This window comes from Urocampus carinirostris, chromosome 18, assembly GCF_059441175.1.
Source record: "Urocampus carinirostris isolate Australia breed hairy pipefish chromosome 18, RoL_Ucar_1.0, whole genome shotgun sequence".
Taxonomy (NCBI): domain Eukaryota; kingdom Metazoa; phylum Chordata; class Actinopteri; order Syngnathiformes; family Syngnathidae; genus Urocampus; species Urocampus carinirostris.
In genome coordinates, this window is record NC_142366.1 from 15,252,000 (window position 1) to 15,390,557 (window position 138,558).

Genomic DNA, 138,558 nt, shown 5'->3' on the forward strand with positions numbered 1-138,558 from the left:
TTACATCAATGATAATAATATTGTAATGTAAAGTTCATACTCAGGTAAAAAAAAAACTATAAAGGAACTAGCTAGGTGAGTCAGACCAAAATTAGACGGCTAGCTAGAAATTTAGAAAAAGATAAAGTATTAGCTTGATTGCTTGCAAAAAAAATGTAAAAAGATAGGTATCTACGTTGCTAAATAGCTGAAAATGTAGACAAAAGTAGAAAAACCTCTGATTTAAAAATTGCAGCTTGATTTAAAAATAATATCCATCATGGGCAGAGTTAAAAAAAAAAATCAGTAACGGTGGAAACCTCTGTTGAAAAAAATGCACATTAATAACCGCATAATTGCTATGTGAGTATACAATGATCTTTTTTTTTCTCCTGCAGTGATCATCATCCCAGTTTTAACTCCAAATTATAGCTTGTGTTTCTGTCAGTGGAGTGACGACCACAGTCTCGCCTATGTGTTCCATAACGCTATGTATAGGCCCGGTGCATGCTACCTTGTGAGTAACAACACAGAAAAATTCACAAATAAATGCCTTGCTTTCAGTTCATTCAACCCCTTAACAAACCTGTGAATTCACTGAAAATCCCAATCCAAGACGTACTCAAAGTACCCAACTGAAAATAATCACTGCAAGTGCTACTAACATTGAGTAATTTGAGCTGGAACTCGCAGAAATAGGTTATTATTCTCGCCTGATTTTTTTCTTTTTCAATCATTTGCCTGCAGGAGAGTGTAGCAGGGGCATCTTAGCTGGAAAACAGCTGCGAAAATAGCATGAAGCCTTACCTGGTCGGAGGTCAAATTAGATCACAATCTGAAAAACTAAAGAATGTATTTTACATATTTTCAAAATGTATGTCAAGGCGTTTCCAAAAGTGGCCATTTCGAGACAGCTCTAAAACCTCTGCAACCATGTATTTTACTTCGGGCAATTTTTAGACATTGTGAAAGAGTTGTAAACGTTTGACTTCTCTTTCTGGAAGTCAGTTACTGATTGTGCACACTTCTGCGTGATAATCACGCGTAAAAATGGATCCCGAGTTGCTTTACGCACGTTTATTTTCAGCTCTGATTTGAATAGACATCGTTAATAAGCATATATTTATGTTGGGAATTTCATTGGCTAACTAATGTGTCAATCATCATTTGAATCAGCCCCTACAGGCAAAATATTTTTTAAGCCAAAGTAGGTCATGTCCGTTATCTCAATACAGGTCTTCATAGGCTAGCGCAGACTAAGGAGCTTAAAAAACAACAACTTGCAATTGGTCAAGAGTGGTGTCAATCGAAAGATCAGAGGCTAATGGTCAAATTAATAATAATAATAATAATATCCTTTGTATTGTCATTCTTTGTAACAATGTACACAGAACGAAATGTCGATACACCTGACCCGTTGTAGCGAGCCGATGCAGCCGCAGCCAACAGAGGGCGCCGCCATTTTTACCAATGTTATAAGTCTTAGGTATGACTCGGCCGAGGCGCGAAATTGGTAAGCATCTTACGAGTTTGTTTACTTTCAAAAGGGATTTTTTTAAGCAAAATGAACAGGTTACAACACGAATGGTCAAATTATGGAGACATGGTTTTAGGTGATTTTTTTCAATCTGTCGGCATTATGGTGTGTTTTGGAGTAAATATTTCCCACGATTGGATTCAATGTACTGTCATGAATGTATACAGACCATGTTTGCGAAGACTACTAGAGCACGTTCTGGGTGAGCTACATCGGCTTTATAGTTTTAAGGTCTATCGTTTCAGACTGTGATGTTTTCAAAATCGTCATCATATATTGAATTCCAATAGTTCAAGCTTTCCAATGATATGCGGCATTACATATTTCAGAGACTGGTCACATTTTGAAAACACGTCTTTGCTTTTCAACAGTCTGCCAGCGGGACGTCAGAGGTTAATGCATTAAGCCACAACTCCATCTTAAACAAACCAGTGTCATGCTTTCTTGAATGCTGTCCAGATATTTTAAGTGTTCATTATTCAGTACTGTCACTTTCGCATCAGGTTGTCATGACGCCTTAATAAACCCAATAGGGAAAAAACTCTTTGAACAATGGAAAATGAGCCACTTGTCCGCAAGTTCTCTTTTATAATGTGTACCGGCTGTGTTCAGTATTTTAGTTACACGTAGTTAAACCTCTGTTAGCCGCGGTTGTAAAATTCTTTTCGTTTGAGTGTTTTTGACGTCTATTCCAGGAAGCCACGGCTGCATTACTCAGCCAACACTCAAAGATACTAGCTATGACTACAGGCAGGCAATAATCTGACTACAAAACAGGATACACTGTACCAGTATTGGATTTCTTGAGCAATACGAATGAATTGTTTATGTTACTATTGAAAAACAAACAACCCTGTATACAAAGCGAGCCAGGGGTGAGGTCATTACGCAAATAGACCTAATTTCCACTTTTAACTCTTGAAATTAAATAAAAAATGATTTCATTAATGTCATTCACCAAATTCCCAAAGTACCGTTCTAGTTCGCTCCCAAATTTAGCTCCATTCCTATGTCTTGTCTATTTACAAGGTGTGCTCGTATGTGGTTTGCCATAAGCCCAGACTTACAGTATATATGGATGTATTCAACTGTGACATATACCATGTATAAATGGATACACTAGTTGTCATGTCCTGCACGGTTGTCATGGCGCCCAGCTGGCCCCGCCCCTTGACACCGGCTGAGACGCATTAGACTGATTGCTTGTGGAGTACTTAAACGCTCCTTTTGGGACTGCCCGTTGCCAGACCATTGCTTTACCTTGTTGAAGACCTTTTCATCCCTGTTTGATCTGAGTAATGCCTAGTTTGTAATTTTGATTGCCTTTGAACCTGTTTTGTTTTGTTTTTGGTTCGTTTGTGTGTTGGACAACTTTTCTTTCCTAATTAAAGTGACAGATCGTCTACGTATATGAGTTCCGACTTCCTGCTTCCCGGTCTGTTTCGTGACACTAGTAGTATTTTCGCCATAGGGGAAGGAAATAAAAATGAAATATCAAAGAGAATTTAACCAATATACATGAGGCTATTTAAAGCGAGTAAACCGGAGTTTGCGTATATCATTTGTTTTTATAAAAATACCACAATGCTTTGAGGCATCAAAATAGTGTTCTGTCTATCTGAGTAATTGTGGCACTATTACTGAATACCTTAAAATAAACAGTGTTAAATCAACACCTAACACTACCTCAGTGAATACATGGTCCTTATCTATTAAGTGTCATATTAACACTGATAGATTTATTTGTATGGATTCTAGTAATACAAATGTTTTTTCCCATGCAGTTTTATTAATCTGGGGTATTTTGATGCCTCAAAGCATTGTGGGACTTGAAGGACAGAGACAAATGATAAATGCTTACCCCATTTTACTCGCTATTCCTGCTTGTCTACTAGTGATCCCAAGAGCCAAGAAGAAATCCGCAGGTCTCGAGGTCGTGTCTCAAGTTTTCTTAATTTCCTCATGCTGAGGATTTGAGCTTTTCCTTGCCCTCTTGGAGGTTTAAGATCAGGGGATGAGGTAATAACTGCCATTAGTCTGTACAGCCCTTAGAGACGTCTTGTAATTAAGGGCGATACAAATAACATGACTTGACCATGTCCTTATTGAGGCAGTGATAAAAACGTAATCCTTAGTGTTACTTTAACATAGTTTATTTTAAGTAATAGTTTTGATTGAACATTTAAAGAGTAAACTTTTAACACTACTTCAGTGAACATATGTCCGTATCTCTCTGTTCACAGATCCCTTAATCGCCATGTACGCCGAAGCACCAGTTCCTGTGCTTTGTCTTGGGCAAGTACAGCATCGCGGAGCCCATCTCCCACTAGCGTTACGTTTCTCTCTTTATTGGGAAGAAAGGAAAGGATTGCACCCACGATCCAGTAATTGCTGGTCGCGGGAAGCAAGTCGCTCTGAACGCGAAAGTGGCACTTCAGTGGCGAGCGATGGCGGTGTCGGGAATGGAAAAAACGGGTCAGTAGCCGAGACAGGAGAGCAAAAAACGTGGTGGGGATCAGTAACGATTCCAAAGCCAGGAGAGGAGAGTAGACAGAGTCAAGATCAAAAAACAGGTCGAGGCCGGGAAACAGACGGGAGCAAAAACAGGAGTGAGTCAGGGTCAAAAAGCTTGCCTAGAGTAAACTGAGGTTTGCAGACGGACTGACCACAGGGGACAGATAGGAATGGGTTTAAATAGGGACAGAGAGCCAATAAGAGTCTGAGGCAGTTGACGCCAAAGGAGCGGGCACAGGTGAAGCATATCGGTAATCATGACACCCGAGAGTTCAAAATGGCGCCGCAAAAACATATCAGGCAAACGGAAGTTTAAACTATTGTTACCGACTACCTCTTTATTTACAATAAAATATTATTAAAGGCACCTGTAAAATATGTTAGCTAGTTCTTAGTATTGGGCAAAATGGAAGCTAATTCAATAATGGGAATGTCTTTATACGTAGCATAGTGTAGTGGTCCATATGGAGTCCTGCCAACAGTCTATATTGATGTTTCCGTGGGAACACATTTTATGCCCCTTTGTGGGCACATTTGTTCCACATATGGGCTCAAGGTGCACCCCACCCGAACAGCCGTGCTTCCTACCTCAAGTAATACTTTCCCCTAGCCATTTTAAAGTAAACAAGCATACGGAGTACAGTCTAGTGTTTACAGCCTAACCACCTCCGGAATCGAATTAGGGCAGGAAAATTGTAAGAATTTATTGACAGCTGTCTTTTTTCCTCAATTGTTTTGTTTAAGATTTGGCATTTCTGCTATTATCAACATTGATGTAAAGTTTGGAAAAGAAACATTGCCTGATTTAAGTTTAAGGGTTACCAGTCTATGTCTTGGCGGCCATTTGTGATCAGTTATTTTCTTAATTTAGTTTAAAATCTGTTAGTTAAAGATTTGCACTGTCTAATCAGATTTCATCTTCTGTCTGTTGATTAGCATTTAGTCTGTTATCAACACTGATGTAAAGTTTACAAAAACAAAGTTGATTTTGGTTCTAAGGTGACCAAACTATGGTCTTGAGGCCATTTGTGGCCTGCTGATAAATTTTCACTGGCCCCACAGCCTTTATAATTTTGTTTTGTTTTTCCCAAAATGCTAATGAATCATTATGAAGTTTTTTTTAACCATACTACTGATCATTTAAGTGAAATTTGAAACTTATATTTCGTTCTGTGTACATTGTTACAAAGAATGACAATACAAAGGAAATTATTATTATTATTATTATAGAAAGCGAATTAGGTAAAAAAATAGAAACAGAGTTTTGGGAGTTCTAGTCATTCCTCTAATCCGTAACCTAGTCTTTGTAGACTCGAGTCCTGCAGGTTTTAGCGGTTTCACACCCAATTTGTTGAAAAGGCATTGAAAAGACGTTGAAAATATGTTAAAAAGATGTCTACATTTAGTTGAAAATTAAAATTAAAAAAGTATGACTATTTGGGGGATAATTTCAGAACACTTTACTCTAGGTAAAGACATCAACGACTATTTTTACATTAAAATTCTAAGATTCTAAGATAGGCTAAGTAAAATCCAATTTCAATTTCTTTGACCAGATTTATCCCATAACACACTCCTCTCCTTACAATACAAGTATTGTTCTTGTGTTGATTTCAAGGAAAGTGTCCACCCTCAATACACACACAAAAAACCCCCAAATATGAAACAAGGCAAAGAGCCACAGTATATAGAAAATATGATGAGTCAAAGAGCCCCATTCTTATCGGCCAAGAGCCGCATGTTCGCCACCCCTGATCTATACCGTTCCAATTCTGATAAGCATTGAGACAAGACTGGTGCATGCATAGCTGACGTAGTGTTAATAATATAAACAGTTTGGTCCAACATATAAAGAGCATACTCCCCACTATAATTTACAGTCAAGGTGTCACGCCAACAGTTTTGGCTGTACGCTGTGAATAAATCCTTAATATAGAAGCTCATTATACAATGTATGTTCACCACCGAGACACTTCATGATAAAAACCCACAGAAAAACTGTAAACAGCCAGAAACGGCAGCCAAGCACACAGAGCAATTTGATTGGGTGACCGGTAGGGGTGGGCGGAGTTATGCAGACAGCACAATTCTTTCTGCCCAGCGCCGTCTGCACCAAAGGTAAACACGTCAGTATCTTTGTTTGCAGTATTTTCTGACATTTTACTAAAGAACTCTGCTTGTATCTTGTTTTGGAACCATTATTTATGAAAACATTGAAGGTCAAAATAAGACTTAACAATATCAAGGAATTGCACTAAGTAAGTATGTTGTTGATATGGGACACAGGCTGTATCATTATTCCTATTTCATCAATTTTATCAAATAATCTAACGTCACAGAGTGAAATACAAATACCCTGAAAATTTTAATTTTGTCAGGAGAGCGGGTTTGGTGGTTTTGCTGAATTGGTCTTAAAATATAAAGTAAGAATAATCAAAATACTTGGCTATAATGGCTCTTTGGGTCAAAATTTTCCCAAATCTTGGGATAAAAGAAGTCTTTAACCAGTTGAAAAATAAAAATTGAAAAAATATTCAATTTTGGAGCCTAAATTTCGACCACTCTTTTTAGGTAAGGACAACAACGACTATTTTTGGACTAAATTTGATCCATGTAAGATGGATTTTAGGCGTCTATTTTGGGGGCAGAATTAGACCAAAATCTAACATCCAAAAGATTTGGTACTCTGGGAGTGACTTCTCATGCCAGTTAGAAATCAATTTTCCTAGAAAGTCACAATGACCCATCATTGGTCAGCTATTTTTAGAACCAGTCCACAGGCTACCTGGTGCTCACAAGGGACCACGTAGGTGACCCCTGATGTAATGTGTGTTTCCGTATCATTCATTTCTATTCCATTCCCTAACATTATCTGTCATCTTCAAGTCAAGCAAATGTCAGACCAATGTCTGAGAAACGAATCTAACAGCCTGGCGTTAAGACGGGGATTTAGTCGGAAAACAGCAGCAACCCATATGTTCCCTCTTTGTCATCCATCTTTCTTGAAACCCGAGCGCTGACAGAGGCTCTCTTTGTCCTCATCCATCTTCCCCCTCATCTCCGCTCCCAAAAAACCAAGACATGTCACGTCGTTTGTGCAACAGTACAGCTAGCGCCAACATGACAGGTGTTTGTTTTGCTAAATGCAAGCTTTTTCATTTTCCCGCTTCGGAATTCTCCGCTGAGAGGTTTTTTTTTTCTACGTTCTGACAGATGCTGAAAGCCCATTAATTGCCTGCTATGCAACATAAACAATAAGTTTTGGGGATGAGAACATGTCAAGTGTTCTCGTGTCCGTCAGGAAAAGCTTGGGAGGGGTTCTTGTTGTCTATGCAAGCCTTTACTAGCAAACTAAGGTGCTGGATTTTGTAGAGAAAAGTCTTCTTCTCACAAATATTTATTTTCAGTACGTAGTTCTGAAAAAACTTGAGGTAAAATACAAAATTAATGATGCATGCTTTTGGAACAAAATTATACATCTGACAGCGAGCACTAAGCCACACCTTCAATTGTTACAGTATCTATATATCACTAGCAGAGCAAATATGGCGGCCGAAACAACAATAGTGATAGTCGATATTCCGGATAGCACAGCTGTATCGTTTCTTCTGGATTATACAAACTCATCTCAGTGCGACAAAAACATTCTCAGAACAAAAATCAATGTACTGTACTAAAATTCAGCCCACAAAATCACAACAGCCTGCGGACATGCAGAGCCATGCGACTTATCTTAAGCTCTCCCATCCCTTGCGGACATGACAAAGTGATAGAGAGGAGATCTAAAATTGCTTCTACTATATTACAAACATCCTTATGAAATAGAATAATTGTTAGTTGGTCAGTCATCTATTGTACTTGATGGCTCACAAATCACGTGATACAACGAATTGATGATCTAATGAGTTGCCAATGCTTTTGATCATCGATTTTAATCAAATTTATCAATTAGTTTTTGCAGCCCTACAGACTATTTTTACACCATCCCCTAATCCAGGGGTCGGGAACCTATGGCTCGCGAGCCATATATGGCTCTTTCTATGAGTATCTGTGGCTCAGAGACAAATTTGCGTGCAAAAATTCTCCATCCGGTTCAAAACTTGAGAATCCTATTCTACTCAGGTACACGCAAAGCCAAACCAATATTAAATTTAAGGGCATTACTTCGCAGTATATATAGGGCACGTTTTTCACTACAATTTACAGTCAAGGTGTCACACAAAAAAAGGGGGAAAAGAACTCGTTTTGGCTGTACAACGCTAAAGAATCCTTTCTATAAAAGTTCACTATATAATCTGTGTTCAGTGTTCAGATACCTTATGATGAATCCACAGAACTGTAAATACGCCAAAACACCGGAAGAGAACTTAGTCATTTGATTGGGTGAGTGGGAGGGATGGGTGGAGCTATGCAAAAAGTGCAAGCACTCCCTCCCATCTCTCGCCCCACTCCGTATGCGCCAAAAGTAAGCACATCAGGCTCCCTGTTTGCAGAATGTTGTCACGTTTTTACAAAACAACTGCTTGCATCTGGTTTTGAAACCAATATGTATAAAAAAAAGTGTCAAAATGAGTTTAACCGATCTTGAGTAATTGCAAGAAAGAGACAAGTTTAAAGTGGTATGTTTGTTGATTTTGGGACAGGGGCTCTGGCATTATTCTGTTTTCATAATTTTTATCAAATCATCAAAAATAAATGTGCTGAAGACTAAGCTTTTGTCTGGGGCGCGGGTTTAGCAATTTAGTAAATTTGTCTCATAATATATGGTGTGGCTCTTTCCCAAAATAAAATTAATATTTTTTGCTTTTATGGCTCTTTGAGTCCAAAAGGTTCCCGACCCCTGCCCTAATCCAAAACCGACACGAGGGTAAGGAAACACTCAAAACCTCAGCATGAGAAAAATGTAGATTTCTAAGTTCCTCTTTGGATTGATCAGTCATGATCCCCCTCAAATTTAAGGAAATTGAAAAGAAATTTCAGATGGGACCAAGCCCATTATTGGCTGACGATAAAAATAGTCCAACAATGACACTTGAAATCTCAGCCTAAAAAAATGCTAAGTGACTAATTGTTTTTTTTCCCTTGAAATATTGTAAAACTAAGAAAGTCCCCTGTTATTTTACCTATACTTCGAATTGAAAATCTGTTTACGTTTATTCTCTATGAATCATCAAAAACATTTTAATGAGGCTTCGACGGTGTCTGAATAAAATAAAGCATCTGTTTAGTCTGTGGGATGTCGTGTTTATTCGTTTCCAAATTGCAGAAAGAACACCCAGCGAGCCAACAAAAGTACAACACAATGAAAATGAAATGGCATAAAAATGCTAAGTGCGTTTTTCATTACATAAAAAGTCAGCGTGCCCAGCGTTCACACATTGGTTTTTGAAATAAGAAAACAAAAAGCAAATGAGAAACCTTGGGTTAATGTTCAATGTTTACGTTTTCTAAACACGCTTTTTTTCTGTATTTAATGCTCTTGTTTTTTTCTTTTTCCTCTAAAGCCTGTACATACTGTATGAAATAGTAATTCATTCAAGCATACAAAAGCCACCCAACTTACAAACGAGTTTCAGACGATCATTCGGAAGTTGAATTTGTTCGTAAGTTGCTTCAATGCTGTATTTTGTATGTTTAAGGTTTATATAAGTATATTTAAGGCTTGTAAAGTAACCTGCTGTGTTTTGTACTAAAAAAAAAAAAAAAAAATAAACATTTCATAAAATAATATGCTCCATAAAGATAAATTAAGTGAGGTTTTACTTACTTTGGGGACTTGCGTTTTAAGAGGTCCTCCTCCGTGGTAAAAAGTGTCCAAAAAAAGGTTTACGACCATTTTCTCAACCGCATTAAGCTTTCTTATTCCGCTTTCATTTCAATAGAAACGGCTTACCTCTTCCTTACACTTTACACCAACCATATTAAATGAATGCACGAGATATTAAACAATAAAAATGACAAAGTTCTTAAAGTGCTGGAAATACAGTATATAATGTTTACATACAAACTAGAAAGAGGAAGCAGAGCAGATTATTTTACTTCCGGAAGGATTCTGGGTGACCTCTCACAGCGCCACACGCCGGTAGCGGCGGAAAGAAGCACTACAGCAATGTCCTCTACTCGTAAAAAGGTGCACACAATACATAACTAACTGACAGCAATGTCCGGATACATTTCGACATCCCGAAAAAAATGATCGTATCTGCCGAAATCGGTAAATTGAATGTTTGTAAGTCGGGGAGCGTCTGTAAATTCGTTAGCTTTTTTTGTGCATACATTCAAACCCCCTTTTTCCCCTGTAAATACTTTGAAATGTTGCTTTAGAGTGCCCCATTGTCACAGCTTGGGGATATATTTCTGTCTTTAGAGCCTTTGCTAATTGTAAGAGAATTGCTGAAAAAAAAAGGTTGGGGTAGCCAAACCCCCCTTAATATTTAAGAGTAATCGAGAATTCCCCCTTTTCTCTTTTAACTACACAGCAATAAATCACCATTGTAAAAAGTTGTTATATTCTTCTGCTGTTGTTGTTGATGTTTGTTTCAATTCAACTGCCTTTTCAACTGCTATCTGCTGGGGGGCTTCCGGTGTCCGTCATGGCTCCAATTCTGCCAGGGAAGATTCAGATTCAGATCTACTTTATTGTCATTCTAGTACACGTGTATACAGAACGAAATGTCGATGCATCTGACCCCCAACAGTTTCCTTGAATGTACAGATATAAATAATGTGGTATTGTATTTTGGCTACGTGTAGTATTTTACCATAGTGCCGATAGTGCAAGAAGAGTAGCTAACCAGATGTGCAATATGGGCAGTCAGGTTAACAAGTCAGGTACACAGTAACATTAACACTGTAACAATAACGCTGTAATTACAATAGTGCAGAGAGCAATGTGCAAGGAGTGGCAAGCTATAAAAAAAAACTGCCAGTAGTGCAAAAGTCAGATTAGCAGCCGTTTAGATTTAAGTTAACTATATGTTAGATTGACCAACGCGACATCACGTGCAAAGGGTCAATAAGTCTCACCGGAGTATAAATCAGACCCCGGGCTAAATTTGAAAAGAAAGTGCAATTTATAGTCCGGGTCGTCCAGTAATCTAATACATTACACTGATAAGATATGATTAGCAAGTTTAGCAACAGGCTAATAGGGAAGCACAACAAAACAACACAATACTGAATTGCTCATATTGTCCGGGCACATCTGCCAAGGACAATAAGGCTTTATGTTGTATTCGAGCGGTGTTGTGACTGGTATCTGGGTCTGCAAACAAGAGATACTCTCAACAGGTCTTGGTGGCCATTTTTTTCAGTCCATTCTCCCATCAAGGATATTCCTAGAAGTACATGAAAAATGTCTTCAGCGTTTGTTGACACGATGTAGTCTCCTAGCACGGAACAAATATGCTGACTCGAAGCCTTGACATCCTCCTCGCGCCCACCTTTGACCCCTCCCAAAAGGGGGGACGTCTCATCGGACACATATTTCCCTGCCGCTCGATTGTAAGAGGCACAAAAAGCCCCGCGGCTCAGCCGACACGGGCATTAAAAGGAACAATGGGGCGACACACTTGAGGACCGGCCCCCCCTTTTTTCCCCATCACCCCCCACCTCGCTGCCGCTGTCAAATTGTGTCTTCTATTCATTGCATTATCACGACATTGGAATTAGCCGAATGTTTGTTTGCTCAGATTGGTAAATAAACATCTTAAAATGGACACTGAAACCTTAGAATGATAGTTTGGTTGTTGATTATTCCTTGAAATACTGGACATGTTAGAAAACTTTAAAATATAATATAATTTTTTTAGGGATGTCGAAAAATATCCGGACATTGCTGTAAGTTACATTTTATATTGTGTACACCTTTTTCCGAGTACAGGACAGTACTGTAGTGCTTCTTTCTGCCACTATCGGCGTGTGGCGCTGTGAGAGGTCACCCAGCATACACCCTGAGGAAAAAAACAACCAGTTTCCTCTTCCTAGTCCATGTGTAAACATTAAATACTGCAACTCCAGCGTGCTTAAAAACGTTGACGTTTTTATTGTTTAATATCTCGTGGATCCATTCAATATGGTTGGTGTAAAGTGTAAAGAAGAGGCGAGCCGTTTCTTTTGAAATGAAAGTGGAATAAGAAAGCTTAATGCGGTTGAGAAAATGGTCAAAACGCTTTTTTGGACACTTTTTACCACGGAGGAGGACCTCTGGAAGCGCATCTTCCAAAAGTAGGTTAAACTTAACTTTATTTATCTTCATAGAGCATATTGTTTTATGAAATGTTTATTTTTTTGTACAATACAGGTTACTTATACAAGCTTTAAACGTATTTCTATAAACCTTAAACCAGTGTCTGAAATAACGTCTGCCCGGACGTCCGGCGCGTGCATCTTTTACGTCGGGCGTACTACTTACACAACGTCTCTGCCCGGGTGGCCGACAACTTTTTTAAGAAAGAAAGAAAAAAAAATCTTTCGGTTTTTTTTTTCAAATCAAACGTTTGCTTTATTCCGATTTCGAAATCTTTTTCAAAATCTATTTTAAGATTCGTCTCTCATATCATGCAGATTCACACAGCAAAGAATACAGGTAACATTAAAAAGACTGTATAAATCAAGTACAATAAAATATTACACATATTCATGATTCAAATAAATTGAACAACAAATAAATAAATATAATACTTAGAATTAGGCTGAATTTGGCATACGCTCAAATGTCATATCTCAAAATATCATGAAAAAGTATACAAGTAGGCTATTCAACTTAACATCAATATTAAAACAAGAAAATAATTGTAATGTAGGACATTTTAGAAGTACATTCCCATTTTTTTTTTTTCTTTCAATTATCACAGTACTCAAATTTTCCGAGACGGTCCCCTAGCTGTCTTGCCTGTCTATAGAAACCTTATATTGATATCTGATATAATTTATCTGCTCTTATTTTGAAAATATGTTGCTGCTAAAATTATTGCATCATCATCATTGAACGAGAGTCCTGGAGGAGGATGGATTTGAGCACAAATAAAAAGGATTTTTGGTGAGTAAATTGTGGCAAATTCCTAAATAATACTGGAAATGTACAAGATATTGTTGATACTTTTTATATGCAAAAAATAGTTATTTAGGGTTTGATTGATTCAGCCTACCAAAGAACTAGGTGTGAAATGCACAGCCCGCCACTGGTTTGCTGGATCAGTGCTTCCCAGATTTTGAATTGAATTGTCTTTATTGTCATTGATATCGACATATCGTGCATTGTGTTCTGAGCAGATAGAACACAGCAAATGCTATCACAGGTGCAGGTAAGGGAGGGCTTTGTGTGTTGGGTGGGCATGACTGTCTGTGTGCGCGACTGTTATAGGCTGGTGTATGTTTTTAGACAAACGGAACACTGCTGCAGCTGCGGCTTGTTATATAGAAAATACATTTATCAATTAAATGGAAGTCTAAGTCAAAAGAGTGTAAAGGAATGGTGATCACCAGCCGGTGCTGCGTGGATTGTTATTGGGTCCAGGAGGCCACTGAGGCAGCGTCAGGAGAGAAGGCAATAGCGGTGCCGCAGGTCAGGCTTACTACTAGGCTTAAGACTCTCTTAAGCAGCCCCTGCAGAGCCCGTATCTAACCAACGCTAAATCCATTACCCATGAAACAAATGACCTGGAGCTACAACTCGTAGGAAACCGGACAGTTGTATTTTAATCATCGAGGTTACGTGGAGCTAGACGCCCGCTCTCTAAATCGCTTTATTACACTGAAAGGAACCACGTAGGAGACCCCTGTTTTGGTTGCAACATAAATCAAACCCAGGTAGCGGCGGTGAGAGGGCCAAAATATAACCACTACACCACAAGTGATACTGATACTGTATCTTAGAAAAAGCGCAAGATTTTATCTCATTATCACATTATTTGGTCTTGGGCAAGTAGTCAGGGAGCTTTCTTGTGCTGTGTGGAAAATAATTTAAAGCCGATATTAGTACGCAAGTATGAGAACCACACCTAATTTCAGCTATTTTTATCTCTAAATATGTGTTGTGGCTGATAGACCATTCATTCAACTGCAAGTCTATGTTCTGTTGTTTCATCATACCTGTCAACCTGTACGGTTTTGCCGTACAAAGTACGTTCTTTTATGCATTTTAAAACGAGTACGACGTACAAGGAAATCCGTACGGAAAAACGCGAATTTGTCAATGATGAGTATCACTCCACTTATTGAAACATGAATATTTTGTTTGTTTGTTTGTTTGTACATGATTCAATTGTTTGTTTGTTTGTACATGATTCAAATTGAATCTTTTCTTCCGGCGCCGTCACGAATGGCAGCCACTCCAGCAGCTCCCGTGTTATTTTCGATTGTTCTCGATTGTTCTCAGCTCAGGGATGCTGCTGGAAATGTGAATTTCCCTTCGGGGATGAACAAAGTATCTATCTATCTATCTATCTATCTATCATCCGGTATACTCTGACTATCATGAAACAGCAAATCAATCAAGTCAAAGGAGTTCGCCACAGAAGCCTCTATCTCTGTATCGTTTTTTTTTTTTCGTTTCTGTCATGATTGCCAAAATGAAGACACCTGGGGCAGTCATTTGGCGCGCAGGAGCGCGCTCTCTGATTGGCTGGCACTCTCCTCTTAAGCTGTCAGCGCCCAGAGGAGAGTGTCAGACCGTACTTGTGTCTCCCTGTGTGTTTTGCCAGATTCCAGTACCAAAGACCTCTCCTGTTTGATTCCTGCCTGTCTTCGGTTTCGACTTTTTTCTGTCCCATGTTTATGACATGCTCTCCTGCCCTGGCCATCGACCTGCCCGCTAAGCTGTACCGATTCTGCCTACCTGTCACGGAACTACCATTCCGTCCAACGCTGCTAGCGACCGACAAACATCGGCTTCCAAAGCAAGCTCTGTCAGCTCATTTAAATAAAGATTTATTTAAAACGAACGCAACTGGGTCTGAGATTCCATTCTGGGTCCTGACAGTTGCAAACGAAGCGAGCGGTTTGATGCCACTGTGCGCATGCGTCTGCCGCCCGGGGATTTCCCATCATGCATCATTTCGAAAAAATATGCTGTACGATTATTTTGTATGGGAAAATACGACAGTTTGTACGGGCATGGAGCTGTGGAGGTTGACAGTTATGTTTTATAGTTGTTATTTTACTACATTCACATACTTTCAGTTGGTAGGGACGTCATCTCGAGGTAAATTTGACCCTTGGCTGTTTTTTTCTTGAAATTGTGACACTACTCCAAGGATTTTCCTTTTTCGCGGGGGTTCTGGTCCCTGTTAACTGCGATAACCGAGGGATTACTGTGTTTGTAAAACAAGACACGGTGTACAAAAAAACGTATATAATCCGGTGAAAACGTATAACTTGACAGATATGTTTTTACTGATAACTTTTCCCCACATATGTTTAAAACCGAGTGGCTTTAATTGCTTCTGCGCATGTGTTAAAGAGAACGAAAGGGGCGCATTTAGGAGGAGGGAGCAAGGAGGTGAGGGAGAAAGGCTGTCCGAAAACGAGCGAGCGAAAAAAAGGCAGCTTCATGGACCATGTCACAGCTTCACGACTCTCCATATCTTCTCGTCCACGATGCCCTTTAGGATTTCAATAAGATGCGTGTGTCTTGGCAGATAATCGGCTTCCTTTTCGCCGCCAACTTTTCCCTCCCGCCGCTCCAAGCTCAGGGTGAGTCTCGGTTATGACTTTCTTTTCTGCTCAACGCGACCAAAGTCATTCGTCAACTTATTCCTGTTCTTCGCCTATTCCTGACATTCAACAAGGAGAAAAAGATGTTTACGAACCGAGTGTTAACTTCTTGTTCCGAAGTAGTTCTTGTGGGTTTTAGTGACAGCTGACATCATTTTAGCGTGTTCCTGACGTTCCCGTTTTGGCTAATTTTCAATCAAAAGTGGTTTGTATTTAATGTTTAATTCTCGCGAGATTTAAGACCGAATAACGGAAAGGTTACAACTGATTATGAGGCAATATTGTTATGATTTACCATATTTTTACGTTATTGGTTCGGCAATTTAAACTAAAATAAAATGACGTTCAAATGCATATATTAGTAAATAAAGACCGAACAGATGGATTATAATAATAATTAATCCCTCTAATCCTTTGATTTTCTCGGGGCCATGTTCCACAAATATCCCGCTGTACTTGTATTTAGTGATGTAGTAAACTTTTATTTTTTCAAAAATTTTTTATACAATTAAATACTCTACATATCAAATTCGTAACAATACATTGAAATCAAAGAGCAATACTTTTTTTACATGGCCAAACATTGATTTAATCTATAAAGGTACTGTTAACTGTTGCTCTAAACATTTCTTTCTTTTTTTACTAGTACTTATCTTCTTAGGGCAGGTATATCCAAACTTTTTGAAGCTGAAACTACTTTTTGTTACTACTCAGCACAAACAGACCCCAGTTAGAGATGCATTTCTTAAATAACAACTTATTGTATTATTACTATGTTGTTACTATGTTATTACCAGTTTAATCATTGGTTATATAGAATTGGTCAACCAGTAAAAAAATGATTTTACAGGAAAATCACAATGACCCAGCTCCGGTGAGCGATTTTCAAAGGCACTTTGTTGCCCACGGGCACCAGGTTTGAGACCCCTGTCTTAAGGATTGTTTAGCTAATCAGAACGCAGACCACAAAGCATGTTGTTTAACACAGACTTTCCCCTAATAATGAAAATGTCGAAATACTGTCGTGTACAAATTCAGAAACTCAGAATTTATAGAGCTAAAGATAAGAAAAATACAAGAACTTATCCATCCTGGAAAAATTGGTAGTAAAGACGCCAAGGTTCCATCCAAAAGAAGTCTACATTTGGTTGAAGTAACGTATTTTCAAAGGCGTAAAAAATACATCTTATCAACAATTTTTAGAGGCGTTTAAAATACTTTTTATTTCTTTTTAAAGACAAAATGATATTTTTGAACACTTTTGGTCTGGAAAAATTTAGACAAGATTGGATACGTGGAAGACAAAGTTTTACAGTAGGACAATTTTTTAAATGTGTCAAAACATAGGTGTTACAAATACAAAAGCCTAAAAAATTTATGGAGTTAAAAAATAAGAAAATACAACAACTTACTTATCCTGAAAAAATGGAATGAAAAAATGCCAAGGTTGTGTCAAAAAGTTTTATAAATTTGGTTGAAAAAAAACTACCTTTTAAGATGCTAGAAAGATGTCTTTAAATAACTTTATTGAGGTATAATCTAGACAGGGTTATGACAACATTTACTATTTAAGGACCATTTGAAAATATGTCAAAAGTAGTTTACAAATTCAGGAACTAAGAATCTATAGAGGTAAAATGTAGGAAAATGCAATCACTTATCGCCCCTGAAAAAAACTGATTATAAAGACATCAAGTTTCAGTCCAAAAGATGACTACATTTGGTTGAAAAAAATATCTTTAAAGATGTTAAAAATAGGGCAGCACGGCGGCGCAGTGGTTAGCGCTTGTGCGGCACAGTTCATGTCATGGGAACCTGTCGTGGGTTCAAATCCAGCTCCAGACATGTGCGGAGTTTGTATGTTCTCCCCGTGCTTGCGTGGGTTTCCTCCGGGCACTCCGGTTTCCTCCCACGTTCCAAAAACATGCATTTCAGGTAAATTGGCCGGTCCAAATTGTCCCTAGGTGTGAATGAGCGAATGAGTTGTCTGTCCCTGTGTGCCCTGCGATTGGCTGGCAACCAGTTCAGGGTGTCCCCTGCCCACTGCCCGGAGATGGCTGGGATGGGCTCCAGCCCCCCCGCGACCCTAATAAGGATAAGCGGTATGGCTGATGAGATGAGATGAGATGAGATGAGATGAGATGAGATGTTAAAAATATGCCTGCAAACAACTTTATTTAATTGGTCCAAGAAGGGTAAAGGTATGGACACCATATATCACTATTGTACTACATTATTTGAAGCTGGGAGCTACTTTTTTGTTACTAATCATCATGAAAGCCTAATAACAACCTATCATGCTATATTACTATATTATTATGATGTTATTACCAGGTTGTAATTATTAGAAGTATCTTTAAAACAAGGTCAGTCAACCACTAAAACCTCTCCCTTTATGAGGACACAGAGCTATTTGCATATTATATGCTACATTTTATTCTATAAACTGATCATATCAAGGATTTCATGCCATAAAGAAAAAATACATTCCTGGAAAATCACAATGACCCATTACTGGCAAATTATTTTACCAAGCTGGTGACCCCTGGGTTAATACAACCCAATATTTTATTATTAGAGCTTAATTTTGAAACAGGACCACGTTTTGCCCACAATCTAACGTTAAAAAGATTTCCGGTACTTGATGGGTTCAAACCCCCCCAAATTAAGGGGTTTACATATTCTACTTGATCAATTCAGGATTTCATTCATTGTTAAGTGATCAGACAGTCCTCTAAAAAGAATAAGAATCAGAACCTCTATTGTGAAATAAATTCTAATTATTTTATTGTGACCGACTCGTGTGTATGTTAAACAAGTTTGTTTATGGTTTCACAGTTGAGGGCACGTACATCTGGATCTGCAAATCTATATTTTAGCTTACAGTTGTAAATGCAAATTTATTGCATTTAAATTATAGTTCTACTGTATGGGATTTTAGAAATGTTTATGACATTAACATCATGCACGGTTGCATTTCATTTAATGACTCCTCACCACAGTGGCACATGACTGATCTAATGCATTATGTTGGAGAGTTTATTTTCAATCACATTTGCAAAACAACTAGTTGAAGAATCAAGAATGTGAAGAGCCTTTAAAACCGATTTTGCAGAAACGGTTCGATTTCAACCCTGCGACCCTTTTACCACTGCATTATTCCCATACAAAAACGTTTGACATTACAGATGCTTCCCTACTTACGACCATTCGAAAAACGGTAGATACAAAAAATGTTTTTGGGATGTCAAAAAATATCCGCACATTACTGAAAGTTAGATTTTGTATTGTGTGCTCCTTTATCCGAGTAGAGGATATCGCTGTTGTGCTTCTTTCCGCCGCTGCCGGCGTGTGGTGTCGCTGTGAGAGGTCACCCAGCATTCACCCTGATGAAGAAATCCAGCTTCTACTACATAGTTCGTGTACTGTATCTCTAACGCGCTAAGAACTTTTTTATTGTTTAATATCTTGTGCACCCATTCAATATGGTGTAAGTGTAAAGAAGAGGCGAGCCGTTTCTTTTGAAAAGAAAGTGGAATAAGAAAGCTTGATGCGGTTGATAAAATGGTTGGATTGCTTTTTTTCCCGGCACTTTTGACCACAGAGGAGGAAGTCGCCTAACTTTTGAAGCTCATCTTCCAAAAGTAAGTTAACTTAACTTTATTTATCTTTATAGAGCATATTATTTAATGAAATCTTTAATCTTTTTTTAATCTTTAGGGCAAAACAATACAGGTTACTTATACAAGCCTTAAACATACTTGTATAAACCTTAAACATACAAAATATAGCACTGAAGCAATTTACGAACAAATTCAACTTACGAACGATAGTCCAGAACCATCTCGTTCGTAAGTGGGGCAGCATCTGTATAATTTCAACCAGTGTCAACAAAAACTTTGAATAATTGGATTTAATTGGCTGCTATTCTGCCCTTTTAAGTTTTTACAAGGCTAATTATCGAGTACTTGTCATGACAGACAAACACCGAGTTGTGTATTTAGGGCTGTAATGTAATTCATTAAATCGCCTGGTGCTTTTGAGGCCATTTGGGAAGGCGTCGTTTTTTTTTGTCTGGGTGTTTTTTTTTTATATATATAAATTCAAATGTGGATCATAACAGCATGCTACTTTTTTGATTGTCATCATTAGATCATGTAGGTCTTTGAAGTGCAAGTCCACATGGGTTAAGGATGTGGATTTGCCGTGGCTATCTCTTTGAATCTTTCTTTTTTCATTCACACATCTGTGCCAAACATGAAAGTAACACAGCTCTTTAGATCCTCATTTGGGGTGCACATTGTCTACTATTTAGCGTAGAAGGCCCAAAAGGTACAATTAAAACCAAAATGTGGTAAAGTAATCTGAAAAATCTCAAATATCGTCAACTATTCCGCATTTTACGTCAAAATTCTTTGCATTTTTTGCCCCGATTGAGTTGACTGAAACTTTTTCCCCCTTTCGTCTTTCATGTCGTGATTTTGTTTTGGAGGCAAGTCGTGAGAGAATGCATCTGGAACTAATTTGAACCAGAAGGAGTGGAGGAGGAGTTGGAAAAGTAAGGGAAACAGAGTAGTGAACGGCTGCCCTTTTCGTCCCAGGGTTCACAGTAATCACAAACGGGCTCACAAAATTACGAGTTTTAGGAACATCAGATTAAAGTGGCTCGTGTCGGAGATTCTTGGCTGTCGTCTGCTTTGGAGATTGTGAAATTGAGTATGAAATGCTGTTTTTACGTCGACCTAGTGTTTGTTTGTGGGCATAGGACTGGTTTTAAAATCAACTGGGATTAAAGCTAGTGTGGACAAACAATAAAGACAATGGTTGAACGATTATAAAATTCTAATACCGGTACTCCTTCATAAACTTAGAAATTACTTCATCGATTAAGGGACAACTCATTCATAATCCAATTACAGTATTTTCTCAACATTAAGGCAAATAAAAAAATCACAAATTATCTACAAATTTGAAAGTTTGCTTTATATACTGCAGAATACAGTGGATAAGATTAGAAAGGCATGCGGCAATTTTAGTTTTGTGTTACTACACAATAGAGGTAAGCACAGGCCTTAAATGATCCAGTTCGACCCGACCTACTTTAAGGTCCAAGGCCAAGATCTAACCTCTACTGAACAAGGTTTTGCCATATACTTCCATATTTAAACAATGAATGATGAATTAATAATCATCATTTGCTCCATTCGCAACACTTTGTATGCAACAGGATTTGTACCCGAGACGTGACGGTGAAGGTGCCAACACTTTTTCACTAGATCACCAGTGGTATAGGTGACATGTGAAAAGGCATTTGAGCGGATGTCATGATCACACTATTTTTACTCTCGTTGCTCAAAACACCGATTTGCATGGTGCATTCTAATGGGTCAAACAGTATTTCCACTTTATCACCTGTGCGTCAAAACATTGTGAAAAACGGAAAACAGAAAGTCTTTTGAAAAAAATACTATACAAGCTCTTTTGCATATGAATAGATATTAAAACACAATGTTATTGACGCTCAGGTGAAGAAGTGGAGAGATTGTTTACAATATCAGAATGAAGTACGCAAATCTGTGAGTAAAAATAGTGTGCTAATGAGATAAGATATGTGAACTTTACCACTGGTGGTCTAGTGATTGCGCCCTCACTGTCGCTATCCAAGTTTGATTCCCATTTTTTAGGGATTACAAATTCTTCAAATCCTTGGATTTTTACTTTCTTAACAATACATTAATTTTTTGTAATCGAAAAGTGATAAGTCTAATTAAAATCAAACATTTTGCTGATGTGGTACAACAACTTGATATATTTCATATTTTAAAAAAAAGATCTATTAACTGTGTTTCTGGTGATATATCCAATGTTGATATTGTTTTGCCAATGCTATATTTTAATTTAATTGAATCTAAGAGAAAGGAAATGCCTGCGTGTGTTATGCCTGCAAATGCATCCAGGAAGTCAATAAATCAAAACAACAATTGGCAGCAGTGTTGTAGCATCATCTGTGCGCAACACTTGTGAAGTGTTTCCAATGTCAAGTTTTTAGTTATTTCCAAGGGTTTTCTTTCTTTTCTAGTTCTAAACTTTGATAGACATGATTTATTTTGAGATTGTAGTCTGGGCCTGAGCAATAATGTAATAGTTTCAATTGATTTGTCTGTTTTAAATATGAGAATTAAGTATGTGCAAAGCCCTGAAATCAACAATACAGACACCCCCCTACTTACGACCGTTCGACTTACGTAAAACGGTAGATACAAACATTTTTTTCGGGATGTCGAAAAATATCCGGACATTGCTGTAAGTTAGACTTTGTATCGTGTGCCCCTTTTTCCGAGTAGAGGACAGTACTGTAATGCTTATTTCCGCCTCTACCGGCGTGTGGTGGCGCTGTGAGAGGTCACCCAACATCCACCCGGAAGAAAAAAAATCCGCCTTCTCTTCCTAATTTGTGTGTAAACATTCCATACCGTCTATACTATGTCTATACTATCTCCAGCGCACTAAGAACTTTGACATATTTATTGATTAATATCTCGTGCATCCTTTCATTATGGTTGGTGTAAAGTGTAAAGAAGAGGCGAGCTGTTTCATTTGAAATGAAAGTGCAATAAGAAAGCTTGATGCGGTTGAGAAAATGGTCAGGAACGCTTTTATCCGGGCACTTTTTACCACTGAGGAGGACCTCTTGAAGCTCATCGTCCAAAAGTAATTATTTTAGGAAATGTTTATTTTTTAGTACAAAACAATACAGGTTACTTATACAAGCCTTAAACATACTTATATATCGTTCGTGAGTATGGCAGCGTCTGTAATTTATTTATTGGATTTAAAGATGAAAGATTTATGTAGCACATCAATTTTGGAAATTCCTGGCTACGATAAATGTAAACGATTTGTTTTAGATTGTCTTATGCCCGTATGTGCTCAGACTAACAATTGCCTTTGAGATGTATTTGTAACTTTGATCACATTCTCACCTTTTAATCCTGCATTTTGAAGCAGCTGTTCTCACTGAAAACAAGTTATTGCGGACAAATATTTATTTTCCATTGATCTGTAACGATCTCCAGCCGTCTGGCTGTGGACCTGATTAGTTATTTCTCATGGGGATCCAGATCCAAACAGAACCACCGAGAATTTAAACCGTTATGAAGTTTTTTAGGAGAACCGAGTGGGAAATTCAGCCACAAAAACATCACTTACACTGGCAAAATGGTTAATTTTCAGACTGGCGTTCAAAGTTTCAAGCCATTGCAACATATCTGAGATATTTCACTGCCGTATTGATGTAATGCTTCAGAAATGAATGAGCTGTGGTCAGAGGATGACTCCTATTCATGGTGGTGTGATATGTGGCACATCAATCTTGACACTGGGTTCCTGTTGTTACAGTAAACAGAAAATGTGTCTCCATGCCCGATGGCTACTCTCTTCAGCTCTACATTTTCTATCTGCAACTATCTCACGATACATTTGTGGCTGCAATGAGGTCATGTCTGCTGATCAAGTGGGAAAAATAATACATTCTAACTAAAATGCATTGCTAAGATAACACTGTAGTCCCTAGTGAGAACTACAGCTGACGTTAGCCACATTAGCAATCAGTATTAGAGAAACTGTGGTTTCTGTCAAATGTTGTATGATACAATATCATTGCAACTACAGTGTTCCCTAGTCAGTGTATCTCCGATTTTATTCTATTAATTGGTTCTGCGGATTTTTCCTACATGGCAGAATTTGTCCGTTACTCTGAAAGCACCAGTACACTCAAAAACATTAAAAAAAAATGGACTTTCTGGGCGCCGATTGGCGCAATCCCATTGAATTATTCACATGACTAGCGAAAAACGAATAGCCTAGGGCTGCAACAACAAAATCGATATACTGTTTTCAATTCAAATCGATTATTAAGCGCGTTGGCAACTAATTTCATCATCGATTCGTTGTGTCGCGCAATTTATGAGCCAGCAAGCATGTTAAATCAATATAAATAAGAGCGCATTGAATTTTGTTGTGACGTTGGGGGTTTCATCCGGCAGTATCTTAAATTTTTTGAAATCCTTTTTTGTCGAACATTGCATCATTATAAATGAAATTGGCATGAAACGGTCAAACATTGCAAAATTAACTTTGTTTAAGGGATGAGAAAGTGCTGCAGGAATACACAGAAAAAGGAAATCAGAAAAAAAAATAGTAAAATGAAATAATTCAACACAAGAAGCAGATTCTTAAGCATGTTATATATCATTTGCACATTTGGAATGTTCATCATGTAAAATAATTTCGCTACCCATAGAGTGATATGTCTTGCTTTTCATTTTTGTTTTGTATGGTAAGTCCAAATATAATGTGATTTTTGGGTGAGATGAGGTGATAGGAAAATTAATTCTACATATTTTTGTTTATTGTTCAGTTGTTTAACAAACACTTGGATTTTTCATTGTTTTATATTGTTTTGTGCACATTTTTTCTATCTGTCCAAAACTTCAATATTTGACTAAGGAAGAGGCAATTAAAAATATGTTTGTTAAAAATCAGATCAATCAATTAATTAAAATAGTAATCAAATCGTTTCGGGTTCCGGAATAAACCAGGTACCACACATTATTAATAATGTTAAAGTGGACTTGGCCTCAACCACAGGGTTTCCATATGTCATGAAACCTCAACCGACTGTGATAGGAATAAAATGACAGAATCCGTATAAAGCGAATATAAATACAAATGTTTCCTGTCCAATGAAACACAGGTGAATGAGGTGAAACTGAACTGAACTGACTACTCCCCCTTGTTTTATAACCTTATCTTCTCTGTTCCCTTATCTTCTTGGCTCATACCTCACTGTGAATGTGTAAAACTGGAGTGTCATGCCCAATTTCGTTGTCACAATATGTTAACCCATTTTGTAACAATGACAATAAAGGTATATTCTATTCTATTCTATTAATAAATTATTTTCAATAGAGCATTCCATGAACATGAAGTACTCAGACAACCATTATAAATGTCAGGGATAAATGTAAACTTGTCACATTTGGGTGTTTGAAACGTCACACATAAAACGGACGCCATCTCAACAATTGCACAAAGCTGTTAGCCAGCATGGGAAACACAGAAAATCACAGATCTTCTCTCAAAAATCGAAACAGAGTACAAGACCGTAACATTCAAATGGACATAAATATCAGCACATATGTGGCAATACTTATTTGTGAAAATCATTAGTTTCACAACAGACTAACACACGAGCGATGTCATAATTGAAATAAACGTCTCTTATGCATTTAACTTTGGACATTAAAAAATGGACGATTTCATTTCAATCACCAAAGTCAACAAAGTACCATGCTTGTTTGCTCTAGCTCCAAAGTAAGGCCCCATTGCTGTGTCCAATCAAGGTGTGCTGTCCATGGCTTTCCAGACACATAGATTTACTCTATATATGATAAATACAACTGTTCCATCCTCTTTAAATAGACTATAGTATTTTTTTCTGTAGGTAGAAAAATATAACACATTAAACTGTTGGATTAGGCCTCTCAGGTACTGGATAGAATACTTGAGCTGACCCGCAAGGTTGCTGTGACCATTCTTGCTTGACATCTTACTATCTAAAAGCACACTTGCAGACATGATACAGTTTGAACCAGTTAAGACCATTGAGTCTCAAGGAGGCACACGGAAAAGGCAGTGTCGCCCACTCCCCCGCGTGGGTAGGCGGGATAAGACTAATCACTGTCTTAGACTTCTTCCACATCAAGCTGAAAAGGGTCCTCAGCTGTGTATTCAATCTTTCTGGCGTCCAGTAAATGGTGTAAAGAGAATACACAGTTTCCTGGTTCCTTATTTCTAATATAGCAAGCATTTAAGATAAAAGAACTGGGCTGGGGTTCAGGTGAACCTGTCAAGGCTTTTTAGCGAGTCACCTGGAGTTTGGGTGTATCTCTGTAAAACAAGTTGCACAATTTTTTTGTAGATTAAAAATGTCCTAGATGAGGGATTCAGATTCAGTTAACGCGGTGTTATGGAATGGATTAACCATGAATCTATCTACCAGGGTAGATGGATAAATTCACGATTGACCTGATTTCAAGTTAAACACTTATGTCAGCAACTAGTCATGAAGTTATGCAATGTGGCTCCTGGAAAATGAACAATTAATGAGCCAACAAAGAGTGTAAAAAGCCGTATCTAAAGTGGAAAATTGCAGACTTAACTAAACAAATAAAACATGTAACTCTAGTTTATGTCTCATTCTACTACAGATTTTCGACCAGATACTACAAAGCTCATTATGGTCATTCATAATTAATCAATGCACAGGAAATGACCTTGGACCCCCATCCATTAAAATCTCCCCCCGAGAGTCTGCCGTGGCTCTCAGGAATGCAGGAAGTGCAATGTTAGGATAGCTTCCCTTGTGCTGTTGGCGAGGTTGTGTCGACGTCTCGGAGGATTGTTAAAATCGTTTCAGAATCGGATCTAGAGCGACCGGCAAATTTCCTGGTTTGTGTTTTCCCAATTGGGAGGAAAAATCAAGCTTTTAACAATTTTTCGGGGTCACATAGTTGAGTGATAATGTAACTGTGTGACGCTTTATTAGGGCCTGTTTACACTGTTTCTGGGGAGGGCTATGTTACTGAAACTGTATTTTCAGGCAATTATTTAAAAGATATATCGTACAAGATTAGGAAAACTATTTTTTTGTGACATTAAACTACAAATTGGTATCATTAAACACTTGAGGTTAGCAACAACAGAATCACATTAGTTCCTAGTTGCAAATGCTACGCTCACAAAAGGATCCAATTACAAAATCAATTTCTTTGTTTTCTGAAAGATACTTTGCGTCATAATAAACTACAAATGATTGTCATTAAACATTTGAAGTTAGCGACAACAGAAATACATTAGTTCTTAGTTGCTAATGCTACCCTAACAAAATGATGCAACCACAGTAACAATAACTTCTAAGATTTATGATCCTTTCAGGGAAAAGAAATACCTAAAATACATATGGAAGAATGATAGTGACTCGTTAATGCAATGTTCTCAAAAGGGTGAATTCACAAGGTTGATCATTTTCTTTTCTTAGATTTATGAACAGTTTCAAGAAAAACTTACTAGCGACAATGGAATCACTTTACTAAACTAGCTCCTAACGCAACACGAACAAATTTGTCAATTAACCACATCAGTTACTCATTTTTATTTTAACGCTTTCAGAAATAATGGTCATTCGGCAGATTTTTTCCTTGCATATGTTTAAATGGTCATTGGCTAGTTAGCACCCTAGCCGAAAATGGTTGACCAGGGGGTGGCAGTAGCTCAGGAGGTAGAGCGCTCGTCTTGGGATCAAAAGATCGTAGTTCGAATCCCGGCTCCTCTATGTTACATGTCGAAGTGTCCTTGGGTAAGACACTGAACCCCTAATGCCCCCAATAAGCAGGTTTGCGCTTTGCATGGCCGTACGGCCGCTATTGGTGTGTGAGTGTATGAATGGTTAAATCTAAAGCGCTTTGGGAAGTCTTCATTGACTTGAAAAGCGCTATATAAATGCAGATCAAATAAAATGCAGATCACAACATACATTTAAAATGTAACACTAGGGTTTTGTATTTTATTTGGTTGAAAGTGAAATTTGAAAAAAAAAAAGTGTATGTTTCAATAACTTTTAAGGTGTCCAAATCAGACAAGCTTTATATAACGACTTACTATTTTTTTATTTTTAACTTAATTTGATGTATGATTGATGGCCTAACAACAACCTAATTTTAGACGACCATTTTGGACTAAATCATGTACAAAACAGACCGAACCAAAACAGATGCAGGACAAAATATGACGCCCAAAATATCTGTCCTGAGTTGGTTATACTGTAATTGGTTAATCTGAAGGTCCCTAGATTAAATGGTCAAAACATTTACCTGTCATGTATGGTTTGAATTTTCTGTTATTGAAATGACAAAGAACATATGCATCTCACGATTTGTTTTGTTTTGTTCTCAGTTCAACTGCAATTTCTGAAAGACATTGTTTTTATGACTCCCATGCTGAAATGTAAACAAATACATCGTTGATTTACAGCAAGCAAGGGTCTTTTTCCCCCGAGAGTGAAATCTTCTGTCATTGTTGTTTCAGCCCCCTACACAGCTTTGTTTTTTCACAAACACACAGCCCTAAATATACACACACACTCAGATAACCTCCAGTGATTTATACAAACCCCACAGTTGGACCACATGTTTCCCCTGGAGAGATGTCAAAGCCCATGCTGATAAAACCCTTTGTAAAAATTTGCATGTCTTTGAAGCGCCACAAAGCACATATTGTGTCACTTCCTGTTTTTTTCCACTGAGCATGAACGCAACAGTGTGGTAGAATGGGAGTACTGTACTGTACTTGGTATTTATGCTGCACCAAAATGGGGCCAGCGCTCATTAGCAGCATGCAAGGGGCCCCATTGGCCTCCACCATCCTTTCCCTGTAATGGTCACGTTCCATTTTTGTTAGGTGCTCATTGTTGTGATCCCAAAAATGTATTTCGTTTCAGAAGCAGCACAGAAAATAGCATAGTCGAGGGTATTGAAATAAGACTCTTATGAATTATGTAAATTCTGGTGAATTTTCACATGCATTTAATAAATTACTAAGTTATTCAATGTTTTAAAGGCAGTTTTCACTTTAGAGATTATAAACATTTTCCAGTGTGTCTAAATATCTGTTTATAGCTTATGAAAACGAAAAAATGGACAGTGCCATGTGAAACATTCTATTTTCTGCACCGCTTATCCTCAGTAGGGTCGTTGATGTGGTGGAGCCCATCCCAGCAGTTGGTAGGAGACACCCTGAACTAGGGCTGCACGATTAACTGAAATCGAATCGATATCGCGATGTGACGTATTGCGATAGTGTAACCACAAAGCATTGAGTTTTGTTTCAAGGATTAATTGTTCCTGTTTGTTATCTGATTGACGGAGTGTTTGCCCAACAAAAATTGTTTAACAGCCCCGGCCAATCAGAAGCATGTTTTTAATGGCACCAACCGATAAAGGCAAGGCAAAGTTTGTGTGCACGACTTTGATAGGCTGGTGTAAGCTGCCAGTCAGTCATGCAGCGTGTACACAAATGGCTACCAAAACAAACACCACAGCTTGTAGTGGCTCATTACATCGAAAATAAATTCATTCATTAAACCGGACTCAGAGGAAAGTCAGAAAAGTGCAACGAAAAACTGGTCACCAGTAGGTGCTCCCTAGAACTTTATCGCATCCGGGAATTGACAGAAGCAGGGTCGCAAGGGAAACCTAACAGCCTAGGCTGACAAATCTTAATCCAACACTGCTTAACGTGGCTAGTCACAAACGCCAGATCCATTACCAATAAAGCGGACGACTTTGAGCTACTACTCGTGAAAACTAATACATTTGTGACTCTTGTATTTTAATCATCACAAAGACACTGCAGAAGTCAAGAGGACCCCACTATAGGGTGTAGTTTGCCAGCTTCTAAATCGTTTTCTTACACTGAAAGGAATAGCCCTCCAATTTCATTGTCCTTTTGTATAATGACAATAAAGACCTTTTATTGGTCTGCAATTCTGTTTTTATTTTTACATCTATAGTTGATATTTTGTTCGTCGTATACTCTCTGTCTCTAAGTACGTCTTCTCAAGTTATGTTTGCATGTCAATATGTCTATGTTCTCCGTCTATGTTCTCCCTGGGAAAAAAAGCTCAGAAAATGCACTTTTCTTTTAAAACAAAAATCGTACCGAAATTGCAATTTAGGTCTGAAAAATTGCAATTAGTTTTTTTCCTAAAATCGTGCAGCCCTACCCTGAACTAGTTACCAGCACACAGAGACAGACCACTCACACCTAGGGACAATTTGGACAGGCCAATTAACCTGAAATGCATGTTTTTGGAATGTTGGAGGAACCGGAGTGCCACGGGAAGAACATGCAAGCATAGGGAGAACATACAAGCACTGGGAACATTCTATTTTCATCCCAAAAAGAAATTGACGTTTTTGTGCACGTTTTGCTTGAGGCTTTATTCTAGTATATTACTGTATTTGAGCAGCGATTGATGCGTCGAAAAATATCGCTGACCACATTTGCACAACATTGCATTCAACGGGAATCAAACCTGGATCACGGTGGTGAGAGTGCCAAATTTTAACATATAGATGACTAGGGATGTAAATGGGAAAAGGTTATAGATTTTATTTCCTCATCACACCATTTTTACTCAGGGTAGCACGATTTTGAATCCTTGGGGTCACGATTAAAATGATTTATTGACAGCGTAAACGATAAACACAATACCAAAACAAAATTGACTATGTATTTATTTAATGTTTTTTTTCCCTCGTCATGCTTTTTTTTGTGTCCATTTACAGTATAGGTTACTGTGACTAAAAACAGTAAGATGATGGGATACGTTTTTGCCGTATAACTCACCCCTAATTATTCGGTATTAATTTACATTTTGCTGCTTAACTATATCAGAGACAGCTGACTGACAATGTTAGTTATGTTCAATTCTTGGAAAAGATTGTAGAAAATGCAAGTTTAATGCATTTTTTGCGTGATATGCAGTACATTTACAAATTTTAGGAAAAACGTGTTGATGATATGAAACACGTTTTTAACCACCTTGTAAAATCGGTGCAAACAAATCGGTTATTGGGATCCTTGATTTGGTATCAACCCAATAAAAAACACACATATTAACCCTTTTACATTGAAAGTATTAGATTTTATTGTGCACTCTATTTTTACGCATGAAACTCAATCTGTTTTCAGAATATTAAAAACAAAAACAAAACAACCCTAATATGTGCTTGTTTAAAACTAGAAGTGTTTAACTTTTACCAAAACGGAAATCTTGGTGCGGTTTAATCAAAGACTTCATCTCGATTCAAAATAAAGCTCCCGTAGACTAAAACACTTGTCTCAAGTCGAATTTTTCTTTGGTTTAAAGCAAAAAACCATAGTGTTAGCAATTATGAAAAACATCAGTTTATCGCTATTTTTGCAGCATAAGCAACCTCACTTAAATTGGAAACAAAAATATTCCATTGCACTCTTGTAAACATTTGTTTTAAATGGTCGTTTCACCTAGAGCTATCAGATTTATTTCCGACATTTTAATTGTCCGAAATTTACCTTGGAAACAGCTGTAAGCGCCTTTCCAAGCCAATTCTTCCCGAGGCCTGTTTAGACCGAGCACTGTTCCCTTTCACTCTAAATCAAATGGTGTACACACAAATCGGATCCAGTGAAGGTCTGCTCCCCCTTAAAGCATCAAACACAACTGGACCTGCTGATGGAATCCAGAATCCCGTGTCAAGCAGCTGAGGAGGCACCAACAGTATTTTCGACAAACATAAATGGAGCCACAAGTGTGCTTATCTATACGCATAGACACAATGATAAGTGGGTACGATGGTTTCCGTCAATGTTTTGCCTGTCAAGTACGCTCGCTTTCTTTTATGTCTTCTAACGCCTGCCAGAATCGGTCGCTAAACGAGAGGCGAATAAAAGGGTTGGAGACGACGGATGATGGCGAAAAGAGGTACCTTACATGGAGAATTTTATTCGTCCAACTCTTGAGAATTGTTTGAAATACTTTTTATTCTTTTAATTGTAAATACACCCATGGAACACACTAAGCAATGTTTACATAGACCAGTCTTTCTGGGCATTAATCTTTTGTTCCAATTAGGATTTGGGTGCTCATTCATAAATAGAACAGCTGTGGGAGCTAGCTTTGTCCTATTTGCGAGCATCACCTTAGTAATCAATAATCATGTCCTTTGAACAGAACCTTTGCATGTTTTTGAGGTCTTTTCAGATAAGTTTTTGTTGAAATGAAATGAAACGAAATGATCTGCATTTATATAGCGCTTTTCAAGTCAATGACTTCCCAAAGCGCTTTACAATGTGCTCCACATTTCCCAATAGCGGCCTTGCAGCCATGTAAGGCGCTAACCTGCTTATTGGGGGTATTAGGGGTCAGTGTCTTACCCAAGGACACTTCGACATGTAACACGGAGCCGGGATTCGCACTGGGATCCCTTGATCCCAAGACGAGCGCTCTACCTCCTGAGCCACTGCCGCCCCAAAATACTTCTATGTTTTTAATTGTACATGCAGAACATTCATGGAACACACTATTGATGTTTACATGGTTCAAAATTGTTCTTAAATCATCATTCAAAGCACTAAAACATTGTTCCAATTAGGTTTTTGGGTGATCATCCATACAGCATTGCCGTGGGAGCTAGCTTCTCTTTAGCCGCTAGTATTACTTTAGTAATAAATCGTCACTAATTTAGATGTATATTTTAAATTCTCAGCCAGAAAAGGGTGGCATGCTTTTTCCGGGTTGGGAATTAGATCTTGCCCCAAGTGGAGGAGTTCAAGTATCTTGGGGTTTTGTTTACGAGTGAGGGTAGGATGGGTCTGCCGTCATGCGGACCCTGTACTGGTCCGTCGTAGTGAAGAGGGTGCTGAGTTGATAGGCAAAGCTCTCGATTTACCGGTTGATCTACGTTCCTACCCTCATCTATGGTCATGAACTGTGGGTTATGACCGAAAAAACACGATCCCGGATACAAGTGGCTGAAATAAGTTCAGTCATCCGGGAAGGACTCTGTAGAGCCGCTGCTCCTCTGCATTGAGAGGAGCCAGTTGAGGTGGCTCAGGCATCTGATAAGGATGCCACCTGGACACTTCCCTCGGGAGGTGTTACGGGCATGTTCCACCGGCAGGAGACCCCGGGGATGACCCAGGTCATGCTGGAGAGACTATGTTTCCAGGCTGGCCTGGCAAAGGCCTCGGGATCCTGTCGGATGGGCTGGAAGAAGTGGCTGGGGATAGGGAGGTCTGGGCTTCCCTGTTAAGGCTGCTGCCCCTGCGACCCGACCCAGATAAGTGGAAGATAATGGATGTATGGATGTCAAATTTAAGGCCCAAGGGGCGGACTAGATCATTTTTTCTACGGCTCCTGAGATGACATTATCGTATCACACACCAGGAATCCTTGTGTATTTTTTTCATTGTACAGTACATTACTTGTTGAAGAAAGTGTTGCTTTTGGTTCATAGATGTTTGCACTTTATTTGATTGTATTTCAGTTCAATGATATTATAATTATACTTAGAAGCTAATGCTAGTGTTATGGACCTTACCCAACAAAGCATGAGATGTCTTTTGGATTTAAGGGTTAATCTGGCCTATTATTTTTTGGGCAGTCAAAAATATACTTATGAATTAGGTTGTGTTCAGCCACTCCAATGTGGACAAAGTCATCTTACAATATTTTGATAAAAGACGTTTCTTCTATAATCACTTTTCAACCCAATTAACATGCCTTTGGACAGAACTGTCTTTTCAAGGTCTTTTCAACCAGTTTTTGCGTGGTTAAAATACTTAAATGGTTTTAATCGCACATACATCCATGGAACATATTATTGATGGACCAAAATTGTTCAGTGTTTGGGTTAAAAACATGATTCGAAGCCCTGCATTGATGGGCACTACGATATTGTTCTAAATAGGATTTTTGTGCTTAACCTTATTGATTTGATTTATAACCAATATTGTCTGCAGTCATTTTGTGAGTTGTGAGTTCGTCGTTTTGGAAAATTTCACTCCAGCCCAGTTCAACATCGCGTTAAAGTGTTTGGCCGCATCGAGCAAGCGGGTTGGCGAAGTCTGTCGCCAGCAAGCAGAGCCAAGATGTTTACTGTAACCCTGGGCCGTGCTGTGGTTTGATTTTTGAACCTCGCTTGCCACAAAATCACACACTGTCCCTCCTCTGTATTTCTCGAATTTTGTGAGTCAATACGTTATTTTTTATGGTGGCAGGAACTGTGTTGAAACGTGGCAATGTTCTGCAACGGGTGAGATGTTTAAAACAGGCAATTAAGCATTTTTATGTTTTACAAACTTGCGTCTGAGTTTTTTGAGAAAGCCAACAATATACCATCGCATTTACTCATGCATAACACGCTTTTTTTTAACTTGTCAAGTCACATTTATTTGTATGTATAGCCCTTAATCACAAAATGCCTCATAGGACTGAATTTATACCATTACCTGATTGTTATGATATGTCAATTTCCCTCACCTGCGCTCACCCTTTCAGCCCCAGCTGCCACTCGTTCCCTAATTAGTCCTCCTATTTAAGTCTGTCAGCGAAACTCCGCACATGCAAGGCAAGGAATTTTTACTTTGGCTCCCATTTTAAACCCGACCTGTTTCCTGTATCGATCTCCGTTCTCCTGTCTCAGCTACCCGTATCCTGCCTGATTCAGTTTCCTGTATCGATCCCTGGCTTCCTGCTCGTCCCGGCTACCCGAATTGTTCCTATCTCCGACCACGCTCAGTTCTCCCGTCCTGCCTGCCCGACTTGTTCCGATATACGACCACGCTTCGTCCGCAAGGACTTCCCGCTCCTCCTGCCCAGCGAGCACCAGATCGCTGTTTCTTTCCTCTCGCCCTGACTTCCCCGATCCTTTGATAAAGCATTGCGTGAAACGTTACGCATTTCGGTCCCCTGCTTGTACCGGTCGTGACACTGATCTTAATAAAATAAAATAACTCAAATGTTTTGGTGCACGTTATACATGGTAGCATATTACGGTATTTACTCATTGATTGATCAGTCGAAAAATATTGACAACTTCAACCACAAGGAAAGCAATGGGAATCAAACCCAGGTTGCGTTTGTGAAAGTGCCGAATCTTAACTACTATACAGCGGTTTATTCACAGTACCTTCGCATTTGTCTTTTTGAGAAAATTTAATAACGTAAAAAGATCCCAACTGTTCATGGGAACCAGGTATTCACCTAAGAGCACCTGTCTAGCCCGCGGACCAGCTCAAGAAATAGCTCACCAGTGATAAGTAATTGCGATTTTCTGGGAAAATTTCTAACTGGCATAAAAAAATCAATAAAATAATCTTTGTCTTTAAATATGTTATCAATTCTTCCCAAGTTCTTTTTTGGGACTACCTTATTGCAGTCCCTTTGTATGATGGTGGTCGTAGTGACACTTTAAACTGTTTTCAGCGCTACTGCAAGTTGTTTAAGTCACATGTTTTCGGATCATGTGAGCATTCAAGATGGAGACCACCGGAGCGATTACGAAAACGAGCACAAATTGACTATTATGCCAAGAGAAAACACAAACGAGGTCTACGTTGCTTAAACTGTAAGCTCTATATTTTTAGATGACAGCGACAAAGCAACCATACTGTGGAGAATAGTGTCGGATTACAACACAAGACTTGGTTATTGTTTTGTTTATTCTTAATTCTTTGTTAATGCAACATTCAATTCTTCATTTTCCTCATGCTGAGGTTTTGACTTTTTCCTTGCCCTCATGTAGGCTTTAGATCAGGGGATGGTGTAATAATAGTCTGTGGTCTGTGCAGCCCTTTGAGACTTCTCGTGATTAAGGGCTATACAAATAAACATGACTTTACTTGACTTTTTGAAACGAGCCTATAATTAACCACTCAGTGAGTGCCCTTATAGAAAGCAGACGTTTTAGCGGTTGACCGAGTCTATTTCTACCCTACTTATAATAATTACAGCCTGTTAATAACATAATAATAACATAATAATAACATAGTAACAACATAGTAAGAACTTGATGAGTTGTTATTTTGGAAAAACTGGTAGCACATTTTGCTGATAGGTAACAAATAAATAGCTCTCAGCTTCAGAAATGTTCATAACCCCCTACTTCAAGTTTTTAAATAGTTATTATTAAGATGTCAGTAGGTTCTTATTGTAAATGACAATTTCGTAAATGCTTGCAGATCCCTCCTGCTGCCACCATGCTGCCGAGTTCTCCCCTTGTAAAGAAGCCTGTGATCAGGTATGAACTCACTCACACACACGCCTATCCATTCCTCAGCCCGTTTGTCAGGCCCCATGAATAGAAGCTTTTCAAATCGAAGGGGCGGGATAACGTTATTTTTTCACTCTGTATTTTTACTCTTTGAAGTACAGTTTTCTCTCAAATACCGGCTAACTTGGAGTGGAAGTGTTGAGGAGGTGGTTCCTCGCCACAAAAGAAGAAAAAGAGAAAGAAATAGATGAAGATCAAACAGATGGAGAGTGGAAGGACGGTGGTCTTTTTTAAAAGTGCGGTCACCTTAAAACGGGCACACATTCTAATTAACACTTCCAATTTACATCCAATGAAAGCGCCCTGGTTACACCCTGTTGGTTATATTTAGAATATAATTATACTAATGAATAAATCAAAGGGTTGAGCTTAATGTGGTTTTAATTTAGTAAGACAATGAAGCCTCCGTCCTCGACCAAATAGACCAGGGGTTAGCAACCCAAAATTTGAAAAGAGCCATATCGGACCCAAAAAACAACAACATAAATTTAAAGAAATTAAAACAGTTTATACAAGCCGTATGAGGAAGGAAACTCATACTGTGTATATAATAAATATATGCTGTATATATCTATATTCATAGGAAAATGTTAAGAATGTTTGTGTCATGTTTGTCCTCCTACAGAAACCATAGCATTTTCCATTATCAAACATTTTTGAAACAGCGCTGGGGAGCCACTAGGGAAGGGACTCTCATAGAGCCGCGTGCCGTTCCAGAGCTACTTGTTGCTCACCTCAAAAGAGACCCACGACAAAAAAATTTGAAAATATTTTTTTCATTTTTAACCGCAGTTAGATGAATTTTGAAAGTAATGAAGGGCTTTACTTTTAGAGCCTTTTGTGCGAGATTTGCAAAACCTAGGAAAAAAAAACATCCATTCTGTGATTAGACAAGGAGAGGCTGCAAGTTCGGTCCAAAAGGCAGTATTGTTCCCCTTAAATGTTGTTGTACGGAAGAATTAAGAAGACTTACACGCAAGGATGGCGTGAGAAGTGAGAAAGCTATTATTAAGCTCCCTAAAATTGAACAAAAGGTTTATTGTAATCATTCTGGAGTACAACTCAGTAGCCTAGATGGTAGTGTGCCCGCTTTGAGACTGGGAGGTCGCTGGTTCGCGCCTCGGCCGAAACATACCTAATTGGTATAATGGCGGCGCCCTCTGTTGGCTGCGGCTGCATCGACTCGCTACAACGGGTCAGGTGTATCGACATTTCGTTCTGTGTACATTGTTACAAAGAATGACAATACAAAGAAAATTATTATTATTATTATAATTGTGGGAATTAGAATTAGAACTGTCTTTGTTGTCATTGATAACAATGTTGTGAACCTTGTTTGCATCAAGACATACACACACACAAAGGTAATGACGTAATAAAGACAAAGAGAAAAATGAGAGATAAAGAATCTCAGAATAAATAGGCTATATATATATATATATATATATATATACATATATCTACTGAATAAATAGTTGTATGGACCTGCTATTGATATGCATTTTACAAGAAATTTGTATAACAAAATGACTGCAAGTGTTTTGAGACATTTTTAACCGAGCTGCAAGGGTGACACATAATTATCACATTACTTATCTTCAAGGTTTTTAATAATTTACCTTTATGCCCGTTTCTAAGAATTGTTTTTTGGGGGAAAGAAAAAGATCTGATTTGAATGTGTGTTCCGTAGTATACTGTGATTGTGTAATATAATCACATTAAATGTATACGCTAATTGAATAATCTCCAAACAAACAACTATTAGATTAACACAGGCTATTTTTATAATTATTAGTTTGGATAACATTTGATACTTTTGATACTAGGTTCTCAAAAGGGAAAAGATTGCTGGTTTTAATTTCCTTCATGTTAAACCATTTTTAATATTAAAATCAGGTACTAAACATTTTACTCACGTCGGAACCAAAATATAACATTTTCCTAATTGTGATATTTTTACTAATTATTGAGTAATCTTAAAGCACCAAAATTATTTTCAGGTCTCATTGATTAAACTGGTGTTGATATTCTGATACTACAAGTCCAGACCAATATTTTTGCCTATTTTTTGAGACATCATGGATTGAAACTGTAACTTGAAAAAATTACTAGTACATTTTTATTCCGAAGTAACAGAAACAACTTTGGTTTATCCGATTGATTATCATAGGTTAATCAGACAATTACATAGTAGTTTGCTGTAGTCTACTATAAAAAAATACATTCTGCTTTGAATTGCACGATATTCATCATATACGATTTTACAAAAGTATATTTTTTTATTTGATATTTCCGCAGCTCGCCACTATAAAGAGTGAGTCTCGATTGAAGCATCTCCTGCAAAGGTTGCCAAGTTACTGTCCTGAGTCAATGGTGAGTCTGACTCCATCCCAACACAAACAAATCCATTATTTTGGTGATGAAGGACAGTTAATTGGAATTTAATTTAATTTTAATTTAAAGTGGACACATTCTCCCTTACCTGGAACGTTTTGACTTTATGGTGTGGAATAAGATATTTTGGCCCTTCTTTACAGCCTTTTCACCACTATACAACACTAACAACAATTTGTTTTGCATGCTCAAAATCGTGTTTGTGCATATTATTGTGTGAGTCCTATAAAAAGCCTGTTTGCTATTGGTTTGCGTCAAGGCACAATGAAAAGGCTGACATGCTATTGGCTGAACTCTTTCCCACAATGCCTTTCTCTGTCTAAGAAGCCCGTGTACTTGACTTTTTTGTACTGCATTATTTCACTGTGGGTCCCAAAGCTTGCAGTGATGCTAAAAGGATGAAGAAAAAATGCTAACCATGGAATCACGAGGGGAACATGCAAATTCCACACAAGGAGGTTTGATCCCATGACCTCAGATTTGTGCCGCACACTGGGTAACCACTGTGTAGCCATTCTGCCCCCCTGTAAATCATATGCACAAATATTATAATTAAGTAGTACTTACTATATACTATTTTATTATTTTAACAGGGGTTCCGAACGGAATAGCTTTTTACCATAGGTTTCTATTCCTTGCCATACAGCAATTTCACTTTGAAATTCCCACAACAGAATGGATTAAAGCCAAATCCTGGGGGTCTACTATACAGTTAATTTAAGCAAAGTTTCCCTGTTAGCACAGCTTAGCTTACATTTAGCGTTAAACCCTGACATGATTGATGACAATGACGGTATAGGTGATGGTGTAGGTTATGACTCAAGGAGAAAGAATGATTCTCAAGTCTGTTTATACAAGCTCGGTTCTATGGCAGTGCTACGTGCCACAACTCATCAGATGTCCATCAACAACTTAAAGCCGTACCATCAGAAAGAATACACTTTGTAAAACATGACACGGCAACACTAATTATATGTATTTTGCAGAACGAGCTGTGGGTTTGCATTAACTCAACGCTTCCAGGTAGGATAATGCGACATTGTCAAGGCGATATGTGGATTAAGAGTCACCACTTGGATACTGATTTTGATTTTTTTGAAGGAGTCTCGAGAAAGTCGGACAGCTGGGTAGGGCTGGGTTGCTGCGAGCTCGCTATCTCATCTGAGTGCCGCAGGGAATGCAGACAGGTATGTACAAATGTAAATAAATCGTGTCCCGACTTTGTTTTCCTGATACGATGTTGATTCCTGATTCTCTTCGCAGGCGTCGTCCAAAAATGACCTAACTAAAGTATGCAAAAAAGTCACAGAGGTAAGTCTGGGTTTTATTGCAGAGAAACACAAAATGTATGTAAAATTTGTTAACAGATGAAGAAGGGTGCACCATAAGATTATTACGATATATTACTTCGACAATTATTCTTTGTCAATTAGTTAATTATTACAAACAAAAAAGTATTTATGTGTACTCTAAAACGATCAAAGTGACATTGTGTATTATTTGACCACGAGATGTTGCTGTACTGTGCAATTGTCATGAACCAGAACAGGATTAGGACCCAAACACGTGACGTTACTCACACAAGTCTTTTATTTTACGGGAAATGGGGAGTCATGCACGTTAGGCAGCAGTCTTGTGTGAAATGATGGCCGACGAGATCGATACCAATTGCCCGAGTTTATATCAGACAGATGTGGTCGATACTGGACAGGACGGGACAGACAGGAGAGATAATGAAAATAGGATATTGAAAATAAACAAGACAAACTACACGGGAACAAAAACTGGAGAAAATAATAAATGGTACAAAACTGGAAACCGAAATTAAACAGGACAAAATAAACGGGAACAATACCGGACAGGAAATGCCAATAGGAACCCACGTCTTGCGGGGCAGAAATTCGTTGTCGGACTGACAAAGAAAAAATGAGAGCACTGAGCTTAATTTGGCAGAAAGCCAATCTGTCAATGAGCCGCAGCTGGTGCCACAAGGGTGGGGCCAATTGGGCGCCATGGCAACCGTGACAGCAATGCAACCAAAATGAGTAATAAAAAACACAAGGAAGAATACAAGCTACAGAGACTCAAAAACCTGGTCGAAAAATTCAACAAAAAAAAACGGTGCGGTTTGGTCACTTTGAATTTCCGTAGTTTGTATTCTTCGTTGAGCTTTGTTACACCCGTTTTCGATTGCTGTGGTCAGAAACCACAGTAGGTTGTTTGGCAACAGGCCGCACAAGAAAAAGAAGTTCCCTTATTTTTTGCTTATACTGTTTTTATTCATGTATACACATATTTTTCGCCTAAACTAAAACTAAAATTTTGATTTCATGTTATACACGACGTTTTTTCAGTAATATACAGTGTATGAGCAATGAATGACCAGTCAACAAAAACCATTGACCATATTTGCTTAGAATGGGATGAAACGGGAATTGAACCTGGACCGCAGTGAGCGCTGCATCCCATCCTCTAGACTAGGATTGTAGATGACATACGAAAAGGCACTATATTTTATCCCATCATCATATTATTTTACTCATGATGCCACATTATAATGGTGCATTATGTAGGCATGAAAATATCTTACTTTCAGGAGGAATTCACAGTTTTGAAGTAAAAAACAGGTGACCTATGTAAATTGTAAAGATCCTAGGGTACAATGTTTTGAGGTGGGGAAGGGGGTCATGGTGAGATTTCCCAGAGTGAATTGGGCATTTGAGGTGGTGCCTTTGAAATAAAATCAGCGTAAAATCAATAAGTACTGTATTTATCCGTATGGAACGCACACTACACTTTATCTCATTGTCACACATTTTATTCACAGAATCAGAGACGAATGTAAGAGAATGGAGGAAAAAAAGTCATCCTGCAAGATATACCGATACACAAAGGCAAAAAAGCACGACGAGAAAAACTATTTTTTTTCCGTATTTGTAGATGAATCGGACTTTGAATGACATGAAAGAAATATATTGTACATTTTATGTTGGTATTGTTTTCATAGTTGTCAATAAATAATTTGAATCATCGTCGCTTAGGTTCAACAACGTTTTTCAGATTCAATGTTCAGTTTGAGCTCAGAAACGTCGAACAACATTTTATACCAATTTTTAATCAAAATTTCGGGGTGCATGTTATACGCTAATAAATACGGCATTTCCTTCACACCCTTCTCACCTTTCTAAGCCCTGACCTATTTTCAAGTCTGATTAGGGGAAAAGCTCAGCCAAAACATCATTGTACAATGTGGCACCGTGAGAGAAATTAGTGTGATGATGAGATAAAATCGGATGCCTTTTCCTATGTCATCTAGATCCTTCATGGTCTGGTGATTACACAGTTGATTTAGGCTTATTATTATGACTGTTGTTTTCTTTATTATCTGTTATTATTAGGCCGGGCTGCGAGAATATTGTCATAGATTAAACTGGTCTGTGATACCGAAAAAAGTTTGGACCCCTGCACTACACAATACACAATACACAACATTTAAGGGTCAAATATTTCACAGGGTTCCTTTAAATGACTCAGAATTTGAATGTATTGTTTCAGAACCCTCTCTACAGCTGCATCACCAAAAATGAAAGTAAGTCTCAATAGATATGAACTGAAGATATGAATCCCTGACTACTCTGTGCAACATGTGACTGATCTATTCCGGCCCACTAGTGGGCTCCACCTGTTGCAGCTATGCGGGCCGTCACACCACCTGCAGGGAATACTGTCAGGCCATCTTCAGGACCGACTCCACACCCACTGTGTCTCAGATCAACGCAGTCAATGAGTACTGTCAGAGCCACAGTGCCCAGCTGCTTAGCTGCGTCAGCAATTTCACAAAATCCTACCCGATACGAAGCCCGATCGACAGTGAGTCCCATGTTGAAGACCACAAAACTTACATCTAAATTAAGGCTCCGACTAGTGTCACGACCGGAACAAAGGGTAGACCCAATCGCGTAATGTCCCTCACAAGTTTATTGAGATAAAGAGGAAGGCCAGTGCCAGCGATCTGGTGCTCGCTGGACGCGGGAAGCAAGCCGCTCACAGAATCGGATCGTGTTCCAATTGCGGAAGTGGATCTTCCAGAGCGGTAGATGGTGGTTCTGAAGATGGAAAAAACAGATCGATAGCCGGGACAGGAGAGCAAAAACCTGGTCGGGATCAAAAACGGGTCGTAAGCCGGGACGGGAGAGCAAACGTGGTCGGGATCAAAAAACAGGTCAAAGCCGGAGACAAATGGGGAAATCAGGAACGGACGAGTGGTAAAACGCGTGCAAAAAGCGGGGCCGACGGGAGTCAGAGTCAAAATTCTTGCCTTGTAAAAACAGAGGTTCGCTGACGGACTGACCCCTGGAGAGTGAAAGGACTGGGCTTAAAAATGGACAGGGAACCAATCAGGTAGCCCGCAGAGGCTGGTCCCAAATGAGCGGGCTCAGGTGATACTGATCAGTAATCATGACAACTAGTGATTATTTTAACAGTCGACTAATCACCGACTATTGAAACGATTAGTCGAATGATCGGATTAATGTTGATTTTTTTTTTCTTAAATTGCGCATGAAGTTTATTTAATAATGTGGAAAATGATAATAAACACAAGAAAAATGTTTACAGTGAAAAAAAAACATGTTTTAGTGAACATACTAACGATTCGGACAAATAAACAATTAGGCACGATTCTCAACCGATGGAATCAAAAGGTTTTAACCAATGAGGTTTGTCAATTTTAACGTTTTAATAACTTTGTTTTTCAGACTGCATGCATTTCATTTCAAATACTTTTTTTCAGTCTGGCTTTACTCTCATTATCTCTTTTATAGCAAAATATAGGCATATAAAATGCATAATCATGTCATCAAAACCGTATTGGCTTGAATGTTACTTGAATCTTACCGAGACGAGTCTGACTCTGTTTCATTAAACTGTAAATGTAAATGTACCTGGTCCAAAACTCATCTTGACTGGGAGCTCACTCCAGAGCATTAACATTAAAGGCTCAGTTACCCCAGCGTTTATATTTTGACCTGAGAACTTCTAGCACAAGTTGATCCTACCAGGATTGCGAACAGTTAAAAGCTCAAATAAATAAAATGGGGCAAGACCGTAAAGAGCTTTAAAAAAAACATTAAAAATTTAAAATCAATTTCTAAAATGGGCGGGGAACCAATGAAGGGGTTTAAGAACAGGAGAGACCTGCGCACGTCTGCTGGTGTTGGTTAAAAGACGGGTGGCAGCGTTCTGCACAAGTTGAAGGCGACTGATAGACGACTTTGAGACACCAACACAAAGTACATTGCAATGTTATAACCCTGAGCTTATTAAGGTATGTAAAGCTTTCTCTCGGTCAGGACTGCTTAAAAACAATTCTACTTGCTGGAAGACGCAGCTGAAAGAAGCTCGTCTTGACAACATTGTTTGTGAAACCGGAGGTGACTGTCAAAAGTCCTACCTAGGTTTCTGACTATTGAACTCAACTAGAAGACAAGGTGCAGAGGCCGGCAGTCACGGTATCATTAAACACAATATAGTTTTGTCTTTGTATAGATAAAAGAACAATTTGGGGTCAAACACTAGATAGATAGATAGATAGATACTTTATTGATCCCCGCAGGGAAATTCACAACCTACTAAATATCAACAATAATTATCAAATAAAGCACATTGATCGTTCCTGTTTGGCTTTACTGGCAGATAGATGTGTATGTCGTCTAAATAACAATGAAAAGAAAGGTTTTGCCTGGCAATAATCGCCCCAATGGTAACATATACAATAAAAAGATTATAAGGCCAAGAATAGATCTTTGTGGAACACCACAAGAGAGGGGCAGTGGAAGAGGGCAGGTCACCAAGCGTGCCGGAGAAGGTCATACCTGATAAATATGACTTAAGCCTCTTTAATACATGGATACCAACATAATTAGATAGATAGATACTTAAACTAAACTAATACTTAAACTCTGCCCCAATTACTTAAACGTGACAAGAGTACTGCATGGTCTACCATGTCAAAGGCTGCTGTGAAGCCGAGAAGCATGAGAATAACCGGGTACTCGGCATCTATGGACAGAGCAATGTAATTGTGCACCTTTAACAGTGCAGACTCAGTCCTGTGACGAGATTTAAACCCGGATTAGAACTTCTCAAGGACAGAGTTATCCTCAAGGAAGTACTCTTATTGAATAAAAATAACTTCTTCTATAACTTTTGAAAGAAAAGGTGGGTTTGAAACACGTCTAAAATGAGATAAAACTGAGGTGTCAAGGTTAGGTTTTTTAAGAAGAGGCCTGACCACAGCCTGTTTGAAGGCAGCTGGTACAGTTCCTAATCGAAGGCAAGAGTTGTTGAAAAATAAATAGACTGGGCTCCGAAGTGTAAAAAAAAATGTAATAAGTGGGTTTCGAGGATTTCTCTGTCGCCAAGGAAAAAGAGGGAAACAAGCTCAGACTAATCGAACACAGCAGGGTGAGCTGGGACCATATGCAAGTCTGGAATACTGCTCGTAATGACACTCACATCATTATTATTTGTCAACAAAATATAAAAAATGTATACAATGGTAATCGAACCTAACCACTTGACAACTAGTGATACAGGTAAGATTAATAAGCATCCAATTTCCTCTCATTATTGCACTATTCTTACTCAGGGTGCCAGTAACGAATGTTAAAGAATGGAGAAAACAAAGAAATCCTGAAAGATATAAAAAAAAAAAAGCATAGTCTGTATATTTATATCTTCAGTACAAGATGTATACAAAAGTGGCGGCTGATACATCAGTTAAAACAGAAGTACATGGCTTAACTACAGCGTTGATCATAGCAAATAAAACCTTGGGACAATGAGTGCTACTAGAAATAATAGAGAGATACTGACATTTTGCTTCATGAACAGCTTTCTGATAATCAGAGAGACGGTCCCTTAATATTTCCAGAGACACATTCAGTTTGTCCCTCTTGAATCTTCTTGAAGACTTTAGAAGTCTTGGTTGTTGTTATATTTGTGTAGAGATGCCTCTTTCTGTCGGAAAACGTGTCTGGTAAGAATAGCCCTTATTTAAATTAATTGTCGACTTTCCCGATTATCGATGACGATTGCAGCCCTAACGTTGAACTATCAAAAACGATTTGTATATCCGTCATTTTCACTAAAGATGAAATCATTGTGGTTAAAAATGAAATCACACAAACTAAAGTATCTAAAAGCATTTCAATAATTAATAAATCCAAATTCATTTTAAACTATAAGGCATTGTATTTATTATATTGTTCTCTAGTTCTGCCATACTTAACATATTGTGCAGAAGTCCGGGGCAATAATTACAAAAGTTAACTACAGCCCCTTTTTATCCTCCAAAAACGTGCAATTAGAACCATACACAGGGTAGGATATCGAGATCATACTAATATTTTATTCCTGCAGTCCAAATTATTGAAATGAGATGATTTAGTAAAATATTTCACTGCACAACTACTATTTAAGGTCAACAAAAACATAGTGCCAGAAAACATCCGTAAATTATTCATTCGGAAAAAGGGAAGTTATAATTTAAGGCGCTGTAATGAATTCATAATCCCAAAGGTGAGAACCACCAGGAAAAGTATGTGTGTGTCTGTGTGTGGAGTGTAGCTTTGGAGACGAGATCAAACGGTGTCCACCTATTCACTTGTTCAGGTTTAGATACAAAGGAACATTCCTGACGTAATACAGAGATGAGGAGGGTGGGGTATGAGTGGTGCAGGAGATTGGGAATAGTGCGTCGAGTTAACGTTGTGTTATTGTTGCTATTATTATATCAAAACTGTTATTATTAATATTATTACAATTGTTGTGATATCATTGGTATATTTGGTGGGGAAGATGAAGGGGTAGCTAATATAAGCATTTTGCTTCTTACTACCCCTCTTGAACATATTATGTAACGTTATTTTGTTGTTAAATTATTGTTTTTGTTCTGTTTTTATTTTGATGTTCGAATAAAGTTTTCATTCATTCGTTCATTCATTGTTGCTCACCTTCAGGTCTGTACTGCTGCGACCGGGCGGAGGCCCCCCACTGCCAGTCGGCCTGCCGGCGGATCTTGCGCACCTTAAGCACGGAGCACGAGATCATGGAAGGCTTGATCGACGAGTGCGGGTCCCAGCCCCTCCCCCAGGACCCCATGTGGCAGTGTTTTCTGGAAAGTGCCCATCCCCCGTCTCCCACTGAAAAAGAAATCCCGCACCCTGCCAAAATGGATCGCGCCAAACTGCACTGCTGCTCCAAGGCCAACACCTCGCTGTGCAGGTACTGCAATTACGTCATAAAATAGATTAGTACTCGCAGTTTATTTCATCTTGAGAGTCATTTAAAGCTATTGTGTGCTTCCCTGGGTTGGCAACAAAAACATTCAATTTCCCCCCCCCACTTGATTCTGCGCCCCTGTTCTGTGATTCCCAACAGTAGTAATAAAAATAAACCTGAAATGTAATAGCAGTTGAAGGAGCTGTATGGAATTTTGTTACTGCCTGCCACATCTCCTGGCGTAAATGGTAAATGGTCTGCATTTATATAGCGCTTTTCAAGTCAGTGAAGACCTCCCAAAGCGCCTTACAATGTACACCCATTCACAAACACACTCACACACCGATAACGGCAGTAGCAACCCGCTTATCGGGGGCATTAGGGGTTCATTTCATATTGAGGCGATCATCACACGTTTAGATGTAATAAACTATAGCCATTTGTGTGTTGAATAATCGCGGCCAAAACATGCTTAAAAAAAATCAACCATACGAATAAACTTAAATTCATTACCGCAGCCTCAGTCAGCTCATTCATTATGCGCGTGCTTGGATGCGCTCAAATAAACTCTTCTTTTTTCATCTTTTTGGATTCTACTAGAAGCAGTCATTTTCTTTCACCATTTCATGCTACACTGAAAATAAAATAAAATTTAAAAACCTGCACTGCCCAGCCGCCATTCCTCAAACCTAATACGTGCCGCCCTAAACAGCTCTGATAAAAGTAAGATCAAATTAGATAGGTACAGTGGAAAATGAAGCATAAGGGCTATTTGAACTCAGTTGGACATTGTTACTTAATTCTACACTTTTTATCAATTGCTTAGAAAAGGGGAATGATGTTTTACTTCTTTTTAATCGTGGGTGATTCAAAACCAATTTAGTTTATTAGATGCATTTTATAAACAAATATCAAATGAAATGTAAAATGAACGTTTAGATGCTTGCAAGTACATTTATACATAAATGTATTTGAGCAAAATCTTATGGATCTATTTTTTGTCATGTATTAAATTTGGCAAGTGCAAGAGGACAGGTGCATGCTACATCTAAACAGAGCACCATGAAATGTGTATCAGTGCAAGGATTACAAGTCAATTATGGACCATTGTGAGTTTTTCCTTGCCCTCATGTAGGTTTTAGATCAGGGGATGGTGTAATAATAGTCTGAGGTTTGCAATAGTCTGTGGTCTGTGCAGCCCTTTGAGACTCCTTGTGATTAAGGGCTATACAAATAAACATGACTTGACTTCAAACTGTATCAAATCAATCCACCTTTTTTTCTCCTCATAATGCCGCTATGCCAATTTTTTCAACCCAATCCAGCCCGCATCTCAAACGTTTTGCCCAACCACCTCTGCTTTAGTCCGTCTTTTTACAGTGTGAACAATGATAGAACACATATGGTAGTTATTGGTCCATCTAAATGCCGTGACTTTTTCTCAAAAACTGCTCTGAACATTGACAAATGTAATATCACCCAGAGTGACTCAGTCAAAAATTTAGGTGTCATATTTGACCCCAGTATGTCCTTTCAAACACACGTTAAGAATATTACTAGAACAGCTTTTTTCCATTTTTGCAACATTGTTAAAATTAGCCCTATGCTGTCTCAGTCGGATACGGAGATTATAATTCACACGTTTGTTACCTCCCGTCTCGATTACTGTAATGCACTACTCTCCGGTCTCCCAAAGTCCAAAATCAAGAGCCTTCAGCTGGTACAAAATGCTGCAGCAAGGCTTTTAACTAAGACGAGAAAGTTTGATCACATGACCCAGATTTTAGCTAACCTGCATTGGCTTGTTAGCTTAAGATGTGATTTTAAGGTTCTGTTGGTAGTATACAAAATCATGCATGGACTTGCTCCCTCATATCTTTCATATTTAATTTGCCCCTATGTTTCGCTCTGGAGCCTTCGCTCTGAAAATGCTGGTCTACTAGTGATCCCGAGAGCCAAAAAGAGATCCGCAGTTTCGAAAGCGTTCTCCATTCGGGCCGTAATGCTCTTCTCCCTGAGATTCGATCTGCAACCTCAGTGGAAATATTTAAATCTAAGCTTAAAACACATTTCTATTCTATAGCATATGATTAACCTATATTTTATGTTGACAATATCTGTGTATTATTTGCTCTCATGTAGGGTTTAGATCAGGTCATGGTATAATAATAGTCTGTGGTTTGCAATAGTCTGTGCAGCCCTTTGAGACTCTTTGTGATTAAGGGCCATACAAATAAACTTGACTTGACTTGCCATACTTCCCTTTGTTTGAATGTACATCTTTTTGCTTTGTCAGGGGCATGTGTCAAGAAATCAGCACCAACTGGGGCAGTCAGACATGGCAAGACTTTGACCAGCTTTGCGAGTACAACACTGTGGAGACGGAACTAATCAACTGCCTGGCTGATGTCAGGGAGCCCTGCCAATTGGGCTGCAAGGATCTATCGTATTGCACAAACTTCAACAATAGGTCTGACTTTTCTTTGGATGAATTAGATAAACGGATATCCTCATGTTTTGTGATATTTTGTGTAAAGGCCAACGGAGCTGTTCCGCAGCTGCAACATCCAGTCGGACCAGGGAGCTATGAACGACATCAAGCTGTGGTCCAATGGAACAATCAAGATGCCATTTATGAACATTCCTGTGCTCGACATCAGGAAGTGTCTGCCGGATATGTGGAAGGCGGTTGCTTGTTCCCTGCAGATCAAGCCTTGTCATAGCAAGTCTAGAGGGAGCGTAATTTGCAAGTAAGTCCAACTTTGGGGTTTTTTGTTTTGTTTACTAGTCCTTTGTTGTCATGTTACTTTTAATTTTTTGTAATCCGGTAAAATGTTCATTTTTATTGCTCTTGACTTTTGATGGCAAATGGACAATTTATTTGGCATTTATTTTAAATAATTCTATGTTTATGTCATTGTTTTTCTTAATACAGTTTTACAGTTTTTTTAATAAATTGAAATGTAAATAAATACATTTCCTATTAAGTCCAGTAAACTAGTAAATATCGAGTAAAATATTTATTTTTGTTTTAGATTTCTATCGTTTTCAATTTTTTTTTCTATATTATTTTTTATAATATAATTTTACATTTTTTAAATAGATTAAAAAATAAATAGCTTCCCTGTTAAGTCCAGAAAATTATTATTGTATTTATTTTATTTTTATAATTTGAAAATTCTTCTTTTTTTGTATATAGATTTTTTATTATTAGCATCATAATTTAACAGTAATTATATGTATAATTTACTTGTTCTCAAAAAACAGAAATGAAAACAATGAATAATAAAAGGAATCTACTATTTAATAATATAGTTTTTATAATATTTACTATATTTTAACCATAAGAAAAAATAATTTCGAGCTCAATTGATTTTGCACGTTTTTGCAAAGTTTTATAAAATAGATCAAATAAATACTGACTTATTTTTGTCTCCATTCAGATCTTGCTCAAACTTACACTGAAAAAAGTCTATTTGTTTTGTTTAAAAAAAAATGAAAGTAATTGATAATTAAAATGAGAATTGGATCGTTCAAAATAAGAATATGTTTACCAATAAAGCCGTGTATTTATGATAAATGTCTAACAGTAACTCAAAAACAATCTGAAAAATCCTGAATTCTCACTGAATTAAAATTATGTGCGCGTGTGTGTTTGTACTCTCAAGCCTTATTCAAAAATCAATTTTACCAACTGAAATCAGTGGAAATGACCCCATGCTCTCTCGGGTTTAGGTCAGACTGTGTGGAAATCCTGACCCAGTGCGGGGACAGAAAACGTTTCCACGAGGGACAGACTCCCGAAAGGATATGCGAGCTCCTGTCGCCCATTGATGACCCCGAACGCTGCATTCCGCTCCACAGATACCTCAGTGAGTTCACGAAATAAAATCAATGATGGACCTATATTTAGCGCGATTGTCTCCTCTCACAGCTCCAAGCTTTCTCGGTAACATGATTGTGGATGAGGTCATCCACCCGTGCAACCCCAACCCTTGCCCCAGCAACCACGTTTGCCATGTCAACAGGAAGGGTTGCCTTGATGACCTCAACTGCCAGCCGTTCTTCTGCGTGCCGGGTAGGAGCTCCTTCATGCTAGTGCTAAGCGCCTTTTAGTGTTAGTGCTGAATTTGTGATCTGCGTGAGAGTTAATCTTAAAATCTTAAACATGCAAAATATGAGGAAATTGTACATAACTTTGCATAAAATCTATGTATTTTATCATTTTCTGAGATAATGCACTTTAAAGATGGCATGTCTTGTCTTTGACACCCTAAGCAGTGACGTCATCTGAGGAACACCAGTACCCTTGCAAGCCATTTGCCATAATGTTTTTCGCATCAAAGAAATTACGAATGTTTTGAGCAAAGTTTTGGTAATATTTGCAGAGGATGCCTAGGCTTCATGTCGCAGGTAGATGCAGTAATGATACAACAAAGGGCAATTAGCCAAAAATAGGCTAATTGGCAAAAACGGAGAGCTAACAGGGGCTAACTGGGACCGATCACCGAAAGCAGACGCAGCCTTAGAGGAAAAACGCAAAGCTGGCCAACCAAAAACAGTGAGCAGCCAGGGTAACCTTCAACCATCAACAAAAAGCGGCAACAGCTATGGTAACAAAAATGAAGCCAATTGGGAATAAACAAACCATGGAACATGGCAAAACAGGCCCAACACCAGACTAGACAATCAAAAAACACGTGGTGACCAGCCAGGCTGACTGGGAACCAAAAACAAAAAGCAGCCACAACCATCGTGACAGACGCCAAGCAGACCAGGAATAGAAAAAAAACATGGAACACTGCAAAACCTGCAATGCGCCAGGCTAGCTGATCGAAAAACACGTGATAAGCAGCCAGGCTAACCGGAATCAACAACAAAAAAGCAGTAACAGCTATGGCGATAAATGCACCTAGGGACAAGGCAAAACCAGCCCTAACGCCAGGCTAGATGGCCAAACAACAGGGTGGGCAGCCAACCAGCGGCAACCGGGAGCAACCAAAACAGGAAAAGCCTTCGGCAGTACCAAAGCTAAAAGGGGGACGGGCGGACGAAATTATATTAACCGCGATACATGGGGAAAGACACAAACGAACACCCACAATTAAAGTGGTCTGTTTCAGAGCTGGCCTCACATGTTGTGTTAAGTGGATTCGCCATTTTGAAAGTGTTTTGCGACTTCGATGACACTACAGATCTAGAGGAAACAAGCCAGATGGGTTAACTTTTAGACTAAATTTCTCGAGTCCCCAAACGCGTGTAATATTTTACAAAAAAATTGCATACTTGTGGGGAGGAACACTACACGTTCTGTGCCTAATTGAGAAAAAAATATTTTAGGGAGCACCTTTAAGTGTGTTTTACTGTCAATGCTGAGTTTGTGGTCTGCTTTAAGGTTGCAAATTGGGCGAGGCGTCGGATTTCCTGGTGCAGCAAGATGCCCGCGTACAAGTGCCGACACGCAGCAGTCCAGCCGGCTGTTACGAGGTCTGCACTTGCGGTGCCAGCGGGCGCTTGGAAAACTGCGCGGCGATGCCTTGTGTGGACACCGACAAGGCTTGTATTGTAGGAGGAAGGAAGATAAGTAAGTCACGTATAAAAATGTATACTGTGTTTATTTGAGTAGAACACGAACGTCTACTTCTTTATTAAAAATCGGTAAAAAATTTAGTTTCATTTTTTGGGAATTGAACGCAGATATTGGTGGTTAGTCTGCCAAATCCTAACCACTGGACCATCATCACACTTTTTGTACTCAGTACCAGACACAAATAAGACACAAAAATGGCGTGAAAATTCAATAAAGTCTGATGCTTTCTTGCTCTATGATTGGCAGTCCAGTGGTTAGGATTCAGGAATCCAAGTTCTGTGAACTGGGCTCGATTCCTGTTGTTTTGCAATTGTGGGTAGCGATATTTTTCAACTGATTAATCATTGCAAAAATACGGCAAAATCTCGGGTATACCGCGCACCCAAACATTGAGTTATTTTTGGGTTAAAAAAAAATGTGCGTTGTACACAATTAATTACAATTTGTATATGCCAAACAATATACATGTAAGAATATACATGAGTGTATGTATGTATATATATATATATATATATATATATATATATAAAATTCAACCTTTTTCTCATTCACTTTTTTTGATGACAGAACATACTTTTCTTAATATTCCTTGTACTCTATTTTTAGTGGCATTAAAAATTTCCATTTTTATATATTTAATTACTTATTTTTTTACGCATTTCCTGCTATTGACTACTTTATCTGTCCGAGTTCAATTCTTTATTATTTTCTCATTTACTAAGAACTGTCAGGACCAGAAAGGAAACAGGACCCACTCGCGTAACGTTTCTCACAAGTTTTATTAAAAGAAAGGGAGGGGGTTGCGCCCACGATCCGGGGATTGCTGGACGCGGGAAGCAGGTCGCTCTTAACGCGGCGAGCGATGGCGGGTTCGGGAAAGGAAAAAAACGGGTCAGTACCCGGATAGAAGAGCAAAAACGTGGTCGGGATCGGAAACAATTCGAAAGCCAGGAGAGGAAAGTAGACATGGTCGAGATAAAAAACTGATCGTTATTCGGGACGGGAGAGCAGACGTGGTCGAGATCAAAACAGATCGAAGCGGGAAACAAACAGGAGCAAAAAAAGCGTGACAGGCGAAAAAGGGCTTGCCGTGTATAAACAGCTTCGCAGACGGACCGACAACTAGGGATTGACAGGACAGGATTTGAATAGTGGGGAAGCCAATCTGTCAACAAGCTGCAGCTGGCGCCACACGGGCGGGGCCAATTGGGCGCCATGGCAACCGTGACAAAAAACTATGCATGTGAAAGTCCTCTTTTTTTTAAATAGTTTTCATAGTTACTTTATTACGACTATACAGTATATGTCGAATTCAATTTTATTGTTTTTTTTATTGACTCATTTAGTGCCATTTACGACTATATATGTAAAATTTTATTTTACCGTTTACTGTCTTTGACGACTTCATGCCATTGAAAGTTCCTTTTTAGATGTACTTTTTTTCCATGATTTTTTTAACAATTTCCCGTCATTGACGATTTTATTCCCCCAAGTTCCATTTTCGGTATTTTTTTTCTCATTTCTATTTTTTTCATCTTTTTTTTACCCATTTACCGCCATTGACGTCTATATACATCAAAGCTTCATTTTACTGAGCCAGTTAACGTCAAAAGTTTGGCCAGTGTAATGCCAAATTCTGCAAACCAAGCCACGGACTTTTCTGCATATTTCCAGAAATAACCAATACAAGAGTGTTTATTGTTGGGAAGTGGAACAGAAAACGGGTCGCAGAAAAAAAAATCTGTCATGGTAAAATAAACCAGTGTGTTGCGGGATTTTTGTGGTTTTTATATGTTGCTTTAACTTGCCAGCCATTGTTTTAAGTTTTCGTTAAATATATATATATATCTTGTATCTGAGTTCACTGCTTTTGATGTCACACCCTCAATCGTAAGTAAAGTCAGTATGATCACGTGCAAGGAATAGTCGGATTTTTTATCTTAATTTTTCTATTTGATGGCCATGTTAATGTGCACCAAAATCTGATTTTCCTCCTTTCAGCTTTCTCGTAACACAATTTAAAAGGGTGATTAAGTCCTTTCATGAACTGAAATCTCGTCCATGTAAACCAATTCGTCTTATCCGATGCGGCAATTTTTTCTTCTTTGTTGTTTGTTCTTGTAATACATACACGAATTATAAATGTTAACTCGCTTAACTAACTTGCAAAAGCAGCCTTATTTGAATGTTTAGATTTTTCGAAGTCATTTTTCTTTTATTTCCTGTGACTATGGCAAAAATGTTAAACAATCGTCTTTTATTTAGTGTAAAAAAGTTCAAAATGGAAACGTCTGTTTCCATAATGAAGTCGTTTGTGCTTCAAACATTCCAATCGGATTACAGACGCTGCCCTGCTTACGAAAGAAATAAGTTCCGAAAGATCGTAAGTTGAATTTGTTCGTAAGTTGCTTCAGTGCTATATTTTGTATGTTTAAGGTTTATATAAGTATGTTTAAGGCTTGTAGAAGTAACCTGTAATGTGTTGTACTAAAAAATAAACATTTCATAAAATAATATGCTCTATAAAGATAAATAAAGATAAGTGTAACTTACTTTTGGAAGATAAGCTTCAAGAGCTCCTCCTCCGTGTTAGAAAAAAAGCGATCCAACCATTTTCTCAACCGCATCAGTCTTTCTTATTCCACTTTCATTTCAAAAGAAAGCTCTCACCTGTTCTTTACACTTTACACCAACCCTATTGAATGGATGCACGAGATATTAAACAATAAAAACGTCAAAGTTCTTAGCGCTCTAGAGATAGAGTACATGTAGTATGTTTACACACGAACTAGGAAGAGGAAGGCGGATTTCTTCTTCGAAGTGGATGCCGGGTGACCTCTCACAGTGCCACGACACGCGGGTAGTGACGGAAAGAAGCATTACAGTTTTTCGTATGTACCGTTTATCGTAAGTCGAATGGTCGTAAGTAGGTTAGCATCTGTATTACCATTTGTTTCAAATACTTGGCTATTCCCCTCTTTTATAAACATACCCATTAAGTTTTACCTAAAAAAAAATTATCGTCAATTTAGGCACACAATTTAATTAATCATATCCCTTACAGATCTGTTCTTTTCTCAGCATAGAAAATATAACAGACTATAAGGTGAACCTAAACACCCCAGTTTGGCCACAGATTTTCAAGTGCACCTTATAACCCTGTGTGCCTTATATACCACGGAATACTGCATGTAGTAGATATAAGTATGCCCAGGGTTGGGTAGGGTTACTTAAACTTGATTACTTTCAATTACTTTTGGATTACTCCAATACCAAATATGCTAATAAAAGACAAAACAAACTAAATATGAATAAAATTATGACTCACAACACGTGGTAAGCTTTCTCTCCTGGCTTTGATCTCTTTGATCTCCGGCAAAACTAACATAAAATGCGACAGAAACAAAATGAAAAGAAATCCAAACAGCTTGCCGACATCATTTTTGCCGTTCCATTTATCCCGTTACTCCCCAAGCCTGCACAAAATTTAGTAATGTGACGTAGCCAAGCTGCTCGTGCATTGTTGAAACAGAATGGCAGAATTCCTATTAGTCTATAGCAGCCCATTGACACCAAAAAAATCATAGAACAGCTCATAAAAGCACACAATATGTGCTAGCAGCAAGATAATGACTTTATATTAGTTATCAAATCAACAACAACAACAAAAAATTAACTGGCGCTGGATATCTTCCTTTGAAGATACTGGAACATTTGAAAAATTGGCCTTGAATTGCTTGAAAAGCACTTGAATGTGGCCATCAAAAAGCTTTACCAAGGAGACAAAATACTATTTATTGGGGGTGCGCCTTATAATTCGGTGCTTCTCATAATGTAGAAATTACGGTACCGTATTTTCCGCACTATAAGGCGCACCGGGTTATAGGGCGCACCCCCCAAAACTAGTTTTTGGTCCTATATTTTCCATACATAAGGCGCACCGGATTATAAGGCGCTGCAATGGGAACGTCGACAACAGTCAGATAGTTCAGTCCAACTTATTACCCCCTTAACATTCCGAAAGCTTGCAAAGAAGCAAATACGTGTCTCAGACATGTACGGAAACAGTGTCTGTACGATGTCACCAATCACTCAAATGCATCGTTCCAAATATCATTCGGAAGGTTAAAGTCTTGGGATTCAAGAAATGCCAAACATTTCTTAGTTTCCATTTTATTTTTTGCTGGCAACTGTGTGGACAGCAAAGTAAGAATTTTATTGTGCAGGGAAACGGGGTTCTTTACTGTGCATTTGACAATAAACGTTTTCAATTTGAATTTAGTTTAAAACTAGACTCCTCACAGAAACATTAAGATCGTTCTAAAACAAGATACAGGGAAAATATAAAGCCGCATAGCTCACCTAAGTTCTCTTGCAGCCAACACTTTCAATAATGATACTTAACCATGGTCTTCTTACAACCGTGATTGTAGTAAATCCAGGAGAGTAAAATATTTACAAATACAGAATAGTAAAAAATGTTTTCTCTATGCCGTAGTGCAACCCAACGTGTGATTCACATTCATCTTTTTCGGCCAATTGCAGGCTTTGTTTCGCCCCTTTAGCCTATGCGAGCCAAATGATAAAAAGGATCCGCCCCCTTTACCTCCGAATAACTTTAGCCAATAGGGACTGATTCAAATGATGATTGACATATTGGTTAGGAAATGAAACGCCAGTATAAAAATCCCAGCATACACTGCAGACGACTTCACCTTCGGGGGAAAATCGAGTCGGCGGCTGCTTGCCTTAGTTGCAAGACTTTGCGACTTAATATTGATCCATATATAAGGCGCACTGTATTATAAGGCGCATGGTCAGCTTTTGAAAAAAATAAAGGCTTTTAGGTGCGCCTTATAGTGCGGAAAATACTGTACTCTTTTATTGTGAGTGTAGTTAAGTTATCTTATGTTTTTTTTCTTTTTTTTGTTGCCTTCACCAGATCACGGGGTATCTTATCAGTTGGATTGTGATACCTGCTACTGCTTTGCCGGCCTCCCCATTTGCTCCGACAGGGAATGTCTCAACATTCAGACCTCAGATGAAGACCGTCTGCATTTCACTGGTGTGTTTTCTATATAATGCTGTCTGAATGTTTATTTCTGCCTCATGTTCTATATGTGTTGTCGCTATCTCACCCGTTACATTTTTCTGTCATCATTTTTCAGAATCGCTTGATATTTTGTTTTAGTCCGTCTAAAATCACCCCTAAAAATATTTGCCTTCTTTCCAACCCTGTTGTGGTCAACAGTATCCCTCGTTCTGTAAATACACTTACATCTGGGAAAACAAACCAAACCTGGCTTGAAATGATCTATTCAGACAGCTAAGATAACATTTTGCCTTTGCATAAATTTAGAATGGCAGTGACCTCAAAAACCGCCCATTGTTGTTACATTATCCCTCCATTTTCTATAGCGTTTGGAACCTGGCCCGGTTGCTAGCCACACGACGTTTAGCTAACGTTGGTGTTTTTCGGGACACCAATGCCGTCACATGCGCGAGTTTCTAACCTTAAATGTCAGTTGCAACCCAGTTAGCCAACCGCTAATTGCGTTTAAGGCTAACTCCCGTCCAGTGTTGGGCGAGTTACTGAAAGCAGTGTCTACTCAAGACAAAAAGTTGCCGAACACCAGGGCAAACAACTCAGAAAAGTTGGCTGGCTGGCCATAAACTTGCCTGCCCCATTTTTCACAACTTGAAACACAAAAAGACGACTAATCGCAAAAAAAAAAAAAAAAAACATTGTTACAAAGTATTAAGGATTGATAATCAGAATATATAACAGAACAACTCTTTAAAATTAAGTTTATTGTAAATCTACTTATAACATTTATTGCATGTATATGACGTTGCTGTTTTCCATCTTCCATCAGTATGTACCTGTATTTACTCATCTTAGAATAGGAATAGAATAGAATATACCTTTATTGTAATTGTTACAACATGGGTTGAATATATTGTGACAACGAAATTGGACGTGGCACTCCAGTTCCACATTTTACAGTGAGGATAAAGAAAACAAAGAGATAAAGGAACAAAGAAGATGTTTGTACTGTCCTTGATTGTATAGGCTTTGTTTTCCTCCGGAAGGGGTGTATGAGGGGGTGAGGGACAGACAGAGATGGCCCGATCCAACTAGATATTTGATCTTACTGTACACACGGTCCAGTGTTTTTTCCCTAATTGCTCAGTCCATGTATTGAATGAATTTGGGTTTCATTCATGCAATGTTTGCGTTGCGTCGTCTGCTACAAGCCACCTGAACTCATCTTTCCACGGTGCTTTTAATGTACGTTTACGTTTTGTAGCGTCATCAATTTTGTTAGCTTCTTTTCAATCCTTTCTTCTGGGGCTCAGGTTTTGGCTTTATTCCTAACCACTTATCGATTTTTCTCGTGTTCTATTTGTTCTCGTCTACTTTGGAAAACGATATGCTAATGCGCGACCTTATCACGCTCGGGAAAGTCAGGAAGCACAAAGTCATTCGATGCAGGCTTCTGATTGGCTGCCGAGGAGGCAAATTGCCAAACGAACCGAAATTCAGAAATTTCCAAACCGAACGAAGATTTCGAAATCGGAATAAAGATAAAGCAAACGTTCGTTTTGAAAAAAAAACAAATTTTGTTTATTTATTTATTTATTTATTTTGAAAAGTTGTCTGCCACCCGGGCGGAGACGTTTTGGAAGTTGTACGCCCGACGTAAAAGATGCACGCCACGGGGTTCCGGACAGACGTTATTTCAGACATTGCTGAAAGACAGTAATTAGTTACAGTTACGGGTTACTTCATTTAAAAGGTAATTTTGTTGCCTCCCCAGATTATTACTGACACCCAAATATATTGCGTTACTCTGAAAGTAACTATTTGGTTACAGATTTCCGTATATACTCACAATGAAACCGACCCCTTAAAACTGCTTTAATATAGGCTCATAAAGAAAGGAATGGGTAAAAAACATGTAAACCAACATGTGAAAGCGTTGGATACTTCATATTTTTAGCCTGTGCTATCTTGCAAAGGAACACTTAGTCGAGACACTCTACAGTAATCCCTCGGTTATCGCGGTTAATGGGGACCGAGACCACCCGCGAAAACTGAAAATCCACGAAGTAGCGGCGCCCCTTCAAAAATGCTTAAAAAACGTATACAGGTATACAGTATACCGCCCCGCCATTAAACCGAAGTGATCGCTGGCATGATGGCAAGGACTTTTTGGGTGACTCATCCAGAACTCTTCACACTAGAACTGAATGTACCAAAACATGACCCACAAGTGTGGCCATGTCTTACATAATCAATTTACACGGAATAGGACTGCGGCGAAACCACTACGAACCATTCAGTATGATTGTATTAACCGCTCTCAACCACATGCAGCCATCGCAGCTTATTTCGCTTGTTAACACTACCAGTTACATATTGAAAATAAAAACAGTGAAAATGTGATATTTGATGAGTGTTTGTGAAGTGTTTTGGAAAACAACAGTTAAAAAAATGCTCTGTGTTCATTTTAATGAAAGTGAGAGAGCTACCTTCTGACCATAACAACATACTTTAACTAGCGGCATCAAACGGCTTTTACAACAAATACACGAAACCAAGCACAATTAGCCGTGTTTAGGTAGTACAAAAAACCGCTCGCTTTTGGTATAGTAAAGTCAAACTTGAGATGAAATGTGACAGAAGAGAATATACTTACGTTGCGTCGCCAAGTTCCTCCATGATAAACGGCGCCACAGAAGAAGGGGGTGTGGTGGGAGGAGTTGAAGGAGGGGGGACCACAGAAGAAGGGGGTAAGGTGAGAGGAGTTGAAGGAGGGGGGGTGAGCGAGGCACTAACTCACCATGACTAAGCGTTGTGTCAGGGCCTCCCCCTCCCCTTCACAATAAGAGTGTCCAAACCGTGTCCTCAGTTGACATAAGTTCGCGTTTGCTCAAGTCAATAAATGCCTTTATTGAGAAGGTAAGGTATATTTTTTAGACCCGCGAAGCTCTGAACCCGCAAAAGTGGAACCACGAACTAGCGAGGTTCCACTGTATAGCTATTTTGTGTCTGGGTTTCAAACCACTCTCAGATTTTCTTCTCTATTTCTAGATACTGTTCACTACGTTCTGTTTTTTTACAGGCATGTTGTATTGCAAAATTAATTTTACAAATAAAATGACCATAATTCAGCACACTTTTACCATAAATTCTATGCTCGAGTTTACTCCATTTATTTATTTTTGTTCCTGTATAAACCACGCACACTCCCCACGTGCTGCATAACATTGTTACTGGTGTGACAAATATGCTTATTTAAACTATGGATCGACCGATACGGGTTTTCTAGGGCCAATACCTTACAGATGATTAGTATTAAGAAAAGGCTGATAACCGACAATTGGAGCCGACATTCATTTGCTGTAAATGCTTGTGAATTGGCTTAAGACATTTTTAATAATGCAAAAAGAAATAAATAATTCAAATAAAACTTTAATAGCTCTCTGAAACCTTTTACATTATATTTGATATTCATACGCTGCTATGCACTTCTTGTTTGATGCTAACTGCATTTTGTTGCCTTGAATCTGTGGCTTGTGCAATAACAATAAAGTTGAATCTAATCTAATTTAATTAAATAAATTAGAATTTCAACACAACTAACATGAGCAAAAACTAACAGTGCAGGAAATAAAATTAGGCCTTGCAACAACTCGTATAGAGCTACATAAAAACTTGATGCATTTTTTTACAATAAAATGTCCGATTGTTTAACCATGGCAACAACTAATCACTCAGCCTTCCACTTTAGCGTGCCTTTTGTGCTTTCGCTCAACAACAAACACACACTTGATTGACTACTAATGTTATGATAAGAGCTAATTTCTAAGTCTCCACCTGAACATGATTCCCTAAAACAAGTTAACTACACTTTTTATGCAATCTCCTAATCACACGCACGCTTTTCTCTACAACAATCTTTTTAAAATATCAATTTTTTTTCAGCAGTCTTGACTCCCAGGCATGCCGAGACTCAGGAGTTCGCAGAGCTGCCTCTGTTTACTCTGCTCTAAAGTTATTCTTCCTGCTTCAGTAGCTCTGCCTCCGGTCGCTTATCCAATCAGAAGCTTGTGAGACAGAAGGCAGGAGAGAGGGAGGGAAATGCTCGGCTGTATCTGAGCCTAAATTAAAAAAATGACGATACCGATGTCCGACAAATTCCCAAATATCGGTGCCGCTAATTGCCCTGCCCGATAATTGGTGATCTTTAATTCGACCTGACCCCTGTTTTCAGTATTTTATTTTAGAGTTGTAAATACAGTTTCAATGCGAAAATATACGGTAGGACGACTATCAGAACATCAGTAGGGAGAAATTACGCGTCTGCGTACTACTTTAGTGGAGAAGGAACCATTAATGAACAGGATGTATTGTAATTAGTGTTGTGCTTCTGAAAAGTGGCAGAGTAACGTGATTGTGTTCCAGTAACGCATTCCTTTGTAACACTGGTCGTGACCCAGCTAGCCAACCGCCTATTGCGTTTCAGGCTAACTCCCATTTTTCTGTAGGTCTGCCGTGCAACTGCCCGGACCACTTCGTCCCGGTGTGCGCGTCCAACGGGCGCACGTACCCGAGCGCTTGTGTGGCTCGCTGTGTGGGTTTCATGGACCATCAGTTTGCGTTTGGCCAGTGCCGTTCCACTAATCCCTGCGCCGGCAAACCCTGCCAGAGGAATCAGAGGTTGGTGCACTTGAAGTCTATTCTGAGCAAAAAAATAAACAGAAACGTATGACATTGACAAATTGACTGAACCTCACAGTTGGAGACTAACCTGTTATTTAGACATCGATGGTATTTTCCGCTCGATATTTTTCATGTTTTATGTGGGAAAGGTCGGTGGCATATTTTGATCCAAGACATTCCTTTTCTGAAGTTGATATTTTTACTATGTGTTGTTTTCGGGTAGAAGTAAGATCTTGGGTCTGGACCTGAACCCGCCCCGAAATTCAAGCCAGGTTTGGGCACAAAATGTAAATCATTAAGTCGGGCTTCTCTCTCGTCGTTTTTTAATTTTCTTCGTGGAGGATCTGCACAGCATGCACATACTTTTACTCAAGGTCCCTGATTCGAGACTGTGTGGAAACATTTGTTGGCCGGGAGAGGGATGGGCACCACCAGGCTTTACTTGCCCAAGACACACCACAGGAAATGGTGCCCCCACCACCCATGTGGTTAAGGGATCCGACTAGTCAGGTCAAGTCATTTTTATTTGTATAGCCCTTAATCACAAAGAGTCTCAAAGGGCTGCACAGGTTATTGCAAACCACAGACTATTATTATAGACTATTATGACACCATCCCCTGGTCTAAAACCTACATGAGGGCAAGGAAAAACTCAAAAACCTCAACTTCCAGGATGACCAGGCTGCAATGGATGTTGTAATAATAACTAATACACAGATATTGTCAACAAAAAACTAGACAACTAGTATTACTGTGTATTTCTGTAACGCAGTTGTTAGCACATTTGACTAACACGCGAAAGGTCCCAGGTTTCAGACGGTGTGGAAACATTTGTTGGACGGGAGAGGGATGGGCACCACTAGGCTGTACTTGCCCAAAACACACCACAGGAAATGGTGCCCGTTAAGAGAACCCAATTATTTGGATGACTACTTTTAACTTCTACTTGAGTGATATTTTTGTGAAGTAACTGTAGTTTTACTCAAGTAACAGACATCGATGCTGCACCACAGCGCCACCTGTAGTTTGGCGCTGAGGTGAGCGCTAAGGGGCCAAAATGTGCACTGCGGTGCTGAGTTTCGGGGCCGCTCGTATTTCGGTGCACACTTAATTTGAGGGACCGAGCCCAAAGTAAACACGAAGTTGCACTGCGCTGCATTTCGGCGCCGTGCGTACTTGAGCCAAAAGAGGCAGCTTTGGGTTTACTTCAGGCCCAGTCTGTTAAATCGAGTTTATCAGTCGGGTTCAGGCTTTTATAGTGCAGGTCGTGTTGGGCTAGATATTTTAGGCCCGATCATACCTCTATCCATACCTCTTTTTTCAGATTGATACCAAAATAGGTTCTCAATCATTGGGTAGTGGATGGAGATAAAAGTACCAATAACACTTGTACTTTTAATATAAAGAAAAATGAATTACATGATTTAAAAATGATGTCCAGAATTTGAATCTTTGTGACTCTTGGTTGCCATCTCCTAGGTTAAAGTTATGATTGCAGCCTCAGTCAGCTCAATCATCAAGTATGTCAATTCCTTAGATGCGCTTGAATAAACCCTTCTTTTTTCTATCTTTCTTGAGGTTTGGGATGGGGTTTGGACTGTATTTGAGACAGGCCTGTTCCTACTTTTACCATTTTTATGCTGGTAGGTCGTAGGGGCACCATTTTCTTTGTTGTGTCTTCGGCAAGTACAACACTAACAAAAAACTGGAGATGATTATTATTACAAGCATAACGGCCCCTGTTGCCGGGCTTGGCCTTGCCCGGGGTGGTTTGTTGAATGGCAGGGAGCCACTAGGGAATGCCAAAGAGCAGTATGACGGCATGCAGATCCGTAGCCACTTGTACATGAAAGCAGATGTTTATCGAGTTTTTGGGCATTTATTGGGGGTGATTGACACAAAACCTAGCTAAAGACTCTCCCAGAGGCCTAAAGTACTACTGTGTAAGTTTCCAAGAAAATTGGTTCAGCCATTTGAGAGCCTATAAGCCACATGTGAACACTCAAGCACGCAAATCAGGCAGACTATGATTTAAAAAAGTATTACGATAAAAAATACAAAGATAATGAACAACATTTTAAAACATGATCTCCTGGATGTCAACACTGTGCATAGCTGAGGACCTTTTCATCAATGTGGTCTGGAAAAACATCCTCGCAAACAAACAAACTCAGACCCGCTCATGCTGGTTTACCATTTCATTTACACCCCTTGATGTGTGAGATGCCTGAGAAAAAACCTTAAATTCTTTTTCCTGGCACAACGATCAAAGCAGCATGCTTGCGGTCATTATTGCGTGATTGCTTAGATTGGATTGAAAAAACTCACAAACATGCAAGTACACAAGCAATAGCTGACCTAAGCACTTCTGAGATTTTACACTGCGTGTAAAAAAAACGGAACGGCTCCCTGCTGTTAACAGTTTAACTGCCATTGACGGCTATAGGCGTCTAATTCACCTGCTACGCTCTTTGCAGGTGCATCCCAAAATATCGAGTTTGCCTGAGCGACTCATCGGACTGCCTGCAATACGAATGTGTCAGCCGGCAGTTGACTTGCGACAACAGCGTAGAGCCTGCTTGTGATACCGACGGGCTTATACACGCCAATTTGTGCCAACTGCAGCAGGCCGGGAAAACCCTTGCCTACACGGGCCACTGCCAGGTGAGTAAACAATCACAGTCCTGACTTAGATTTACAAGGTTTTTGGGGGGTTTGTGAGACCTCGGAAATAATGGGTCATTGTGTTTGAATATATAAATGTGGGTCATTTGGAATGAAACACTAGAAAATGTCTCATCTCATCTCATTATCTGCACCGCTTATCCTCAGTAGGGTCGCGGGGGTGCCGGAGCCCATCCCAGCAATCATCGGGCAGTGGGCAGGGGACACCCTGAACTGGTTGCCAGCCAATAGCAGGGCACATAGGGACAGACAACTCGCTCGCTCATACACACCTATGGACAATTTAGACCAGCCAATCCACCTGAAATGCATGTCACTGCGCTGCCGTGCTGCCCCCAAGAAAATGTATTTGTTTTAAAATATTTTTTGGGATGGTAGTACAGAAATTCCTCAGTCTTCGCGGTTAAGGGGTACCAGAAACATTGTCGAAAAGTGAAATGTCCTGAAGTAGTGTCACACTCTCATAAAAGCCCTAAGGGGCAAACTTACCTCGCGATGACGTCATATCCAACTGAGAGTATAAGAGTGTAACAAAATTACTGTAGTTCCACAAATAATAACACACAATACATAATTGAAGTTAAATGAATGGTTTAATAGTCATTGTACAAAATTAAAAATAGATTGGGGGGCTTCTTCTTTCAGTCTAAGAAAGCAATTCAGAGGGCAGCTGGGTAGCTGCGCGCTAGCATCAGGTGTCCTCGAATTGAGCCTGATCTTCACAATGATTCCCGAATGTAGCTGTATCCAATGAGGTATAGCTCCAATTCATCCATTTCCTGGATAATGGATCTAGCGTTACTAAAAAACAGGCGTGGTTAGCTTGTGAACGTAGCTAAGCCATAGCAGGAGGCTGGACCAGTCTCACCACTCCCATAACTTCTCCCATAGGCTGTCTCAGTGGTTTCTCAAACCAGATAATAATCCACAGAGCACCCGCTGGTGATCACCATTTATTTGCGATCTTCTGACTATAGAATCCGATTTAATTGACAAATTTCTTTTCAATGTAACAAGCCGCTATAACTAGCTATTTGGCAATATGCTGCAGCTTTTTATGTAAGGCAGTCCCTCTTGCACCCGCCCGCTGTTTGACCGACATTATGCACCAGCCTATCACAGTCACACACAGTCACACCCGCCCAACACAGAGCGCCCTCCCTAATCTGTCCCCACTGTCTGCTGTCTGTCAGAACACAATGCATGATACGTTGATATCAATGACAATAAAGACAATTCAATTCAAAATCCGCAAAGGAACGAACCAGCAACAACCGAAGCGTGAATTAGAGAGGGGTCTCTGTATACACCCACATTGGTGTATGGATGATTAGATGGAAGGATGGATAAAACAATTCCACAAAAAATGATAATTTTGTTTCAAATAACCGCAAAAAAAACATGAACGCCGATTTTTTAAAATACTACACAAAAGATTGTGTGCTATTGTACAAAATGTGGGTGGTGTTGTCCATAACCGCCCCCAAACCTCGTCATTTCGTCAAAAACAACCACAAAAATTGTCACACGAAATTTTTTTCATTTTGTTTGAACCAAATTTAGCCATTTAGAATTGAACACAAACAGAATGTTTCGATTGTTTACGACCACCCCAAAAAATTGGGTAAAAGTGTACACAAGGGACTCCCTCCTATAAATACATCATTTTGGTAAAAAAACAACTCCCAAATGGGGGTAATTTTGTCCAAAATAATGACCCCAAAAGTGGGTCATTTGGTTTGAAATAACAAAATTGTGTCATTCAAAATCAAACCCTAAGAAAAAATACGTGATGTATTTATTTAAAACCCATCAAGAAATGTGTGGTATTGTACACAAACACCTCAATAACTATTTTTGTTGAAAACAACCCCAAAAATTGGGTCTATTGGTCCATAACCATTCCACAAATAATGGGTCGTTTTATTTTAAATAAAAATGTGTTATTGTCTTAAAGAGTTCCTTCCAAAAACTTCCTCTTCCTTTTTTGCAATCCCCCCCAAATTGTTCTTTTGTCAAGAACCGTAACAGGAGGAGGACCCAGATGCGTGACGTTTCTCACACGAGCTTTATTTTACGGGAAATGGGGCAGTCATGCACGTTAACACAAAACGCCAGTGATTCACCGATCATTGGGCGGAAGAAGTAAGGCAGCAGTCTGGCGTGGAATGACAGGAGGCCGACGAGATCGCTAACAATTGCACGAGCAGACATCTGACAGATGGGGCCGATACCGGACAGGACGGGGCAGACAAGATTGATATCAGGCACTGGAGACCGCAGTCCGATAACAAGCAGGACGAGATAGACGGAAACAATACCAGACACTGGAGATTGAAATTGAAGAGGACAAACCAGACGAGCACGCTACTGGAGATCGATAACAAACAGAACAAAATAGCCGGGAACAGAACTGGAGATCGATATTAAACAGGACAAAATGGACTGGAACAATACCAGACAGGAAACACAAGCAAGAAACTGGACAGAGTCAAAACCCACATCTTGCGGGTGCAGAGGCTCGTTGACGGACTGACAAAGGATGAGTGAGAGCACTGAGCTTAAATAGGAGGGAGTCAACGAGCCACAGCTGGCACCAAAGAGGCGGGGCCCATTGGGCGCCATGGGCAACCGTGACATCTTTGTAAAATGATCTTGTGTCTTGTTTTGTTCTGTGGGATCAATTTCTCTAAAACAATTCTACCAAAAATGGATGTTAGTTCAAAAAAAAAAAACAAAGTGAATTATCACATCCTTTTTTTCTTTATTAAAACCTCCCAAAAAATTATTTTTTTAGGGGCAAAGCATCCCTCAAAAATTGGATTTAACAAGAAGCAGTCCAGGTTTTGACAGAGCAAAGCAGCCTCAGGGTAGTCTTACATTTTCCTCCATTGGTCAAGTTTGATAATGAGTAATATTTGGTAAAAAATACAATCCTGAAACTAGAATACTTTTCTTTTTTATGAATTTTTATTTTAAATGTGTTTTTAGGACTACTGCGACAGGCGTCAGCAAGTTTGCGGCCACAACGGTGAGACCTACAACACTGTGTGCGAGGCCTACTCGGACCGCGTGGCCCTCGATTACGAGGGGCCCTGTCAAGCCGTGGGGGCTTTGTCCGTTGCGGCGGCTGACTCTGCCTGCAGTCTTGTTTCCTGTCCACGTTTGTCTCCTCCGGGCTGCAGTCCTGTCAAGCCGCCAGGTGAGATCCTCCAGTTCTTTCTCTATTTAAAAGATCCGAAGGGTGCCATACAGAGATCCTTCGGTTTTCGTGGTTAATATAGACTACAACCGACTCCAAAAAATGAAAATCCAAAAAGTAGTATCCGACCTTTTTTTCATTAATTTATTTATTTATTTATTTATTTTTCCCCATTAAAACCAACTTACGTAGAGAGAAAGAGAAAGAGGGAGAAAGAGAGAAACCAAATAGAAAACAGATTTTAAGATAAACAGTATAGAGTAAAAAAGCCCAGCAGAAAAATGACTTCCGCTTTTTTTGCTTCGGGTGGCTCACTTTTGAATGGATGGAACTGTCTTTTGGACAGTTCCAGAACGTACCAATTCACCATAATGAAATCTGATAACATGAAGTTTTGAATGTAATTAAAATATCCAAGACAATGTATTGATAAAATAATGTTGTCACCCTACGTAATTATGTCGATTGGATGGGCATTCTCAAGTAAAAACATTTCAAGCAAATTTCTCGCTTTTTTGGCTTTTTTGCAACTTTAAACACCGTCATCCGATACTGGTGGTCTCAGATATCTGCACAAGGGAATCTCCCTAAATCGACTAGCATCATAGCGGGAAACTTGCGTTTGTGCTACTTTCAGTAGTCGAAAAACTCCTATAATCTCTGGTGCACACCCCCCCCCCCCCCCTTTTTTTTTATTCCTATCATTAATTCTCTGTTAAAAATTGTGTGTGTTATTTCCATCAGCCTGGTTCATTGATTCAATTTTCTTGGGATCAGTAATTCATATCAAAACTCAAACAGCTCAAAGAAATAATGTAATTTCATTTTTTATCAGTGCAGGAAATTCTAGCATCCTTCAGAGAAAATAAGATTTATGTTGGAGCACAAGCAACACTTAGAGGCGAATTTGTTTACTGATTGTAAAGAATAATTTGTTTCAATCCTAACGATTTTCAAAATGAAAGCTAGAAAAATCCCTACAACAGTACACTGTATGTATTTTAAAATGAACAATATTTATATTAAGGTAAACAATAGGTATTTAAAGGTAAATAGTACGTATTTTAAGGTAAACAGTACATATTTTATGTTAACAGTACATGTTTTAAATTAGACTCATGTGCCATGTACTGCAGTTTGGTGATTAAAAACGAATATATAAGTACATAAAATTTAACACTTAATATTTATTGTTTCTAAAAGAGAAGACAAAGTCCTTTCCTCATCGTTGGGGCAGAGAGGGAAGACGTTTCATGCGCGTCCACGATCGCCATGAAAACCCGAATCATGTGATCACGTCACCCAAAAAATCGGGGGCTAAAAAGTTCTTGCAAATTTTATGTATTTTTCATGCATAAATTCAGTGTTCTTGGAATAAAATGTTATTTTGCAAGCAAAGTGCCCTTATGTTTATGGGAAGGATTGTTTAGACATTGAAGAACATCAAATATATTTTAAAATAATTTTTAAAACTTTCGAGTTCTTCTTGAAATATATCCCTTAACTAAAAGCTGTTTTTATCAAAATGTTTTTTCATCACTAACAATCATTTCAGCACTTTTGGGGGGGTCCGTTATTTAAGGAAACTCATAAGGGCTCATTTTTTTCTCCACCTGATTAAATGCAGATCCCTACTAAATTTTGCTACTTAAACTATTTAATTTGTATGTAAAACAATCAACAAACTTAAATAAGCACACTGATTTCATACCTGTCGACTTATTTGTGTTCCCCGTATTTGATACTTTTCTTGATTACCGTATTTTCCGCACTATAAGGCGCACCGGGTTATAGGGCGCACCCCCAAAAAATAGTTTTTGGTCCTATATTTTCCATACATAAGGCGCACCGGATAATAAGGCGCTACAATGGGAACGTCGACAAAACAGTCAGATAGTTCAGTCCAACTTATTACCCCCTTAACATTCCGAAAGCTTGCAAAGAAGCAAATACGTCTCAGCCATGTACGGAAACAGTGTCTGTACGATGTCACCAATCACTCAAATGCATCGTTCCAAATATCATTCGGAAGGTTAAAGTCTTGGGATTCAAGAAATGCCAAACATTTCTTAGTTTCCATTTTATTTTTTGCTGGCAACTGTGTGGACATCAAAGTAAGAATTTTATTGTGCAGGGAAACGGGGTTCTTTACTGTGCATATGACAATAAACATTTTCAATTTGAATTTAGTTTAAAAATAGACTCCTCACAGAAACATCAAGATCGTTCTAAAACAAGATACCGGGAAAATATAAGGCCGCATAGCTCACCTAAGTTCTCTTGCAGCCATCACGTTCAATAATGATACGTAACCATGGTCTTCTTACAACCGTGAGTGTAGTAAATCCAGGAGAGTAAAATGTTTACAAATACAGAATAGTAAAAAAATGTTTTCTCTATGCCGTAGTGCAACCCAACGTGTGATTCACGTTCATCTTTTCCGGCCAATTGCAGGCTTTGTTTTGCCCCTTTGGCCTATGCGAGCCTGTAAATGATAAAAAGGATCCGCCCCCTTTCCCTCCGAATAACTTCAGCCAATAGTGACTGATTCACATGATGACTGACACATTGGTTAGGAAATGAAACGCCGGTATATAAATCCCAGCATACACCGCGGACTACTTCGCCTTCGGGGGAAAATCTAGTCGGCGGCTGCTTGCCTTAGTTGCAAGACTTTGCGACTTAATATTGATCCATATATAAGGCGCACTGTATTATAGGGCGCATGGTCAGCTTTTGAAAAAAAATAAAGGCTTTTCGGTGGGCCTTATAGTGCGGAAAATACGGTGTTTCAAACTTTGTACACCTTATACCAATTTTTGTACCGGACATTTAAAAAAAATTGTACTTGTTAGACCGATTTTGTCTGGCGTGGAAATTTCTCGGTCACTGATAGCAGACGACAACGTCATTGTAGATATATTGTCACGGTATTCTACATAGTCTGTCTTGCTGTGAGTAAATAGGTGCCGTGTTGTGTTTGCAAGATTTATTATAGCTTAATAAGGGGAATTGCAATCATAATAAGGGCAGTAATTGAATGACGTTGAATGGTATGTTATATTGAATTGAATTAAATCTTTATTGTCATCGATATCCAAGTTGTGATATATAGTATACATCAAGATTAGACATTGCACTCTTGGGTAAGCATGTAATAAAGACTTAAGAGAAAATTAAGATGAAATATTGTTAGCATAAATTGGCAAAAATAATTACAAAGTAGTGCTTAGAAACAGGCCTAAGTTCTCTTAATAGGTCAATGAATGAATAGTGCAATATAACAGTAATGCAATGAAAATGAGTGCAATTACATTTGGCAGCAACAAGAAAAATTCCGAATAAGTCTCAAGACACTATTTTCACAGTTTTGCACGCTTGTTTAGAGATTTATGTCACAGATCCGATTGACAAATTAAGGGAAAATTCTCCTAAATTTGATTATGTGCAATGTTTGTGGACATCACGTAAGAGTAACTGGCCTTAACTTTTTGTGTTTAGGAGCCTGCTGTCCAATCTGTGCCAGTATGCTGCAAATTCTCTGGAACAAGGAACAAATCAACACGTTCTCTAAGGTTGGAATGCAAGAATCCGAGTTCTTTTATTTAAGTATTTTATCGCCCTCTTGTGGCAACTTTACAAATTTATTTTTGAGTGGTTATCAAGTCAAGTCATGTTTATTTGCAGGGTTGGGTAGGGTTACTTTAACTGGATTACTTTCAATTACTTTTGGATTACTCCAATACCAAATATGCTAATAAAAGACAAAAGAAACTAAATATGAATAAAATGACTACATTTTGTGCAGGCTTGGGGCGTAACGGAATACATGGAACGGCAAAAATGATGTTGGCAAGCTGTTTGGATTTCTTTTCATTTTGTTTTTGTCGCATTTTATGTTAGTTTTGCCGGAGATCAAAGAGATCAAAGCCAGGAGAGAAAGCTTACCACGTGTTATGAGTCATATTTTTATTCATATTTAGTTTCTTTTGTCTTTTATTAGCATATTTGGTACTGGAGTAATCCAAAAGTAATTGAAAGTAATCCAGTTAAAGTAACCCTAACCAACCCTGTTTATTTGTATAGCCCCTAATCACAAGGAGTCTCAAAGGGCTGTACAGACTACAGCAGGGGTCGGGAACCTATGGCTCGCGAGCCATATATGGCTCTTTCTATGAGTATCTGTGGCTCAGAGACAAATTTGATTGCATGCAAAATTTCTCCATCTTGTTTAAAACTTGAGTTGTCTATCCTATTCTGATACACGCAAAGCCAATTCAAAGCTAAATAACATGATATTACTTTGCAGTATATATAGGGCACGTTTTTCACTACAATTTACAGTCAAGGTGTCACACAAAAAAAGGGGGAAAAAAAACTCGTTTTGGTTGTACAACGCTAAAGAATCCTTTATATAAAAGTTCACTATATAATCTGTGTTCAGTGTTCAGATACCTTATGATGAATCCACAGAACTGTAAATACGCCAAAACACCGGAAGAGAACTTAGTCATTTGATTGGGTGAGTGGGAAGGATGGGTGGAGCTATGCAAAAAGTGCAAGCACTCCCTCCCATCTCTCGCCCTACGTTGTCTGCGCCAAAAGTGAGCTCATCAGGCTCCATATTTGCAGAATGTTGTGACGTTTTTACACAATAACTGCTTGCATCTGGTTTTGAAACCAATATATATGAAAAAAAGGGTCAAAAGGAGTTTAACCGATCTTGAGTAATTGCAAGAAAGAGACAAGTTTAAAGTGGTATGTTTGTTGATTTTGGGACAGGGGCTCTGGCATTATTCTCTTTTCATAATTTTTATCAAATCATCAAAAATAAATGTGCTGAAGACTAAGCTTTTGTCTGGGGCGCGGGTTTAGCAATTTAGTAAATTTGTCTCATAATATATGGTGTGGCTCTTTCCCAAAATAAAATTAATATTTTTTGCTTTTATGGCTCTTTGAGTCAAAAAGGTTCCCGACCCCTGGACTACAGGATAATATTACATTATCACACTCTCAAACCTGCGGGGTTCTTCTTGGCTCTTGGGATCACCAGTAGACCAGCATTGTGTACATTTTCCAACCCTATTCTGTATTCTACTAAGCTTTAAAGTATTGCAAAGCATCAAATTCTAATTTTGTCTACAATTTTCATTACGATTTTGGACAAGTTTTTAAATATGTTTCATTCAGGGAAGGTCAGATATCTGTTCTATCCCATTTGGATTGTCGTAGTTCTGAGCTTAAACCTTTTGTGGCAAATGTAAACAAGAAGATGGTGGATTTGTTTAGATTGCTGCTCTGTATAGTTTTTGGCAAATCACAGTATTTTGCGTGAGTCTACATCGAATACGCATAAATCTAAAGCAACTTTGTGTTGTGTTTAGCTGCTTCTAATGGTTAAAAAAAGATATTGATTTGAATAATAATAAGAGAAAAATACAAGAATTCTTATATAAATGTGCATTTTAAAATGTGCATTTTAAATACTAGAAGGTTGAGAAATTTGTATTCATCTTACATAACATGGGTCTCACCAGGACTGAGCTGCTATTAACCGCCATCTTGCTGCTACTGGTCACAAAAAACACCCTTATGCTTGTGTGCTAGCGAAAAAACTATATTAAATTTTAAAGATAAGCAAATAATACACAAAATATTTTACAAACGTGCATTTTTTTCAAAATACTAGATTGTTTTTACATAACATGAGCCTCATTTAGAGGAGGTTGATATGATTGTCTGCCACAGTGCTAAAGAACAGAAACCAGCCCTCGCTCCCACACAAAAAAATCACAAAAAGCTGTAAAAAATAAATAAGAAGATTGTGCAATTTTGGTCTATTTGATTTTCTCTAGTTTGTGGGCTTTATAAATGTACTGTGCAAGTAACTATAAACCTTAAAAGTGAAAATGATTAATGTGTTTATACCTGATTATTACCATCCATAATATTGATAGTTCTTTGTTTTGACAGCTAAATAAGAACCAGCCAGTGTCTGTCCAAGACGTCCTTCAAATCCTGCGCCTTCACGTGTCCATCCCGCAGTGTGACGTCTTTGGCTACCTCAGTATCGACCACGAGTTGGTAGTCCTCGTTGCGCCTGTGGATCAGAACCCGACTTCCTTGCAGGTGACACACATGCACAGTTTTCATTTTCTAAAAATATACTGAAAGTGTTTTCCTGTCCTGTTTGAGACATTGCAGTAATATAATGAACTTCCTAGCCATTCTCAAATTGAATTTTAGTCTTAAACCTATAAATTGGGTCAGAAGACATTAGGACCTAAAAAGTACTGATGGTCCCTCCTTACAATGGTGGTAAATTCCTGGAAATTGACCTAAGAAGTACCGTAAATTCCGGACTATAGAGCGCATCTGATTATAAGGAGCACCCACCACATTTTAAGAGGAAAACCGATTTTGTACTTACACAAGCCGCACCTGTGTATAAGCCGCATGCGCCCACATTAAAACATGTCACGCAAACACAAAATTAACCAAAACCCGACTTTAAGTGCCGCGATTGAAACTGAATTTGAATGTCCTTCATCAAAGTACACAGTCCAAAATTCACAGCCGGCAAAGTGAACGGAAAATGATACCGGTAGTTAAGGTTTGATGCAGACCTGCAGAGTCCGGGTCCCGTTGAAAGTAATCCAAGGAAAAAAGTGTATATATTTTCAAAGGTAAGGGTGGGAAAAATATATATCCACTATTGTCCGCCGCGTCCACAAACACGTCTCACCTTTACTCCACTTCCAGTCAGCCCCCGTTGTCTTCGCCCCTTCTTTTTGATTCGCCCGTGGAAAACATATCAGAATAAGTCTCTAAAATAAATACGTTACAAAAATATACAGTTGCAAATACATATTGTACATGGTTACACATATTTACAAAGAAAGACGGTATACCGAGAGAGTTTCCAAAGCTTTAATAATAATAATATAACTTTCATCCCAAACGTTGCCTGTGACAGGTGGCAACACGCTCGCAACACAGTTAACGGGTCTGTTGAAAAAACATACCGTACTTGTAAAAATCATGGTAAACCGTCCTCATCTTCCTCCTTAGAACTGAAGCCATCAAAGTCGTCTTCTTCAGTGTCGGAAAGAAACTTTGTCATATAGACGTCGTCCCACGTTCCCGCAGCCTTACTCGAGCTGTCACTGTCGCTGGAACTCTCATCCACTCCTGATTCTGTGCCCTCCACTCCGTCGCGCAGCAGACCGGCTTTTCGGAACCCGTTGGTGATGGTGGATTTTTCGATGCTGCCCCACGCTGTCAGGATCCACTGGCAGACTTGCGAAAAAGTTGCCTTTCGCATGCGGCCAGTTATAATGAAAGATTTCTCGCGGCTAGTCAAGCCAAGAAGTTGCAGGGTTGAACGTTTGGGAAAAAAGTAGCGGCTTATAGTCTGGAATTTACGGTACATGCATTATTGCACGGGTCACTAAATTGGTACTTGCAGGCACCTGGTTCTTAAAATACCTCACTTGTGATGGGTCATCGTGAATATTTAAGAAATTGAATTTTTAACTGGTATAAGAAATCATTGACATCATCGTTTTCTTTAAATACATGAACATTCTTCTATGTATTTTTTAACTTATATAGCTTGTAATCCGGGCATATAAATCACACAGTATTCTTATACAAAGCAAATGTTTTAGGGGTTGCCTGAGCCTATTTAAACCCAACTCCTAATAACGTTTAAGTTGTAACATAATGAATAAGTTATGTTAGAAATGCGTATGAAACTGGGTGCCCTTAACACGACTGTAATCTATTGTTTATCGTGGTTAATGGGGACCGCAACCCCCAACGATATGCGAAAATCCATGAAGTAGACACATCTTCAATGCTTTGACTGAGGGAAGGAGGTTGTTCCCCAAAACCTCTCAATACATGGCCCCAGTCATCCTCTCTTTCATGCAGTGCACTCTTCCTGTCCCGTGTGCAGAAAAACACCTCCAAAGCATGATGCTGCCACCCCCCATGCTTCACAGTGGGGTTGGTGTTCATCAGATTGTACTCTTCATTCTTCTTCCTCCAAACAATCTTCATAGAATTATGACCAAAAAGTTCTATTTTGGTCACATCTGTCCATAAAACTTTCTCCCATGACTCCTCTGTATCATCCAAATAGTCATATGCAAACTTAAGACGGGCCTTGACATGTGCTGGTTTAAGCAGGGGAACCTTTCGTGTCATGCATGATTACAAATCATGACGTCTTAGTAACCTTGGAAACGGTGGTCCCAGCTCTTTTCATGTCATTGACCAACTCCTGTCGTGTAGTTCCGGGCTGATTCCTCACCTTTCTTAGAATCATTGAGACCCCACCAGGTGATGTCTTGCATGGGGATCCACGCAGATTGAGACTGACCGTCATGTTTAGCTACTTTCATTTTGTAATGATTGCTCCAACAGTGGACCTTTTTTCACCAAGCTGCTTGGCAATTGCTCCATAGCCATTTCCAGCCTTGCGGAGGTGTACAGTTTTGTCTCTGGTGTCTTTGGACAGCTCTTTGGTCTTCGCCATGTTACAAGTTAGTCTTACTGATTGTATGAGGTGGACAGGTGTCTTTATGCAGGTAACGACCTCAAACAGGCTCATCTGATTCATGATGATACATGGAGTGCAGGTGGACTTGTAATGGGCGGACTAAAAGTTCTTTCAGGGTCAGAATTCTAGAATGACACACAGGTGTTCAAATACTTATTTGCAGTTATATCACACAAATTCATCGTTAAAATATAATGCATTGTGATTTATGGATTTTTCTTTTTAGTTTATCTCTCTCACAGTGGGTATGCACCTACGATGAAAATTTCAGACCCCTTCATGATTTCTAAGAGGGAGAAATGGCAAAATAGCAGGCTGTTCACATTTTATTTACTTCATATATATATATATATATATATATATATATGTTACAACTAAAAAGATTTCGTAAAAAAAGTCATTTTTCCATGCATGATAAAATGCTTCGTGAATGTAGCCCAAGAGCTCTTTGGAATTAGTAGTTATCCACCAGTATTGACTGAGGATCCATGATACACTTTATTTATTGTTTTCTGTGTTTAAAACTTTGTAGAGTGCTGATTTCCAGGTGGAAAGTCTTAAAAATCCTTGAATAGTCTTGAATTTAAGCTGTAGGAACCCTGAAGTCTGATGCTTATTTTTTTTCCCCAGATTGAAGCCTGCAGTAAAGAAGCGGAGAAGATCGACTCGCTCATCAATTACGCCAGCCCAACATTGGTCTCCCACGTCCCCCTCTCTGCTCTCGTGGCCTCTGAGACCAAAACCTCTTCTGTCAAATCCTCCGCAGCATCCCCTCCGGGCCCCTGCCTGATCTTCCTCCTGTGTTTAATAATGGCGGCATCCTTCAGGCCCTAACGGACGTAAATCTCCTTTGTTGAAGATGTAATGTCCGTCGTGTAGAAGGACGCATCGGCGGCTCCTTCGGACAATCTTAACCATCGAATGGTCGGCGTGTGAAACAATCATGGTGGAAAAGCTTCAGCTTTGTACATAACAGTATTAGGAGCGGATGAGTTCCTCACAAGCATCTTGGTGCCAGAGAACTATGTTGAGGTGCGAAGAGGAGAGCCATGGAAACATCATGGGGAGGAGCGCCCCTGGGCTCAATCCTCATCCCGCATCAACTCTTCACGAGTGTGTGTAAATGAAGCATCTGGCTTCGAATGATCAGTGTTAAATCCCAGCAGCAAGCTCTTCTCTGACCTTTTTTGGGGTCTCAATCGTATTAGGGTCTTAAGGTGTACCTCCGTTAAGGTTTTTCAGCAGTGCTAAGAGGTGCATTTGCTCATTCAATTTTGGATATGATCAGTGACTCACTTCAGGGTTGTGTCAAACCAGATAAGTATTCGCTGACCTTCTTAATAACAGGAATTTAGTTTCAATACCAAAGATTGGGAGGGTTTAAATGATAAACAGTAATGCTATTTTTGTTTAATTCACCATAAGTTTGCGCACACTGTGGGTAAACGTTTCATATTAGGATCATTTTTCCAATAATTTAATCGATAAGGATTTTCGATACAGTTTTTACATACACACCAACACTATTGCTTTAAACTTTAGGCTTTTCTACCCTTAAAAATGCCTCCTGCTTTTTAAAACAAAAAACAAAAAAAGAATTAACCTTTTCATCAATTTTAAAAATCAACAAAAAAACCTTGACTCAAGACAATTTTTTTAGTCTACGGTTGCGTCATCTTGAAACGAGAGTATCTCTTTGTACGTATATTATTCTTAATGCAATAGAGTGCGCAATAAAATCTATCGCTTTTTAATGTCAATTTACGATATTCATCGATACAGACACCAGATACCGATACCACTGGTACAAAGAAGTCTCCCAACAAATAATGTCTTAAGAATCACAAAAGTAAATTTTTTTACAAAGAGGAGAGCCGTTGAAACATAATAAGGAGAGCCCCTGGGCTTAATCCTTGTCCCTCGTCGTTTTTCCTCTCACTTCTCATTGTTTATTATAATACAGCCACTAGAGGGCAGCCGATACTAGTAATACCGAATTGTTTAGTTCCTGCTTGTTTTCATTCATTTTTTAAGAGAATGTGATGTGAAATCTTCCGGTTTACAAGGTTTGGGTTGCTTGTACCACACTCAACCATTCCCATTCCCATAGAACTTTTGTTTTTTTCTGGGTTTCTTTTGGTCCAAACAGTATTAGGACTATGACTCCCCAAGCATTCATCTTTTTCATTATAATCTTACTCTGTATATATCTTTCTTTTATACTTTTTTGGACACCATCCTAATTAAAACTGACTCAGGTTGTGCACTAAATTTGCTTTAATATGGGGAACGATTGAAACTGAAAGTAGAAAAATAAGGACTATAGCACGGGATGACGATACGAGATGTTTTGCTTTAGTATCGGAGGTTTGTGACGTTTATTATGGTGGCTAATTATATTTTCCTCAATTGTGCTGCTTGTGGTTAAAATGAGAACGTCCATTTTTTTTCTTAATGTTACGTGAGGCCAGTAGTGCTCCAATTGAAAGCATGAAGAGGGATTTCGCCCATTTGTACATTTGAAATCCAAACTAGAAGCCATTTAAAAAGACAATCAGCTCTTTGCTACCTAAACTCCACTCGGGGGAAATATTTCCACTGTATGCCTTGCATAATAGTGTCTTATGAAGTATTATTATTCCTAATGCAATATATTTTGTTGTTGTCATGAAAGTTCTTTATATTTGATAAGTATGAGATATCGGTTGTGCCATGTTTTCAAAAGAATAGTCGCTATTTTTACGTGCGTGATCGTTAATGAAGTGATCTTAATCCTTACGTGATGCAATTCTGAACTGCCTGCACAGTGCACACGTTTTAAGCAGTATTACTATGTTGGGCAGATTCGTTCAGGGTACAAAGAAGTATTAGGGCCAAAGGGAGGGGGATTAGAATCATTTTTGTGAAAAAGATAAAAGGATAATAATGCCGATGAAATCATAATTACGATTAGGGAATATTTATCGCTATATTTCAACTTTGATGTCCTAATTGTGTTTAATTATGTTTAATCTTTAGTATATATTTTGTAGTCATCCATAACAGAAAACCTCACCTGGCTCCTATGTATGTATCTATGCTATATCATTTTTATACATGTTATGACTGTTTTTTTTTTCAAATGCAAAAAAATTGATTGTATATGTCTTAAAGTCTTTCCAGCTGAGAATTCAGCACAGAGAGACTAAAAATGTCGGCTAAACAAATATAATGGCTCTGTCCAAAAAGTTAAATAAAAATGAGGAAAAATGTGTTTATTTACTTTGGGTCTTGTTTCATATCTGTTAGCTTACCAAATTGCTTATTGTATGTGTGCATTGTTTTTGTGTATTTGATTCTGGAAAGGTGATCATTTCAAATTGTATGGAATAAAGTCACTTTAATGCAAATTCTCGTGATCTATATGTCAGGTCCAGATCGGAGACAGGACCCACTTGCGTTACGTTTCTCTGTTTTATTGGAAGAAAGGGTTGCACCCACGTTCCGGTGATCGCTGGGCGTGGGGAGCAAGTGGCTCTGAACGCGAAAGTGGGACTTCCGTGGCAAGCAATGGCGGTGTCGGGAACAGAAAAACGGGTCAGTAGCTGGGACAGGAGAGCAAACATGTGGTTGGGGGTCGGAAATGAGTCATAAGCCAGGAGAGGAGAGAGGACGTGGTCGAGAACAAAAACTGATCGTTATTCGGGACGAGAGAAGAAACGTGGTCGTGATCAAAACAGGTCGTAATTCGGCACGAAGGAACAGACGTGGTCAGTGTTCCCTCTAAGCTGCGCGCGTGCGCAATTGCGCACTGCTCGCACATTCTCAGCGCATAAGAAAATGAAATGAAAAATGAAATGATCTGCATTTATATAGCGCTTTTCAAGTCAATGACTTCCCAAAGCGCTTTACAATGTGCTCCACATTTCCCAATAGCGGCCCTGCAGCCATGTAAGGCGCTAACCTGCTTATTGGGGGTATTAGGGGTTCAGTGTCTTACCCAAGGACACTTCGACATGTAACACGGGCGAGACGGGATTCGAACTGGGATCCCTTGATCCAAAGACAAACGCTCTACCACCTGAGCTACTGCCGCCCCTAGCCAGCTCACAAAAATGAGGGCTCAAAATTACTAATTAAGAAGCGACTTAAGTCAAAGTTACAGTGCATGAAGGTAAAAATACACGGGTTACCCTGACGTTGTGTCCTAAATGCGTTATTTTGACGTCGAGTCGAAGTTGAGTAAAGTTAGTAGAGTTTGTCGAGAAACGGCTTCTTCGGCTCGGCTCACTAAAAGGAACCGGCTCTTTTGGGTCCTAAACGGCCCTTCGGGTTGTTTTTGCTTCTTTAATCCCAACATGACCAAATATTATGTAAAATTATGCACAAAATGACTTAAATGAAGGGGGGAATAGAACAAAAAAGAAAAAAAACACTAAAATGAAAGAGCAGTGAAAAGCTGAGAAAAAAAGAAACAAAAGGAAGAGGAAAAAAAGAAGGAAAAATTTAGAAAAAAGCCAGAAAAAAGAAAAGAAAGAAATGTAGGTAAAAAGTAAATAGAGAACAAAAAGAAAAAAGTAACAGCTCGGAAAAAATAAACACAATGAGATTTTTTTTAAAGGAATTTTTAAAAAAAGTAGAAAAAAACATGGAAAAAAGAAGAAAAAATTTGTGTTGCATTCAAATAATTTCCAATGATATCAAGTGAATCTTGTTGCCAACATTTTACTTCCACTAAAAAATGTGATTAAGTACAGTTCTGTATCTTACAACCGACTAAATAAGCCCTCAAAAATGTTAATAATATGCGACAAAATATATCAGGAAATAAAAAGAAATTGATATCTTGTGAACGAATTGTAAGGACAAACGACGTTTGCAGGCCGTACAACCTTTGCAATACAAGAGAAAAATAATTTTGCATTGCCGGAAACTCAGCAAAATATAACTTGATGTCAAGTTTTGGACATATTTGATAATTAATTATCTTGCCACACTCGGGATTATGGTTGCTCACTGTTGTTTCAAGCGTTGCTCACTGAATTTGTGTGAAAGCTCAGACCCGTGGAAAATTAGAGGGAACATTGGACGTGGTCGAGTTCAAAACAGATCGTAACCGGCGCAAAAACAGGCGAAAAAGGACTTGAGATTCTCAGACGGACCGACAAAAGGGGACTGACAGGACAGAGTTTAAATACTGACAGGGAGCCAACCTGTCACCAAGCTGCAGCTGGCGCCACACGGGCGGGGCCAATTGGGCACCATGGCAACCGTGACAGTTCAGTGCAAATTTCTATTCCTAGCAGTCATTTATACAATCGGTGCCTTTAATACAAGATCAATTCATTTGGAATTCTTTAAAGTTGGCCTATATCGCGATGTCAGGTTCAAAACGATGTTCAGATGAAATAAAAGACTTATGAGTTACAATCAAACTAATTTATTAAAAAAAAGCAAGCACATTAAAACAAGGCAAAATTGCGTTCTTGGGTTGCGATGAAATAATCCCACAGACTGAAGGGTGAGCCTCCTTTTTGTACTGTTTCATAGATTTCTGATTGGAGGAGTGAGTAAAACACGGGCACGTAAGCGCATTCTGGTTTGTTTTGGCAGGAATCACATATTCAAATTCAGTGTATAACGTTGGTCACTAGATGGCATGAGAGCATAATAAATGGTACATCACAGCAGTTTATTGTTCACACATAAATTGGAGTCTTGGGAAAATTACTCGTGACCTCCAAGTTGTGGGCTGTACGGTTTTGCCGAAAAGAGTTCTGTGCACCTGTTTGATAACAGATAGGGAGCTTCCAGCTCTGTAGAAACAAAGTACATTTGGCCTGGGAAACCCACGCTCCGGAAAACAACTCAAAAACCCAACTGCACAATTATTGAGTAAATATAAATGTATAAAAATAGTAAAAAAGGCACACTTAGACCAACAGCCGTAAAACTTGGAGACAGAAACTTGCTAATTGAATAGCATAAAGTTGGACAACTCCGAAGCGAGCAAGCCTTTTGCAAGATGGACAAGGTTTTGTCCACCACTTTCACCCTAGAGGTAAGATCTTAAACCCAAGCCCTACCCGATCCGAATTTCGTGCTAAGTCAGTAGATTTTTGTCTGTGCAGCCCTTTGAGACTCTTTGTGATTAACATGACTTGATTATTTGTGTAGATCAATCCGTGCCCTTATAAAAGGCAGAAGTTTTAGTGGTTGAGTGAGCCTTATTTTAACAATACTTCTAATAATTACAACATGAATGATAACATAATAGTAATACAGTCATAACCTGATAAGTTAGATAACCAGTTATAATCAAACAAATGTAGCTCTCAGCTTCAAAACGGTTGGTAACTCCTGATATTTAGGCAGGGAGGCATAATTTTTTTTTTCTGTACTTCTTGAAATATGGGTCACATTCCTTAACAGTAGATGGCAGTAATGCCGTGCTCCATACCATCTTCCTGTTCATACATTTGGCGCCTTCCAATTGAGCTTGAGAGGGATCACATCTCATTTTATTGTGATTGTGTTTTGAAGGGCAGAAAATATGGGTCACTAAGACCGATTATGCTGCATGAAACATTATATTTTTATGGTCTGAAGAAAACATGTTTTTTTTTTCACTTGCACTAGCAGGACGGTAAATTTCATGAATGGACAAAAAAAGATTTGTTTGTTTGCGTTTGTCAATACAATTTATAATAAACTACGTTGGTACGGCCTTCATTACTCGCCCCAATTGGCTGGACTAGCTGTCAATCAAATCATTTCAACTATGTTTATTTACTTTCCGTTTCGTGTTTCACGTCTCTTATTTTATGTGTTGACTTACCAAATCGTTAGTTGTACATATGCTTTGTTTTGTGTTTGCTTCTAGAATTTCCAATGATATTGAACAAAATTAAAGTGATTTTTATGATACTTTTGTATCTTCCTCCTTGAAATGTGGGTCACTAATAACAGCGGTTATTACTGATATTATTAGTATATTATTATTACGGTAATCAGTTAAGTGAACTTGAACATAAAAAAATAAAGCTTTCATTTGCAATATTAAAAAGACAAGTATTGATTTGTTTACTTTTGTTAAGATCATTGTTAAAAGTTATTTAATAATTACAATACTAGAAGATTGTGATAGTTTGACCCGAGTAGTTTAGGCTTGGATTAGGCACGCCACTTAAAGGGGCGAGTCCTATCTACTCATTTGTATTCATGAGTACAGCCTCCTTTACTCACCCAAATTGGCAGTCAATCAAGTCAAGTCGTGTTTATTTGTATAGCCCTTAATCACAAAGAGTCTCAAAGAGATGCACAGACCACAGATTATTGCAAACTACAGACTATTATGACGCCATCCCCTGGTCTAAAACCTACATGAGGGCAAGGGAAAACTCGAAAACCTCAACATGAGGAAAACGAAGAAATCATGAGGTAAATTAGAAGATACCTTCTAATGTATAAGATTCATTAACTACAGCTTGATTATTAAAATATTTATCTCCAAATTAAAAAAAATGTCCTAAGTATAACAAAAAAAATCATGCAATTATGACTAAATATGCAGATGTTATAGTGGTTGATTGAGTCTATGTTAATGATGGCTAGTTGAAGCCCCATAAAGCAGTGAAGCCATGCAGAGAAATGTTCCACATACACGTTGGGGCTTCAAGAAGATTCATTTTCTCCACTGCGCTGTCATGTGGATAGAAAAATGTATTACATGCTTCTAGTGTGTTATTTATTCATCCTAAAATGATTTTGTGTTTCTTGTTTGATACATGTTGTATGTATGTATCACTTGTTGTATCGATGCCTTGTTTTGTGTGTGTGTGTTTTCTTTAATTTTAATGACTTTACAGCAAAATCGATTCATTCTTACCGTTGTAGCGAGCAGAGACGGGAGTCGTAGGCGGAGTGTCAAACAAACGTGCCAACGGACGCTGCTTTAATAACATGTAAACTTGCGATAACCAAAACAAACACACGAGAGTGGCTAGAACCGGTCGAATTAAGAGTCCCCCTAGGAACTCGCTAACTAAACAATAGTTCCATGGGTGAATTATGTACAACCCACTACACCGTAATGAAATGCGTTAAATTACGTCCCTGTACTTTCACAACCTAAGAAGAAGACAGAAAAAACTGATGAGGGATTTGAGCCTTCAAAAATTAACAAATTGTTGACTGTGGTTTCATTTTTAAAAGTATTTCTTTAATCGGTGTATTTTGTGGTTTGAACAATTTTATTGACACTATTGACAGCAAATAAACAATGTAAGGTTTGAACAATTTTTCTCGACAATTTTAACAGCAATAGAGCATATTCATAATTTCGTTATATCTGTACCACTGATTAAAATTAAATTAAATTAAATTAAAAACACTTTATTTGGTGAACCAATAGTTGCCTTAATTCTATATCAATTTCCGACGACAAAGCCAATTATAAAAAAGGAAACGTGGTTTACAAATAGGTTTATGTGGGTACGTTTAAAAAAAATGACCTCATTTTAAATGATCGTAAAACAAAACGTTTAAGAGCTCTAAAAATACGTTTTGATGACGTATTTCATTAAAAACAGTGAAAGTATACGTCATCTTGATGTGCAACAGTATATAATTGACATTTCAAAGAACCAATTGCAGTTTTGATATGTGTGCGTTCAGGCCAATCATAAAGTCTTAAAGGCGGGACTTGTGACGTAACATTGTGTGAAGAGTTTAGCGACAGCCTTATCCCCGTGGTGGACAATTGCCCTTGAAAACAGTTAACTCCGATATTTGGTTTATAGTTTTTATTTTTATTTTGTTTTAGTAGGTTTTTTTCTTCAAAGGCTGAGTTGCGTTGTTGTATGTGCGGTAATAACATGTCGGCGCCTTTACCTGCCATCGTGCCTGCTACCCGCAAAGCCACCGCTGCGGTGAGTCGATAATCTACATTTTAATGCAATTATAATCCCTAATTCAACTTTCTAAATGGTGCAAGATTACATTTTAAATTTGTGGGATTAACGGATGTCAATTGCAAACCTTTGCAGGTGATCTTTCTGCATGGCCTCGGTGACACTGGGTAGGTAAACATGTTAACTCGAAATGTTCTAAATAACGTTGTTTTGTTGGGTTTAAGAATTCGCGTGATACGATGTGGAGCAACAAATTCGCGTTTAATTCACATCAGCGCCATTCTTGACACACTTATAGTAACATCACTTGTACTTCCGGTCGGTATTTTCACAATAAAACGCTGGATATAGACAATATTCCACCTCAGTCTCGGATAGGTAAACATCTTGACGAGAATTGCAGTAAATAATTTGGCTGACTATTACTGCTACCATATTTTTGTATTAGAAATATGTATTTTTTTTCCTTCGTCGAATATTTACTCGCCGCTAGCAAGCCATGCTGAAAGTTGAATTGCCAGCGTTATAACCGAACTACAGGAAACCCTCGGTTATCGCGGTTAATGGGGACCAAAACCACCCGCGAAAAGTGAAAATCCGCGAAGTAGCTGGGCCCCTTCAAAAATGCTTTTAAAAAAAAGTGTAATTTATTTATTTTTTTTATCAATATTTTTTGGACCTGCGAAGCTCTGAACCCGCGAACGTGGAACCACAAAGTAGCAACGCCCCTTCAAAAATGCTTTAAAAAAAAGTTTTTTTAATTTATTTTTTTAAAAATTATTTTATTTTATTATTATTATTTTTTTTAGACCCGCGAAGCTCTGAACCCGCGAACGTGGAACCGCGAAGTAGCAAGGTTCCACTGTACATGTCATTTTCTGATTTGTCGACATTTTCTTCTGTAGATTTATTTATTCTCTCTATCTTTCTCTCTCTCTTTCTCTTTCTCTTTCTCTCTCTCTCTTTTTCTCTCTCTATTTCTCTCTCTCTCTTATATATATATATATATATATATATATATATATATATATATATACCAACAGCATATTTAACTATCTATATCTAGCTCTTATATCTATATATATATCCCATATACAGTATATATATATATATAGCTATCTTATATCTCTCTTATATCTATATCTCTATCCCCCTCTAATGGTAATGGTAAAAGGAATTTATATAGCGCTTTCCTATCTCTGTTTCTCTGTGTGTGTCCTTATATATATATATATATATAAAACAAGGAAGAATGCTAACTATGGAGACTCAGAGTGTCCAGAATGCACAATTTTACCTCCCATTTTCTTGCCCAGTCTTTTTTTGAGGTTTTTAGTGACCCTTAGCAGCAAGATGGCAGACAATTTGCTCATGTTATGTAAAAATCAATGCAAATTTCTCAAGCAACGAGTATTCTAGAAAAAAAATACACCTTTATAACATAGTTAATGTATTTTGGATTTATTTTTTAATCAAGATAGTTATTTTTAATGAATTGTTTCTTTTTACAACTGCCCCTTCAAACTTTTTAATTACGGTGGGGGGCATCAAACAATTACCGAATTGGGCCCAGGGCTGCATGTTAGAGCCCCCTGCCGTAGATTGTCCATCCACCGGGGTCTCACAAAATTCTATGGGAAACACTGCTTACTATATGAGTACTCATAAAAAATAGCACAGAAAAATCGAAAATGGCATCGAAACTGCAATATCGATCTGAAAAAAATGCAATTGGGTTTTTTCCAAAATGTTGCATCCCTACTTCATAGTCAACTTTCCTTTTTTTTTAAAATAATTCACTCGCCATGTCGGGCAAGGTGGCTCAAGGGCTCCTGTCATCATGTGGTAAACATTGTTGCATATTCACTTATTGAGTCAGTGTAAGCTCTTTTATTTATGTTTTTAATAAATCTGAGGATTTTTTTTACTTAAAGGGACAGTGTTTGTTTAGTACTCCTAGTGGAAAGAAATTAATTAAACAGTATTGTCTTAAGTGATAAATATACATGAATTCATCGTACAAACTTGCTTCTATTAAAATACTCTTAGATTGAAAAATAAGAAATGATTTATTTTACATGAACTGAGCAGGGTCCTTCAAATGGTGGATCCTGACCCACTTTTGGGACCTCTCTTCAGTGGGACGAGGGCCTTTGCTAAATAATGTTATAAAGAAAAAAAAAACTCCGGGTCAATTACATTCCTTAACAGTAGATGGCAGTAATGCCATGCTCGATATTATCTTCCTGTTCATACAATTGGCGCCTTCCGATTGAGCTTGAGAGGGACCACATCTCATTTTATTGTGATTGTGTTTTTAAGGGCAGAATAACGGTGCTTTACGAGTCTCTTTGGGTCTCCAAAGTTTGTATTATTTTTCTTGTGCCTTTGAGCAGTCGCTTACAGTTGCCATGAATACAGTGACATGGAAATCTCAAATAACACACACTGTCCCTCTGAGCTTGTCATGTTTGTTTTTTCCAGCCATGGCTGGGCCGAAGGCTTTGGTGGCATCAGGATTCCACACGTCAAGTACATCTGTCCACATGCGTATGTATCTCTTTCACATTATGCCTTTCGACTCTTGTTTTTTATTTGAAAATGACAAATTATTTGTTAACCAATAATAATAATGTGCCGTTTTTTTACAGCCCTTCCATTCCTGTCACCTTAAATATGCGAATGCCCATGCCTTCTTGGTAAGTTTAAATTAACCCCTTAACGTTCCGCCGGCGGGACTATTGATAAACAAAGGCGTGGCTTCACGATGTCACCAGTCACCGAAATACATCATGCCACATATCATTGGAAAGCTTAAACTCTCAGGATTCAAGTTATTTTGAAATACAGTGGAACCTCGGTTCTCGATCATAATCCGTTCCAGAACCCTGTCCGAAAACCGATTTGTTCGATCACCGAAATCATTTTTCCCATTAAAAATAATGTACATCGTTTTAATCCGTTCCAACACCCTGAATGTTTACCTTAAATGTTTAACGTAATCATAAAGCTAACCCAGGCTAATGGTACGTTCGCCTTATCCTAATCTTCCGTACGAAAGATTACGCTAACATGGACGTGTAAAAATAAAAAAAATCAGGTCGTTTACAAGTCATTTAGCACCTCCACAACAAGTGGTGAGCGGTTTATTGGAAAGGGGGCTGCGTTCCAACACCCTGAATGTTTACCTTGAATGTTTAACGTAAACATGACTTATCGTACGTTCGCGTAATCGTAATCTTCCGTACGAAAGATTACGCTAACATGAATGTGTAAAAATAAAAAAAAAGGATAAAGAAAAGAATTATGCGTAGGATTTCTTACCTTTGTGGTGGTCAGCAGAAGGCGCAGGTGGACGGTGGGGAGAGGATCAGACACTCGCACACCTTCATATTTTGCTATTTTTTCTTTCTTAAATGCAATAGTTGTACGCACTACTTCTCTTTTTTCACCTGTAGCAACTTTGCTGCTTGCACTGACTTTCTTCGGAGGCATAATTAGGGGCTAAAATACTTTGTACACCTATATTAAAAGCGAAAGCAAAACGAAGCACGTCCGCACGCGAAAACAGTTGGTCACAAAAAGAGCGATCTACACCCGTACGCCGCTCAGCATCGCCCCCTAGTGTACACACTCACGCATTACCGGCGTTCGAACTCCAATTTTTTGACCGAACAGTGAAGCAAGAATTTCTCGAAATTTTTGGTCGGACTCCGATTTGTCCGAACTGAGAGGCGTTCGAAAACCGAGGTTCCACTGTATACTCGTCACAGAAACATCACGATCAGTCTAAAACAGGATACCCGAAAACAATAAAGCCGGCGCAGCTCGCCAATTACATTCCCTGGCTGTCATCAAATTTGTTGAATGTACGCAAGAATGGCTTTGTTACATCCAGGACAATCCAGATAATCCAACAGTGTAAAATATTGACTCCAAAATAACCAATAATACCAACAGATAAAAAAACTAAACAAAATCCGCCTAAAAGTATGTCTGCTTCGTTCGACATTCTTCCTTGTAATTCGTTCGGTTTGCTCCAAAACTCCCCTTTAAAGATAAAAAGACTTGTAAAATTATTTCAAATTTGGTAGTTAGCCTCTGACCTTTCAATTGCCACCAATTTAGGCCAATAGCGGGATTTTTTTTCTACAGTCCACAGCCAGTCTGCATTAAGTTATACAGGCCTGTTAGATAAAAAGGAGATCGCCTCCAGTAGTTTCAAATATCTTCAGCCAGTAGTAACCAATTCGAATGATGATAGACAAATTGGTTACCCAATTAAATTTTTAACATAAATATATACGATGTGTATCCAAATCAGAGCTGGAATTAAACGTGCACAAAGGCATCCGTGATTCATTTTTACGCACTATTATTTCACGCAAGTGTGCATAATCATTGATTTGTATTCTCGTAAGAGAAGTCAAACATTTACAACTCTTTCACAGTGTCTAGAAAATTGGCCATGCTAAAATACAAATTTGCAAAAGTTTTAATGTTGTAAACTGCTCGTCTCCAGATGGGCACTTTTGGAAATGCCTAAACCTACCTTTAGTAAAATATGTAAAATACAATGTTTAGTTTTACACTTGGGTTGGGATTTTAGGCAAATTGTACAGGAACGTTAAGGGGTTAATTCATTTTTTTTTTTTTTTTTAAATATCGCAATTAAAAATACTCCATTACTACGTTTGTGCTTAGGTTTGATATTTACAGTCTGAGTCCCGACGCTAAAGAAGACGAGGCAGGCATCAAGATTGCATCAGAACACCGTGCGTATTTTGTTTCAAAATGTTACTTTACAGCCCCAGTGTGTAATATTTGACCACTAGATGGCAATGTGTTGTCTGGCGCGAGCAAGGGCCAGTGCCAAAGAGCAAACAGCCTGGCGGTTGGATGCCGGACAAAAATGGCGGCGACCTAAGTGGGGATTCCACTGTGTGAAAGTTATACAAATTTCTCCACTTATGATTTTTAGTATATATTTATATCACATTCCTATGATAGTTCATGTATTTTGGCCTTGTATGCAAATCAGTGGTGTTGTTTTTTTTAACTGAATGAACGTTTTTGTATCACTAGGAGGCTCTAAATATTACACACTGCCCCTTTAATGCTTTCAGTGAATCACATATGATTATCCCTGTTTTTTTACATGGGTCACGCCCCAAAATGGATAGTAAAAACCCACAAACTACTCACATTTAGGTGTTTATTAAAGAACAAACCCAATTTACAGGCTCAAGGGTTTAACAAATAAAAGTACTGTACCTTTATTTTTTTTACAAATAACTTCTGTGCTGTCAAATTTGAATTTGAAAACTAATTTTGATGGCTTATTTCTCAGCTGTATTGATTAAGGACATGATCCACTTTACATGATACTTTGTTGCCATTGTTGTGGATTAACTGAAAGTCTGCAGCCTTCGAGCTGACAGTAGCCTATTCTGTGAAGACATCTGGCGGAAGTTATGGGAAAATGTTGTGGCAAGAAGTCTGTTGACTGAGCAAGTCTGGGCAGGAAAAAACATCAGGAGATGTTTTTGAGCACAATATAAAGCCCAACGTTTCTTGAACGAACTTTGAACGTTTCTGGAAAATTGCTCGAACATTAAATGAACAGTTCCGAATAAAGAGCGTTCCCTCTTTGCCATATCTCCTCTTTGCGTATATTTTGGGGCGACGCCCAACAACGTCCTCTCCAAAACCATCATGTGGACGTTACGGAAAACTGCATTTACCTCCTGGTCAGCAAAATAAAAATCCATAGTGAACCAAACACAAAAATCTCTCTGAAACGTTACATAAGTCTTAAGAGAAATGAAACATACTGTAAATATCTGTATCCATTAGGAAACATTAAGAATGTGTCTTGTTTTGGCCCACAGAAACCAAATATTTTTCTATTATCAAGCATTTTTTAAAAGGTGCCAGGTAGCCACTAGGAAGCACCAGAGATCCCCATGTAGCTCCAGAGCAAGTTTAGCACGTGTACAGGTCCAACTTTGTTGGCGATAGAAAGCTTCTTCATCTGCTTTTTGGTGTTTTTTGGGGTCCAGTGTTTTTGTGGCATGATGACTTTTAGAAAAACTTGAAATTAGAAAAGATTTGCACGTAAGTAATGTCGGTTCGTCCAGTGGTTTTATGTACCGTATTTTCACAACCATAGAGCGTTCCGTGTTAAAAGGGTGCAGTCTCCGTAGCTGGTTCTATTTCTGTATTCAACACTAGACAGGGCGCACCGCATGATAGGGTACGGGTGCCCTCTGCTGCGGCTGCCCTATGATAACACAGACAAGCATACAAGTGTGCATATTTAGATATACAATGTGAAAAAAAGGTTTGTTGTGGTTTATTTAAGTATCGATAGCAAAGTAAAACACGAGGATAAAAACTTGTCAGAGTTTGTTCTCTCCACTTGTAAACCCTCAATTCATAAATCTTGATTTCTCTCGCAGCTGCTCCGTTTCGTGTTATTCTGCATGGCATAGAAATGAACACACCACGGTGAACAAAAACACATTAAATATTTAATTGATGGGAAAGTGAGGTTTTGTATTTAATTCATATTTGGGGGGGGACAACTCGGTTCAGCTTTCGTTTGCACAGTAGTTTTCAAATTGCTAGATACGCTACGGGGTTAGCATCCATGAGTGCTTCCGCAAACAATTGATGCATTGCGTGTGGCGTCCTCTTCTGTACAAGCAGGACACTTGTCACGTTAACGCAGGAGTTACATAGAATCACAGATGATCACATACAAGCAGTGTTCTCGTTTGCCCGCGTCCCTGCGTCCTAGACGCATCATTTTTGCTGGGGACGCATAGTCTCAAATCAACGTGCGTCCTTGGGACGCAACTTTTTTGACACAAAATTGTCATTATTACCCGCTTACATTTTTTATAAACAAAGATTTACCACACTCCAAACTTTTCGTCAGGCAGATGTTGTTTTGGTCTCGCGGTTCGAGGTTCTGCACGCCAATCTCGAGGTGTGTGGTGAAAAGTCCATCTCTTTTTAGAGAACCGGCTTTTTTGGCTCAATCATTCAAGAGAGCCGGCTCACTTGCTTTGATGCATTATATTACGAATTATTATGTTGTATAAAGAAGTTAAGTATAGAAAGAGAAAATGAAAAAAAAGACAGGTTTGTGGTTATCCCTTTAATCGGTATATTACCAATAATAATTTGATGCAGAAAATGAATTCATAATTTGATGATTAAAACTGAATGAATATATAGATTTTTATTATATATTTGTCACCGATTTACAATTTCAACCACAATAATACTAAATTTTGGGGACCCATTGATCTCTGTTGGGACCCATAGATTTTTGAGCATGCGAGTCCCTAGGGACTCATCACTTTTTCAGAGGTAATATAGTTGGAAATGAAACTCTCACAAAAACCTCGAATTTCACCCAAAAACTTTACGTTTTGGGGCTGACCCGGCCAATGCTCGAACCTGTGACCTAGCGGTCTCGGGGCGGGCGCCCAACCCTAAGTCCACCGAGCTGGTCTTTACATGACACACAGGGCGCACCGCACGATATGAATAAATCTGAGGTTTTTTTGGTGCGGTATATGGTCATGAAAACACAGTATGTGTAGCACTCGTTATTGACGCAGAAAAGGGGCCGTGATACAGCAAGGGATTACTGTACTTTTGATGTATTTTCAGTTCAAGCCTTGATAGACCAAGAAGTGAAGAACGGCATTCCCGCTAATAGAATAATCGTGGGTGGATTTTCCCAGGTGAGTATCCAACAAGGAAGGATTCTTTCCTTTTTTTATATTTCTAAAAGTTCCCAGGCTGACTCTTTTGGTATGGTGTGAGCGCAGGGTGGTGCATTGTCTCTCTACTCGGCGTTGACGGGCCAGCACAAGCTGGCCGGAGTGGTCGCCCTCAGCTGCTGGCTTCCCCTGCGCAACACCTTGGCTCAGGTAAGGCAGTCGGTTCATTCCAGGGGCACAAGAAGCACAAGAGAACAATGAGCCGTGGTTTTAGATATGTCCACTTGGTGTCGGCAAAGCCAGGCGCCACTCGCAAAGCGACTGGGGCTGTATTTCCCGCTCATGCTCTATCTCGCCCGCTCTCTGCTTTGAGTTTTTTATTTTTTTCTCTTTGTCCTTTCTCGTTTCTTTGTAACTTTTTCTATCTTTTATTTTTCTTTCTATCTTCCTTTAACATTTTCATTCCTTCTCACTCTCATTGTTTCTCTCTTTTTCTTTCTTTTTCCCCTTATCTCTCTCTCTCTCCCTTTTCCATTTTTTCCTCTTTTCTTGCTCTTTATATTTTTTTACACAATTTCTCTCTTCTTTTACTCTTTCTTTTGCTCTCTCACACTCACTCTTTTTCTTTCTCTGTCTCTCACTTTTTTTCTCTTTTTTCCTTTTTCTTTCTCCATCTTTTTCTTTCTTTCTCATTCCCTCTCCCTCCTCCTTTTTTCTCTATTATGCGCCCTCTCTTTTTTTGCTCTCTCTATTTCTCTCTTTCATCCTTTTTTCTCTCTCTTCTCTCTTTTGCCCTTTTTATCTATCTACTCTATCTTTATCTGTCTCCCCTGTTCCCTCTCTTTTCCTTCTCTCATTTTCTCTCTTTCTTTCTCTTTAGTTTCTGGCCCCCGGTGATATTTTTTTCCATCATTTGGCCCTCAATTAAAATGAGTTTGACTCCCCTGTTCTAGGGCTTCAACTATCAACTATTTTAATAGTCAATTATCCATACATCTATTGTCTTCCGCTTATCTCGGGTCAGGTCACGGAGGCAAGAGCCTCAGCAGGGAAACCCAGACCTCCCTATCCCCAGCCACTTCATCCAGCTCATTAAACGGGATCCTGGGATGTCCCCAGACTAGCCTAGAGACGTTATCTCCCCAGCTTGTCCTGGGTGATACCAGGGTCCTCCTGCCGGTGGCACATGCCTGGAACACCTCCCAAGGGAGGCTTCCAGGAGCTTCCTTCTCAGATGCCCGAGCCACCTCATCGACGTGACGGCGAGTTTTGTTTGTTTTGGTGGATCCGCCTTGTCTAGACCGTGTCTGTCCCTCTGGATTCTGGAGACCATTCACTAGTCTTATGCTAGCCGACCTGCCTTTACGGGTGCGCTGCTATTCGGCCAGGGCTTTGCACCTCCCTGGGACGCCCTGTAGGGGGTGTCCTTGAAGGACATCTGTGCTTCCGCCTCTTGGGCGACACCTAGCCCTTTTGCCAGCAGGGTTTCTGCGGATCCTTGAAAAGTCTTAAAATGCATTGAATTCATTATGCTAAAAATAAGGCCTTAATTGGGATTAAAATGTCTTTAATCCAATTTCGAAAGTCTGGATAAGATTTCTATTTGTTTGAACTAAAAATTGTGGTGAAATTTATGAATTTTACAGGCTCGAGGCGTCGTTGCTGTCATGCACTTTTTGTATATTACCTATGTATTTTGAATTGAAGTTATCTATGTTTTGTGTCCTGCTAAATCTATTGCATCGTGGTCATCCTGGAAGGGGGGTTACCACTTGTGAGGCCCCTTCACAAGGTTTCTTATTTTCCTAACGCTAAGGTTTTTGAGTATTTCCTCGCCCGCATGTTGGTTCAAGATCAGGGGGTGGTGTCATTGTAACCTGTGCATTCCTTTTAGTCATTTTGTGGTTAAGGGCGTCACAAATAATTGTGAATGGACTCGTTTTGTGGCAACTTCGCGTGACCAGAATAATGGAACTATCAAAACGGTGATGTGGTTTCAGTCGGGCCTTTCAGAACGAATGCATGTCTTAGGTCTAGCCACAATACACAGAGCAACTTCGAACAGAGATTTGGGGAAAATTAAGAAAAGTAGCTGTCAGACCAGTGTTTTTCACCATGGCTCAAATCTGTTCCAGGTAAAGTGCGCGAGGCACAATGTACTGTGTGCAGGAAAAGTGTTTTTATTTTTGTTGGTTTCAATTGTGATTGAAATCTTAGTCCTGAATTGAACTTGCCTTAAGCTGTAGGAACCCTGGCCAGGTTCTCCAGCGTTTAGGTAGCCTCCCATACACCACTTGGCATTGTTTTTGGTCCAGTCCTGGATTCTCAGCAAAGTTTGTTTTTGGGGTTCCTCGTGACTAAGTCATCCAGTGCTAAGAGCACCCCCTCTGGCGGTCGTTGGGGACGAAATAAAACGAATGTTACAAATGGAACTACGGTTCTATGAGTCTCCTACGACCGCCAGAGCATCATGTCATTCGGAATCCTTGTGATCACGCGGAAAATACTGAAGGAAACATACTTGTGGTGAGACTGGAATTCACAGACATTCCTGGTGGCACGGTTGTTATGAATGAATGACAAAATTTTGGTATGCATTTTTCGAATTTTTTGACGGTGACATCCAGTTTTTGGCAGTCAGTAGGGACTCGTAGAACCGCAGTTTATAAATATTTCTGCAATATATTTAAGATCTAAGTATTATAGGTCTTGATAAATGCGCTAGCAAGGTTAGAAATTGCATATGTAACTTGCAGATATATCTGTGGCTCTTGAAAATACACAATTCTCATCAGATTTCTTTTTTCATTGGTACTTGAGAAATGAAAATTGGCTTCAAAAAGTCCTTAAAATGTGCTTGAATTTGGCCGCAAAAACGGTGTACGAACCCTGATGTGATCTGAATCTTACCGAGGCGAGTCAGACTCCTTTCTGTTCAACTGTCCGACTTTTCTCTTTATATGTTCATGTATGACAGTGGTATTGCCATGATACGCAAGGTCTACTTTTTACGCTTGCCTTATCCAGGCTCCAATGATCCCACAATTAAAATTTTTGGTATGTATAATTGATTTTGATGCTGTCAAGATAAAGACGCTAGTGCGCATGAGCGACTTTGCAGGGATTAGAATCATGTAAGAGGCCTCACTCTGTTGAAAAAACGAGTCAGGCGGCAATTGTTGACGGTGGAATTCATTGTCGACTGTTTCTATGTTTTTTTGTCGATTAATTGTCGCTGCCTTAGTTCATTCCGACACCTTTTTCCACTCCTGGCTCTCTCGTAGGCATCTCCTACCAACAAGGACGTGACCGTGCTTCAGTGCCACGGGGACGCTGACCCGCTGGTGCCGTTCTCCTTCGGCACTCGCACTGCCGAAAAGCTAAAGAGCCTCCTGGGCCCCGACCATGTCACCTTCAAGGCTTATCCCGGCCTCCTGCACAGTGCTTGTCCAGAGGTCTGTACTAATTGAACTCTTTATTTTACATCTTTGGGCCAAAAGACACATTTCATTGAAAAAAAAACACTGCTTGTTGAAAATGTTGAATTTTTTAGTTACAGCAGGGGTGGGAAACTATTTGGAGTGGCAGGCAAATGAATAAATGTATTTGTAGATATCTATTGTTATGTTTAAGGTCTTTATCACGATACTCAAACTGATTGAACATAAATTTACCATTCAACCCGATATTAACCTTAGCTTCACCTTTCCTAACAATTATGCGTGCTCGTTCCATAAGAGAGAAGACCAGGAAACCATCAGCCGAATTACCCGAGATTTTATTCCTAACAGCAAAAAACTGATACAGTATCGGAGGCTCGGGGCCCTCTCAATACAATCCGTGCTTCCCTGTGGCCATCAGGGAGAGACACTCCGTGTTCATTTTACCTGCGAAAAGTGATGGGTCCCGGGGACTCGCATGCTCAAAAATCTATGGGTCCCAACAGAGATCTATGGGTCCCCAAAATTTAGTGTTATCGAGGTTGAAATTGTAAATCGGCGAAAAATATATAAATGAATATGTAAATCATCACACTTAATTGTTAATACAAAGCAGTTATCACTTCACAAAAATATTGTACATTATACAAAATAATATTGCTGAAATATTAGTCTATATATTCATGCAGTTTTAATCACTTCAGATTTTTTAGTTCATATATTCTTTGTGGTTTGCTGTCCCGCCACAGTTGTAATGCCTTCTCAAGGTCCAATTGCAGCAACGGAATTTCCGTAGCTAATTTGTGGTTTTCATTGTCGTTGTGCCGATCCAATGTGCTTTTCTGAAAGTTCGTATTGCGAAATGATTTATGCAATCCAGTTTTTTTGTCACGCTGGGTGCACGCATCACAGAACATGTAGCCTCCATTATCATCCTCCTCAAAGCGTAACCAGGAATATAATTGAGTCCATTTTGGCAGAAAAGTACTTTTCTTGCTAGGAGTATTCTTTTGTTTATCTTTCGTCGAATCGTTCGCTTCAAAACACGTGTTTTCCTTGCCTCGCGGTCTTCTGAAGAATTTCTCCGCCGTTTTTTCGTGCCGGAATTATTGCCGTTGTTACCACTTTCTGTATTATGTTTCGACTTATTACCGACACTGATATAAATTACCAATTTTTTGTTGATTTGCACCTAATACCAACTGTTTTTTACGGAGGCATACTTCTTTTTCACTCGACAACCACCAAAACAATGACATCATCTCGAAGCAACGAGATCTCGTTTGCCGAGATCGGCGCGAGACCAAAACAACAATGGCGGATCTGCCTGACGAAAAGTTTGGAGTGCGGTAAATCTTTGTTAAAAAAAAAAAGTAATCGGGTAATAATGCCAATTTGGTGTCAAAAAAGTTGCGTCCCAAGGACGCACGTTGATTTGACACAATGCGTCCCCAGCAAAAATGATGCGTCTAGGACGCAGGGACGCTGGCAAACGAGAACACCGGACACTTTTCCTGAGGAGCCCCGAAGAGTTATCTATACAATATTCAAATCGACAGCAAAACACTAACCACTCTCATTTTATTGGTTTCATGATATCTGCAATCTGTTGCTTAAGATGCTTATTGGCTCTTCTCCGGCAGTCTCAGATGACGCCCTTTCTTGTGTACATGAATATCTGGGTGGAACACCTCACCATCTGGGTTCCCAGGAACGGCGATTCTTTGCTCGACCTTGGGCCCCCTTTTGTATCTCTCTCGTGATTAAGCCTCCAAAATAACTTTAAAAAAAGCACTATTCTACTTATTTGCAATACAACCTTGAATTATTAAACAACAGTTAGCATAGCACTACATGTCTGTACAAAACAATAAAATCCTTACCTATCTACATGTTATATCTCCTTATATTTGTGAATAAATCAGTTACAAAATGGTTTCAAAACGCTCACAATTAAAGCAAAATAATACATAAGCTCCCTGTTTTATGCACCAAATTCGATATTTAGTTTTTTAGTATTAACAAGGTTCCATTTTTTTTCAGTATTTTTGTGGTTTTCCTGTAGTTGTTTTTTCGTAGTATTTACTTCTTAATATGTCTGTCGTTGTATTTTCGTAATATTTCTGTAGTAGTAATTTTGTACTATATTATTAATGTATGGGAATTTTTGAAGTATTATCAAAGTAGTTTTTGTTTTTTGTATTTCTGTTACAGTTTTGTTGTATTGTGTTACTGTTATTGCATTTCTGTGGTTATTCTATAGTATTTTTTATTTTCAGAATGAAAGACAAAATAGATCCCTGTTTTTAAGCACTAAATTTGATTTTCAATTTTCTAGTATTTTTGTAGTATTTCTGAAGTAGTATTTTTGCTGTAGACAATGGGGACAAAAGTTGGCACCCCGAAAATTGTATTAGTACAGAGATCCCTCGATTTTTGTGGTTAGTGGCGACCCGAACCACCCGCGAAGTAGCACCATCATAAAAGCCCTGAAAGGCTCAAACTGACTTCGAGATGTCGTCATTACTGGCTGAGAGTACACGACTCTACCAAAATAGGTATATATTTCTACAAATAATAACACACAACACATAATTCCAGTTAAATGAATGATTTTATTATCATTATACAAAAGTAATACAACATTAAACGGCTTCTTCTTTCAGTGTAAGAAAGCAATTTAGAGAGCGGCTGGCTAGCTGCGCGCTAGCATAGATAGCTATGATGCTATGACAAAAACCTCTCGAGTGTAGTGGTTTCCCACAAAATGGAGGAAAAATGACAAGAGAATGAAATTTGCTGTCTTACAGGGGAAACCACCAATGACATTAGTACAATATTCACGTCTTGTGTTGTATTCTAGCACTGGCACTGTCATCTAGAAATCTAGACCTCACATTTTAAGCGACGCAGTCCTCAATTGTGTTTTCTTTCCAAATTATCGTCAATTTGTGCTCGTTTTCATAATCGATCCGGTGGTCACCGTCTTGAATGTTCACATGAGCCGAAAACACGTGACGTAAACAACTTGCAGTAGAGCTGAAAACGGCTTTGTGTGCATTGGTTGTTTTACTTACGACCACCATCTTAATCGATGATTTTCGCCGTTGGCAGGAAATGGTGGACATCAAGCGATTCATCGAGAAGCAGCTGCCCGCCACCAGCAACGAATGAAGGCCCACACTGCCAGTAGGACTCATCCTGAGAACACTTGACGATAACAAACCCATCTCCACCGCTACCTTAGGGCTTCGGAGGTACGCGGGACTGCTTCACATCGCTCTTCGGTTGGGGCTGGTCCCACCGCGAAGCAATGACACCGTAGAGTGACTTCAGTCACTTCTCGTGATGCTGAAAAGCCATTTTCTGTTCAGGGGTATCAGGAGCTTTGATATTCATCTAGAATAAATAGCCTATAAAGTATTTTTTCCTATCTATCTGCTAACTTTACAGCAACCAGTTCTGCTTGATCAGGATCAGTCTGTAATTTGTGTTTAATACGTGGTCGGGGATTGCCCCCAATGCCGTAAGTTGTCCGATTTATCATAATTGATAGAATCCGCGAAAAAAAAGATATTAAACAACTAAAAATGGTTTCACACTGTATTCATTCTGTGCTTTTTTTACGCTAGCATGTGAGCCTCAAGGAAAAAGAACAGCAACACACCATGTTCACTGTTTTTTTTTGTGCGGAATTTGTAATTTTGAAATGTTCAGCCTATTAAGTAACGGGCCACATTTAGTTAAAGTCAGAAAACAATGAGAAAGAAAGAAAAAAATGGTTTATTTGATTGTCTGAATCCGATATTTCTGCAATGGATATATTATTTATGAATAATTATACAGACGCTCCCCTACCTACGACCATTCAACTTACGAAAAACGGTCGATTCGAACATTTTTTCCAGGATGTTGAAAAATATCCGGACATTGTTGTAAGTTCCAATTTGTATCGTGTGCACCTTTTTCCGAGTAAAGGATAGTACTGTAGTGCTTCTTTCCACCACTGTGTGGCGCTGTGAGAAGTCACCCAGCATCCACACTGAAGAAGAAATATGGCTTTGTGTGTAAACATACTATACTGTATCTCCAGCGCGCTAAGAACGTTGACATTTTTATTGTCTAATATCTCGTGCATCCTTTCAATATGGTTGGTGTAAAGCGTAAAGAAGAGGCGAGCCGTTTCTTTAGAAATGAAAGTGGAATAAGAAAGCTTGATACGGTTGAGAAAACGGTTGGATCGCTTTTTTTCGTCCACTTTCTATCACGGGGGAGGAAGTCGCCTAACTCTTGAAGCTAATCTTCCAAAAGTAAGTTCAACTTAACTTTATTTATCTTTTATAGAGCATTTTATTTTATGAAATTTTTATTTTTTTAGTACAAAACAATAAAGGCTACTTATACAAGCCTTAAACATACAAAATATAGCACTGAACAAATTCAACCTACAAACGATCGTCCAGAAGTTATCTCGTTCGTAAGTAGGGCAGCGTCTGTATGTAAAAGTCGTAGATGCACCCCCAAAAAACTCTTCCTTTTTCATCTTTTGGGGGGTTTGGGTTGGCTTTTGAACTCTATTTGAAACACTCCTTTTCTTACTTTCACCATTTTCACCCTACAAAGAAAACCACAACCATGCGCGTGATTTCTCTTTCCCACCTTCAGTGTAATGCGCTAGATGATAAAAATAAGATAAAATACAGGCATGGTGAACAAAAATTTTAAAAGGCTCTCTGAACTCACTCAACTCTCACCGGAGTATAAGTCGCACCAGCCGGAAATGCATAATTAAGAAGCAAAAAAACATGTACAAGACACATTTTTGAGAGAAATGTATTTGCTAAAATCCAATACCAAGAACATCTTGAAAGGCAATTTCATTCATTCGTTATCTGCACCGCTTATCCTCAGTAGGGTCACGGCGGTGCTGGAGTCCATTCCAGCTATCTTCGGGCAGTGGGCAGGGGACACCCTGAAACGGTTGCCAACCAGTCACAGGGCGCCAGTTTATTTCATTAAAGACGTAAAATATTAAGAGTTATTCATAAGTCTAGAATAAATATGTGCTTACCAAACTATCATCTCCAAATCACAAAATCCAATGAAATATTCATTTGTCATTTTCACGGTAAACGTTGCGCCGCTTTCCAATCCGCTTCTACTTTGCTTCACGTGAGACTCATCGACACCTCCGCTTTCTGGTTTTCGACTGCATATTTCACTTTAATATGAATTTTCTTTTCAGTGCCATTTTTGTTCATTTTTTATAAATAACCAGTATCAAACTGCCTTATCTTAGACGATCTTTCGTTTATTTCCTCTATTCTGGTCTACGTCGCTTATGTCGGACTCATCGCCACCTCTGCCTTTCGCCAGTCACTTGCTAACTCCAAACTTCCTGCTTTTCAGATGCATATTTCACTATTCGCAGCTTTAATCTGTAAAAAAAATGACACCGCCATTGCTCGCCACAGAAGATCCACTTCCCCGTTAAGAGTGACCTGCTTCCCGCGTCCAGCAATCACCGGATTGTGGGCGGAACCCTTTCTCTTCCAATAAAACTTGTGAAAAACGCAACGCAAGTGGGTCCTGTCTCCGTTCTGGTCCTCACAGAAACAACTTTTTCCATATACAAAATGCCACTTTGCTTGCAAAATATTTATATTACAAGAACACTGGACTCGTACATAACCTTGGCAAGATGTTTTTCAGCCCTCGATGTTTTTTTGTGACGTGATCACATGATTTGGGTGGTCATGGCGATCACAGAGCTGCACGAAACGTCATCCCTCTGTCCCAACGATTACGAAAGAATAAAGCTTTGAAACGTTTACAGTCTATACTTATCTTTTATCACTGCGCCTACACACTGCCATATAGTGTAATACACTGGATACAGGAATGGAAACAGTGTTGACAAAGATCTGATCAAAGCCACTCCTGCCATCTAGTGGTGATTTATTATACTGATCAGGAGCGCCAAAGCGTTTAGAATAGTTTCAACCAAACAACTAGTTTTACGTTTTAGCCCTCTGGGAAAATGCTTCTGAAAAATGTATGCGTACATTATGGCACTGAACGAGATAACGGGATCCGCCATGTTGGAATTGACGTGTTCCTTCAGTGACATCATAGCTCGGTCAATTCTCGAATAGCTGCAAAATAGTGGGAAATAACACTCCACCTTCTGTGCCTAATTGTAAAAAATGTTATGGTATACATACCTTTTAATTGTATTTATAGAAAAATGGGGGAAAAAGAGAAAAAAACTACTATTTGAATACAAATACAAGCATTTGGATGTCTAGATATATTCATTTTGCTTATCGTCACCAAATAGCTTTTTATATTTTTAGAATAAAGTCATTCAATACAACATGATTGTGCTTTTTATTTCATTGCTCTTACACAAACACTTTGCCCGGATACACATCTGAAGCTAGAGCAGTGGCCTATGTCTTCATATCATTGCTCAAGAACACAGGTGTCAAAACGGCGGCCCGTGGGGCGGATCAAGCCCAGCGACAGTTCTTATCCGGCCCGCGAGACAAGACTGAGGGAAGCCCAATAGAAAAATGAGGTGCAGTTTTAAACATGTCCACTTGATGGCACCGCTCGCAAAGAAACTGTAGTAGTATTTATCTCTTGTTTTCTCTATTTTTTTTCTCCTGCCCTCTTTCTTTTTTCTCTCTTTTCTATTTCTCTAACTCTTTCTTTCCCCCTTTTTTCCTCACCCTCTTTCCCTCCTATTTTTCAATTTATTCTCTTTATCTCTCTTTTGCTCTTTCCTTCATTTTTCTCACTCTGTCTCACCCCCTTTCTTCTTTCTCTTTTTCTCTTTCTGTCCTTTTGTCTTTTTTCATTCTTTTGATTTTTCTTTTCCTCACTTAATTTATTTCTCTTTTGTTCCTTTTTTTTCTCTCCATTTTCTTCCTTTCTCTCTATTGTGCTTTCTCTAATGATCTCACTCTTCCCTTTTCTGTCTCACGCTCTCTTACTCTGTCTCCTTTTCTCCCTCGTATCTCTTTTTTGTCTCTTTCATTCACTCTCTTTTTATTTCTATCTTTCTCTCAAACCTAGTAGTCTGGCCCAGGACTGGATTTAAGCTCTTAAAACCTTCTAGCGGCAGGAAGGAGCATTTGGTTTGTATTTATTCCTCAAAACCCCGTCCTGATAAAAAAATAACTTTTTTGGGACATACCCAGTTTCACAGTGGGCTGGATGAAATTATCCCTTCGGCTGTTATAGAGCAAGGGTGTCAAAACTCATTTGAGCTGGGGGCCACATGCTAGAAACAAAATCTAACGGGGGCCGAACCAGGTTTGAGAGAAAGAGTGAATGAAAAAGGGAGAACAAGTGAGAGAATTAGAGCACAATAGAGAGAGAAAGGGAGAAAAGGAAGAAAGAGAAAAACCAAAAAAAGAAATAAAGTGAGAATGAAAGGAGAAAGAGAAAACTAGTGAGCATCAGAAAGAACGTGAGAAAAAAGAAGGAAAAAGAACTAGAGAGGGTGGGAAAGAAAGAGAGATGGAAAAGAAGAGAAAAAATGGAAGGAGAAAAAAATAGAGAAAAAAGAAGAAATATTACTCCAGTGTCTTTGCGAGTGGTGCTAAGTGAACATATGAAAAACTACAGCTCATTTTTCCATCTCGCTTCTCACAGTTGTCTTGCGGGCCATATTCGAACCCTTGCTGGGCCCAATCCGGCCCGCGGGTCGCCTCTTTTACACCAGTGGTGTAATATTTTCTGCAACCGATTGCCTTACCCTAAACTTTACCATAATGTACCATCATCCAACCCCGAATTCATTAACCAAGTCTTTATCTCCAAAAACAGGGAAACGTGAGTACCAAAATGTAGTATGTACAACAACACAAACTTATTGGATATTTATAAATAAATACATATCATTTTTTTATCAAATCCATGTCGGTTCTATATGTATGGCATGTAAGCTGAAGAAGAGCTGAAAAGCACCATAATCAGATGTTAGGAGGTATCGTAAATTCCGGACTGATTAAAATCCACGATGGCAAAATAAGGAAGAAACTTGACGTGTTTTTGTATAAGCCGCATTCGATTTTAAATCGTAAAATGAACTCTTTCGCGCCCATTTCTCATTAAAAATAAATCAAATCAGTGGGGAAATGTCTAGTACAGAAAAGTAACGCGTTTTGCCCAAATCTCTATGTAATCTACTGACTACTGTACAATCACTACAGCCATGCGACTGATCTTAAGCTCTCCCATCCCTTGCACACATGACAAAGTAATAGAGAGGAGACCAAGTTTTGCCACTACTATATAAAAAAAAAACATACATTCCAACCTAAGGTACTAACTAGTTCTTGGAATCCTTCTAACAAGTAATTTCAGATGATTGAATATTTTACCGTGGTGGCAGGCGACTAAGTATTGGGTATATTTTTCTTATTGGGCCCAAAACTGACGTCATATTGGCGGGATTGGGTTCAAAAATTTGGCCAAGGAGACAATCCTGGAGACCAATTTGATTTTTGGTTTGGTCGTATGTTATATTTCCTTATATTTGTTTTTAAATCGATTTGTTTCAGTAAATTGGTTTTGAAACTCTCACAATGACACAAAATCATATACCAGGTCCCTGTTTTGAGGACTAAATTTGATCATTAGTTTAGTAGTATTACTGTAGTTGTATTCATGTAGTATTTCTGCAGTGGTATTTTTCTAGTTTTTCCGTTGTATTTTATCCATAGTATTTCCAAAGTAGCATTTTTGTAGTATTACTGTAGTTGTATTTTTGTATTATTTCTGTCACAATATTTCTGTAGTGGTATTTCTTTAGTAATATTTCTGTAGTAGTATTTTTCTATTGTAGTATTAGTGGGGTGGTATTTTTTTGAGTATTTTTGTAGAAGTATTGTTAAATTACTTCCATAATATTTTTCTAGCATTTCCATAGTATTTTTATCCTTTTACTGTAGTTGTATTTTTGTTGCATTCTGTTATATTTTTGTAGTAGTATTGTAGTATTACTGTAGTTATATTTTGTAGTAATTCTGCAGTGGTATTTTTCTAGTTTTTCCGTTACATTTTATCCGTAGTATTTCCAAAGTAGTTTTTTTGTAGTATTACTGGGGCCCCCCTCGGATGGGTCTGGCCTTGATGCGGCGAGGGGGCTTGCGTGTTCCAGTGACCCTGGAGAGCGATACCGTCGGGAGCTTGCTCCTGGTAGGGTCACCCATGGCGGGCCGGTCTCCGGGGTAGGTTCCAGACAAACAAAGACCCCAGCGTGTCGGTACGCTGTGAGGTGGCAGCCCCACCAACCGACTATCCTGCGGAGGGCTAACAACTCACCCAGGAGAAACACACTTTGTTACGAAACTGACCAGAGAAAGAAGCCGGACTGACCAACACGGTAACGGACCCCAGCCTGCCCCCGACCAACGAGTACGGATCGATCTTCGTCATAAGACCCGTGTCGCCACCTGGAATGTCCAGACACTCCTTCGCCCCGGAGCTGCCACCCTGCTGTCCCGAGAGCTCTGTCGCTATAACATCACCATGGCAGGGCTCTGTGAAGTACGATGGCAAGGCAATGGTGAAACAACAGCTGGCAACCATTGCTACATCTGGAGTGGCCCCGAGAGTCGGACCGGCCTTTACGGTGTGGCTCTTGCCATTCCAAAAGCCCTCCGGAGGTCCCTCATCAGCTGGACACCAATAAGTGACAGACTACTGTCTGCTCGATTCCTCCACCATCACGGCAAGATGACAGTGATCGTCGCCTACGCCCCCACCGATGTCGCTGATGAGGATGCGAAGGACGCGTTCTTTGACCAACTCCACCAGGCTGTCAACCAAGCCCCACCACACGACGTCACCATCATCCTCACTGATGCCAACGCCACTCTATCCAGCATTGATCGGTCCCCCGGCTCACCTGTCGGCACCACCTTCGTTGACAGCACAACAAACGACAATGGCAACCGCCTCCTCCTCCTCTGCCACCAAAACAACCTTTGTGTTGCTGACACCTGGTTTCCCCGGAAATGCATCCATCACTGGACGTGGTACAGCCCAGATGGCAGAACCAGGAAGGGATTGGACCACATCCTGATATCACGACGCTGGAAGTCGTTTGTAACCAACTGCCGGGTGTTCAGAGGAGCACAGCTTGGCAACACAGACCATCGTCTGCTGGTGGCCCAGCTCAAGCTAAAGCTCCGAGCCAACCAGCACAAGACTCTGCCTCGCCCCGACTCCTCCCGACTCAGCGACCCCAACATCGCCAGAGACTTCAGTTGCTCCATCCGCCGCTCTCTTGATACCCTGGCTCCTGACAAGCTGACAGACTGGGCGGCCTTCAAGGAAAGTGTCCTCCAGTCTGCTCACAATGTCCTCGGACGCCCGCGATCCTCCCCGAGAAAGCCCTGGATATCAGAGAGGACACTAAACATCATAGACCAGCGGCGTGAGGCCCGACTCCGAGGCGACCTCACAGAGTATCGGAGACTGAATCGCCTGCGCAATGTGGCCATTGCTGAAGATAGGGAGAGGTTTTGGCAGGCAGAAGCCCAACAGCTTGAGTCCGCGGCCAACAACAACAACATGAGCCGCGTATTCAGTCTACTACGCCAAGCCCGTAGCGGCCCACACATAAAGACAGCCCTGGTAAAGGACTCAGACGGCAACCTCATCATGACAGAAGCCAACTGCCTCGAGCGCTGGAAGGAGCACTTTAGCCTCCTCTTGCAGCACAGCACCATCCCGGCTGATCCCACCCTCCTACGGGCTGCGAGCACAGCACCTCCTAACGACACCTGCTGCACAGACCCCGTAACACCCGAGGAAGTGAGAGCTGCTCTGAAGAAGCTGAACACCAAGAAAGCCCCCGGCATCTGTGCCATTACCGGCGAGATGCTCAAGGCCGGCGGTGATGGCATGGTGGAGTGGCTAACCCGCCTATTCAACCAGGTGTGGGAATCGGAGCAGCTGCCCACCGACTGGACCAGAGGAGTCATCTTGCCCTTCTGGAAATGCAAGGGCGACAGGCTTGTCTGTGGAAACCACAGAGGCATAACCTTACTCTCCATCCCGGGCAAGGTCTTTACCAGGATCTTGCTCAGCCGTGCCCTTCCAGCAATCAGAAGCTGCCGCCGTCCCCAGCAGGCTGGCTTTATGCCCAACCGCTCCACAACGGACCACATCTCTGCCGTCCGTTTGCTGATAGAAAAGACCCGTGAATTCCGTAAAGATCGCCATCTATATATCGGATTCATTGATCTGAAGGCCGCCTTTGACACCGTCTGCCACTCTTCACTGTGGAACATCCTCCAAGCTCTCAGAGCACCACCCAAGATCATAGCCCTGTTCAAGCTGCTCTACAGCAACACAGAGAGCTGTGTCCGTATCAACGGCATTGACTCCGACTGGTTTGCTATCTCCAGCGGCGTTCGCCAAGGCTGTGTGGCTGCTCCCGACCTTTTTAATTGCATCATCGACCATCTGATGTTCAGGGTTAGTGAGCGCATCCCCGGAGTGTCTTTCGGCAACTACCACCTGACTGACCTGGAGTATGCTGACGACACCATCATTCTCAGCACTTCCTACAGCCAGCTGAGAGACGCTCTGGGCATTTACAGCGAAGAGGCAGCGCGGCTTGGCCTGCAAGTGAGTTGGACGAAAACCAAGTTCATGTATGTCGGTGATGGACCAGATCCACCTCCCATCCAAATTGGTAGCGACATCGTAGAGCCTGTCAAGAACTTTGTATATCTGGGGTCCATGGTGACAGACAATGGGGACCTAAAACCAGAGATTCTCCGCAGAAGAGCCCTGGCAGCATCTGCTCTGCAGTCTCTCTGGAAACCACTCTGGCGGCACCAGACCATCGCACGCAAGACGAAGCTCCGCATTTACAACCTCGCCGTACTCCCTATCCTGCTTTATGGCTCAGAAACATGGCCCCTGAACGACACCCTGGCCACAAGAATCGATGGTTTTGATAGCAGGGCTCTCAGAACCATCGAGAACATCAGGTGGCCCCAGCGAGTCTCCAATAAAGAGCTCAGAGCCCGCACGTGCCAGCCCCAAGCATCTTCCTTGGTCGCACAACGCCGCACCCGCTGGTTTGGCCATGTCCTTCGTCTACCACCAGACCATCCGACACGAGCCATTCTCCAGTTTGACCCAAAGGCCGCAGGCTGGAGACGACCACGAGGGAAACCCCGCACTCGATGGCTCGACGTCGTTGCGGGCGACCTCCAACAACACGGAGTTGCCGTAGAGGATGCAGAACAGCTGGCACAAGACCGCCAGCATTGGAAAAACCTGGTTCATCTGGTCGGCTCAACGCACAGGGACGGGACCCCCCGACCTTCGCTGGAGCAATAAGTAAGTAAGTATTACTGGGGTTGTATTTTTGTATTTTTTTGTCACAATATTTCTGTGGTAGTATTTCTTTAGTATTTATCTCGTAATATTCCTGTAGTAGTATTTTTGTATGATAGTATTAGTGTAGTGGTATTTTTGTAGAGGTATTTTTTAATTACTTCCATAATATTTTTGTAGTGTTTCTGTAGAATTGTAATCATTTTACTGTAGTTGTATTTCTGTTATACTTTTGTAGTAGTAGTGTTTTTGTATTGTAGTATTAGTGTAGTTGTATTTTTGAGTATTTTTGTAGAAGTATTGTTAAATTACTTTCATAATATTTTTGTAGTATTTCCATAGTATTTTTATCATTTTACTGTAGTTGTATTTTTTTTTATTACTATTTTTGTAGTCATATTAGTGTAGTTGTATTTTTCGAGTATTTTTTGTGGAAGTATTTTTGAATTATTTCCATAATATTTTTGAAGTATCTCCGTAGTATTTTTATCATTTCGCTGTAGTTGTATTTCTGTTATATTTTTGAAGTCGTGTTTTTGTATTGTAGTATTAGTGTTTTTGTATTTTTCGAGTATTTTTGTGGAAGTATTTTTGAATTATTTCCACAATGTCTTTCTAGTATTCCCATGGGATTTTTTTCATTTTATTGTAGTTGTATTTTTGTAGTGCTTTTGCTATAGTTGTGTAGGAGTATTTTTGTAGTATTTATAAAGTATTTCTTTATTTTCAAAATGAAAGCCAATTAATACATTAGGTACCTATTTTTAAACACTAAATTTGATATTTATACTTGGTCTCTCTATCACCTTGCTATGTGCGCAAGGGATGGGAGAGCTTAAGATCAGCCGTATGGCTCTGCCTGTCTACAGGCTATTGTGATTGTAAAGGCTTCTGAATTTTACTCAGTACGATACATTGAGTTTCGTTTTTGTTTTGGGCTTTTGCGTATATCGGTAATGCGAAAAAAAAAAAACAGAGGCATGTAGTCCGGAATTTTAGTGGAAATAGGACCTGTGCAGGAGATCTTGTGTCACAGGCACTTTCTATCGAAAAGATTGTTTTAACTTCTTGAAGGCTGCCGATAGACCTCCAACACAACGCGATCCTACCCTGAAACGATGTCGAAAAGTGCAAGTTGGAAAGTGTGTAGAAAAATAGACATTTGTAGGCAAGCTTTTGGGTACTGGAATCCCCTTGGGACACATGCACCTTTTTTTTAAGAAACAAACCCCCGAAAAAAGCTCATCTCGAGTCTTCTATGGCTTAGGAAGAGTCGGTTCTGCTGCAGGCTCCTCCAGGTTCTTGAGAAGATCTGCGTAAGCGGCGGAGTTAATGTAGCGCGGGTAGGAGTCTCTCTGCATCAGTGTATAGATCTGCTGCTGGGCGTCATCGAAAGTGTGCGAGGTGGGCTCCAGCATGTTGCGATTGATCACGTCTCGTACGCGGGAATCCAGACTGACCTGCCGGGAAACCCAGAGATCTTTAATGAAATGATCTACATTTATATAGCGCTTTTCAACTCAAGACTTCCCAAAGCGCTTTACAGTGTGCTTCACATTTCCCAATAGTGGCCGTGCAGCCATGTAAGGCTAACCTACTTATTGGGGGCATTATTTACAGAGCATATTGTTGAAAGTGGAATAAGAAAGCTTGATGCGGTTGAGAAAATGGTCGCTTTTTTTCTTCCACTTTTCACCACGGAGGAGGAGATCGCCTAACTCTTGAAGCACATCTTCCAAATGTAAGTTTAACTCAACTTTATTTACCCTAACAGAGCATATTATTTCATGAAATGTTTATTTTTTTTAGTACAAAACAATACAGGTTACTTATACAAGCCTTAAACATACTTATATGAACCTTGGACATACAAAATTTAGCACTGAAGTAACTAACAAATTCAACTTACAAACGATCGTCCGGAACTCGTTCATAAGTAGGGAGGCGTCCGAATCAGGTGTAATTTGTGCCGTAACTTGGTCTGCTAGTCTGGCAACACCACAACTTTACATAAACACATGAAAAGAAACATGTTGCTGTTCTATGGCAACAGAGCCAATGAGCAACTTACGATACTCATTTTTTTGGCATTATTGACTTTATTTTCAAAACTGTGCAATGGAAGGTATTTTAGTGGTATTTTTAGGGGTATGTTACAGTAGACAGTTAGGTTAGATTCAGTTACTTGAAAGTGAATTGGGGTAAATTACAGTAGACAGTTAGGTTAGATTAAGTTAAGGTATGCCGGGTTAGTTTAGGTTACGTGAGGTTACTTTAGAGTAAATTGGGGTCTATTACAGGAGACGGTTAGGGTATGCTCGGTTAGTTTAGCTTACTTGAGAGTAAATTATGGTAAATTACAGTAGACGGTTAGGTGAGATTAAGTAAGGGTATGATCGGTTAGTTAAGGTTACTTGAGGTTACTTTAGAGTAAACTAGGAAGTTAGGGATATCCTCTGTTTAGGTTACTTAAAGTAACTTGAAAGTAAATTGTGGTAAATTAGAGTTTATGGTTAGGTTAGATTAAGTTAGGGTATGCTATGTTAGTTTAAGTTACTTGAGAGTAAATTATGGTAAATTATAGTTGACGGTTAGGTGAGATTAAGTTAGGGTATGCTCTGTTAGTTTAGGTTACTTGAGGTTACTTTAGAGTAAATTTGAATAAATTACAGTAGACAGTTAGGTTGGATTAAGTTAGGGTATGCTCTGTTAGTTTAGGTTACTTGAGGTTACTTAAGAGTAAATTGTGATAAATTACAACAGACGGTTAGGTGAGATTAAGTAAGGGTACGATCGGTTAGTTGAGGTTACTTGAGGTTACTTTAGAGTAAACTAGGAAGTTAGGGGTATGCTCTGTTTAGGTTACTTAAAGTTACTTGAAAGTAATTTGTGGTAAATTAGAGTAGATGGTTAGGTTGGATTAAATTAGGGTATGCTTGGTTAGTTTAAGTTACTTGAGAGAAAATTATGGTAAATTATAGTAGACAGTTAGGTGAGATTAAGTTAGGGTATGCTCTGTTAGTTTAGGTTACTTGAGGTTACTTTAGAGTAAATTTGAATTAATTACAGTAGACAGTTAGGTTGGATTAAGTTAGGGTATGCTCTGTTAGTTTAGGTTACTTGAGGTTACTTAAGAGTAAATTGTGATAAATTACAACAGACGGTTAGGTGAGATTAAGTAAGGGTATGATCGGTTAGTTGAGGTTACTTGAGGTTACTTTAGAGTAAACTAGGAAGTTAGGGGTATGCTCTGTTTAGGTTACTTAAAGTTACTTGAAAGTAAATTGTGGTAAATTAGAGTAGATGGTTAGGTTGGATTAAGTTAGGGTATGCTTGGTTAGTTTAAGTTACTTGAGAGTAAATTGGGGTAAAATAACAGTAGACAGTTAGGTTGGATTATATTAGGGTGTACTCGGTTTGTTTAGGTTACTTGAGTTTACTTCAGAGTAAATTGGGGTAAATTACAGTAGACGGTTCGGATATGCCCAATTAGTTTGGGTTATTAAATTTCCTGCCCGGTGTTATCAGATAACTATGATTAAAGCATAGTATTGTGAATTTCCCTGCGGGGATGAATAAAGTATCTATCTATATCTATATCTATATCTATCTATCTATCTATCTATCTATCTATCTATCTATCTATCTATCTATCTATCTATCTATCTATCTATCTATCTATCTATCTATCTATCTATCTATCTATCTATCTATCTATCTATCTATCTATCTATCTATCTATCTATCTATTCAGTTCCCATGTTCTGACATTGTCTCACCATTGTCTTTGACATCGCAAAACGGAACCCGGAACCAATGTCCAATGCTCTACAAAGTCTACTTCTGTGTTTGGATGGGCGAGGGGCAGCTTTCCTTACCTCCTTCGGGGAGAGGATGGAGATAAAGTCTTCATATATTTGCCGCACTTTCTCCTCCACCACCGTCTTGTTGGTCTCCTTCTTGAGCTCCTCGCAAGCCATCCAGAACATCATGTTCTCCTCACTGAACTCCGTACGCAGGAACTGGCGGAAGCAGCCGCGACCCGCTGCGCTCTTCATCAACTTTTCGAACGAGGACGTCCACGACTGGGCATCCTCCAGGGTGGGCTTTGGGCTTCCGGGTGACAAAAAGGGCATTCAATACCGTGCCTTGCAAAAGTATTGGCCCCCTAAAACGTTTTAAAATATTGCCATATTTCAGGCTTCAAAACCTATTGAGAAAAACTCTTTTCTAAGAATCAACAACATATGAGACACAACCATGTAAAGGAACCAAATGTATTCAACTATTTTATTATCTGCTAACAAATAAAAATTCAAAATTCGGCATTGCTAAAATATTGGCACCTTTTGAGTTAATACAACTCCCTTTACCTGTGATTACAGCCTCAAGTGTTTTAGGGTATGTAAACATTTTGCACATCTTAAAACACAAATGTTTACCAATTCTTGTTTGCTCTTAAGGTAGTGCTCAACATTTTTTGGATCTTTCCACAAATTCTCTACAGGATGGAGGTCTGGGACTTTGGCTAGGCCGTTCCCTGCTGAAGTGAAGCAACTTCGTAGCATGATGCTGCCACCACCATGTTTTACAGTGGAGATGGTGTCTTCAGGGTGACAGGCAGTGTTACTCTTATGCCAAACGTAATACTTTGCATTTAGCCAAAAAAGTTCAAATTTGGCCTCATCTGAACAGAGCACCTTGTTCCACATGTTAATTGTGTCTCCCATCTGGCTTCTTGCAAATGCCTAATGGACCTTTTTATGGTATTCTTTCAGGAAGGGCTTTCTTTCTTGCCACATCTTCAATAGAGAGCAGATTTATACAGAGTACGACTAATTGTTCTCTGATGGACGTCAGATTATGTCATCCAATGTGATCATGGGTCTCTTGGTTGCTTCTATTATTAGTTTTCTTCTTTTTTGGGCCTAAGATTTAGAGGGACAGCCAGTCTTTATGGGTTTGCAGTGGTCTTATGCTCTCTTCATTTTATATTATTGTTCGCAAAGGGCTCTAAGAGATGTGTATAGGTTGCTAAATATTCTTGTAATCCAAATTCTGGATCATATCCTGGACCTGCCTGATGTGTTCTTTGGTCTTCATAATCCTGTATGTTCTCCAATGTCTGCTTTCATAGACCTCAGCCCCTCTCAGAGCATATGCATTTAAAATGAGACTTAATGAAACAGGCGTGCACTCTGTTTGTCACTGTTAGTCATTTAGGTCAAAAAATGATCATTCAGAAGTCATCAGGCAACTTCTGGAGTTAGTCGGCTGAGCTGAGAGAACAGGGGTCCAATATTTTAACACTTTTCAATTTTTCGTTGTACATATAATAGAAAAAAATGACATAATTTGGTTCCATTTCACAATTGTGTCTCACAGGTTGTTTATTCTAAGAATATATATATTTTTGTTTGCTTTAGGTTTGTGGCATATGAAAAAAAAGTTTTCAGGGGGGCCATTTCTTTCGCTAAGCACTATTATCCTCACATTCGGTGTACTTTAAAAGCAGTTCTTACCTTTGTTCACAGTTGTTTGCGGCATCTGTCCTGCGATCAAAGGTGGACCTCTGGATTGCCTCGTCTTCCCCTCTGACAGTTAAACTGTAAGATAGGAAATTTTCGGTCACCAGTTTACCTAACTTTTAGAGAGAGAGAGAGAGAGAGAGAGAGAGAGAGAGAGAGAGAGAGAGAGCGCGAGAGAGAGAGAGAGAGAGAGAGAGAGAGAGAGAGAGAGGAAAATAAGTATTTGAACACCCTGCTATTTTACTATTTCTCCCACTTAGAAATTAGGGAGGGGTCTGAAATTTTCATCGTAGGTGCATGTCCACTGTGAGAGAGATAAACCAAAAAGAAAAATCCAGAATTCACAATGCATGATTTTTTTAAATGATTTATTTGTGTGATAGAGCTGCAAATAAGTATTTGAACACCTGAGAAAATGAATGTTCATATTTGGTACGGTAGCCTTTGTTTACTATTACAGAGGTAAACGTTTCCTGTAGTTTTCACCAGGGATCTTGGCCCATTCCCCCACATAGATCTTCTCTAGATCAGTCAGGTTTCTGGGCTGTCGCTGAGAAACACATAGTTTGACCTCCTTCCAGGGATTTTCGATTGGGTTCAGATCTTGAGACTGGCTGGGCCATGCTAGAACCTTGATATGCTACTTATGGAGCCACTCCTTGGTTTTCCTGGCTGTAAGCTACGGGTCATTGTCGTGTTGAAGACCCAGCCAAGACGCATCTTCAATGCTCTGACCAAGGGATGGAGGTTGTTCCCCAAAATCTCACAATACACGACTCCAGTCATCCTCTCTTTAATGCAGTGCACTTGTCCTGTCCCATGTGCAGAAAAACACCCCCAAAGCATGATGCTACCACCCCTGCACTTCACAGTAGGGATGGTGTTCTTCGGATTGTACTCCTAATTCTTCTTCCTCTGAACACGCTTAGTGGAATTATGACCAAAAAGTTCTATTTTGGTCTCATCCGACCACAAAACCTTGACAATAAACCTAGTTAATAACGCTCCCAAAAGCCTGCAGAAATACTGTGTAAATTTTCACAAAAATCAGCTCAGCCGTTTCGGAGCCTATATGCCTGATACAAACACACACAAAATGGGATTTATTAAGTAGTTTAGAATCGAAAATTTCCCATCCACAATTAAGCGCAGCATATTATGAGATGGAAACAATTGCATGGTGCGTTCCTCAGAGAATGCTGTAAAAATAGCAAGAGTCATTAAAATGTACACAGCACCTGACACCAGGTCTAATTGGTTTTGTTGTCCCACTCGGGATCAGTACAACAATTAAGACGCGTACCTTGGGACCAAAAAACAATTGGTAGCACCTGCCTCAAGAACATAAGTTCTATATGATTCCAAAACTCACCTGACCACCCTGACTGAAAAACTTTTGGAAATGCATTACTTGCTTGAACTCATTTAAATTCACCCATCCAAAGCTTATAACCATTAAAGCTAGCAATGATATTTTTGGTACTGTTAATGGTTATTTTCGCATTGAATATCGTATTGAATGGTTCACTTCAGGTTGACTCACTTCATGAACTAATATCTCACAAAATTCTCACCGTCCTGCCCCAGAACAACATAAGTGGTGATGATAAAAATAATAATCCTAAATCCACTGTGTCATTTATACCACTAGGGATGTAAGTGACGTAGGAAAAGGCATTGAGTTCCATCTTGTTATCACACTATTGTTAGTCACTGTTCCGTCCTGAAAGAGTTGCTAAGTTGCTATTTTAGAAATTTATATCAAACCGGGTGCCTTTTACGCTAATAGGAAAAAAAAGTAGCCGTTACAGTGAAAAGTCTTTTTTTGCCTTCTTTACCTTTTAGGAGTCCTTTTAGGCTTTTCCTTTGTGTCTGTTGCCGCGTGTCTTGCATTTGGAATAATATTGTCCGGGTAGCTCCTCGTTAGCTTTCGGGCTGCCGAAGGCTTCCAGTATTGTTTGGTCTAGGTTACCCCTGTTAGCAGTCGGCTAGCCTGCCGTGTACATTGTTTTCTTTTTTTCCCGGCTTGGTTCATGTTTGTTGCTGCATATGTTTTTTGTTGTTAGTTTTCTGGTAGTCTGGCTGCCTACTGCATGTTTTCGGTCAATAAGCTTCACGTTTTTCTGACGATCGTTCGTGGTTAACCCAGTTAGCATTTGGCTAGCTGGCTAGCCTGCTGTCTCCGTTGTTTTTTTCCCGGGGCTTGTTTCATGTTGGTTGTCGCATCTGTTGTTTTTTTGCCAGTTTTCCCCATTTTGGCTGCTTTCCCTTTGTTGTACCATTACTGCATCCACCTGGGACACAACGCTTAGGCGTTCTCCACAAAAACTCGTAAAGCCTGACTTAAAACACTTGTAACATTTTCAACTAATTAATACATAAATCTATTGAGTGACTAGCTTGCTAGGATGTTGGTGTTCCTCCGATGATGTCACATCTCAGGATGAAAAAGACAAGACATGATGTCTTCAAAATATATTATCTTGAAAAATAATTGGAACATACCAATGACATAATATGTCAAATACATGCACTGTTTTCTCACATTTTTCATGTTTTAGAATTTGGTTAACCCCTTTAAGGTTTATTATCGTTTCATAAGGGAAATCACAATTGTAAAAAAGGGAAGGAATTGGCTACGGTTGACATGCATGGTATCAACCGAGACTGTATCACTGCCACATCTAGAAAGTCTCTACCTTTTTTGTTCCTTTTCAAATGTGTTCTTGTGAGTATAGTTACCAAGAGCAGCTGCAGCAGCAGCACCAACAGAAGCAGCAGGCGTTGGAGGCGTTTCCGGGGACTTTGGCGTGGGCGTCGGCCATGCCGTGGCGGCCGCCAAAGATGGTGGAGGAGGCTTCCTGGTGCTATGGGTGGGCAGTAATGGGAGTTTTAGTATCCATCCGATTCGAGTAAACACAGGATAGCATCGATTGATTCGGATACGTTTTGCTTGGAAAATTAAAGCTTGATGAGCCTTATATATGAAAAAAAACAAATTCACAAGGGGGTATTTTTGAAGGTCTTATCATGAGGTGCGCCTTATAATCAGGTGCGCCTTATAGTCCACTATCTTTGATTGCACAATATTTTGAAATTAAGATCAAGAGTGCAAATGAAGTAAAAACACAATTAGATCAAATTTGAAAGTTATAATGTATGTAGAATATTACGACTAGTGGTGGGCGAATCGATCCAATAATCGATATTATCAATTCCAAGCAAGACCTTAGATCGGATCAATACTATTGTCTTAGGATTGATACTTAAATCCTCCGCCAACTCCATCAAAGTGCCACTTCTCTATGTCAATAGTGCAGCCCCACTCTTACCTAGTGCCCTCAGTTTTAGCCTGAGTGTGTGACTGACAGGTGCACTTTTAGCAACTCTCCCTACCAAGCCTGCTGTTGCATTTTTCCTGCCAGGCAGAAAAGAGGGACAAATATATGCGCGCACCACTACCAGAGGCTAAAATTGACAAAGGCTAACAGGAAGCCGTGTGGACAGAAAAGGACAATACAGACGCTCCCCTACTTACACAAAACGGTAGATACGATCATTTTTTCCAGAATGTCGAAAAACATCCGGACATTGCTGTAAGATTTCGTACTGTGTACACCTTTTTCCGAGTATAGGACAGTACTGTCGTGCTTTTCCCGCCGCTACCAGCGTGTGGCGCTGTGAGAGCTCACCCAGCATCCACCCCGAAGAAGAAATCCGGATTCTACTTCCTAGTTCTTGTGTAAACATTCTATACTGTATCCTCAATGTGCTAAGAACTTTCACTTTTTGCTGTTTAATATCTTGTGCATCCATTCAATATGGTTGGTGTAAAGTGTTAAGAAGAGGCGAGCCGTTTCATTTGAAATGAAAGTGGAATAAGAAAGCTTGATGCGGTTGAGAAAATGGTCACTTTTTTCTTGCACTTTTCACCACAGAGGAGGAGATCGCCTAACTCTTGAAGCACATCTTCCAAATGTAAGTTTAACTCAACTTTATTTACCTTTACAGAGCATATTATTTTATGAAATGTTTATTTTTTAGTACAAAGCAATACAGGTTACTTATACAAGCCTGAAACATACTTATATGAACCTTAAACATACAAAATTTAGCACAGAAGTAACTAACAAATTCAACTTACAAACGTTCATAAGTAGGGAGGCATCCGTATTAGGTGTTATTTGTGCCGTAACTTGGTCTGCTAGTCTGGCAACACCACAAATTTACATAAACACATGAAGAAAATAAAACAATTTGCTGTCCTATGGCAACAGAGCCAATGGGCAACCCATGTTACTCAGTTTATTTGCATTATTGACTTTATTTTCAAAATTGTGTGTAATGGAAGTTATTTTAGTGCTCTCGTTGACATTGTGATACAGTATTTGTATTTGGTCTGACTCCATTGCCTTTTGTTCCAAAACAGTTGTAATAGAAATATATATTTTATTGTGAAAGTTTTCAATGTAGTTGTTTAACAAAACAGGAAATATTTGTACTGCTTACAATCTTTGTCCTGTGTCTGCTGTTATTACAAACTAGCTCAAGTGGGGAGGGATCAATTATTCAATGATCATGACATTTCCAACCAAAAAGTATCGGTATCAACATCGATATTGATCGATACTACTACGCATTTATGTGGATGATATCGATACTAAAAGTTCCAGTATCGCCCACCCCTAAACAAGACCCACTGTCAACATTATAATAGGAATGGGTCCAATAGCATGACAGTGTCGATCTTAAGACAAGCATACCGATGTGATCGCTCAGCTCTATAATATCGATATTTGTATCCGCCCACTCTTACCTGGTGCACTTGCATCTGCTGCCTCTTGCGCATCTCCAGCCACAACGAGCCTGGTAACTGCAAGAAAATCCACACTTGATACCGGGCGGTGAACTATTAGTCACATAAGACCCCTCCAGCGATACCCCCAAATCACCCAACCCCCTTCATTCCAAACTAGAGCAGTGAGTGAATGTAGCCCGCTCTCCTGATTCTCCATCATCCCGACAGCAAGACAGCATTCATCATCCAACATCTGCATTTTTTACGCACAGAAGCTTTGGATTCTAACGTTTGCACAGCAGCACGTCGGGGTTGCGTGCAAATAAAATACACTAGGCGTTGTTTGGGATGCAGCCCTTCTGCAGGGGCCCCGGTTTTAAACACGCACGCGAGTCAATATTCTTTCCCATCCGAATTAAAATGAATTCAAATGTATCGACTGACCTCCGCATGTACTCACATTGTCACCATGAATGCCAGAATGCAGGTGCTGTTTTTGCTGCGGAGTGAGACAGGCAGCCCGCGCATGCGTAAACGGGATGAGAGGTACTGTCTCTTTAAGGCTCGCTTGGAGATTCAAAGTATTTTACATGACGGATAAAAATAATATATATCTATATATACATAACAGTTTCTTTATTGTAAATATACAAAATGCAACTCGCGTGTACGATTGGTTTCTGCGCCTGGTTGTGCTAAAGAGAGGCGCAATACAAAGGCTGGCCACACGAGGGGAGTAAAGCTTCGTGCTAAAATCTTGGCAAACGAGTCAGTCGTCATCTTTTTTTTAATGCTTTATTGAACAAAACGCATACAGTATACCTTTCCATACAAAATATTTCAATTCAATTTAGCTTTAACATTAAAAGCCAAACTATAAAAAACATCCAAATGACAAACATAAATATTAATGGTTACAATTTATTATAACTGTCATGGACTCTATAGCATATGAATAACCTATATTTTTTGTTGACAATATCTGTGTATTATTTGTCATTGCAACATCCATTGCAGCCTGGTCATCCTGGAAGGGGGAGGACCTCATGTGCGGTCGGTCCCTTCTCAAGGTTTCTTCATTTTCCTCATGTTGAGATTTTTGAGTTTTTCCTTGCCCTCATGTAGGTTTTAGACCCAGGGATGGTGTAATAATAGTCTGTAATAATAGTTTGTGGTTTGCAATAACCTGTGCATCCCTTTGAGACTCTTTGTGAATAAGGGCTATACAGACTTGACTTAACTGTTATTAATTGAATAACTAGAATGGCTGTTTAGCATTAGAGCAGGGGTCAGGAACCAAAGAGTCACAAACGCAAAAATATTTTCATATTTTTTTCTCTTCTCAGTTCATGATAGAAACAATAAAAGAGGAGCCTTCACTTGGCAAATGCTGGTCTACTCGTGATCCCAAGAGCCAAGAAGAAATCCGCAGGTTCGAGCGCGTTCTCCATTCGGGCTCCGGTGTTGTGGGATGCTCTTCCCCCTGAGATTCCATCTGTAACCTCAGTGGAAATGTTTAAATCTAGGCTTAAAACACACTTATGTTCTATAGCTTATGAATTACCTATATTTCATGTTGACAATGTCTGCATATGGCAACATCCATTGCAGCCTGGTCATCCTGCAAGGGGGATGACCTCATGTTTTGAGGTTTTTGAGTTTTTCCTTGCCCTCATGTAGGTTTTAGATCAGGGGATGGTGTAATACTAGTCTGTATTTTGCAATAATCTGTGGTCTGTGCCGCCCTTTGAGACTCCTTGTGATTAGGGGGTTACAAATAAACATGACTTGACTTGAGAGAGCCACACCATATATTTTAAGACAAAATTCAACAAAAACGCCAAACCCACTCTCCAGACAAAAGCTAATTCTTCAGCACATTTCATTACACTTTGTGATGTTTGATGATTTGATAAAATCCACAAAATAATAAAAATGCCGGCAGCACGGCGGCGCAGTGGTTAGCGCGTGTGCGGCACAGTTCTAAGGTCTCGGGAACCTCCTGTGTGGGTTCAAATCCAGCTACCGGACTTACTGTGCGGAGTTTGTATGTTCTCCCCGTGCTTGCGTGGGTTTCCTCCGGGCACTCCGGTTTCCTCCCACATTCCAAAAACATGCTTTTCAGGTGGATTGGCCGGTCCAAAATTGTCCCTAGGTGTGAATGAGCAAGCGAGCTGTCTGTCCCTGTGTGCCCTGCGATTGGCTGGCAACCAGTTCAGGGTGTCCCCTGCCCACTGCCCAATGATTGCTGGGATGGGCTCCAGCACCCCCGCGACCCTACTGAGGATAAGCGGTGCAGCTGATGAGATGAGATGAGATGAGATGAGAATAAAAATGCCAGATTCTGTGTCCCAAATCAATATAATAAACACTTAAAATTAGTCTCTCTTCCAGTTACTTAAGATCGTCCAGGCTCATTTTGACCATCAATTTTGTCCGAAATATTGGTTTCAAAACAAGGTGCGAGCAAAGTTATTTTGTAAAAATGTCACAAAATACTGCATAGGATACCAACCTATTTACCTTCAGTGCAGACGGCGCTGGGCGAGAAGGAGGAGTGTGCGTGCCATGTGTATACAGTAGCTACACCAATTCCTACCACTCCCCTCAACGAATTGCTCTAGGTGCCTTGCTGGTGTTTTAAGTTTATTTTGTGGCTTTTCATCATAAAATGTCTCAACAATGAACTTTGATTGTTAAATGAGCTCCCATGTAAAGGATAAACTAGCGGTTTACAGCCAAAACGAGGTCTGTTGGTGTGATACCTTGACTGTAAACTGTAAAGTGGCGTCATATACATACTGGACTGAACCTTCAAGAGAGCCATGTATAAAATGCAGTAATTAGTAAGTAATTACGCAGGGCTTATTTTATCTCCAGGCCATATGAACTCATTGAAAGAGCCATTTATGGCTCGTGAGCCATAGTTTCCCCACCTTTGCATTAGAAAATTCACCCATATTAAGACGCAAAACTATTTTTGGGTCGCATATCCTATTTAACAGGGTCATTGGCACATGAGAATGGAAAACCCAAAGAGTAAGACAGATTCCTGATGCTGACTCTACAAAATTAAAAGTGCTGTGTTGACTTTTTGGGGCATTTTTCCACATGTATGTCAACCTTTCTAACTGTTTGCAAGACATTGTGTTGAAATTTAATGTTGTTCTCCTGGAAGATGGGAATGTCTTTCTGGAAAAATTGACTCAGCAAAACCGAAAGTGCTGAGTCAAATTTTTGAGGCATTTTCCCCTCTCAAGTGACCTACCTGATTGTTTGTGAAAAATATTGTTCCTGTCTAAACATTTCAGGCCTGGGAGAGTAGTATGTCTCGCTGCTGATTCAGCAAAACAAAAAATGCCAAGTCAGCTTTTTGGGGACATTTTTCACATCTGGGGTGACCTTTCTGACGGCTTGTGAAATATGGCGTTTATATTTAATGTCGTTCTGGCCTGGGAGAGTGGAATGTCCCTCTGGGGTAAAATGCTGAGTCAACAAAACCAGAACCACTGAGCCAGCTTTTGGGGCTTTTTGACATCTGGGGTAACCTACCTGACTGCCTGTGAAAGATAGTGGTCATATCTAAATGCATTATATAGATATATTTTGTTGGACAGACACAGAAATAACAGACAAAGTGACAAACAAAACAAACTCACAGACATACTTAGATTCCAGTCAAAAGCATCTTCAATTGCCTCGCGAGAGATAAACATGCCAGAGAGAAAGAAATAAGTTGTATAAAAATACAAATTTTTTACAAATATAATTAGTTTTCATTGCCATCTGGTTGTTTGATAGCTTTGTGGAGAACATGTATGGTTTTATTTCACATTGAAAGGAAAGGAAAGGGATGCGCGAATCCTCCACAAAAAAGGAAACACAGAACAAATGACAAGTGGATAATTTTAAAAAAAAGGCAGCGAGAGAGAAGCCCTGCCTGAACCCAAACCAAAGATTGACATTTTAGGCCAGATCCGTCCCGAAATTTGGGCCGGGTATGGACCTGGGACCAAGATCGAACCTATTCCACTCGGGGTGCAAAGTCAAAAAACACTGATTAGTACAATATTCGGGCAGGGTTCAGAACACAGGAAGTAAGGTAGCAAGGCAACAATATTGGTCCACAATGCAGACGAGGGGTCAGTGTTCTAGTAACTCCAAAGGGTGTGTGCTATAGTCTAAGACAGGCATGTCCAAAGGCCCGGGGCCCCCTGATCAAATTTTTACTGTCCCGCGGCCTCCGTCATAAAATTAATAATATGAGGTTTGCCGATGAAAGATAAATTTGTACCGAACAAAACAATCACCATTTTACAAGATGATGGCGCTAGCCCCTTAGCCACCTTGCTTTTGGCTTTCTGTGAGAATTTTGGCCCACCCCATTTCCGACATGGCGACTGTAAATAAAAAAAGGAAAGTTGACTGTGAGGGCTGCCACTTCCAGGACAAATGATATCGGAGTGTCTTTTCTTTGAAAATCCAAAAGAACTGCGTCTGCCTAATTTACCCCAGAGATTGTGGCTTTTTTCCAATCATTTAATATCAAGAGGCACTGCGAGACGAAACACGCTGACTACAAAATGCTTCCTGGAAACGAACTCTGTGAAAATGTGAAGCAACTGGAAGCTGATTTAACCTTTTTTTCATAAGACCCTAAGAGTCAAATGAAAATGCTACACAGGCAAGCTAAGAGGTTGCGACGCTGATTGCCAAGAACTGCAAACCTTTCACTGTGGGTAAATTTCTTAAAGACTGTTGACAGAATGGCAGGCTGAATAGTCGGCCCTGACACATTTTCACCTTACCAAATCTGGCCTGCTTTCTCAAAAGTTTGGACACCCCTGATCTAAGGGTTTGTCAGGATCCAGAAGGGCAGGAAAGAGTTCGGTACACTGGAATAACAAAACGCTGAGAGTAAAGTGCTTAGGGGGTGACATGGACGACAACTAACTAGCACAGAGCCAAGGGGACAGCGTGTTTACATAGTGACAAGGGTGAGTCATGTTTGGAGGGAAATTAGGACAAGTGACTGCAGCTGTGAGAAGCAAAATAGAACCAGGAAGTGAGTGACCAAATACGGTAATGTCAAGAGACATAGAGGGAAGAAAAGGAGACAGCGATGATGTCTGTCCAAGAGTTCGTCAGGCCGTACTCATGATCCAGAAGGGTAGGCAAGGGATCAGTACACTAAAATAATGAGAGGCTGAGACATGGGTTGTGACATGAAAGACAACTTACTAGCACAGAGCCAAGGGAACAGAGTGTTTAAATAGTGATGAAAGAGAGTCGTGTTTGGAGGGAAATCATGACAAGTGACCGCAGCTGGGAGGAAGAAAATAGAACCAGAAAGTGAGTGACCAAATAAGGTTATGTCGAAAGACATTTAGGGAAGAAATGGAGAGGTTGAGAGGGAACCTACAGAGACACAGGAACAACAGTGCACGAAAGATACAAATAAAGTGCTGGAGGATCAAACCTTTGAGAGCATTTTGGGGTTTAAATTGTTAAACTTCTAATTTATTTTTGCAATTTGCCTCAACGCTTGTTGCATTTCAGAAAATATTCGCTGCAACCCAGAGCATAAATCCAGCACTAGACTTTATTTAGAGTCTCCTATGGCCTGCTCTTAAATCGCCTTCAAAAACTCATTAAAAAACCTCTAATAACAACTCCGAAAAAAAAAAAACAGGCTTCGATGTAGCAATATTAATGCACAATACTGCAATTTGTTCACTGCTGGGTGCTGGAACGGCTGATGCCGTAAAACATGCTTTAGATGCGCCTCTCTGTCTGTGCTTCGAGTATGGCCGTAAATCCACCTCTATCTTGTGTGCACCCAAGCGCACCATGGGGCAATAAGAGTGATGGAAAACCCGCAAAGAAGTGTGGCCGTGTTGCATACGGCCAATGAGAACCTTCAAGTCCACATCCCAAAGGAGGTAAGAGTTTTACTTTTTGTATTGCTTCTTTTTTTTTCTAGAGTTTGACTTTTTTTTCTTAATTCTTTTTTCCTCATTTGCGTTCTTTTTTCTTTTTCTATTTTTTTCCTATTTCTCTTCTTTTCAAAATGTAATAAGGTGCATTTTGGTCAATTTGAGTCTCCGTATTTTGTTTTCTTCCGTTGTTGTCAGGAAACGGACCGGGAAGCAGGATGTCGGAACCCATATGCGTAGACCAGGGGTCGAGAACCTTTTTGACTCAAAGAGCCATAAAAGCAAAAAATGTTAATTTTATTTTGGGAAAGAGCCACACCATATATTATGAGACAAATTTACTAAATTGCTAAACCCGCGTCCCAGACAAAAGCTTAGTCTTCAGCACATTTTTTTTTGATGATTTGATAAAAATTATGAAAAGAGAATAATGCCAGAGCCCCTGTCCCAAAATCAACAAACATACCACTTTAAACTTGTCTCTTTCTTGCAATTACTCAAGATCGGTTAAACTCCTTTTGACCCTTTTTTTCATACATATTGGTTTCAAAACCAGATGCAAGCAGTTATTGTGTAAAAACGTCACAACATTCTGCAAATAGGGAGCCTGATGAGATCACTTTTGGCGCAGACGGCGTAGGGCAGGGGTGTCAAACCCACTTTAACTCGGGGGCCACACGATAGACAAAAAAATGTTCTCGGGGGCCGGACTAGTAGATAAAAAAAAGAAAAAGAGAGAAAAAAATAAGAAAGAGAGGGTCGGACAAGGAAAGAGAGAGAGGTTAAGAGAGAGTAAAGAGAGAGAGAAAGAATGGGAGAAACAAAATAGATAAAAAGAGAAAGAGTGAGAGGGGGAAAGAGAAAGCAAGAAATCCAAAGAGAAATAGAAAGAAAAAGAGGAGGAGAGAAAGGGAGCAGGGGAGGAAGAGAGAAGGGGAAAGCAAAAGAGAAATAAAGAGAGAGAGAAGGAAAAAGGAAGAGAGAGCAAAATAAGGTTAAAAGACACCGAGAGAAAGAGACAAGTAGGAACAAAGAAAGAGAGACAGAGAGTGAGAGGAAAAGGAAGGATAAAGAGAGAGAAAGAATACAAGTACAGTGTCTTTGTGAGAGGAACCTGGCTTTGGCAACATCCAATTAACATATTTCAACCTGCAGCTTGTTTTTCTCTTGCGCTTCTCTGAGTGTTGTCTCGCGGGCCGAATTCAATTCCTTGACGGGCCTAATCCGGCCCGCGGGCCGCCTGTTTGACACCTGTGGCGTAGGGCGAGAGATGGGAGGGAGTGCTTGCACTTTTTGCATATCTCCACCCATCCCTCCCACTCACCCAATCAAATGACTAAGTTCTGTTCCGGTGTTTTGGCGTATTTACAGTTCTGTGGATTCATCATAAGGTATCTGAACACTGAACACAGATTACATAGTGAACTTTTATATAAAGGATTCTTTAGCGTTGTACAGCCAAAACCAGTTTTTTCCCCCTATTTTTGTGTGACACCTTGACTGTAAATTGTAGTGAAAAACGTGCCCTATATATTCTGCGAAGTAATGTTGCTTTGGCTTTGCGTGTACCTGAACAGGATAGACGATTCAAGTTTTGAACAAGATGGAGAAATTTTGCATGCAATCAAATTTGTCTCTGAGCCACAGATACTCATAGAAAGAGCCATATATGGCTCGCGAGCCATAGGTTCCCGACCCCTGGCGTAGACGATCTTTCACTTTAATTAGGAAAGAAAAGTTGTCCAACACACAAACGGACCAAAAACGAAACAGGTTCAAAGGCAATCAAAATGACAAACTAGGCATTACTCAGATCAAACAGGCATGAACAGGTCTTCAACAAGGTAAAGCAATGGTCTGGCAACGTGCAGTACCAGAAGCAGCGTTTAAGTACTCCACAAGCAATCAGTCCAATGCGTCTCAGCCGGTGTCAGGGGGCAGGGCTAGCTTGGCGCCATGACAACTGTGCATGACAGTTGTGCTTTTAGCACTTGTATTTTGGTGGCACAACAGAACACAGCAACATTTAGTGGGCGAACATACACACTGTACCTTTTATATGAAGGCCCAGGGCCTCAAATTATCATCCTGGGGGTTGCGATTAGTCCCCCGGGCCACACAATTGAGACCCCTGATTCACATCATACTCATAATATTTCAACTTTGACACCCACAAATCAAGTCCTGAATTTATACATCTGAATCCAACAGCAGTGGAAGTTGTCCATCAAAAACGCTAGACTTCTCTTTCTGTATTATCGGCGTCAATTTCAGGTCAGCTTCCTTTAATCCTCAAGGAACGAGAACAAGCAAATGCAATTTGGTCCAATTCATTCATTATCTGCACTGCTTATCCTCAGTAGGATCACGGGGGTGCTGGAGCCCATCTAGCTATTTTCGGGCAGTGGGCAGGGGACACCCTGAACTGGTTGCAAGCCAGTCGCAGCGCACACAGGGACAGACAATTCACTCACTCATTCACACCTAGGGACAATTTGGACCAGCCAAATAAACCTGACATGCATGTTATTGGAATGTGGGAGGAAACCAGAGTGCCTGGAGGAGACACTGGGAGAACATGCAAACTCGGCACGGGGAGGTTGCGGTAGCTGGACTTGAAATCTGAATCTTTGCACTGTGGGGCTGCGCGCTAACCACCCAGCCGCCGTGCCGCCTTAAATTACAATATAGGCCTGAAAAATGGCTACATGGGTTTCTTTCCAGCCCTACCAAAAAAAAACATCATTTTTTTCACTAGATCTACTTTATTAACCATATACGTCACCTTTATATTCTGACCCTTTTCGTTTGCTGGGCAGGATTAAAAAGCCCGACTGTGTCAGAACCCGAATAGACGGTGGACCCAAACGCGTAACGTTTTCACACCAAGCTTTATTTTACAGAAACTGGGCAGTCATGCGCGGGAACACAAACGCCAGCTGTTCGGCGACCGCCGAGCAGAAGAAGCGAGACAGAGAAGTCAGGCGCAGGAAAACAGGAAGCCATGGGCAGACGAGATCGAAACCAGACAGGACAAACAGGATCGATACCAGATTCAGGATACACGAGCAGGTACCGGACAGACGGGATCGATACCTGACATAGGAGGCACGGGCAAGATACCGGACAGGACAGGACAGACGGGATGGATACCAGATACTGACTACACGAGCAGGATACCGGACAGACAGGATCGATACCGGATACAGGATGCACAAGCAGGGTACCAGACAGGACGGGACAGACGGGATCGATACCGGATACAGGATGCACGAGTAAGACATCGGACAGGACGGGACAGGCGGCATCGATACCGGATACTGGATACACAAGAAGGATACCGGACAGGATGGGAAAGACGGGAACAGTACCGGGAAAAAAATGCACAAGCAAGATACCGGACAGGACGGGACAGACTGGATCGATACCGGATACTGGATGTATGAGTAAGATACCAGACAGGATGGGACAGACAGGATCGATACCGGATACTGGATACACAAGAAGGATACTGGACAGGATGGGAAAGACGGGAACATTCCCGGAAAAAGAATGCACAAGCAAGATACCGGACAGGACAGGACAGACGGGATCGATACCGGATACTGGATGTATGAGCAAGATACCGGACAGGACGGGACAGACGGGATCGATACTGGATACACAAGAAGGATACCGGACAGGATGGGAAAGACGGGAACAATACCGGAAAAAGAAGGCACAAGCAAGATACCGGACAGGACGAGACAGACGGCATCGATACCGGATACCAGCCAGGTAGCCTAGATAGTAGGGCGCCTGCTCCGAGACTGGGAGGTCGCTTGTTAAAGCCTCGGCCGAGTCACACCTAAGACTTACAACATTGGTACTCACTGCCTCCCTGCTTGGCGCTCGGCATTAAGGGTTGGAATTGGGGGGGCAGTTGGATCTAAAATGGCGGCGCCCTGTTTGGCTGCGGCTGCATCGGCTCGTTACAGTTTAACTGTACGGGTCAGGTGTATCGACATTTCGTTCTGTGTGCATGGTTACAAAGAATGACAATAAAAGTAAATTCTAATTCTAGATACTGGACAGGACGGGACAGACAGGATCAATACCATATACACGAGCAGGATACCGGACAGACTCAAAATGCCTGCCTTACACGTGCAGAGGTTCGTTGACGGACTGACAAGGAGTGAATGAGAGCACTGAGTTTAATCGGAGGGGATCCAATCAGGCAACGAGCAGCAGCTGGCCCCAAACGACCGGGCCCAGGGGAGGTCAACGGCCAATCGTGACAGACTGGCAACCTGTGGCTGCGGGCCGTAGTTTGCCTACCCCTCTTTACAAGCTCTAGTCATCACATCAGCGGCACAACAATGAGTCCAATCATTCACAAAGAAGAAAGATAAAAGTAGTATGCATTTCATCTTGCCTGACTTGAGCAGTGATTTTCACTTGAAGTCCCTTTTCCACCCTACTTTCTCCCAGAAGCGTCATACCAGAAAACCTTGGGTTGCACGTTTTTCTCGTAATAATAATAAGAAGACGAAGCAATGCGTAAAGGCCGTGCTGTGAATTGATGTCAAGGGAAGAAAAGACCAATTCCCTTGTGGATTATTCTTTGAAGCTATAGCAAAACGAGCAAAAAAAAATCACTCCCGGGATCGTCTTGCATTCCTTAACGTCAGCCTATTCCTTCATAATAGGAAACTTTTGTCGTGTTTGCGGAGATGGACCCAAATGCAGGGAAGCTGGGATGAGGCAGGTGCGCACAACAAAGGAGACAAAACCCAAGAACAAACAAAAACAAGCCAGGTTTAAAAAAAAAAACAATGTCACAGACCAGAAACAGACACAGGACCCAATAGCGCTCGTTTTCTCAGTTTTTATTAATAAAGAGAGAGAGCAGGGCTTGCTTCCACGATTCGATGGCTGACGGACAAGAGGAGCAGGTGATGCGGAAGTGGCACTTCCGTGTCTAGCGAGGAGGGTCGAAGACAGGCGGGATGACACACGAGGAAGTGGTCAAAATCAAACAACTCAGGGCGAGAACAAAACGGGGGCAAAAAACAGGCGAAAACGGAGATTCACAGGGCTTGAAACAACAAGAGCAAAAGAACACAGGCAGAACGGGGATTCACAGGCTTGGCATGTCACAGAGTTTATCAGGAGTCTTGCAGAAGTTTCGCAGATGCTCTGACAACTACCAGCTCAAAGGACAGCGTTTAAGTATTCCCAGGAGCAATCTGTCAATGCGTTTCAGCTGGTGTCAGTGGGCGGGACCAATTGGGCGCCGTGACAACCGTGACAGAACCTGGCGCCACACGACCAATTGAGCGCCATGGCAACCATGACAGATTGGTGGGGAGCAGGATCCCTTTGTTCACTTCCAAGAGCCTGCTCATGGAGGCGTTTTGTTCACCAACGACACGAGTCGGTTGCCGCTCCAGCCGCCATTCGCCTTTTCTTTCGGCACATTAGTAAATACTACATTCGTAATCGCTATCTAACTATATGGTAGTCGCTTGCCGCTCCAGCCGCCAATCACCTTTTCTTTCGGCACATTAGTAAATACTACATGCATAATCGCTATCTAACTATATGGTAGTCGCTATATTGAATGGTGACATGATCCGAAAACATGTGACATGAACAACTCGGAGTGGGAAAACCACGCTGCTGAAAACAGCGTCAGGTTTGCAGGGGCACATCCCCTTTGGTGTTCTGCAACCAAAGTAACGGCGGAAAAAATAATCAGTTAAGTAACCACGATCCCGTAACTATCAGGGTTGTAGGGGCATCATTTCCTGTGGTGTGTCTTGGGCAAGTACAGGCTGGTGGAGCCCATCCCTCTCCAGGCCAACAAATGTAACTGAAAAAACACACTGGACTTTATCATCGTTTCCTGAAGTGTGCAACAGATATAATTTGCTGTGTTCCTCGAAGTGATCCAGGGGTACCATTCATAGTTATTGCACTAAAAGTGCCGGACATGTTACTTTTGGATGACTCCAATACCAAATATGCTAATAAAAGACAAAAGAAACTAAATATGAATAAAATGATGACTCACAACACGTGGTAAGCCTTCTCTCCTGGCTTTGATCTCTTTGATCTCCGGCAAAACTAACATAAAATGCGACAGAAACAAAATGAAAATAAATCCAAACAGCTTGCCGACATCATTTTTGCCGTTCCATGTATTCCGTTACTCCCCAAGCCTGCACAAAATTGAGTCATTTTATTCCTATTTAGTTTCTTTTGTCTTTTATTAGCATATTTGCTATTGGAGTAATCCAAAAGTACTTGAAAGTAATCAAGTTAAAGTAACCCTACCCAACCCTGCGCGTACCTAATTATCCTCAACCTTTATAACAGGGGGCCACACGATAGAACAAACATTCTCTCAGGGGCCGGACTATTAGATTAGAGAGAAAGAAAAAGAGAGAAAAAGAAATAGGAGAAAGAGAGGGAGAGAAAGAGAGAGGGTGGGACAAAGAGAGAATGGGAGAAAGAGAGAGAGAGAGAGAGAGAGAGAGGGGGGAAAGAGTGAGAGAGAGAGAGAGAGAGAGAGAGAGAGAATGGGAGAAACAAGAGATAAAAAGAGAAATAGTGAGAGAGGGGGGGAAGAAAGAGAGGGAGAAATAAATAAATCCAAAGAGATATAGAAAGAGAGAAAGAGAGAGGGAGAGAAAGAGAGAAGGGGAGAAAGAGGGAAGGGGAAAGCAAGTGAGAGAGAGAGAAAGAGAGAAAAGAGAGAGCAATGGAAAAAAGAAAGAGAGACGAAAAGAAGAAAAGACACACAGAGAGAAATTGACAAAGAGGAACAAAGAAATAGAAAAAGAGAGACAGAAAGAGTGAAAGAGAGAGTGATAGAAAAAGAGAGAAAGAGAGTGAGAGAGAGAGAGAGAGAGAGAGAGAAAGAAACAAATACAAGTACAGCATTTGTGAGAGGCACCTCTCTTTGGCAACATCAAGTGGACATATTTCAACCTACAGCAGCTCGTTTTTCTCTTGCGCTTCCCTCAGCGTTGTCTCGCGGGCCAGATTCAATCCCTCGTTGGGCCTGATCCGGCCCGCGGGCCGCCTGTTTGACACCCCTGCTTTTTAAGGACATTTTGGACAACACATAATCGGGTCATTTTTATTCTACTGCCATGCCAGTTCTGTTTTCTTTTGTTTTCAGTTTGGACATGTTGCTAGTAGTTTGGTGCCCACTTTTTGGTTTGTTACTTTGTTCCTTGCATTTTCCAATCTATGGTTTTGGTCTTTGTTTATGGTTTGGATTTTGTCAGGTTTGGTCTTGTCTGGACGGCTGATGTGTCAGGACCAGAATGGAAACAGGACCCAATTGCGTAACGTTTACCACAAGTTTTATTGAAGGAAAGAGGCAGGGCTGCGCCCACGATCCGGGGTTCACTGGACGCTGGTCGCTCTCGTACTCGGATTGTGATCCGAACACGGAAGTGGATCTCCCGTAGCGAGCGATGGCGGTGTCAGGGACGGGAAAACTGGTCGGTAGCCGGGACTGGTAGAGCAAAGCGTGGTCGGGGTCGGAATCGAGTAATAAGCCAGGACGTGAGACGTAGTCGGGATCAAAAATGGGTCGTAAGCCGGGACGGGAAAGCAGACGTGGTCAGGATCAAAACAGGTCGTAGACAAACAGGAGCAATAACGGGACAGGCGGGAGTCGGGTCGAAAAAGGCTTGCCTTGTACAAACAGAGGTTCGCAGACGGACTGACAACAGGGGACTGACAGGACTGGGTTTAACTAGGACAGGGAGCCAATCAGAGCCCGGAGCGTTTGGTGCCAAATGAGCGGGCACAGGTGATTCACATCGGTAATCATGACAAGATGAGTGGTTTGCGTGTTGGTCATGGGTTCGAATCCAGCTACTGGCCTCCCTGGGCTGAGTTTGCATGTTCTCCCTGTACCTGTGTGGGTTTCCTACAGGTACCCGGTTTTCTCCCACATTCAAAGTTAATTGATGACTCCTAATTGTCCCTAGGTCTAAATGAGCATGTGAACAATTGTCACCTAGCGTAGCAGGAAGCAGGAAGTAAGAACTCATTTGCGTAGACTAACTCACACAATTTATTTGAGAAAGCAAAGTCATCCAAAAACAAACGGACCAGACCAAAAAAACAAAGCAGGCCCAAACGCAGGCAAAATTACAATCTAGGCATTTCTAAGAATCAAACAGGAATCTCACAGAATGCCACGCCGAAGTGCAACAAAGTTCCACAAGTATAACAAACGATCCGGCAAACCGCAGTTCAAAGGGGCGCGTTTAAGTACCCTCAGAAGTAATCAGTCAATGCGAGTCAGTTGGTGTCAATGGGCGGGGCCAGCTGGGCGCCATGGCAACCATGCAAGACATGACAACAGTTGTCTGTTTCTGTGTGCCCTGTGACTGGCTGGCACCCAGTTCAGGGTGTCCCCTGCTCCGTCAAGTTACCTGGGATGGGCTCCAGCACCCCCGCGACCCTACTGAGAATAACCGGACTAGGAAATTGATTTTTTGGGGGGACATTTTTATCGTTTTCTGAACCCTTTATGGTCACTTTGTTCACTTTGGTCACTTTTGTTATTAAATACCACCCCTCTTTTTGAACACCCCTGCCTCTAGTTTCTGCTTCCCCCCCACATGGGTCCATCACCCCCAAAACTTAACAGGACAAATCCTTTTCAAGGTTGTGGATATCTACTAGGTTTGGTGTTGCCAGACCTTTCTTAACAATGTCCACAGAGAAAACGGCTTGCATGGGAATCCATTTCTTCCCCTCCCTCAGCCATGTGTTGTCCGAGCTTTTATTTCTCACAGTTGTTTTGCCACCTTTCCTTTTTCCTCTTTTACTGTTCCTGTTCTAACCCAAATTGGGGGATTTCGCTAGAATCCCGGCTCGTAAACCTTGCCCCAGCGTCCCTCCATCATGAAGCATTGCGAGGTGGGCGCATCTTCAAGGTCCGGTTCATAGATTTGTGTCACCGTTCATCTCATGCTGCTGAGTTCGCGCTTTGACCCATCGCTATGGTCGCTACAATTTCACACATGTTCAGATTATGAATTAACAAACTGGGATTTGCAGAGATTAACAAACATAATAATCAATGTTCCCTGTAATTTTCCACGGGTCTGAGCGTTCACACAAAGTCGGTGAGCAGCGCTTGAAACAACAGTGAGTAACAGCAATCCCAAGTGTGGCAACTAAGTCATTATCAAACATGTCCAAAACTTGACATTCTGCTGAGTTTCCGGCAATGCAAAATGATTTTTCTCTTTTAAATGAATTGATTCATGTACTATTGCAATGGTTGTACGGCCTACAAACGTCATTTGTTCTTACAATTCTTTCACAAGATATCCATTTCTTTTTATTTCCTGATATATTTTGTCGCATAATATTAACATTTTGGGGGGCTTATTTAGTCGGTTGTAAGATACAGAACTGTACTTAATCACAAGTACAATGTTGGCAACTGTCATGGTCGCCTTGGCGACCGGTCTGCCCCGCCCCCTGGGCACCAGCTGAAGCAGTTCAACTAATCGCGTGTCTGCTATTTAAGGCTGGATTGTGGGCTTTGCGGGTGCTGGCTCATTATATACACATTGTCCGTTCTGTTATGCCTTGTCCTGTTTTGTTGAGTTGGAAGAAGCCTGTGTTTGCACGTTTTGTTAAAACCTGTTTGTTCTGTCTTGTCCCTGAGTTATGGACAACTTTTATTTTGGTAAATAAAAGTTTTGGATCGTCATGCAATTGAGTTCTCCCTTCCTGCCTCCTGCCTCCGTTCTGGTCCGGTCACCCCTTCCACTCCACCTCGTGACAGGCAACAAGATTCACTTGATAGAATTGGAAATTATTTGAATGCAACACAAACTTTTTCTTCTTTTTTCCGTGTTTTTTTCAACTTTTTTTTTAAATTCCTTTAAAAAAAATATAATTGTGTTTCTTTTTTCTGAGCTGTTACTTTTTTGTTTTTGTTCTCTGTTTAATTTTTTCCCTACATTTCTTTATTTTCTTCTTTTCTTGCTTTTTTCTAAATTTGTCCTTCTTTTTTTCTCTTCCTTAAGTTTTTTTTTTTCTCAGCTTTTCACTACTTTTTCATTTTGGTATTTTTTTCTTTTTTGTTCTATTTCCCCCCTTCCTTTAAGTCATTTTGTGCACAATTTTACATAATATTTGGTCGTTTAGGGATTAAAGAAGCAAAAACAACCTGAAGAGGCGTTTGGGACCCGAAAGAGCCGGTTCTTTTTAGTGAGCCGAGCCAAAGAAGCCGGTTCTCGACCGACTCTACTAACTTTACTCAACTTCGTTCTACTCTGACTCGACTTTAAAATACCGCATTTAGGACACAGCGTCAGGGGAATCCGTGTATTTTGACCTTCATGCACTGTAACTTTGACTTAAGTCGCTTCTTAATAAGTAATTTTGAGCCCTCATTTTTGTGCGCTGGCTAGATTTTCTTGTGCGCAGAGAATGTGCGAGCAGTGCGCAATTGCGCACGCGCGCAGCTCAGAGGGAACACTGCTAATAATGCATTTACAGGTATGTCATGAGAAGACTTGCAGTATTTTTTGTTAGACGTTGCAATTGGGCTTTCTATTTACTTCAGCAATCAACAAATACTCAATAAACTAAACATCTACAAAGCCTTGCGAAATATTGCACCAATCCCCCCCCAAATAACTACTGTATTTGTCAAATTGCCTCATTTTAGGCTTCAAACTTAAAGCTAAAAAATGGAATATATTTCTGAGAATCATCAACATGAGAAACACAATCCTGAAGTGGAACCTAATTATTTCAACTGTTTATAATGTATTTACAATGACATGATATGATATGCTATGACAGGGGTGTCAAACTCATTTTAACTCGGGGGCCACACGATAGAACAAACATTCTGCTGGGGGCCGGACTAGTAGTTTAAAGAAAAAGAAAAAAGAGAGATAAAGAAATAAGAGAAAGAGGGAGGGCTCTCCCAGGCCAGAACCACAGTAAATATCAACACTGTCTTTTACAGGCAGGCTGGATGTGAAAACTGCCCAAAAAGCTGACTTGAGATTAATGTTTTCCAAACAATATATGTAGACCAATTCATATTTGGGGCGGCATTAGCTCAGGAGGTAGAGCGCTTGTCTTGGGATTGAGAGATCGCAGGTTCGATTCCCGGCACTTCCGTGTTACATGTCGAAGTGTCCTTGGGCAAGACACCCCAATAAGCAGGTAGGCGCCTTGCATGGCTGATTCCCTATTGGTGTGTGAGCGTGTGTGTGAATGGGTAAGTGTGAAGCACATTGTAAAGCGCTTTGGGAAGTCCATTGACTTGAAAAGCGCTATGTAAATGTAGACCATTTACCATTTAACCCCAATTTCAAGATTTGAGTCTTCAATCCGGACTCAGAATGTAAGACATTAGACACTTCTCTTGGAAACAAGTACATGGACTATCAGTTTCACAATGGCAGTAGTTCAGCATTAAATCTGCAACATGCCACAATCAATTCCACGACATGTGCCTCCTTGACCTGCCGGTTAGCCCATTTACACACCCCAGTGGAGAAAGCCCCCCCACCAAAGCCATAACAAATGACCCATTCATCTCACACTCCCAGCAGCACTGTCAACATGATATTGATTATAGCCCCCGGGTGGCTCGGGGTGGCTTCGCGCTGGCCCTTTATTTACGACGCGTGGAAGCCACAAATATGTTTGAGGTTCCGCTTTTTTTTTTTGAAAGCGGCAAATAGCAATATAAAGCGATGCCTGGCTTCTCACATTCTCGGTAGAGCGTTCCGTCAGGTCAAGCAGCCGCTTTCCAATCAATGCCTTTATAGCGAATATTGATTAAGCGACTGTTACGGATTGGTGAGACGGACCCAAACGCTTGAACATGGGCTAAATGACATTAGTTTATTGGGGAGCAGAGGGAAATAACAAAAGGCGAAGTCGGAGAAAACGAGAAACGGAAAACACAGATCTGGAAACACTCTCGGGTGGCAAAGTTCGGAGGGTCTAAAAACGATCGACGGCAAGTATAAGCAAGCTGAATCTCAGGAACATTATGGACAAAGAAGAGTTGGACCTAGACTACATTACTCTCAAATTTAGAAAGAAAAAGAGAGATGGAAAGAGTGAGAGAAAGAAAGAGAGCGGAGGAGAGAGCATTTTGAAGGGAGACAACTCTGTTGACCGCGCCGTTCTTTTTAAAGAGTTGGCTCATTGTGCCGTTTTGTTCACAAACGACCCCTCACTTCTAAATTTTGCAGGCGACAAGCAAGTGCGTGCACCTATAAGGCAACATTGTGTTTTGGGGAAACGGGGGTCCCCTTTGCAGTCGAGAGAGGGAGGGAGGGAGAGAGAGAGAGAGAGAGAGAGAGAGAGAGAGAGAGAGAGAGAGAGAGAGAGAGAGAGAGAGAGAGAGAGAGAGAGAGAGAGAGAGAGAGAGAGAGAGAAAGGAAGAGAGATAAAAAAATTAAAAAGAGGAAAAAAGGGAAAGATTTTTTGGGGGGAAAGACAAAAAAGAGAGAAAGAAAACGAGAAAGAGAGAGAGAAAGAAAGATAGAATCAGAGGGAGAAAGAGAAAGAACGATAGAACAAGAGAGGGAAAAAAGGGAGAGTTTAAAAAGGGGAAAATGAATTAGAGAGCGAAAGACAGAGAGAATGAGCTAGAAATAAAGAGAGAGTAAGAGATAAAAAGAATAGACACAGAGAAAAAATAAAAAAGAGGGAGTGAAAGAAAATTCAGAGCAAGACAGAGAGAGAGAACAAGAAAGAGAGAGAGAACAAGAGAGTGAGAGAGAACGAGAGAGAGAGAGAGAGAAAGAGAGAGAAGAGGGCGAGAGATGTAAGACAGAGAGAATGAAAAAGAAAGAAAGAGAAAGAAAAAATTAAAAAGGGGAAAAAGGGTAAGATTTTTTGGGGGGGACAAAGACAAAAAAGATAAAAAAAGAGAGAAAGAAAATGAGAAAGAGAGAGAAAGAAAGATAGATCAGAGGGAGAAAGAGAAAGAACGATAGAACAAGAGAGGGAAAGAAAGCTAGAGTCCAAAAAAGGGAAAATGAATGAGAGAGTGAAAGACAGAGAGAATGATCTAGAAATAAAGAGAGAGTAAGAGATAAAAAATAGACAGAGAGAAAAATATAAAAAGAGAAAAAGAGGGAGTGAAAGAAAATTTAGAGCAAGACAGAGAGAGAGAGAACGAGAAAGAGAGAGAGAGAAAGAGAGAGAGAGAGCGGGAGAGAGAGTGTGAGAGAGTGAGAGCACAATAGGGGGCGAGACAGAGAGGGAAAGATAGAACAAGAGAGAAAATGAGCGAGAGAACGAAAGAGAGGAAGAGAGGGAGAGAAATAGAGTGAACAGAAGAGAGAAGTTAAAGCAATGAAAAGAGAGAAAGAAAAAGATAATGCGAGAAAGAGGGAGAGAGAGATAGTGAACAGAAGAGAGAACAATAGATAAAGATAGAGAAAGGAAGACAAGATAAAGGTAGATCGTTAAAGCGATGAAAAGAGAGAGAAAGAAGAAGAGAATGCGTGTAAGAGAAAGAGAGAAAGAGAGAGAGAGAGAGAGAGAGAGAGAGAACAGAGGAGAGAACAACAGATAGAGGAAGATAGAGAAAGGAAGACAGATAAAGGTAGATCGTTAAAGCGATGAAAAGAGAGAGAAAGAAGAAGAGAATGCGTGTGAGAGAAAGAGAGAGAGAGAGAGAGAGAGAGAACAGAAGAGAGAACAACA

General features: G+C 39.9%; 3 protein-coding genes across 5 annotated transcripts; 2 read left to right on the plus strand and 1 right to left on the minus strand.

Annotated features, from left to right (window-relative positions):
- The first annotated feature begins 15,540 nt into the window (after positions 1-15,540).
- Positions 15,541-79,521, plus strand: reck (reversion-inducing-cysteine-rich protein with kazal motifs). 2 transcript variants are annotated; one of them, XM_088322218.1, is made up of 21 exons: positions 15,541-15,724; positions 35,591-35,649; positions 37,981-38,055; positions 39,063-39,099; positions 39,178-39,263; positions 39,340-39,387; positions 41,632-41,665; positions 41,749-41,946; positions 46,098-46,362; positions 48,656-48,829; positions 48,897-49,109; positions 50,095-50,231; positions 50,294-50,437; positions 51,755-51,943; positions 56,892-57,014; positions 61,505-61,676; positions 64,157-64,343; positions 67,356-67,566; positions 71,068-71,141; positions 73,540-73,695; positions 76,763-79,521. In XM_088322218.1, exons 1-21 carry the CDS (start codon positions 15,652-15,654, stop codon positions 76,964-76,966), a joined length of 2,859 nt encoding a protein of 952 aa, XP_088178344.1. In that variant the 5' UTR covers positions 15,541-15,651; the 3' UTR covers positions 76,967-79,521. The 2 variants fall into 2 exon arrangements, with proteins under 2 accessions (XP_088178344.1, XP_088178345.1); XM_088322219.1 differs by lacking the exon at positions 35,591-35,649 and having other exon boundaries at positions 15,619-15,724.
- A 5,261-nt stretch (positions 79,522-84,782) lies between these two features.
- On the plus strand, positions 84,783-99,801 carry lypla1 (lysophospholipase 1). The gene is made up of 9 exons (XM_088322568.1): positions 84,783-85,041; positions 85,159-85,190; positions 87,508-87,573; positions 87,675-87,722; positions 89,728-89,798; positions 92,710-92,783; positions 92,871-92,972; positions 96,047-96,217; positions 99,317-99,801. The coding sequence occupies exons 1-9, from the start codon at positions 84,973-84,975 to the stop codon at positions 99,374-99,376; spliced, it is 693 nt and encodes a 230-aa protein (XP_088178694.1). The 5' UTR covers positions 84,783-84,972; the 3' UTR covers positions 99,377-99,801.
- Positions 99,802-108,584: 8,783 nt separating this feature from the next.
- On the minus strand, positions 108,585-119,445 carry LOC148348480 (regulator of G protein signaling 20). Of its 2 annotated transcripts, none has more exons than XM_088322197.1 (6): positions 119,345-119,445; positions 118,919-118,975; positions 116,845-116,969; positions 114,097-114,180; positions 112,453-112,687; positions 108,585-110,034 (listed from the first exon to the last, which is right to left on the minus strand). In XM_088322197.1, exons 2-6 carry the CDS (start codon positions 118,949-118,951, stop codon positions 109,831-109,833), a joined length of 681 nt encoding a protein of 226 aa, XP_088178323.1. In that variant the 5' UTR covers positions 118,952-118,975; positions 119,345-119,445; the 3' UTR covers positions 108,585-109,830. The 2 variants fall into 2 exon arrangements, with proteins under 2 accessions (XP_088178323.1, XP_088178324.1); XM_088322198.1 differs by having other exon boundaries at positions 119,361-119,409.
- Positions 119,446-138,558: the final 19,113 nt, after the last annotated feature.

Bases quoted from the DNA above. Each gene is read 5' to 3' on its own strand.
- reck (XM_088322218.1), top strand. From the start codon at position 15,652: ATGCGTGTGTCTTGGCAGATAATCGGCTTCCTTTTCGCCGCCAACTTT. The intron at 50,438-51,754 runs GTAGGAGCTCCT...GTCTGCTTTAAG, and splicing joins GCCGTTCTTCTGCGTGCCGG to GTTGCAAATTGGGCGAGGCG. The intron at 73,696-76,762 runs GTGACACACATG...TTTTTTCCCCAG, and splicing joins AGAACCCGACTTCCTTGCAG to ATTGAAGCCTGCAGTAAAGA.
- lypla1 (XM_088322568.1), top strand. From the start codon at position 84,973: ATGTGCGGTAATAACATGTCGGCGCCTTTACCTGCCATCGTGCCTGCT. The intron at 85,191-87,507 runs GTAGGTAAACAT...TGTTTTTTCCAG, and splicing joins CATGGCCTCGGTGACACTGG to CCATGGCTGGGCCGAAGGCT. The intron at 87,574-87,674 runs GTATGTATCTCT...GTTTTTTTACAG, and splicing joins AAGTACATCTGTCCACATGC to CCCTTCCATTCCTGTCACCT.
- LOC148348480 (XM_088322197.1), bottom strand. From the start codon at position 118,951: ATGCGCAAGAGGCAGCAGATGCAAGTGCACCAG. The intron at 114,181-116,844 runs GTAACTATACTC...CCTATCTTACAG, and splicing joins TGCTGCTGCAGCTGCTCTTG to TTTAACTGTCAGAGGGGAAG. The intron at 112,688-114,096 runs GTAAGAACTGCT...GTCACCCGGAAG, and splicing joins GCAAACAACTGTGAACAAAG to CCCAAAGCCCACCCTGGAGG.